This window comes from Nyctereutes procyonoides, unplaced genomic scaffold, assembly GCF_905146905.1.
Source record: "Nyctereutes procyonoides isolate TBG_1078 unplaced genomic scaffold, NYPRO_anot_genome, whole genome shotgun sequence".
NCBI classification, from domain to species: Eukaryota; Metazoa; Chordata; class Mammalia; order Carnivora; family Canidae; genus Nyctereutes; species Nyctereutes procyonoides.
Window position 1 is genome coordinate 71,518,138 of NW_026575052.1, and position 144,179 is coordinate 71,662,316.

At 38.8% G+C, this 144,179-nt stretch overlaps 3 protein-coding genes, 1 long non-coding RNA gene and 1 pseudogene across 10 annotated transcripts; 1 reads left to right on the forward strand and 4 right to left on the reverse strand.

Annotated features, from left to right (window-relative positions):
• Nucleotides 1-361: 361 nt before the first annotated feature.
• LOC129513752 (uncharacterized) lies at nucleotides 362-26,539 on the forward strand. Its single transcript, XR_008665297.1, has 3 exons — nucleotides 362-792; nucleotides 9,341-9,396; nucleotides 25,834-26,539. It is a non-coding gene; the product is annotated as an uncharacterized LOC129513752 (long non-coding RNA).
• Nucleotides 20,084-89,061, reverse strand: SPAG6 (sperm associated antigen 6). Of its 3 annotated transcripts, XM_055332046.1 has the most exons (11): nucleotides 89,037-89,061; nucleotides 88,861-88,956; nucleotides 69,595-69,761; nucleotides 65,896-66,079; nucleotides 46,047-46,252; nucleotides 45,008-45,181; nucleotides 43,301-43,453; nucleotides 40,975-41,166; nucleotides 28,974-29,090; nucleotides 24,904-25,049; nucleotides 20,084-21,003 (listed from the first exon to the last, which is right to left on the reverse strand). In XM_055332046.1, the coding sequence occupies exons 1-11, from the start codon at nucleotides 89,059-89,061 to the stop codon at nucleotides 20,934-20,936; spliced, it is 1,530 nt and encodes a 509-aa protein (XP_055188021.1). In that variant the 3' UTR covers nucleotides 20,084-20,933. The 3 variants fall into 3 exon arrangements, with proteins under 3 accessions (XP_055188021.1, XP_055188023.1, XP_055188022.1); XM_055332048.1 differs by lacking the exon at nucleotides 24,904-25,049; XM_055332047.1 differs by lacking the exons at nucleotides 88,861-88,956; nucleotides 89,037-89,061 and adding an exon at nucleotides 73,749-73,800.
• On the reverse strand, nucleotides 30,246-30,884 carry LOC129513751 (60S ribosomal protein L10a-like; annotated as a pseudogene).
• Nucleotides 89,062-103,662: 14,601 nt separating the features above from the next.
• BMI1 (BMI1 proto-oncogene, polycomb ring finger) lies at nucleotides 103,663-113,405 on the reverse strand. Of its 4 annotated transcripts, none has more exons than XM_055332469.1 (10): nucleotides 113,194-113,405; nucleotides 108,231-108,361; nucleotides 107,792-107,888; nucleotides 107,133-107,188; nucleotides 106,954-107,004; nucleotides 106,691-106,799; nucleotides 106,567-106,612; nucleotides 106,046-106,144; nucleotides 105,605-105,685; nucleotides 103,663-105,521 (listed from the first exon to the last, which is right to left on the reverse strand). In XM_055332469.1, the coding sequence occupies exons 2-10, from the start codon at nucleotides 108,340-108,342 to the stop codon at nucleotides 105,192-105,194; spliced, it is 981 nt and encodes a 326-aa protein (XP_055188444.1). In that variant the 5' UTR covers nucleotides 108,343-108,361; nucleotides 113,194-113,405; the 3' UTR covers nucleotides 103,663-105,191. The 4 variants fall into 4 exon arrangements, with proteins under 4 accessions (XP_055188444.1, XP_055188445.1, XP_055188447.1 ...); XM_055332470.1 differs by lacking the exon at nucleotides 113,194-113,405 and adding an exon at nucleotides 112,657-112,818; XM_055332472.1 differs by lacking the exon at nucleotides 113,194-113,405 and adding an exon at nucleotides 109,104-109,177.
• A 1,382-nt stretch (nucleotides 113,406-114,787) lies between these two features.
• COMMD3 (COMM domain containing 3) lies at nucleotides 114,788-118,716 on the reverse strand. 2 transcript variants are annotated; one of them, XM_055332473.1, is made up of 8 exons: nucleotides 118,555-118,716; nucleotides 117,124-117,235; nucleotides 116,951-117,014; nucleotides 116,825-116,859; nucleotides 116,384-116,444; nucleotides 116,237-116,293; nucleotides 116,083-116,142; nucleotides 114,788-115,164 (listed from the first exon to the last, which is right to left on the reverse strand). In XM_055332473.1, exons 1-8 carry the CDS (start codon nucleotides 118,691-118,693, stop codon nucleotides 115,105-115,107), a joined length of 588 nt encoding a protein of 195 aa, XP_055188448.1. In that variant the 5' UTR covers nucleotides 118,694-118,716; the 3' UTR covers nucleotides 114,788-115,104. The 2 variants fall into 2 exon arrangements, with proteins under 2 accessions (XP_055188448.1, XP_055188449.1); XM_055332474.1 differs by lacking the exons at nucleotides 116,825-116,859; nucleotides 116,951-117,014.
• Between the last annotated feature and the right edge of the window lie 25,463 nt (nucleotides 118,717-144,179).

Sequence of the window (144,179 nt, forward strand, 5' to 3'; positions counted from 1 at the left end):
GCGCGGCGAGCCCTGCAAGCGGCGGACCCCCCGGCCGCCCGCGCGCTCCGCCGTGGCCCCTCCAGCGGCTGCGGTTGACGGTTGACGCCGCGCCCACGCCGACGGCTCGGCGCCCCCGCCCCCACCCCCTCGGGCCCAGCGGCCGCGGCTGCAAGTAGCGCCGTCCGCGCGCGGAGGGAAACGCCCGGGCGGCGCGGGGTGAAACGCCCGGGCGGCGCGCGGTACGGCCTGCGCCTCGCCGTGACGCGTCCGCACAAACGCCGCGGCGCCCTCGCTGCCGCCGGCCCTCGCTCGGCGCCCGGAGCCCGGCCCGCGGGGGCTGCGGAACTCCGCGGCCGCCCCGCCTCCGCCCCTGGAAGTGGCCACGGCCGGCCGCTCTGCGGGAGCAGACAGGCCTCGGAGGCCGGGGGGCGGCCGCGGGGCCCACGTCCCGAGCCTGTGAGCGGTCGGGCCCCGTCGGCCCCCCGCTCGGGCTGGACAGCAGGTGCCACGGGTCGGGCTGCGGAGCCTGCTGTGCGGAGCCGCCGCGGGCTCGCTGACTGGCAGGAGTCGGCCTGTCTCCACCCCCACCCCCACCCCCAAACCCCACCGCTGGGCTCCCTGAGCCTTGGGTCCTTCCACTGTGCAGCACGATGGTTGTGAGGATTCCAGGTGAGATAATGCAGGTAAAGATGCCCGCCCGACGTTTAGCATGGAGTGTCAGCGCTCCGGAATAGGAATAAAAAGGGACACACTCTTCATACACGGAGCAACATGGATGGACCTGCAAAACCTTGTGCAGTGGGGGAAAAGGTAAACACAGAAGGCCTTAGTCTGAATGATTCCATTTATATGAGATTCTAGAAGAGGCAAAACTAGGGTGACGGGAAGCAGTTGCCTAGGATGGAATGCAAAGGAGCAGGAGGGGACCTTTTGGGGGTGATGGAACAATTCTATGTGTTGATAGGAGGGATGGTTATGAGACATACAGTTGACAACATTTATCTCACCGTCAGATCCAAATAAGTGAACTGTATCATATCCAAATTACACCTCCCAAATGGGGGAGAGGGATAGTTGAGGACCAAGGGACACGTTGGTTTACAAAACTTGAGACCTGGATGTGTGCTCTCTCTGAATTGAGGGGCTCCTCCTCCTCTAAGAAGCAGTGAACACCACCACTAGGAAGAGCTCAAGTCCTAGAAGGATACACTATACCAGACCCGGTTTATGCACCTCCCCGCATATGCACAGTCCCGCCCCCAAACCCTTTCTCAGTCTCTTAGTGCAAAGGCCTGGCCTCTGCTTCTGTGGCTTCCTCTTGTGACGGTCCCCCTCTGGTTGAGGGTCAGGCTTCAGCACTGCCTCTCTCTCAGACCACGGTTCTGAGGTATAGGAGACTCTGGCTCCTCCCATCAGCCCCAGTGTCAGGTGAAAACCCTTGGGCTTCAACAGGCTCTGGCTTCCCGGGCACTAGCCTGGAGAGGTCATCTGGCAAACCCAGAAGAATGGGGGCATTTGAGCCCCGTGAGACAAATTTGCACCAAATAGAACAAAGCAAGAAGTAGCCATCATATAAATTCCTCCCCTTTTTTCTCCACAGACAGAAGGTCTCAAGACAAGATGGTTTTGTATGGTTTGTCTGGAAGCTTTCCTTGGGGACTGAGCAATCAGCTCTACTTTCTTGTGAAGCTGTTTTCAGCTCAGTGATGTACTGCCTTGTATTTGTTTCCTTTGCATTTCCTCTTACCCTTGCTGCCCTGGGATTGTACCTCCTAATCAAATCTTAGCACTTAAACTTGGCCTCAGGCTCTGCTTTCTAGGTAATCCTTTAGCAGCATTTGGGCTTTAGGTCTGTGCTTTACTGAAAATTTCACAGCCGCAATAACAAACAAAATTAAGGTTATTTTTGGCTCTGGCTTACTGTCTTGTTAACCCTAAACTGCTACTTTAAAAGGCAACCTTTTCAGTACTGAACACATAAATGTATATATACATGCCTCTGTATGAAGTTGATAGAGATAAAACTGTGCTTTTCCACTTATTCGTTCCTAATATCTCAAAGTAAATTCCTAGAACACAGACATTTGTAGGTTTTAAATATTTGGAAGCTTAAAAAACTTGAACTGCATGTAGGTGCAAAAGAAATACGTGTATATTTCAAATGTATTTGAAAAATGTTTTTCATCATGATCATAACGTTACTAGTTGGGTGACTAGTTATGTATTTTGTTTATTCATAAAACCATGCTGTCTTTCCTAAAATTTTATGTAAAAGCCTTTTAAAGCAACTTTTTCTTGAATGCTTTGCAAAACAGTTTTTCTTTGCATTATTTTAATTTTTGAAGCCTTCAGTAAGCTTATATTTTTAATGGTAACAGCCACTCGCTTTGTGGCCTGTTTTTAGCAACTTTGTCAGACCTTTCTCTTCCCTCCCACATGACTTGCCAACCATCTGTAACTTGATCAACAGTTATTTGAGATGGGATTGGTTAGGGTCATATGTTAAAAAGGACATTTCCACTTTCTTGACCACAAAATCCTTCCTTTCCTGGCCACTTAAATACTGTTACATAATCTACAAACATGTGGATCTAATGATATTCTACATACGTTGGCAAAGGTCACACCTGCAAATCTACCTTGGCACAATATTTTTTATGACTCCTTTTTATTGCTTATAATGTGGCCTATCAGAGTGTTTAAAAATTATTTTAGAAAAATGCTCTACCTTCATCAGCATCGTCGTAGTGAATTGATTTTTACAGAGAAAACTTTGTCATCCTATCATGTGAACAATTTTTAATCTTTGCATTTGAAAAATCTGCATTTCTATTTGGGATTAATTTCAATTACAAGTAAATATAAAACCAAGCTGTACACAGAAAGTATATAAACACATTTTCACAAAACGAAAAATCATTTAATCATACTTTCAGTTATAATATGTGGTATCAGAGGACATCCCATTAAGCAAATGTGAGCTACCTTTTAAATCCTAGTACTTGATTCTCTTCAAATATATAAAGACAGTTAATGTTCTTGCAAATGTACAGGTTTTATACATACAAATAGGTGTTGGCCCCTTCAGAATAGGCCATAAGCTTGCTGCAATTGTATTTCCATTACTCAAAACATTTTAAGAATTCTTTAGAAATTTGCCAAAAGAGACTGAGTCACATTTCTTTAAATGACATCATCCCATCAGTGATAGAAAATCTTCCTCCTCTGAGATTAGATTTAATTTTTAGAAATACCCCAAACTCATTTGAAACCAGACCAACTTTAGTAACATTGCTTAGCAGGAGAAAATTCAACAAGAAAGAATAAAAATAAGTGAACTCAGTAATACTTAAATTAACTTTGAGAAAAGGAGAATTAAGGAAAGATTGAAGCAGAAATCAGTGAATTAGAAAACAAAAAATACAGTTACTGATCAATTCCAAAAGTTATTTTCTTGGAAAAAATAGGAAGAAAGTAGGGAAATATCTGGCAAATCTATAATAGCAATGGAAAGGTTTTGGGTTTTTTTTTTTTTTCAATTATATGAGAATACTATATAGTTAGCTACATGTTACTACATTTTTCTGGAAAAACACAAATCACTCAAATTGAATAAAGAAGTAGGAAAAAAATAAGTAGATCAAAACCAGAGAAGAAATCAAAAAAGGTTTGAAGAACATATATTTTCTAAATGTATAAAGATATAAAAATTTAACCCATTTTATGAAGCAAATGTAATTATTGTAAAGCCTGTCAAAAATATTACAAAAAGTACAGTTAGAAAATATAAACTCATAAGAAATTCAATGTCAAAATTCCCCTTGAAAATATGACAAAATCAGGGGCACCTGACTGGCTCAGTCAGTGGAACATGTGACTCAATCTCCGGGTTGTGCACTTGAGCCCTACATTGGGTGGAGAGATTACTTAATAAAATCTTGGGGGTGCCTGGGTGACTCAGTTGGTTAATTGTCCAACTCGTGGTTTTGGCTCAGGTCATGATCTCAGAGTCATGGAATCAAGCCCTGTGTTGGGCTCCACACTGAACAGGGAGTCTCTTTGAGGATTCTCTCTCTTCCTCTCCATCTGCACCTCCCCACCATGCTGTCTCTCTCTAAAATAAACCTTTAAAAATAAAATCTTAAAAAAAAAAAAGAAAATATGAGCAAATTGAATTCAAGTAATTTTTAACATGATCAGATATATTTTGCCCTAGAAATGCAAGGAATTTAGATAATAGAATAATTGAAGTAACAAATCACATATGAAAACCCCTATCATCTTAATAGGTGATAAAAATCTAACACTCCTGATGAAAACAACAAAATTTTTAAAAACTTCTTGATAAATACTAAACTAAGACCTAACATCATATCCTTTAATAAAGTTTTTTTTTTTTTTAAATAATCATGCTAGGGGCACCTGGTGGCTCAGTGTTGAGTGTCTGCCTTTGGCTCAGGTCGTGATCCCGGGGTCCAAGATCGAGTCCAGCATCGGACTCCCCACAGGGAGCCTGCTTCTCTCTCTGTGTCTTTCATGAATAAATAAATAAAATCTTTTAAAAAAATAATCATGCTAATGGGTAAGACATCCAAATATAAGAAAGAGGAGAAAGTGTAAAGTTTATTCTTCCCATTAACCACCACTCTTCATTCCCAGAGGTGACCTCTATTAACAGTTTTACATATCCTCCCAGAGGTTTTCCATGCACATTAAAGGATATGACCATCCCCCTTGAAAAAAACAGAATCATACTTTACATATTGTTTTGCACTTACTATTTTCATTGTGTAAAATACATTGGATATCTTCCCACATCAGTACATAGGTCTATCAAAATTTTTCACAAACCTGAGTTAGTGAATATACCATAATTTTTCACTTACCTACTGGGGAATATTTTGTCTAGTTTTCTACAATTATATATAGTTACAGTGAGCCTTCTTGAATACCTATGCTTATTGGTGCTAGTATAGGATTAATGCCTAACCATGGAATTGCTGGACCCATCTTTGGATAGATATTTGCAAATTAGCATCTAGAAAGGTTAGATTAGTTTATAATTGTACTAAGAGTGTTTGCAAAAATGTTGATAATTATTGAGGCTAGGTGATGGGCACATGAGAGAGTTCATTTTACTATTCAGTCTCCCTTTATGTATATTTTAAAATTTCAGTGCTTAATGATATGACAAGAGAGGCATTCTCATTAAAATCAGGTATAAAGATGCCTGCTATCAATACTGTTCTTTAAAATTATGCTGAAGTAATTCTTTAATAAGAAACAAATAAGTAAAAAAAAAACAAAAAATAAAATATTGAAAAGCAAAAGAATATTTGCCTTTATTTGCCAATGATATTGTTTTGCCTAGAAATCTCAAGAGACTTGATTGAAAAGCTGTTATAACAATTAGTATTAAAAATCAGTAACTTTTCCAGTGATCCAGCAATAACCTGTTGGGATATATGTATTTTTTTAAAAGATCTATTTACATATAAATAGTATTGGCAAGAACTGGAAAGGATGGGTGCCCCCAAAAAAGAAAAAAAACCCACAAAAACAAGAAGATTTGAATAGATTGAGAAATCTGTTCCGCCCCTAGAGAAATGTATCTATTCCTTTATTTGCAACTTTAACCAAAATCCCAATAGGATTTTTTTTGAAGTTGAAAAAATTAATTTCCATTTGGAGGAAAAAAATAGGAGTAACCAGACTACTTTGAAAAGGAAGAGTAATTACAGGAGATTCATTGTACCAGATGTTAATACGTACTGTAAAACTGCAATAATTACAGTGATTTTGAACTACTGAGAAAAGATTGACAAATAGATTAATATTTCAGAAAAAATGCCATGAAAGAAAATTCAACATACCAATAAATGATGCATCAGGCAATGAAGAGAACGTAGATTATTCAATAACTAGTACTTGCAAAACTGGCCAATCATCTGGGAGAAAAAAAAATCATTTAGATGCTTATTTCATACTGTACACTGAAATCCATCCTAGATAGATTAAAGAGACAAATGGGAAGATGAAGCTGTAAATGAACTAAAAGAAAATACAAGTGAATATTTAAGGGATTTTGGATGGGAAGAAACTAACCACAAAAAAATGGAAGATATCTTATAGATATATTTGCTTAAGCATTGAGAACATCTATATGTCAATTATATAAACAATATTAATAAGTTGAGAAATAGATATTTGTCATAAATATCATAAAATGGCAGAGTTAGTATTTGTACCAAGGTCCTTAAAAGCCTTTTTTTTTTTTTTAGTTTATTTATTCATGAGATGCAGTGAGAGAGGAAGAGACATAGGCAGAGGGAGAAGCAGGCTGCCCTGTGGGACTTGATCCAGGAACTCCAGGATCACGCCCTGAGTCAAAGGCAGACACTCAACCACTGAGCCACCCAGGCATTCCTGAGATTCTTGATCATGCCCTAAGTCAAAGGCAGATATGCTCAACTGCTGAGCCACCCAGGTGCCCTTAAAAAAGCCTTTTCAAAAAAGAAATCCCATCTGTTTTTATCCAAAAGCAGCATTATTGCATTTTGAGTTATGTGTTATGTATTACAGATTCAAATGGGACCCCTTTGAAGAAGAAAATTCATTTGGAAGAATCATTTATCTCATTTTTAGAATGCTAGGTTTTTGTTGTTTATACTTTTTTTTTTCCTATGTCATTTCAGGTGATGATAGTTGGATTACAAATGCTTTTTGCCCAGTTTATTTTTCAAAAGCACCCCTAGGATATTGTGCTTCCCTCTCTCCTCTGTCAAGAGGTTCACTTAATTCATCTCACTACACACCCAGGGGCAGATACTCTTACTGTCCCCATTTTCCAGATTAAGAAGGGTTTATCTTTGTGATGTAAGTACAAATAGGCTGGAAACTGAAATATCAAGATAATCAAATCGTTCAAAATAAAGTCATTGGAGAAGAAGCCAAGTCCAATGAACAGGATTTAAGAAAGAGGCAGCTGTTAAAAATACCTGCCGGTTATACATGTGCTCATCCAGAATTCTTACATCCTGCCCCAACCTTGGCTGTCACAGACCATGCTTAAGTGAGATAACCTAGCACTCCACAGTTCCTAAATGAGGACCGGTCCCCAAAGGCCCAGGGCTGGAGAGAGATGGAGTTGTGGACGTGAACTGATGCCTAGACTTGTGCTAACACTCACTGGGACATAAAACGGACTGTTCGAAGCATGTTCTTTTTTTTCTAATTTTTTTTATTATTATTTATGATAGTCACACAGAGAGAGAGAGAGGCAGAGACACAGGCAGAGAGAGAAGCAGGCTCCATGCACCGGGAGCCTGACGTGGGATTCGATCCCGGGTCTCCAGGATCACGCCCTGGGCCAAAGGCAGGCGCCAAACCGCTGCGCCACCTAGGGATCCCTCGAAGCATGTTCTGACCTTGTAATATGCACGAATTGTCTCATGAAACCATCACCAAACAACCCCAGGATTTGGGTACTTTTATGATGTCCATTTTCCACATTAGGAAATGAGTACAGGGAAGTTAAGTAGCTTGCTAACAATCTCACAGCTAGAAAATAATATTTGAACCAGGCAGTTGGGACTGGAGCCCAAGCGCCGGGGCCACATGTAACTGTGTAATAAAGCCCTTTCATCTACAGGAGGTCTTTGGACCCTCACAACTTGGTGAGGTCAGAAAAATTCTCCCCAGTTTACACTAAGGTCAGAAATAAATGAGTTATTGGAATTAGTAATTTTTTTTTTTAATGATCTGAAAGAAGCTGACAGCGGAGCATATATGAGCATGTGATAAGAAATGACTGCAGGGGAAATAAGCCTTAGAAGACTTGGATCAGAGAAAGAAATGCCGTGAACTTTATTAAATAAAGTACAAACTGCATGGATGGGAAGGGAGCTGGGAACAGGCAAGAGGAGTTTATCCTGAGCACAGCTAGCTCAGGACCCATCAGGTTTATAACAATGCTAGATGATAAACAGTGAAAGAAATCACATCCATCATGTCGAACTCGTCTGCCTTCCTGAAATACTAGCTCCTACTCCATGTCACTGTTGATCTAAGAATCCTGTTGATAATTTATGTCTCTGTTTATGTACCTGGCCTTTACTGCTTCAGATAACAAGGATACAAGTTGTGTAAACCACCAAAACAAAGCTCCCCTCACACAATAGCATCTTCACCTAGTTTTTAAATACAATCATGATAATAAAGTTGGGACAAATACTTTTAGAATTTCCTTACCTATAACCAAACTAATATTAGTTGACTTCTGAACTCGTTGCTTACTTTTTGATTACATTATTTTTTATGCCTGCGGTGTTGCAAATACAAAGAAACTTCACAAGAAGCATACATGTTTTGAGAAACTTACTTTTATGAAATAATCCATATTAATTGCCCTGGAACTCTATTTAAAAGGAAAATAGGGGTTCCTGGGTGGCTCAGTTGGTTGGGCATCTGCCGGGGTCCTGGGATCAAGCCTTCAGTCAGGCTCCCTGCTCAGTGGGGAGCCTGCTTCTCCCTCTCCTCCTTGCTTGTGTTCTCTGTTGCTATCTCTGTCTCTCTCTTCAAATAAACAAAATCTTTAAAAAATAAATAAAAGTAGGAAAATAATTTATGTAACTCTCACCTACTCATTTATCTGATTTTGTTCAAGTCTGAACTGACAGGTATCAGAAAAGATAAATATATCCTAACCTCATATCAAAATATTCTTGGGATGCCTGGGTGGTTCAGTGTTTGAGCGTCTGCCTTTGGCTCGGGGCATGATCCTGGAGTCCCAGGATTGAGTCCCATGTTGGGCTTCCTGCGTGGAGCCTGCTTCTCCCTCTGCCTGTGTCTCTGCCTCTCTCTCATGAATAAATAAAATCTTAAAAAAAAAAAATGTTCTTAAAGTCAAGATGCCCCATCAACTACAAGGGAAATTCTTTTACCTACTGTAAATTAAAGCATTTACCTCAAGTTTTATGTAATGTTATATCAGTATCATAAGATTTATTACAAGAACATTATCTCTTTATATTTTCATAAATAAATTTCCATCCAAGTCATCTCTCAAAAGTGAGTGAATTCCATTCCTTCCTAACTTCCCTTTCTTGCTCCAAACACACATTCTTCTATAATTTTTGGCCATCAAAATCTTTCAGTGACCCAACAGGTTTCCAGTATTTGATCTCAAATTGTTTTTTAAAAAAATGGGGGGATTGTTCAGACTGAAATATTTGGCTATGCCTCAGGGGAAAAAATAAAAGGCACTCTTAATCCATGGTTCTAACAACATTGTTCTGATTTCTTTTCTTTCTTTCTTTTTTTTTTTTTTATTGCTGGTGCTGGCATGAATGAAATGTAGGATGATTCATCTCATGAGAATTTGAATGCTGGTGGAAAATTGTACAGAAAATCCAGGTAAGTTGAAGGAGGAAAAAGATCAGGGATTTGTGAGAAAATTCATCAGAAACTGATGAGAGGCTCTGTGAATGCAGGAAAACAAACATAGCCGGCTGGAACTCTCATATTTGAAGCTTGCTAAAAACCAGCGACATAGGACACCAGGACAGCAGAAGAGCCGAGGGTGAAAAGTTTCTGAGCTGGCTATTAAATAGATGTAACTCACGGACGAATGTGCCCATGTGGGATTTTAATTACTCAGACATCTGTTTAGCGAAGTGTACTACTAAATAGGGATCAAATACAGAGATCAAATTACGTGGGGAGGAGAGTGGAGATGACATTCATGACTCAGAAAGGAGAGCTATCGGCCAGGGGAAAATCAATCCTGGCTTTACATCTCACCAACAGAGAAGCAATTATTTTAGATGTGGGGCTGGTTAGCATCCTAGGTCATGAATTTAATTAAATAACCCTCGAGTGGCAGAAAACAGAACAAACCACTGTATTTAACTGTCAGTAAGACATGCTGCAAATAAATGGTCCAAATTCCTGCTCTCTTCCTTTCCTCCTCCCACACAGATTTGGTGTAGTCCTCTTAAATTCACAGCTCTCTTCCCTTTCCTAATTTAGCCCGCCCTTCCCAGCAGCAGCCAGTAAACTCATCTAAGCAGACCCCTTGAGTTGGAGGCAGGATTTGACTTCAACATTTTCACAATAAGATGCTTGGGAAGATGGAGAGATGGGGCAGGGATTTGGGCACCTTCCTCAGGCTCAATGAAAATGCCTGATAACTCTGAGAAATAATCCTGGAATCAAAAGAATTCTGTGGCCCTCTTGTTGACAGCACCTTGGAAAAGAAGCTGAAGGAGACTCAAAACAAGTAGTTGGGGGGGGGGGTACCTGGGTGGCTCAGTGGTTGATCATGTGCCTTTGGCTCAGGGTGTGATCCCGGGGTCCTGGATTGAGTTCCATATCAGGCTCCCTGCAGGGAACCTGCTTCTCCTTCTGCCTGTGTCTCTATGTCTCTCATGAATAAATAAAATCTTAAAACCAAACAAGTAGTTGGAGGAAGAACTGTTGGGGAGATTCCTAAGCAGAAAAGAGAGGAAGAGAAGGTACTCAACTTTTAAAATGAATACTTAAAACCCACCCTTCCTGGGCTCTGCCGCTCACAGTCCTCTGCTGAGCTCCAGTCAGCAGTCTACACACAGTCCCTCGCCTGTAGCTGAAGAAAGACGGCTTTTTAGAGCCTTCACCCCAACTCTCCACTCAGCATTCCTTTCCACCTCTCACCACTTCCTTCTGTGACACTATCATTCCCCAAGAAACCAGCTTAGGACACTGGTTTTCTCTAAAGTGCTTTTCTTCTGCTTGCAAATAACAAACCAACTGGAGAGAACCTAAGTGTAAATGTACTGGAAGGATACTCAGGACATCATGGAATCCAGGGAAGAGTGGAACCACCAAGCCTTCCCCTGGGAGAGTTGGCCCAGGAAGCCCACCGGTTCCTCCAGAGCATGGCACCAGCGACCCTGTCAAATCCAAAGTTTCCGGCATTGATTCACATGCACAGAGTATGTATTCAAGCTTGCACAGTTTAATAAACTCTGAGAATTATACTACATGTGGGCTCATTCCTTTGAAACAGGTCTTTTTGGCTACCATGTTAAAGCCCTAAGGAGAACTGCTTCAGGCAGTGCTAACTTGAGTTGAGTGGCTGTGGCTGACAATATACCCAGATTCCAATGCCCAGTGTAAACCAAGTGGCAGCAGCCTTGGCAGTGCAGCTTGAAGAGAGCCTGTTCTAGCTTGGGTAGGCTACTTTCAGAGTGTCCTTGCCAAAGGCTCTGGTGCCAACCACCATCAAGGCCCAAGGAACTCTGCAGTGACTACTGATCTACTGAGTGCCAGACAGCCAGGCTAAGCGATATGTTGAATACAAAGATGAGTTCCTGACCTCATGGTGCTGAAACCCAGACCTGTATCTCATGTGAGCAGCAATCTGAAGACCTCTAAGAATAATTTTTCACATGAAAACTGCCTTTTTTTTTTTTTTAAACTCCCTCCCTACTCCCACTCCTATCCCCAGTCTTTGTTGAGAAATCCAAAGATTTGCCTGACCCGTGAGGCAGGCTCATACTAAATGAAGTTAAGATAAATCAGAGCCTTATATTCAGAGCCTTTGTTAGGCTTAATTAGAGGAGAATCGAGACATGATTAACCACAGCCAGGTGTCACTTATTTATATGATATGACTTGGAAGGGAAGTGGTTATGATATTGTGTGGGTGTGGAATTACTTTTGGAAATACAACCAATTTTTTCTTCCCCATCTGAGTAAGTTAGAAGCTTCTGATCAGCAAGAGCTGCTAAGGCCAGAAAGAGGCTAGCCAGGGTTAAATTCACACAGTGTCTGAAACTGTGGCTTGGGCCTAGATCTGAGAAAATCTGATGTTCTGGTTTGGTTTGATTCCAATTTAAACTAGTTGCCTAAGTGCCCTTGAGTGTTGGGGGGATTCAAGTGAAGGTGTTAATTTTAAGAGTTAGCAAATTATTAAGGCTCGTTCAGGTTGTGGGTTGAGGATTTAATTCAGTTCATATTTGTGGTAAGGACAGAAACTAGGTCTGCCTAGGAAAGAGCTGCAGCTGGGGAATGGGTGCCTGGGCCTGTGGGTGCATGGGCTCGCAGCTTTGAAGAGGAGCGTCCATTACAGTTCATCCCTTGTGCTGCTCAGACCCAGCTGCTGCTGCTTCCCTTGTTTTACTGAAGTGCAGTGGACACTCAGTGTTACGTTAGTTGCAGGTTAACCACACAGTGATTCCACACCTCTCTACGTTATGCTGTGCTCACCACAGGTGTAGCTCCCACCTGTCCCCATACCTCGCTGTTACAGCACCCCTGACTATATTCTGTACACTCTGCTTTTCTCCCTGTGTCTTATTCATCCCATAACTGGAAGCCTGGACCTCCCCATCTCTAGTACCCATTTTACACAGCCCCCCACTCTTCTCCCTTCTGGCAACCATTAGTTGTATTTATGGGCCTGTTCCTGCTTTTTGTGTGTGTTCCTTGTTCATTTGTTTCTTAGATTCTCTGTATAAGTGAAATCATATTATATTTTTCTTTGTCTTGTGTCACTTAGCATAATACTCTCTAGGTCCATCCATGTTGGCACAATTGGCAAGATTTCAGTTTTATAACTGTATTATTCCAGTGTGTGTGTGTGTGTATGCTCACACACTCTGCATCTTCTTTATCCGTTCATGTATTGATAGGTGCTCGGGTTGCTTCCGTATTTTGACTGTTATAAACAATATTGCAGTAAACATATGGGGGTACCTATATCTTTTCAAATTAGTGTTTTCATTTTCTTTGGGTAAATACCCAGTAGTGGAATTACTGGATCATGTGGTATTTCTATTTTTAATTTTTTGAGGAAACTCCATACTGTTTTTCACAGTGATTGCACCAGTTTACATTCCCAACAGTCCATGAGAGTTATTTTTTCTCCATATCCTCACCAACACTTGTTATTTCTTGTCCTTTTGTGTCTAGTCATTCTGACAGGTGTAAGATGAGATCTCATTGTGGCTTTTATTTGCATTTCCCTGATGAGGAGTGATGTTGAGCATCTTTTCCTGTGCCACCAACTGTTTCTTATGGTAAATTCATCCACCTAATAATCCCAACTCTAGGATTCTGATTGGCTTTTATTGCTGGGGAAATTTACAAGATTTGTGGGCAAGCTACAGTTGCTACAGCTGCAATAGATCTCAAGCCTTCAGTAATTGACACTTTATTTCCTTCTCCACCACCCATTCTAGGTCTGCCTCAGCTAGCATCCATGCTGTCTAGGCATATTGTCTGGTAGGGTGACCCAAATCCTCATCTCCACCATTCTCATCTTAGATTATGGCTTCTGTTCTTGTCTGTTTACTGTTAAAACTGGGGATGGGAGCATCAGGAGATTCCACTGGATCATTTGTGTGCCAAAAATTGTTCCCTCTCTGAATTCTGTAACAGAGCTTTACCCTCCCCTGATGATCAGGATCAATGATGTCTGCTAGTTTAGTGACTCCTTGACTTCCTGCTGGTATCTCGGCATAAGGAGACTAAAGTGACTTGAATTGCAGCTATAGAATAAAGTACAGTGAGACTCTGAAGTGAAGTATCATCCCCCTGGGTACGAGACCTCCTGACCCACAGATCTAAAATGGGGACATGAAGCACAAACCTTCCAAGTGTACCACTGGGAATGCCACCCACTTTCCCACATAGTTCTACATACTGGGGATACAGTACCACATAATAGTTCCTGATTAGGGTGGCATCTCAACCTCAAATGTATCATCTCCAAGCCAGAGCCTTAACTGTATCTTTAAGAGGCCATCCCACCATTCTGTCATGCTGGTGGCTTTATGCAGTATGAGATTGTACTCTTTGGTCCAAGGCAGTATTCTATGGGATCTTGTGTCAGTAGATCACACATTCTTACTCCTCAGGTGGGTGCTGTTGGCTGGGTCATGTGGATAGGAAAGGAAAGTTCATTCTTAGAATATATAACAACCTTAGTCAAGATGAATACCTGCTTCTTCCAGGGTAGAAGAGGTCCACTTGTAGTCGGCTTACCTCCAGATGGTAGCTTGGTTACCTTGTGGGATGGTGCTGTAATTGGGAGGTCAGCATTGATTTCTCTGATTGACAGGTTGGATATTTGGCAGTAGATGTGGCTGGGTCACCTTTGGAAAATTGAAGCCCTGTTCATAACCACCATGCCCATCACCATGGCTACTCCACTTAAGTACCCGTTGTGCCAGCACTACAGTCGGGGATGAGAGAGACTGACTGATGTCCATGGCTGGACCATGAACATGTTTAGTGGCTTTAAGACAGTGGCACTTTGATATGCATGAACTTGTGACACAAAATTCTTCACATTTTGTGTTCACACCTTATCCATGATATTTTATTATTTCTCCTTCTGAGCCTCTAGCCAGATTGTCACCCCATTTACTACTGGCTATGACCCTGTGTATATTCTTACCTGGAACTATTCTTGTTTCCATGCAAAGCAGACAACTAGGCGCATGGCCAGAAACCTTCCCTCACCACTCTCTTTCAGGGTCCCCCTATGTAGTAGGGCTGTGGCATAGCAGCATCTCTTTTTGGCTTGCACTCTTATGCTGAGCCAACTCATCTGTGAAGAAAAGGTGGCCTTTTTTCTTTTCTGTCAGCCAGCCATAAGAGATACCCCCATGCAGCCATAGTTGTGAACTCATAGTTGTGAATACCAGCACATTCGTGGAGATCTGGGCCACCAACTGGAACAACTTACTTGTGCCCTCTAGCCCTCCTGTTCACGCCCAATCCTGTTTCTTACATTTCCATTTTATGATGGGTTGCTGCTGGGTCCACCCAACTTATGACCTGCTGGGTCTGCTAGAACCTAGTCCCTGTTATCTCTGGTTGCAGTTACATAATGTCTCACAATCAGTTGCTCTGTCTCAGTCAAGGCCATCTTTTCAAATGGTGTAAAGTTCTTTACTATAGATGGTATGGCCATGCTCCCAAATCTCAGAAGCCTATGCTGTGAGTTCTCCAGTTGGAGTTACCAGTAACTCTGCACAGTGTCCTTTCCTCCCACAAATCCCTCCAATACCACAGGGCCTACTGACTAATCTGGCAGGGCTTCCTGCCTCCGGCACTGGGGCCTACACCTGCTGCAGTGCTTTGTCACCCGGGAAAAGGCCTGGGGCAGTATCTTGAAGTGCATGGGAAATAGTTACTAAATACACTTAGGGAGGAATTTTAGGCTCTATCCTCATAGTGACCAACCTGTCCTTCAGTCTGTTGGTTCTAGAATTGACTTACCCAACTGTAGTCAATCTTCTTTATGATTGTACTGCTAGGTATGCAAATTAGCCATATTTTTGCCTTTCGTGTACAGAAAGGTCCTACAATGATCCCTTCAATAAAGGCTATTTGGCTAGAAGAGAGAGTCACCTGTCATATCCCATCCCAGATTCTGGGATGAAGAAAGGTGAACAGAGCCCTGGCAGAGCTGCTTTCCAGAGATCTGCCACCTTGCAATAACAATGTAATATTCTGAAACCACTTTTTAAAATCAAGATTAAAATGCTACATGGATTATTCCAAAACATACTTTGATTTTGCATATATATGTCCTTTGTTTGGTCTTTCAGTTTTTATAGATGCCAGAATAATGGTTGAATTAGTATGTCTGCTAACTTAAATTGCAGATTTTACTATAGAATGTACTTTTCTGTGTGAGAAGCAAGAGAAGTAGTAAGCCCAAATGTGTCCAAGCTTTGTAACAAAATAGACATGAACTGTTTATGGAGATTAACTTGGACTCCTTGATTTTTTTTTAATCAATTGCTTCATACAATAGTATTGTTTATCTGGAATTCTCTTCCAAACCCCATATACAAAAGTGAAAAGGAGAGTAGCAAATATGATCTATTGAGCACCTATGTGCACAGTTGTGCAGGTTGTGTACTACCCAAGGAAACCAGCACATCTAAGGGGATGTGGTTCACATCATAGAAATCATGGATTTGCATATTTACTAAGAGAATTTTCCAGCAGATGGCAGTAAAGTGTCTTGGTCTAAAAATCAGAATATTACAACAATTTCTGCCTAGATGAAAGTAAAGTGTCTTGAGGACTGTGCACCTTTTTCTAATTACACAAGGATACCATATAGTTAGTGCTGTCACTGCTTACTACATGTCAGGCTCTGTGCTCATTCACCCTGTTTAACCCTCAGGATCCTATAAATTGGGTACTATTGGTAACTTGCTGAAGGCCACTGAGTCAGGGCATAGCAGTTTTGAGATTCTAAAATGGGTCTCTAACTCTAGAGTCTGTGCTCTTCTGCACTAAATGATGGTCTTTCAGAAAAGCAAGGTGCCGGGACTTGAAGAGACATGACCACAGAGAACTGAGCTGCCCTGATCCTCAGGCTAGCCTGCCATTAGTGCTGCTGCATGCTCATCACAGTGTTAGTGCCACTGGGGACAGAAGAGCACACTTCATCCAAGAAAAAGGTCAGACTTGAGTTAGTGAAGAAAAGAAAGTGGGAGAATGATGACATTCTCTTTAGAATTTTAATTACATTTGTTTTAAACTATACATGCTAAAGAACTTCAAAAAGGAGAGAAGTCAATATAGGTTGCAGTAGTTCTCAAAGGACTGGACTTCTTTATATCCCAAAATACTTTGAGTAAATACTTACCATCAGTAATGTATACATTTGATTCTTTAGTATAAATTTTAGCAGGAGTGCATTACCACCAATTCTGTATACATTGGAAAAATTATAGGCTTTATTTAATGTGTAAATAGCTATACCAACCCACCTTGCAAAATGATATATCTTTAGTATAATATTCTTGAACAAGTGTTGTAAAACTGATAACCCATAAATAGCACTCAGTTTAAAATCTCTGTAGCATTTAGGGGCACCTGCCTGGCTCAGTTGGTTAAATGTCCAACTCTTGATTTCAGCTGAGGTCGTGATCTTAGGGTCATGAGATCAAGCCCACACTGGGCTCTGCGCTGGGTGTAGAACCTGCTTAAGATTCTATCTCTCCTTCTCCCTTTGCCCTTCCCCCTACCACACACACACTCTAAAAAAAATAAAAAGTAAAAATAAAATCTCTATAGCATTCGCAAAGTCATAGGTTCATGTATAAAGAGAAAAGAAAAAGACATTAAACCTTGTGGTCTGTTTCATAGAATCACTTAAAAATTATGAAATAAAATGTCTCCTAAAAAGACCAAAAATATAAAAGACAAAATCTCTGTAGCAAATACTAGCCAATCATTAACAAAAGGAGCCCATTAGAAATATTTTATATTGGTCCTTAATTTACCACGGAGAACTTTTCCTTACACCAACTGAAATAAAGAAAAATAAAAAAGCCCCATCTTCTGTGAAACAAGCTATTATAGCTTTTTCTTTTTCTTTTAAAATAGCATGAATAGCATGAATACACTTTTCTAAAAATTTTTATTTGTACAAAGGCTCAGGGAGATATCTAGAATTATGTCAGCTTCTTAATGACATTTTCTGGGCTGTGAGTGATGTTTTGCATTTTTCTTTATCTTTTCCTATATTGCCTAAATTTTTTTAAAAGCTTACTCAAATACAATAAAACTTACCATTCTTTAAAGCAATATCACTGATTATCTAATTTTATGCCCTATGAAATCCTCTTAAAACAAAAGTGGAGCACTTGGGTGGCTCAGTCTAAGCATCCAACTCTTGGTTTTGGCTCAGGTTGTGATCTTAGGGTGGTGAGATTGAGCCCTGTGAGGGCTCTGTGCTCAGCAAGGAGTCTGCTTAAAAATTCTCTCTTCTTCTCTCCCTTAGCCACCACCCCGGTCTGCCTCTCAAATAAATAAATCAATCTTTAAAAAATAAGTATTCATATTACTAGAAAAATAATTGCATAGACAAATCATATTTTAAAGGTCCACAGTCCCTTAATGGACTGTTAAATGCAATAGTTAGAGTTATGACTGTCATTTAATCCTTTTAATCTCTGAAGCAGAATAGCCACAAATCAATATTTTCTATACAGTGAATTTTGTGGCAAAATAAGCTACAGAATACACCAGCTTCAACATTCACTAGCACCTAACTTAAAAGAGTTGGCGATTTGAAAACAGACAAATCATTCTTTCAAGGTCAGTTTCTATACTTGACACTTTGGAATGGAGATGATCTCACCTAGGAATTTAAGGTCAGGGTTTATGTTATGCAGGACCTCACATCAAGATTAGAAGGGAGCAAATCTTTAATCCTTTCTTATTTAAGAGGGTAGTTTGAAAGGAAAAGATTAGAGAAACAGATCAAAACCAACTAGAATTAAAAACTTGGAAAAAAAGAAAACAGAAAAACAGGACAACCTCCTGTAAATATGAGGCTGTCATTTGTTTATATATGAAATAGGCCTGTTTTGTGTTCAGTGTCTTGTGCCTATTTTACTCTCTGTGTCTGGGCAAATGTGTTTTTATTAGAAAACTCTATGAGGACAGGCAATGTAGCTTTCCTTTATCATAATCATCTAGTATCAACTCCACTTACCTAAGAGGATGGGGCCCGGTGTGCCCATTTGCCAGCCAAAATGTTTGATCTGCTATTGGCTGTCAAGATTCCCCTGAGATCATACATCAATTTCCACAGACTGGAAAGGTTTACAAAACCTTTACCTGCACCATTGGAGGTTAATTCATCAGCATCTTATAAGTAAGCTGAACAAGTATCATAACCCCTTACTATGTGACAGAAATGGCTAGAACCAGATTTTCAACATCTCTTTTCAGCACCACTTATATGCACCTGTTTTCATAACAAGTGAACTATATGAATAATGTTTCAACCAATAATAAGTTTCAAGTATTCTATTCTTGAACTCAAGTCCTAAAAATAAAGTGCTGTTCATATAAGCTAAATGAGATATCTTAATGATAGTTGAATTTTAAATAAACTGCAGTGGGGGGAGAAGAGGAGTGAGACAGGGTTGGTCTGCTTGGAGAATAGGAATTGACAAAATTCAAAGCAGGGATGAAAATATCAAAGAAAATACCATCAATGAGACGTACTATTTTGCTTTAGCACAAATAGATAAGATTTTTTTTAAAAAGTCACATCACGAACTTTTCTAAAAATAAAGCAAGCTTAATTTTGCTTTAAGTGTGTTATATTAATGAATGTTTCATAGCATATATTTTCCAAATTGCATGATAAAATTATAGTATTCATCCAAACAATATTAAACATTATATTTCTTTAATAGTATTTGATAAATGTGAAATGATGAAATGAAATCTTCAACTACATTAACATACAATGACAAGAAATAATAATAGGAAAGTCACGATTCCCAGAACAGCTGAGGAGGTTTCATTCCAGAGAGACTAATTTTTGTCATGACCAACATGGCCATTCTAAAACAATGGTACTAAGGAAGAAACATGAAAACTTTATTTTCTCAGATTGTTAAAAGGTTCAGAAGAGATGCTGGGCAGGCATGAAGGAGAAAAAGGAAAGCTACCACAACTGAAAATGAAAGTTATTTTCTTATGTAATAAATCAAAGAAATTACTACAAGGAAACAAAGTAGACCCCAAGAGGTATTAAAAGTCAAATTGCAAGTAATCCTAGGCTGATACAAGGCAAAAAGAAATGGGACAATCTTGGGCATGATAAAGTTTAATTTAAAAAGATGCAGCAAAGTTATGCACTGTCAGGAAATGATGACAGAGATGAATCCAGAAGATACCAAAAATAGATGGGTAGGTTCTTTTTTGGGTGGGTGGGGGGGGGGAATCCAAGAAGGAAATCTGAAAGCTGGCCAGTTTGGGAACACTGTGGCCTGCAGGCTCTCTGGTTATCATTTGCCTCCTCTCCAGGCCGCCAGGGAAGAGCACTGTAAGAAATGTCCTTCTAAATCCAGACAGTCAGACAGGCAGACACACACACACACCCACACACATACACACACACACGCCAACTATCCAAGACCCTTAAACCTAATCATGTATTCCCCAAGGTCAGAAATACACTACAGGAAAAATGCAAAGGACAATTCTAATGTTGTTTTTATTTAAAATTTTATTGAAACCCCCTCTCACCCCCTTACAGCCCCTTAAGTGAAAATGCATGTAAAGTCTAACCTTAGTGGTATTTTTAAAAAATTATTTCTTAAATCCCTGAAAATGTGACTTTTGAAATTCAGGGAAATGAAATGAAGACAGGGTATGCTGAGGACCCATTTTATTTGCCTGCTTCCTGGTTTATTCATGAGCAAGGCTAGACTCAGAAACCTTTCCATGAAATGGGAAGCATGTCTGTAGTGGAATAATGCTTAATAGTGACTTCCTCCCTCTCCAGCCCCATGATAGGTAAGGAACAGTTTGAGTGAGGTGAGAAAAGAGCTTAGAAAATTTGGCATGAAGAGGAGAGGGAGAGCTTCCTAAGTTAGTAGGAGAACTCAACAGGTTACCAGAGTTTCCCTGTGTTTAGTGAATGCATTGATGTAAAGAGCATCAGAGTCTCTTCAGGTGCCCTATAGTTCTGTCATTAGTTTCCTTATTCAACTATTTCCCTGCTATGTCCTGCTGAGGAATTTGCAAGGCCAGTTTTTCTTGCCTATGTCTAGGAGGAACTGGTCAAATAACAGAGTTTTCAACATCATCTTTCACCTACATGTAGTTGGGAGTGTGTGTGTTTGAGACTGGGAGTGGGGTGGTAACAGAACAGCAACAAATGCCTTAATGCCCTTTAGTGTCTTCTAAAAATTGGCCCTTAGAGCAAATCCTATGTAAATGACCAGTATTTCCTCATCTTTCAGGCCACTAATTCTTAAAGTATTACGTAAATTTAGAAAAAATTATCCAAAGGTACTTCACACTGAATAAATCTAGAATGTACTTAGTTCAAATATTTAGAAAGAGCTTTAACGACTGTCATTCATAAATACTCTGTTGTGAATTAGAGTATAAAAACAGAACTCTGCTTATTAGTTAGTAATTGGTTGATAGCTGTCCACTCTCTGCAGAAGTGTGTCTGAATATCCAGGGGAATAATATCTGAAAAAGAAAATTTTCTTTTAGATATTTGTAAAAAGATTTAGCACAGTAGGCACAAAAGATTCAATATAAGCTATTTATCTAAATTAATTCTAATAGTGAAACCTCAAATATCTGAATAGTTAAGCTTTGTGCATAAGGTTAGAGACTACCAAAGAAGAGAACACCAATTTATAAGACTGTGCTAGATAAAGAGCAAGACATGTAAGGGTTATGAAGTGGCACAGAAGGGGCATTTTTAAAACTAGATATTTGGATCCAGTGATAGTATTTTATTACAAAGATTATTTTTATTATGTTAAATGACTGATGTTGCTTTAATGATCATAACTAATAGGTTTTTTCATAAGTTAGACATTACTAATTGATGTCTGCATTCTGATTGCCTTACAGATTATTCTCACTGTATGTCTTAATCAGATCTGGTCACCCATAAAAACAAAAATTTCTGGGAGTATAATTCACATTAAAAAACTATTTAATAAATGGTTTGCAAATATCCCATCACACAAACTTAGGAAACTAGTCATTTTCATTTATTTGGGGGAATCTAAAGTACTAAAGTACTAAAATATTTATCATTTGAGCATTTTGTAAAATATATAGTATGGAAGTATTAGATATATTGATTAATGCATTATGGGATGCTTCATGTCTATGGAAAGAAATTACATACTCATAAAAGTATGTCAAAATTTGGCAGGCATTCTAGAATATAATAAACAGATAAAAAAATCTAAGCATAATTCAAAGTTTTCCAAAACACTCAAAATAATTAAACTTCCTAAGGTATTCTTTCCAGATAAAATCTAATGTTCAAGATTTGCTTTGACTTTGCTATACCTGTGCTTGACTTAAAAACTCACAATTTATATTACACTAATTTATCCTACAATTTGTCAAGTGGAGGTGGACAAAACAGAACAGTATTTTCTCAATAGTGTATTTATAGGTAGTCATAGTTAAGCAGACACATACACACATACATAAAAAGTTACCCAAAAGATGTTTCTCCTTGAAAGGCATCCTACCCTTGAAAAATATGTCCTTCAACAGTGGGTCTCTTTCAAGTACTCTTACACTGAGGAAGTCAAAACTGTTCCTCTCTCTGAGTTAGTCACAAATTTTAAAACAGGCCTCACCTTCCTAGGCCTGATAAATAGGTCAGATACAAGATAGGTACTTCTTAAAAATGGTAAGAAGTAGATTTAGAAAAACCAAAACTTAAGAAATTGTGCTATTTCATGTAGTAGCCACTAGCTACATGTGACTGCTGAGCATTAGAAATATGGCTAGTGTAACTGAGGAACTGAATTTTTATATTTAGTTGTAATAAAAATGTAAAAACTAATCCTCCGAGAGAGAGAGAGAGAGAGAGAGAGAGAGTATGTGTGCACATGCTCATACACATAAACGGTTGTAAGGGAGGGGAGGAAGAGGGAGAGAGAGAATCTGTAGCAGGCTCCATGCCTAGATCATGCAGAGCTCCTCATGACCCTGAGATCACGACCTGAGCTGCAATCAAGAGTTGGGCACTTAACCCACAAGCCTCCCAGGTGCCCCTAGATGAAACTTTTAGGTGTCTTTGGAACAACTTGTAAATCTACTATAAACGTTATACAATTCAAATACAGATAAAATATTTCTAATAAAGTTTAGCATCTGAATTGAAATGAACTATATATGATAAAATCCTTACTAGATTTCAAAAACTTAGTATAAAAAAATGAAATAGCTCATTAATAGTTTTTTATACTGATTTCAATATAGTCTAGACAGAGATCCAGAAGACAGAGGAGTTCCAAAAATACCTTCTGTCTGTGGAATGGGCCAGGATTAGACCTCAGGCCTTCTAGTCCAGAGCCCCTTCCTGCTCATCACACCAACCACCTTATTTGAGATCTTTAAAGTTTACTAAAACGGCAAGGCAATATGAAATAACGTTTAGGCTAGTAACAGCTGAAAGAATGTATTCATTGATAATCTGTCTTTAAAAAATAATTAGTTCTAAAATAGTCACCAAGTAATTCCTGAGAATTATATGATTACAAAAATAAAACCATTTCGAGCTTATATTTGTCCATTTTCATTGATAATGTTTCAAAGATTTCTATAGAACATTTCTAAATTGTATAGAACCTAATGTTTTAAAAAATATAATAAACAGGGATCCCCGGGTGGCGCAACGGTTTGGCGCCTGCCTTTGACCCAGGGCGCGATCCTGGAGACCCAGGATCGAATCCCACATCAGGCTCCCGGTGCATGGAGCCTGCTTCTCCCTCTGCCTGTGTCTCTGCCTCTCTCTCTCTCTGTATGACTATCGTAAATAAAAATAATAATAATAATAATAAACATGAAAAGTCAGCTAATCAGAATTCTTCATGATAATTAGCCAATTTTTAAAATAAAATCACAGATCACAGAGTGTGAGGCTAAAATTTTACAATGGTATTTTGACAAAGCACCAGATTAAATTCTAATGTGACAGAGTTTTCATTTTTCCCTAGTGTTCTGTAAAGTAATTCTAGAAAGGAATAGAAAGAAGACTTCTATTCCAGAAAGTACCTTACTGCTGGTTAATTCTGATAGGTCATTCCATTTAGACCCCTTTGGCTTTTTAAATTTTTTTCTATAATTTTATTATGTTAGAAAATTACATTGAAAGTTATTTTAAACTTATATAAAATAGCATTCTTCCTGAAGGGAGGAATGTATGCAAATTAACTTTATTTTTTCTCAATAAAAGATTTTCATATTTCCTTCACTTACTGGTTTCACACACATTTTATATAACCTTTTTTGTATATTATTTATATATTATATACAGTAGATATACATTTATAATATGCTACTCCTTATATATGTTATTCTATATTAATATCTTTAAAGCTAATTTATTAGAACTCTCTTTGTCAAGCAGTTCTCATAAACCTCACAAAAGTGCATGAACTGAAAAAAAAAGTGCATGAACTGTACCTCTGGAAAGAATTTACTAGAAGAATATATAAGTACAGAAAACAAACCTTAATATTAAAGATTATTTTTATGCTTTTACAATGAATGTTACTATATATATTAAAGACCACTGATATTAAATAGGAAAAAGTATTTAATACCCTATATAAATTACAAGATTTAAACTCTGTAATTTATATTCTCTAATATTAACTAGGGAAAATAAGAAATGAATGTAGGATTAGACAAAACGGGTAAATATGGTCTTTAATTCTGAATATTTTATGGGCATTTTTCAAGATTCAGTTGTTTAAATCATTCTATATTTTCTTGGTAACTTTGCTTTTATTTCTTTGGGGTTTAGTGGCATAGTTCTTCTTTAGGCTTTTAAAGACCAAGGCTTAGGTTTAATGCTCTGCAAATCAACCTTATTTTAAAAAATTAATCTTCAAAAGAACTTCCTGCTATATTACGATGAGGCACCTGCAGATCGCAAACATTATTTTTTTATAGTAATATAGATAGTAACTTTCTTTTTGCCATTCAACATCTCTTTTCTATTTATAATACTCCTATTAATATAAATGTGAGCTTAGGGCAGAAAAATAATATGCAGGGAACTATGAAAATCAGAATCTGTAGGCCCTTTCTAAATCAGTTTAACATTAAAGATTGTTAATTTAACTTACTCTCTGTATTTGGGTACTCTTTAGTGTTGGATTAGTATAGATATGTCTCAGATCACATTCCAGTTTGATTTGGAGATGTGTGTGTCAATCAGAACATTATTAAATTGAGGGGGGAAAGATAGCAAGAGAAAAGTAAAGGTATACATTGGTCTTATGTAGTATTTTAAAGACAACATTTTAACACAGTGGATATAAAATCTAGATTTGAAAACAGAAAAACTATAATTTTGAACTACTCAAAGTCCATTTTTCCCACCTTACTATTTCCTCTGGGTAACAGTTGTTAATACTGTTGATGTATTCTTGAAGGAGAGATTCAGGCTCTGCTTTTATCTCTTGAACCTTTTTAAGTCCACCACTTGTTACAAAAAGTCGTCGAGCTTTGCTGTCATGTGGCAGTACCTTGAAAAGTTAAGCACATGAAAATGTCAGCTTTTCTTTTCCAAGTAGGAATATTATTAGTGAAAAGAAATAATATATCTGAGGAAATGTAAAAGAGAATTTATGTCCTATATATCTGTAACAGAATGAGCCTAAGTTTGCTGATGATTAGAAGTAAAATGTAGCCTTTTAAAAAATATATTTGCTTTTTATGTTATGGAGATGGAATAAAGGCAATGAACATGAGCAAAGGTAATGGGGATCCACTCACATATGTAAAAGTAAAGCAGTGTCCCTCCTCTGCTTACACTCTGTCAGGGTCTTTCCACTACCCACAAAATCAAAGGCAAGTTCCTTCAGCAGGCACAGAGGGCCTTTTGTGACTCAGGTCCTAAATCTCTCTCCAGCTTTCTTCCCCCTACCAGTCTGTAGGCTAAATTTCACTTCAGTAAGCTCAACAGATACATGCAGGGCCATTTCTTGCCTTTGCCTTTGCTCTTTCCTCTTCCCAGAATGCCCTTCCACTCTTCACACTTCTCCCCACATTTATTTGGCTCTTATTCATCTTTGAAGATTCAGCTCAAGTATCCCCTCCTTTAAGAAACTTTCTTTGGGACACTCCTACCCTCTTATCCCGGGATGAAGTAGATGACTTTTCTTCTCTTGTAGCATTCTGTTGAACCACTGCCAGTGCACTTGCCACATAATATTTTAACTATCAGCTGCTATGTCTGTCACAAATAAATGCCATTGAAGACAAATGATATATTCACTCGTTCATTTACTCATTCATTTATTTCTCTAGTGCTTGGTGCCTAAAAGATGCTCAACAAATGTTTAACAAATGAATGGACATACTAAAGAGTAAGCAGAGAAAGAAAATTGAGGAGATGATACAAAGACAAGAAAAATCGGAAAAGTAAAGGAATCAACAAATCCAAGAGAAGATTTTGAGAAGCAACCAATGAAAACTTTAAAAAGTCGCTGGATTTGACAGTGGATGTTCATGTGTTGAGATGAACGAGTCAATGGAGATAAAGAAATAAATTATGCAAGACAACAATGACTGGCCAGACAAGAAAGGTCCTGGAGAGAGGGCGGGTTTGCATTATGGGAATCCCTGCTCCCTTCTGTAGTCATTGCTATGCTCTCTGACAGAAACACCCTTTCTTTCCCCCTCCATTCTCTCTCTTTCTTCAAAGACCAGCTGTATTCCCTTGTACTTCCTGCATTGAAGTCCTCTCTGAATACTTCAGACTACATTCATTTATTCCTTCTTAAAAAAAAAAAAAAAGTCTACCATGAAATCCAGCACACTGAAGCATTTTCTAATTGTTTTGTCTGGTCTCCCAGGTAGGTTATAAAGTCCCTTGAAGAAGAACTTTGTCTCATTCTTTTTTGTCTATCTTCCAGTGTTTAACAGAGTACTGGGTACATGTAGGCATTTAACAAATACTTAAAATTACAAAAGGATCTTGCTGACAGAATGATAATACACATCAGCTGGACAATAAAAGATGATACTAGTGGAGTACCTGGGCTCAGTCAGTAAGTCTCCAACTCTTGATTTTGGCTCAGGTCATGATCTCAGGGTTGTGAGATCAAGCCCAGCATGGGGCTCTCCTCTCAGCATAGAGCCTGGCTAAGATTCTCTCTCTCCCTCTGCCCCTCCCCAGCCCCCTTAGGCTCAGGTCCACTTGTGCTCACTCTAAAAAAAAAAAAAAAAAAAAAAAAAAAAAAAAAAGATGATACTAGTGTGTATTTCTAAAAAATGAAATAGCCTACAGCTACGTCTGTTTTAAATATGTTGTTTGGCCTGGAGAATTTTCATTACCTCCTGTCTCAGACCCCAGCCACACTAAATTAATGTCTTTTTTACCTTCTGCCTTGCTTTCTCATCTCCTTCTAGTGCTCTGGTATCCTTAGATTAAGAAAACACAAAATTCTGCCCAAAGCAAATATTCCCAAAGACACATTTCTAAGAGGATATGATATGTGGTACTGTCTTTATTTTATCTTGGCTGGCTAACTTCCACAAATCCCACTGGTTTATTCTAATGACTTATTTTAAACTCAGTTCAGGTTAGTGTTCATTTTCATAGTAAGTTCAATAAAACTAGAATACCTCACTTGGTAGCCTAAAAGATGAGACCATAAAATAAAACTTTCAGAAATAATGTCAGCTACTCATTTTCAAGAGCTGATGACTCCGTAGATGAGCCACTCAGCAACTTACTCCCTCCCCTTTTTAGTCGATCAAACTGGCTGATCACTTTCTTACCTAGTACCCAAAGGGGGAAAAGGTTTGATTATTTTCCTAGAAGGGGACAACAGAACCTAAGTGTCTAATACCCAGAACCATATCCTGAGGCAGCCTCAGCAATGTAAAACCTTCTGCTCTCCAGTGACTATGGTGCTTGAGGGTCACCCAAGCTGTTAGAGATCATGGAAGACAGAACTGAAGGCTGTTAGTAGATAGTAGCATCTTTCAGATGTGTACCTGAAACTAGACCTGTTGCAGGGCCTAATATAAAAGTTGTAACACTATATAGTTTTTGTTCATTGTTTGTAGAAATATAGTATACAAATAATGTTAACTCCTTTATATAGCATTATACCTAACTATTCACATGAATATGTGCCCCTCACATTCATTTCTATTAATTCTTTAAGAATCAACCTTAACCACTTCTATGCTTTATTTCTTAAAAGCAACATTTTGGGTTTCTCAGTGGGGGGAGGAGGTTTGAATGCTTAATATGTGCCTGGCATTAAACTAATGTTTATTGCCATTACTTATTGTTATATGTAAACCTGTTTACATATAACATCTCATTTAATCTTTACAGTGACCTTATAAAATAGGAATTCTCATTACCCTCATAACCATACTGAGGTTCAGAGACATCAAGACTTTGCTAAAGATATAACAACTGGCAAATGGGAAATCCAGACACCCTAACTCCAGAGCCTGAGCCTGAGCTCATAACCCACTATGGTATGCTACTTCCAAAGACCCCATTTTCTTAAATCAAATCTCCTGATCACAATTTAACTAGTTCTTTATAGCTCAGGGTTGTCACCTTGGCCATTGATGGCTGTGCAGATACACTCATTTTTCTCAGCCTTTGCTATCAATAGTTGATCCTGCTGGCTAAGCCTACATCCAGCAGCTTGACCTTTCTACCTTACTACTTTTAATCTGCAATAACTAAAAAATATGATGGCTATATTTGTTAAAACTGTTCATAAAATAATTCAATAAACTCCAAATGACTGTCTGAAAGCATCTCCAGTAAACTGCATGGACTTTGTCATAAATGACTCAGGCAGCTTTTTAGTTTTCTTTACAAGATCCTTTTTAAAAAAATATTTTTAATTTATTTATTCATGAGAAACACACACACACACACACACACACACACACACACAAGCAGAGACACAGGCAGAGGGAGAAGCAAGCAGGCTCCATGCAGGGAGCCTGATGTGGGACTTGATCCTGGGTCTCCAGGATCAGGCCCTGGGCCAAAGGCGGCACTAAACCGCTGAGCCACCGGGCTGCTCTCTTTACTAAATCTTTGCAGTGTTCCCAGATGAGTGAGACTAACATATACCAGGATAATTACTAAATTACTATCAATATAAATTATCTGTATTATGAGGTGTTTATATATTGGCATACTATTTACTCCCCAAGATCACTGAAAAAGCCAGTACAGAGGCCGTGAAGAAAGTGAGGAAGAAGGAAATGTGAATTATTTATTTGTGAATTTTATTAACTTATGTTAATTTTATTAACCTATGCTACCCCTCCTGTCACTACAGTCAGTGAGAATTAAAAAGTAAAGCTTGCCCCCATCTTTCAGAAGACATTGACCCACCAGAAAAGTTAACAAGTCATTTAAGTTTTCTTCCCTCACTTCCAGAAAAGAGAGCATTCCTTACCTTACTGAACTGTCCAACCACATGCTTCAGAATATTGGGAGGTGCATCATACAGAAATGGCTCAAGGGCTGGTAGATAGGTGCATTTTTGTAGGATATTCTTGATGGCTTTTTTACTCTATTGAAATACAAAGTAAAATACAGACCAAAGTAGTAATCAAAGCTTGACCAAAATTCATACCTCATATTCCTAGAATTTGAAAATGAAATGAATTTCCAGGTCTAATCTGCAGTTTCATTGTTTAAGATAGTTGTCAAAAGGGCAGCCCACATGGCGCAGCAGTTTGGCGCCGCCTACAGCCCGGGGTTTGATCCTGGGGACCCTGGATCGAGTCCCACGTCAGGCTCCCTGCATGGAGCCTGTTTCTCCCTCTGCCTGTGCCTCTGCCCATCTCTCTCTGTGTGTCTCTATGAATAAATAAATAAAATCTTAAAAAAAAAGATAGTTGTCAAAAAAACTTCTATAGGGCATTGGTTTTATCATAGAATATCCTGCCAGTTGTATCATGTTACATTTTAAAATGTACAATGTATTACTGATGCCTTAAAATAACCCATGAGGAAAGTAAAATTGAAAAGCATAAAGCTATAGACTGTAAATTAATATGTATTATATTTTATTAGTGTCAAAATTCGTACATATTAAACTGTGAGATAACCAAGAGGTCCTCCTCCCTAATCAACAAATAGAAAATAGTTTATTGTAGAAAGTCATTATCAAACATTCTTTAAAATGTCTCATGGCTTATAGGTATATAGTCAGGAAGATTCTATCATATGCATGATGCAGTGAACATTCGCAGATAACGCTGTGGTAGCTCATGAGGAGAAGCCACCCCATCCACAGGTAGAAAAGAGCAGAGGTCTACTTGAGCGTATAGGAAAGCTCCGACGGCAACAGGGAGCACAGCCCCCACAAGCAGAACAACAGGCCACAGCTGGTCGTGATCGTTGTATTAAATAAAGCCTGCCCTCTTCACTTCGGAAGGCTTCACGCTTGGATTTGTCTGTGGATTTTCCACTGGAATTCCACACCGGCTTGTATGTGGTTTTGTGCATCAGTGCATCCTTTCCTCTGATCGCTCAGATTCTCTGAATCTCTCTCAGGCCTTAGCCTACCTGGTCTTCTGGGATCTTGCTATTGAATAGTTAGCAGTGCTTTTTGAAATGTCAAGGAGGATTTGGGGATTTTTTTTGGTTTTATTTTTGCTTTTGCTTTTGTTTTTCTTTTTTTTTTTTTTTTAACGGTAGCACTAGGATTTATTAAACTGTCTTAGTAAGGGTGCTGGGGCTTGCCCATGGTGCTCTTGATGCATAAAGTCCGTACATTGATCCAATTCTTCTTGAGCAAGGACACTAGGAAATTGACAGCTCAGTGGATGTTGTGCACGAGCTCATCATCTGTCATCTTCACGTGGCCAACAGCCACTGCCAGACATAGCACCTTCTTCATCTGGAATTTGATGGCGGACTTCACTTCATCATTTTGGCCACCATGTTCTCAAGGTGGGTCAGCGAGGAAGGGAACTTGCCAGCTTTATTCAGGCCTGGACCCAGAATTCGTGGGATCTGCTTGATCAGAGATTCTGGAGCCAAAAAGGCATCATACTTCTTGACTAGTTTATTATTCTTGTTGAGTTTCTTCAGCACCTCAGTGTCCATGTGGGGAATATCCACTGCCTTGGCCTCATCACAGTGCTGCTGGTCCCCCAAACACACATGGAGAACTTGGGGCAGGGGGTGGACTTAAGCCTGATGGTGCCGGAGAAGCGTTAGTCCTTCTGAGGGTCATAGTTCTTCAGGCTGATCTGCAGCTCCACGGTCTCCAGACACTTCCGGCACTTGTGCTGGTTCCCGTGCAGGACCTCCGCACCGCCTCGTACAGGGTGTCGCGGGACACTTTGCTGCTCATGGTAGCTTGCGCCGCAGTAGCCGGAAAAGAGCTGCTTTTGTTTTTCAAGGAGCAGTTTGATTTTCACATCATTAATTTTACAACTGGCAAATGGATTCAGGAAAAACTTCCATCACATTTGTGTTATCAGTAAAGGCTTCATGGTTTCCTAGAGACCCAAGCTAAGCAGTACTTACCTCTTGACACATTTGTCCTCAAACATTGTTCATAAACCAAATGAAAAAAGGAATTTAAGAAATGCCGCCCAACTTTCTTCCACAAGTAGTATAACCTAAGTTTGAATTAAACTCTCAATCCCCAACATATCTAGTTATATCTTTGTGAGCCATTTTAGGATTATGGTGACCTTAGCAGGTCAACAAATTTAACTTAACTGCTGTTGATGATAAGTTCTACTAATTGCATAGCACAGATCACATCCACTGTGCCATGGTGATGTACTGTCAATTTATTAATTAAGAACTCTAGAAAAGAGTCTAATGATCCTCAAAATTCACTGAGCTTTACTATCCTTTGTCAAGAAATATACCTGATTTATGACTCTAGGTACTTCTAGATAGGAATGTATGTCGTGATTAATAATCAGTTATATTTCCCAACGTGAAAGAAATATTAGTATAGTAGTTAATTAAGATTTTATTTACTTGTCAATTTCTGAGCTTAAGATTTTTTAATAACCTTATTGAGATATAATTTAGATACTATAAATTCACTCATTTTAAGCGCACTGTTCAATGGACTTTTAGTGAATTTACAGAGTTGTGCAACCATCATCACAACCTAATTTTAGAACATCATCATCATTCCAGTAAAGAACCTCATTCCATTAGTAGCCACTCCCCTACCAGGCCTGGACAATTACCAACCCACTTTCTGTCTTTATAAATTTTACTTTTTTGGACAATTCAAGTAGGTGGAATCATACAATATGTGAACTCTTGAGTCTGGCTTCTTTCACTAAGTATAATGTTTTGGGGGTTCATCTATGTTATAGGATGTGTCAGTGCTTCAGGCCTTTCATTGTCAGAGAATATATTCCATCAGACAGATTTGTCACATTTTATTTATCCATTCACCAGCTGATAGACATTTGGGTTGTTTCCACTTTTGGTGATTATAAATAATGCTGCTTTTGAGATTCATATACAAGTCTTTGTGTAGACAGATGATTTCATTTCTCTTGGGAAGATACCTAGGAGTGAAGCTGTTGGGTGATGATGGTAAATTTATGTCTACTGTTTTGAGAAACTACCAAACTGGTTTTCAGCCTGACTGCAATATTTTACATTTCTACCAGTAATGTAAAAATGTTCAAGATTCTCCATATGATGATCAACACTTGTTACTGTCTTCCTAGTTGTAGCCACTCTTGTGGGTGTGATATTGTATCTCATTATGGTTTTGATTTGCATTTCCCTAGTGACTAAAGATGTTGAATATTTTTTTTCATGCACTGATTATTTGTTGGTGAAATGCTTATTTAAATCTTTTTCCCACTGTTTAATTGGACTATTCATCTTCATACTATTGAGTTGTAGGAGCTCTTTATATGTTTTGAATATAAGTCCTTTCTTGAATATGTTATTTGCAAATAATTTTTTCAAGTCTGTGGCTTGTCTTTTTATTTTAATGATGTCTTTTAAAGCATATGAGCTTTTAATTTTGATGAAATCCAACTTATGAATACTTTTGTTTATCACTTGTGCTTTGTCATTTCTAAGAAATTAATGTCTAATCCAAGGTTTCAAAGATTTCTGTATTTTCTTCTAAGAGTTTTGTAGTCTTAACTCTTATATTTAGATCTCTGACCCATTTTTAGTTAATGTATGGTATGAGATAACGGCCCAAATTGATATTTTTGTTTGAGGATATAATAATTGTCTCAGTGCCATTTACTGAAAAGACTATCCTTTTCCTTTTAAATTGCCTTGGAACCTTTGTGAAAAATCAGAAAATTTTCAAAATTCAATTACATTGATATAAATGTCTTTATGATGTAAGCAAGTACCACACTATCTTATCTGATAGCTGTAGCTTTGTAGTAAGTTTTAAAAATGAGCAGCATTAAGTCCTTTTACAAGATTATTTTGGCTAATCTGAGTCCTTGTCATTTCCATCTGAATTTTAGAATCAGCTTCTCAAAATTGGGGGAGGAGGGAAGCCAGGTGGGATTATGATAAATATTGTATTGAATATAGAGATAAAAAAAAAGAATATAGAGATCAAGTTGGGAAGAAGTACTGCCATCTTAACAATATTGAATCTTCCAGTCCATAAATGCAGTGTCTCTCCATTTATTCACACCTTCTTTAATTTTTTTCAGCAACGTTTTGTAGTTTTCAGTGTATAAATCTATACTTTTCTTATTAAATTTATTCCTAAGTATTCTTTTTGATGCTACTATGAATGAAACTATTGTCTTAATTTAGTATTTATTTTTTTTAAGTTTATGGAACTTGAACTCATGATTATGAGATCAAGAGTTGCATGCTCCATTGACTAAGCAAGCCATGTTTGAATTGTTCATTACTAGCATATGAAAATATGATAGATTTTGAGACACCTGGGTGGCTCTCTCTCTCTGTGTCTCTCGTGAATAAATAAATAAGATTATTTATTAATTTATTCATGAGAGAGGCAGAGACACAAGCAGAGGGAGAAGCAGGCTCCATGCAGAAAGCCCAATGCAGGACTCAATCCTGGGACTCCAGGAACATGCCCTGAGCCAAAGGCAGACGTTCAATTGCTGAGCCACTCAGGCATCCGTAAGAAATCTTAAAAAAAAAGAAAAGAAAAAATATGATAGATTTATTTAAAATGCTATTTATGTTAGCCTGTTTGGTTTTTAAATCTAAATTCAATTAATTAACATATAGTGTATTAGTAGTTTCAGGGGTAGAATTCAATGACTCATCAGTTGTATATAACACCCAGTGCTCATTACATCACATACCCTCCTTAATGCCCATCATCCAATTACCCCATTCTCCACACATCTCCCCTTCAGCAACCCTCAGTTTGTTTCCTATAGTTAAGTCTCTTATGGTTTGCTCCTTCTCTGATTTTTGTCTTGTTTTATTTTTCCCCTCCTTCTTTCCTCTATGCTCCTCTGTTTTGTTTCTTAAATTCCACATATGGGTGAAATAATATCATTGTCTTTCTCTGATTGGCTTATTTCATTTAACATAATACTCTAGAGCTCCGGAACATACACATTGTTGCAAATGGCAAGATTCTTTCTTTCTTTTTTATTTTTTTAAATGGCTGAGTAGTATTCTATTGTGTGTGTGTGTGTGTGTGTGTGTGTGTGTATCACATCTTTGTCCATTCATCTGTTGATGACATCTGGGCTCTTTCCATAGTTTGGCTATTATAGACATTGCTGCTATTAACATAGGGGCACAGGTGCCCCTGAAAATATGATAGATTTTTTTATATATTGATCTTATGTCTGGTGATCTTGAACTCTTAGTAGTTCTAGTATTTGTGTGTGTCTATTCCTTAGGATTTTCTACACATAAGATCATGTTACATGTTTGTTTTAAAATTTATTAGCCTTTAGAAAATGTGCCTTATGTTTGGTTATTTATGGCAATGAGCAACTATTATACAGAATTTATATGGGGTAAACAAACCCTTTATTCTCCTATTTCAGTAAATCAAGCATTTAGTAGTTAGTTAGTTATCCTTAGACATGTATAATAGATGATGATGTCAGAGAAGGAGTCATGAGCTATCTATTTAAGGCAGCTTGGGTTTGAGCCTGATTTTCCTATAAAATAGCATAGCATATATAGTTGCACATTCATTCATTTTTCAGATTAGACTAAAAACAGACTCTGTCCATATTGATAAAAGCTATTGTAAAACTACAGTAAGTGACTAGCAACACTGTTTTTTAATCTCTTAATAACACACATAAGACTATAAGTAATTAATAAGCTGAAGTTGTCAATATTATGCAAATATTTGATACCATTTCAATTGTTTTTCACAGAAAATGAAAGAAATAGGGGAATCCCTAGGTGGCTCAGCGGTTAAGCACCTGCCTTCAGCCCAGGACGTGATCCTGGAGTCCTGGGATTGAGGCCCACATCAGACTCCCTCCATGGAGCCTGGTTCTTCCTCTGCCTGTGTCTCTGCCTCTCTCTCTCTCTCTCATGATAAATAAATAAAATCTTAAAAAAAAGAAAGAAATAACAAAACTTCTTCGTTGTTGCTTTCCTTAATTGATTATCTTTATTTTTTTAAGATTTAATTTATTCATGAGACACACACACAGAGAGAGAGAGAGAGAGAGAGGGAGAGAGAGAGGCAGAGACATAGGTAGAGGGAGATCCCGGATCCTGGGATCAGGCCCTGAGCCGAAGACAAATGCTCAACTGCTGAGCCACCCAGGTGTCCTTTTTTTTTTTTTCTTTTAAAGATTTATTTATTTATTCATGAGAGACACAGAGAGAGAGAGGCAGAGGGAGAAGCAATTAATGGATGATCTTTAATGAAAATTGCCTAAAGTTAATACTGTTTTTAAATCAAAAGTTAATTTTGTTCTGAAAGCATTTTGGCCCAAAGAGTTAACAGTTATTAAAAGGAAAGGGGGCAGTGCCTGGGAAGTTTAGTTGGTTAAACATCTGACTCTTGATTTTGGCTCAAGTCGTGATCTCAGGGCTGTGAGATCCAGCCCTGTGTGGGGCTCTGTGCTGGGTGTGGAGCCTGCTTAAGATTCTCTCTCTGCCTCTGCCTCTGCCCCTCCCCCCAAAAAATTAAAATTAAAATTGAAAATAAATGAAAGGAAGAGGGAATAAATCTTTATGACCTTGTTTTAGGCAAAGCCTTTTTAGATAGGGCTCCAAAAGTGGAAGCAACAACAACAAAAACAAACAAACAAATAAATAAATAAATAAATTGAACCTTTTAAAATTTTAAAGATTTTTGCTGCAAATAATACCATCAATAAAATGATGACAACCCATAGAATGGAATACTTGTAAATCATACATCTGATGAGGATTTATATTTTTTTTGTTTTTTTTAATTTTTGATGAGGATTTATATTAAAAATATATTTTAAAAACCCACACAACCCAATAATAAAAAGATAATAGCCCAAATAAAAAATGGGCAAAGGACCTGATTAGACATTTCTCCAAAGAAGATATACAAGTGGCCAATAAGCACATAAAAAGATTTCTCAACATCATTAGCCATCAGGGAAATGCAAATCAAAATCACAGTGAGATACCAATTCACACCTACTAGGGTGGCTACAATAAAAAAAAAAAAGTAATATTGTAGACAAGAATGTGGAAAATTGGAACCCTCATACATTGCTGGTGGGAATGTAATATGGTGCAGCCACAACGGAAAATAGTTTGGTGGTTCCTAAAAATGTCAAAGAGTTATTGTGTGACCTAGCAATTCCACCCCTAGGTTTGTACATAGAAACATACATCCACACAAAAATATGTACAAATATGTTCAGAACAGTATAATTTGCCATACTAGAAAGAGTAGCAACAGTCCAAATGTCTGTCAACTGGTGAATGGGTAAACCCAATGCAGTATAGTGGTGCAATGGAATATTATTTGGCAATAAAAAGGAACAAAGTATTGATATATGCTACAACATGGATGAACCCTAAAACTTACACTACACGAAAAGAAGCAGGCACAAAAGATCACATATAATCTGTGATCCCATTTAAATGAGATGTCCAGAAGAGGCAAATACCCAAAGACAGAAAATAAATTAATGGTTGCCAGGGACTAAGCATGGAGGGTATGGAATGACTGCTCATGAGGGAATGAAGAGGCTCTAAAATTAGATTGTTGCGATGGCTACATCTGTGAATATACTAAAAACCATTGAATTATATACTTCAAATGAGTGAACTGAATGACATATGAACTATATTTCAATAAAGCCATTAAAAAATGAAGGGAAACAACCATGATGACAAGAACACAATAATTAAGTCAAATAATCTTAGCAATACTTTCATAACGAAGTAAAAGAATGAACTTAGTCAAATGCCAAACTAAGATGGCCCATTTCAATATGATGCCTCTAAATCAGAACAAATAAAAATGCAATTGTGTGAATACTTTCAAAATATATATAGGTGAGCTTATTAGATAAAAGATGGATTTTTTCCCCTGTTTTTAATAACATACAGGCAGATATAAGGCCATGTGAAAACATGCAAGCAATTCCAAGAGACTGCTCATTGGTTCTCCTGGATCAGAACCAATTAGAGAATGCTTACAAAAGCTGACATGCCTTTGGGATAAAATGAACTTCAACATGGCCTTTAATTTGAAAGCTGCCACAGAGTAACAAATGAAAAATACCATTAGAGGTTCCTAAAGCTCTTGGATACATTTTTCCCTACTGAGATAATGTCAAATCAAACAGACTTGGACTTTCACTCTAAAGCCTTTAAAACAACAAATGTTAGAATCCAAGAAAGCTTGGGGAAGTAAAAATAATAATCAAGTCCCTACAATAAAAAAATATTTGGATAGACTTAAAGCCTTGGAAGGATTGCTGACAGGGGTAATTATTAATAAAGATCCCACTTTTTAATTTAATACTCCTTGTATTTCCTGAAAGTAAATATCATATCAAATATAGGTGGAAGGAACCTTTGCTTCTATTAGTAAACTCGAATGTTTTAACAAAACTATTTTTGTTAAACATATATATAATAAAAATGTTCTTACTTCAAAAGGTGAAGTTTTCTTTTTAAAAAAAGGATATTTTATTTATTTATTCATGAGAGACACACATAGAGAGAGGAGAGTGAGAGAGAGAGAAGCAGAGACACAGGCAGAGCAAGAAACAGGCTCCATGCAAGGAGCCCGGCGTGGGACTCCATCCCAGGACTCCAGGGCCCTGGGCTGAAGGTAGCATTAAACTGCTGAGCCACCCAGGCTGCCCAAAAGGTGAAGTTTTCAAACTTATTTTACTCTAGTGATATTTATATGACAAAACAACATAATAGCTCATTAAAAACCAAATTACATAAACTTTGTAGTATATAAAAAAGCATATAATGCTACCTAAGACACTACTTGCAAGGGTTTCTCAAGCTATAATTACTATTGATTCCACTATTAATTATTCATGCTGTGGCTGATATATTCCTTCATTTCCAAAACTTGAAGATAAAAGTTGTTACCTGAAGGAATCTGAAAGTGATAGAGACTTCTAGATAATCTAGAAGTTGAACATGATTACTATTACATTTTAGCCATAGCATATAGCTGCAGAGACCCTGCAGAGGAGACCCTAGTCACTGGACCAGTGACTAGAGAAAGGAGGAGGTAGGAAGGTGGGGGTGGAAATGAGACCGAAGGGGGGGAAGAAAAGGCAAGCATGATGATGGGTTAAATATGAGGCAGAAAGAGAACTACATATACAAGCTAAAATTATACATATGTAAATCAGCTGTACTTGGACAACTCAAAACTGGAAATGTAACTGTGGTTTCTCACCAGAAAGCCAAAGAATCACAGAATTGTTAACCAGGGAAAGGCCTTAGCTTATTGTCAATCTTACTCTCTACCAAGCATTGCCAAGGAATACACTCAACACTGGAGAAATATAAGGGAAGCCCTAAATCTATGAAGTCATTGCTTTGATCTAGAAAGTCTTACAAAAACTGAAAAAGAGTTGGAGAACCATTTGCCATTCAAATGGGTCTCAAAATATACCCTAAAAACTATAGAACACTTCTGAAAGAAATTGAGGAAGACACAAAGAGATGGAAAAATATTCCATGCTCATGGATTGGCAGAATTAATATTGTGAAAATGTCAATGTTACCCAGGGCAATTTACACGTATAATGCAATCCCTATCAAAATACCATGGACTTTCTTCAGAGACTTAGAACAAATTATTTTAAGATTTGTGTGGAATCAGAAAAGACCCCGAACAGCCAGGGGAATTTTAAAAAAGAAAACCATATCTGGGGGCATCACAATGCCAGATTTCAGGTTGTACTACAAAGCTGTGTTCATCAAGACAGTGTGGTACTGGCACAAAAACAGACACATAGATCGATGGAACAGAATAGAGAACCCAGAAGTGGACCCTGAACTTTATGGTCAACTAATATACGATAAAGGAGGAAAGACTATCCATTGGAAGAAAGACAGTCTCTTCAATAAATGGTGCTGGGAAAATTGGACATCCACATGCAGAAGAATGAAACTGGACCACTCTCTTGCACCATACACAAAGATAAACTCAAAATAGATGAAAGATCTAAATGTGAGACAAGATCCCATCAAAATCCCAGAGGAGAACTCAGGCAACACCCTTTTTGAACTTGGCCACAGTAACCGGAGAAGGACAGTGTATGTTCTCATTCATTTGGGGAATATGAATAATAGTGAAAGGGAATATAAGGGAAGGGAGAAGAAATGTGTGAGAAATATCAGAAAGGGAGTCAGAACATAAAGACTTCTAACTCTGGGAAATGAACTAGGGGTAGTGGAGGGGGAGGAGGGCGGGGGGTGGGGGTGAATGGGTGACGGGCACTGAGGGGTACACTTGACGGGATGAGCACTGGGTGTTATTCTGTATGTTGGTAAATTGAACACCAATAAAATTAATTAAAAAAAAAACTGAAAAAGAAAACACTAATCTTAAAAATTCCCTCAAGGAATCTGCAGAAAAATAACACATAAACATAACCAGATAAACATAAATTCACTTTTATAAAATTTATAAATACAATTAATGACTCACTACATAACCTAACTTTCAGAGTCCCTCAGCTATATAGTTCAAGTAAACTACCATCTAAAGTTGCTTCAGCCAATGTGCTTTCCTATTTATTTATTAACTAAATTTAAGTGTCCTTTAACTTACTCTTGTTAATTTTATTTTGAGTTACTATCTTTTCTGTGCACTTTCCTCAATCCAAGTCAATTCTGAAAACTCCTTTCAAAAAAGGCACATGTTTTCTTAAGGGAATTATGCTGGGAAACATTGTTTTCTTTCATTGGAAATTTTAAAAGTATTAAACAACCCATCCTAATTAAATTTATGTTCTGCCAATCATCCTAAATAGCCAGTGATATTTTTTTTCCCAGAAAGCATGCTATTTAAAAAATACATGATTTTAAAATGTTTAACTTAGGGACACATGGGTGGCTCAGTTGGTTAAGTGTCTGCCTTCTGCTCAGGTCATGATCCCGGAGTCCTGGGATCAAGCCCCATGTTGGGAATCCCTGCTCAGCAGGGAGTCTGCTTCTCCCTCTACCCCTCACCCTGCTCGTACTCCCTCTTTTTCTTGCTCACTCTTTTTCTCTGTCTCTCAAATAAAAATTTAGAAATTAGAAATAAAAATTTTTTAAATGCTTTCACTTTAAAAAAATAAATAAAATGCATCTTTTGGACATTTTTCTTTTAAGGAACAAACACAAAGCATATAATTAAAAGCTGGAGCAGAGTTAAGAAAGATGGAACACAGCTTCCAGGAATACCCTCTGACCAGTTCCATTATGCCTTTCAATAGCACCTTAAATTCTTTTGGACTCAATTTTTTTATGTTAACTGGACTACAGTTATAATTCCACCTCAAAGTTCTATTATTCAATTCCTATTCCATAAGAAAAGTCAACATGAATGCAGAATGCAAAAGCCAGACATTCATTTTACAAACCACTTTGCACCTATAGAGAACTTTCTTTAAAATTATCACTGTTAGAAATAAGGGTAACCCATTTTTGAAGAAAAGCTACCTCAGTTCTGATAAATTTGTATTTTTTGACTAATAAAATCAACATTATCCATAATGATAATTAAAACATTTAAAATGACATATTTTTTAAAAGATTGTATTCATTTATTTGAGAGACAGAGCATGCACAAGCTAAGGGGGAGGGGCGGAGGCAGAGGGAGAAGCAGACTCCCTGCTGAGCAGGGAGCTGACCCAAGGCTCCATCCCAGAACCCTGAGATCATGACCTGAGCTGAAGGCAGATGCTTAACCAACTGCAGCACCCAGATGCCCCTAAAATTAAGAATGAGTCAAATGTAACAAATCTTCATATGACTGTTAAAAATTAAGCACTTACTTTTACTTGAAGATCCTCAGAACTTTCTGTTGACATGTACAATGACAGCAGAACTGGCAAGGTGTTTGTGACTGCAACAGCCCGTGCGTGCTCTGGAGTGTGTCTCCCAATCTGTCCTAAGGCCCAAGCAGCAGCAGCCTTAATATGATCTTCTGGTTCTTCTGACAAGCAGACTGACAACTGAGGCACACCCTGCAGCGTTGATCAAAAGAGCAAGTGTTATGAATCTAGAGCAGGATTAAAGAGTCTTCCGTGTCTCTCAAACATTAGAAGGAATCATTTTGGCCTTGATCCTTTTTTTCCTAAACGGTTCAATAAATGAGCACATCACAGGGGCTGTCATTTTTCAAGTCAATAAAATGACTAGAACTAATTTACCTTAATTATCTGTAACAATCCAACTAAACTAAGAATATCTCTGCTAGCGTTTACTCCCAAAATAGAGAGGCATTTAACCAAACAACAGATGCCACAGACTAGTATATTATAGGCAAAACCAGATTCCACTGTGACAAAATTAAAATGTTTAGGGTTTTTAAAATCTTTTATTGTCCTTTGTTTAAAAAGTTAATTTAGAATCCCTTTTTAAAAATGCCTTTCACCAAGTATAATAGATCTGAGAACAAAATAAGTATTATAGATCCAAAATCAAATGAAAGAGCAAGAATCCTATTTAAGTAACTTTTAAATGAAATACATTCACTAAAAACTTCCTTGAAATAGTAAATAATTTTCATTTCTTTTGTCCAATTTTTAAATGATAGTTTTGCCCATTTTAACATGATTAAATGTCAAAGTAGAAATGATTACTTTGTTACACAGATATCATGTACTTATATTTTACATAGACTTCAATTTTATCTTAGTAATCAAACAGAATTAACTAAAGGATCTCAAATACACCACAGTTTATATACCCAAGGAAGACTCAAGTAATCAAACTCTAATTCCAGATTCTGTATAGGCATAATTTTCTAGCTAATTTGAGTCTATAATAATTATCACCTTAAATTTAATATACAAAAGTCAGTGTCATAAGATCAGGCTACCATAGCAAAGGCCAAATGATCATGTATATTTTCTTTTTGTCCACCTTTAAATTCAGTTATTAGTAAGACTAATTTCCTGAGGAAACATGCCATATCTCTCTTTTGGCTTCTTTTGGCTTTTATTTTTCTTAAACTAAAAATTGTCTGCCAATACAAAAAAGATCAGATCTGTCTTCAAAATGAGGCAACCTGGGCAGCCTGGGTGGCTCAGCAGTCTAGCGCCGCCTTCAGCCGAGGGAGTGATCCTGGAGACCCGGGATCAAGTCCCACATCAGGCTCCCTGCATGGAGCCTGCTTCTGCCTGTGTCTGTACCTCTGTGTGTGTGTGTTTGTGTGTGTCGTGAATTAATAAATAAAATCTTTAAAAAAAAATGAGGCAACTTTCCAGAAACTCTATACTTCTGGGATATATCAAGAATGAAGGGGCAAGAGGAAGGAAAGATACCCTTATCCCCATCCCTCAAATTCTGACTATGGGCCTCAGTTATTACGACTATCAAATGAGATAAGGAATGTGAATGTGCTTCAATAATTACAAAGTGTTATGGAAATAGGAGTTGTTGTTACTAGTCCTTATGGTACTGCATAGGACAAGGAAAGAATAATGCAGCACTGGGTGGTGTGCCTCGAACTGCTGCTGCCACCACCCCAATCTTTCACTTACTGAAAGGCAAACTAGGTGGGAGAGGCCAGCAGCAACCCTAGAGCAAAGGAGGGGAATGCCTCCTGGTTAGTTTAGGGAAGAAATACAGGAAGCAAAAGTAATTGCTTCTTTCATCCTTCTTCCTATGTGTAAGCTTTCTGACTATGCACAAAAGAACTGCAAATCAAAAATCCCAATAATATCCCCATGGTGACCCTTTGGAAAGCACTATGTTCTAGTCACTATCATAGTCTTTGGTAATAGAAGAACAAAAGGACAAGCACAGGATAAAAAGGGAGTGAAGCAAAGAATTATCAAGGAATAGGTAGAAAATAAAGATTTGAGGTTCCTCTTTATTCTGAGGATTAGCAAGGGATTAAAAAAAAAAGAAAAAAACACCAACCCAAGCCGCACTTCTGTTTAACATACAGCAGCAGGTTTTCTATGCTGATAAGAAACCCACACCCTAGAGGGTTGCCAGAGAGGCCATAATAAGCACACAGCTTTTGAAGCATTCTTTGGGAGAGCAATATTTATTCATTCAACAAATATTTTTTGAGCACCTACTATGTGCTAAGGCTACACTCCATGGTGGGTTAATAACAAGTTGAGATAAGGCCAAATCCACACAGACCTTGGAAATGATCACTGCCATTGCCAGGTTCTCAGAATGAGCTGCTACATAACCAAGCATCATGATGCCAGGCAGTCTTATGTTTCCTTTGCAGGACCCGATACAATCAATCACGGCAGCCACTCCTCCTGCGTTAACTATCAACTGTGAAAGCTAGGAGGAAAAGAGAGTCAGATCATCATGACTATGATACATGAGATTATCTTTAAATATTACTTTAGCCTTGCCTGATTTTTTTTGTTTAGGACCTAAAAAACATCTGGCAAAATTTGAAATATCATTTAGTAAGATTGTTATATTCATTAAGGAAACATACATTGACGTAGATGGAACTGGAGAGTATTATGCTCAGTGAAATAAGTCAATCAGAGAAAGACAATTATCATATGGTTTTGCTCATATGTGGAATTTAAGAAACAAAAGAGAGGAGCATAGGGGAAGGGAGGGAAAAATAAAATAGACAAAATCAGAGAGGGAGACAAACCATAAAAGACTCTTAACTACAGGAAACAAACTGAGGTTGCTGGAGAGGAGGTGGGTGGGGGGATGGGGTAACCAGGTGATGGGCATTAAGGAGGGTACATGATGTAATGAGCACTGGGCGTTATTTGAAACTGATGAATTACTGAATTCTACATACGAAACTAATGATGTGTTAAACAATTGAATCTAAATAAAATAAGTTAATAAAAATTTTTTTAAAATAATTTTAAGGCATGAAAAAAAAGTACAAGTATAATAATCCTATTTCAAGTGAGCAGATATACTCATTGTGAGGAGCCACTCTGGTTCAGTTTTTCATGCATCAATAACGCAACTTTTATCCTTAATAGATGTCAAAATTCCTCACTGAGACACTAAGCCTAGGGCTAGTTCATAACTAGCTAACTACTGAAACCCCCAATCACAATGTGTGAACATGAAACAGATTAATCACTGAATGCTAAAAGACAATGTCACACTTGAAATATTCTAACCTAATTATCCCCCCTTTGCTAGCAATGACTACTAGCTGATTGCACTTCAGTCCTGAAAAATCTCAACCAAATGAAGATGTTAGGTGACATAAAGAATGAGGACTTTAAAGTTGAGTGAAATGAAAATTGATGAGTCAAAATACACATGGAAAAAGATACAACTTCAGAATCCACCCAGATTCCTTTAGCATCTGAGAAGTCAAGCAATTAGTAGAGGGGTTATACTAGACTGTGGGCCGTGTGGTCTCTTCAGACCTGGAGGCATCTGTCTCTCTCTTACTCCTCCTAGCTGACCTAGAATGACAAGGATGACTAAAGTCCACCCCCTGCTCTAGGTCTAGAAATGGAAAGCAGACAATTATTAAAAACTGAGATTTTAGATTCAAACTCCATTGATATAACGCAGTGTTCTCAACTAGGGGCCCTTTGTCCCCTGGGAAGCATCTGGTGATATAGGGAGACATTTTTATCATGATAGGGTTAGGGGTGCTACTGGCATCTAGTGGGCAGAGGCCAGGGATGCTGCTCAACAACCAGCTGACAGTGCACAGGGACAGCGCCCCACAACAAAGAATTACCTAGTCCCAAATGTCTGTACTGCTGAGGTGAGAAGCCCTGACCAGATCATGTGGCACAGCACTCATGCCCTGTAAACAAGTTGATGTTTTGCTTAAAAACTAAAACTAACTATATATTACTGTATTTTAACAGCTTAATTTTTTTTTTTTACCTCAGGCGTATGTTTTGCAATCTCTCTAATTAGAGTAGAAGCATTTTTCTTCACGTATTCATCTTTGTCCTTCAGACAGGTAAGTACAACTGGAAAGATCTCTGCTTCCACCACCATCTCTGCCAGATCCACAGAATGTTTTGCAATCTGACTAAGAGCTGAAAGGACCTGACGCTGTTAAGGAAAAACCAAAATAAAACAAAACATGGCATACGGCTTGCTGTAGAGTTCTGATTTATACAGCCTTATACACACTCAAGTTCCTTCTTAAAAAGGAAAAAAACAATTATGTTTCTAACACAACCTTAGATTTAGGAGTCTTGAGACAGTCAATTCCTGGTCTCATACCTAGATACTCAATTTCTTAAATTCCCTAATTCCCAAATTAAATGCCTTCATTCTTCTGCACACTATTTAAATCTCTTATCTATGCAGATGATTGAAGAATATGACCTTTGCATGAATAGTATTCCTTAATTAATACTCACATTGTTAATTTATGTAATTTTGTACATGTAGTACAAAAATGATCACGCAAAGTATAATCTGAGTTTTGGCATCATGCTGATAACATTTCAAACAGTTTTCCATTACTTAGTTAACATTAACGATTTTAAAATCTTATAGAATGTAACCACTAGAATGTGAAAGTATAATTGACTATTAACTAAAGATCAAATGTTAGAAAGCTATAAAAAAGACTGAGATAAATATGGCAATTTTCATAAGAAACGTAAATATAATAGTGGTGGGCCAGAAGAACTTTAGGTACCTTCCAACCCTGAGATCCAATCATTATGTAATTCCTTATTTTAATGATCAATGTTAATACCGATGCTACATATTTTAACCAGATAAGTCTACCATCTAATGTTTATAGCAAAAGGTTCATGTATTAAAAGACCAAATATATAACATATCTGTATCTGTTTTCAATGATAAATTTACTAATGATTTTTAAATGTATAGTAATATTAACCTACCCACATTTCTATTTTCTTGGAAGCCTGATTTGTTTCTCAACCTTATTTTTAAATACCTTTAATTTAGAATCAGGGTTCAGGATCATCTGGGCCAAGTGAGCAATGGCTCCCGCGTCCACTACTGTCTGTGCTAACTCTGGAGAATGCTTTGAAATATCACTGAGGGCCGAAGCAGCAACCCTTTTCAAAGCAATTTCTGGCTCCTGGATACAGAGTACTAAAAGAGGAACAGCTCCCGCATCCACCACAGCTTGTGACAGTTCTGTGGGTCCAAGAAAAGTAATTAAGTGAGTATGGGTGACTGACCCTTGTGCAAGCCATTTTTCACCCTGACAGATACAGCAAAGAAAAAAGGGGAGGGTGTACTTCACTGTCTCGACATCTGCATTTCAAATCAGCCTTCCTGGTTTCATAAACCATGTGGACCAATCCTGAGCTGAAAAGAATACAGGTCAATAGATGGACCTCCATTTACATGAACACATTTGAGGTAGATTAGGCTGAAATGGCTTGTTATTCTTTTTTTTTTTTTTTTTAAGAGAGTAAGCAGATGTCAGCTGTTTAAGCTCTGACAATTCTGCACTTCTCAATAGGCAAGCATTTTATGCATGGTTTACAATAACAGAGAAAATTAAAGTACCAAAAATTTACCAACCACACTAATTAGGCAGTATTTTGTGCTATTTACATGAGTAAACATTAGCACGAATCTTGTGCCAATAATGTCAATTTTTAAATTCCTTTCATCTTATAATACTTTTAAAAGATTTTTTTAACTTACTCAGAATTAAAAGGTGTACCTTCATTGTACACATAAAATGAGATCCACAAATGAACAACATATTTTAATATGCAAATGTTAATGTTTAGATACAGGAATAAATTTATTTTAACCATTTCACATGTCAGAAATAAAATCATTTGAGTATACATGCTGATTTGCTTATGTGTCCAAGACAAACTATAAAAATAACACATTTTAAATTATAGAGAATGGGAAACAAGCAGGCAGACCCATATAATATATATGTAAAAATAGGCCTTTTGAGAAGCATAAAACACCATACATAGTTACAGATTCTCCCCTCATTGTATTCATGGTCGCTCTTACTAAATCACATATACCCATTTCTAGAATCTCTTCTTTTCAAATTATTTTCTCATTTTCCCAGATTTGTAGTGCCTTAGCAATTTATGTCTTAATAGCCAAGCTAAGATATCTATTTAGCATATCACTTAAAGTCTTTAATTAAAAAAATACAGTGTCTAGTTTTTCAAAAGATTGGTGATACCACATTTTCTAAAAGGAAATAATGTTAGAAAACACAGGTTATAGTGTCCAATATTTGTTTTCCTTCAATTATTATAATTATCCTAGAAGTTCTATTACATAAATGATTCATTCATGCTTTCATTAAACATGTATCAACGAAAGGTTATTATGTGCCAGACTCATTCAACTCTGGTGCAGATGACACACTTCTACAAATTAACACTACATTGATTAGCAAATATATTTCAATTTGAAAAAATCTAACGTGAAATATGAAATACAATGGGAAGCTAATATGTAATCTTGAGAACAAGAGGAAGATAAGAGGAAGATGGTTAAAAAAAAAAAAAAAGACAACAGCAACAGACTGGAATATCAACCTGGCAATATAACAGATTCCTCAGAAGGTTCTCTGGGATTCTACTGCAACTGCCCGAAGACCAATAAGACAGCAGATGAAACAGGTGATTACTTTAATTCTCCTACCACCCCTACCCAAGGGAAATGGAAAGAAAGCATAAAGTGTGATATTATATGTAACTTATAAATATAATTTTCATATTTTATGTTAATTAATAACATGCTACTTAATTCAGTTCAGTCCAAAATATACAGGTGCTGTATGGTAATATTAACTTTATGTGTACATATTTAAGGGCACCTGAATATATACACAGACAGTTCCCAACTTAGGATGGTTTGGCTTAAGGTTTTTCAACTTTATGATGGTGCAAAAGCAATATACATTCAGCAGAAATGGCTATTTATTTATTAAAAGATTTTATTTATTCATTCATGAGAGACACACACACACAGAGGCAGAGACACAGGCAGAGGGAGCAATAGGTCCCATGCAGGGAGCCTGATGTGAGACTCCATCCGGGGTCTCCAGGATCACACCCTGGGCCGAAGGCGGCGCTAAACCGCTGAGCCGCCCGGGCTGCCCAGAAATTGCAATTTAAATTTTGAATTTGGATCTTTTCCCAGGCCAGTGATACATACACAGTACAATACTCTCTCGTGATGTTGGGCAGTGGCTCCAGGCCTCAGCTCTGTCAGCCACATGATCACGAGGCTAAACAACCAATAGGGTTACAACCATGCTGCACCCGCACAGTCATTCCAGTTCTCACTTGCAGTATTTAACCAATTACACAAGATATGCAGCACTTTATTATAAAATGAGCTTTGTGTTAGGTGATTTTGCCCAACTATAGGCTAATTTAAGTGTTTTGAGCACATTTCAGGTAGGCGAGGCTAAGCTATGATAGTCAGTAGATTAGGTCTAGCAAATGCATTTTCAACTTAGGATATTTTCAGTTTGCAATGGATTTACCAGGACATAACCCTATTGTAAGTTGAGGGAGATCTGTAATGGGCTGCACATTTTATTTTGAGAGTGTATAAAGATTAGTTCATCTACGTATGTTTGCTCACTTTTATTTATACTTTCTAAGAGTAGGAATGTGCCATAAACTATAACTGTTTAAAAGTATTATTAATAATAACTAAGGTTCTTTTTTTAAAAAAAATCTATCTTTGTAATTCCCATGCATTTTATCCTTTTCTTGAATAACTGTTTAGAGTGCCATATCCTCTTTTTCCTGAACTCTATATGTTCATAAGAAAACAAACTCTGTCCTTCTGACTTGTTACCCAATCCCATTCTCAGCTGTTTTCTATTCTCTCCAGAGTAGTGATGTTAAATGTGGGGAAGGCCAGTGATGGCACTGGAGAAAGATTTACTGTGAAGGTAATGAAGCTTCCAACAACATGGGTTGGGCCTCCCAGTTCTGTACTTGAGATGTCATATACATCACATCTCCAGATTTATATGGTTCTATAAAACCTGGGATCAGAAACACACTATTATTTATAAATGATAATATTCAACTACCTTCCTACACATATAAGGTATAAGGAAGGCAGTGTATATACAAGAAAGAATACAGCAGGCCTAGAGAATGCACGCTGTGCTGTATTACATATACTGCAGACTCTCATCCTGCCTCTGTCACCACCCTTTTTCCTATGGCATATCTTTCCTCTTGCCTACTATTGCTTCCTCTGGCATTTCTGTGCCAGTCACTGTTGGTGTCTACACAGTAGCCTTTGTCAGCCAAGGCGTGAGTAGAAGTCAACTAGAAGGCTCTGTGAAAGGTTTTTTTCTCTGTCATCAATAGATACACACAGAAAGAAACACCAACTCTTTGCTGGACATGGTCAAGTGTATGAATGACATCTGGAACTCTTACAACCATCTTGCAATGTTAACGGAAGAAATCACCAATATTCTGAGGATGGTTGAGTACAGAAATGAAAAACATCTGTGTCCTCCATGACACTGTTCAGCTGCATAACCAAGCTTGGAACTTCCCTGACTCTGAACTTGTGTGTCACGTAAAATAAAAAAATGTCCCTATTTTTAGGCCATTTGTACTTGATATTATGTAACTTACAGCCAAAACATCACAATAATCCTGTCCTCTTTCATGCTCGGTATATTTACATATTTTCCTCTCTTCCTCTGGTTATAGGGTGTTCATTAAGTGCTCATACTATGTGCTAGAAACTTGGCTAGATCTTGGAGAAGCAGTATAGAGTAAAATACTTTTCTGTTCGAGCAGAGTTGGCTCAGGGTGAATGCACAAACAGACCACTACAAGAAAGAGCTAGGAGTCAAGTCTGTGGAGTGGTTGGGGAAAATGCATATGTAGGAGTGTCGCAGGCAGTGCCCTCCCACATTACTTCCTTTTCCCCGGTTTCTTTTGTCCTATGCTTTTCTATTCTGAAAAAAGCAATGGTAACCAAAACACATGCAAATTTTGGTACATTTAAAAATTCCTCCCTCTGCCCCTAAAAAATTCCTTCCCATAAAAGAAATCTCTTGGAGTTCATTTCTAACTCTAATTTGAAAATTAGTTTTGGTTGTTCAATAATTCTTCATACTCATTAAATCAAAGATTGATATACACAGACTCACATGCTCATTACAGGTTTGACCAAAGAAAAGCAGTGAGTCAAGAAATTTATCTCAGTGCCTGAAAATAGCTTCATTTAAAATTTAAATATAACTTTCAAAGTTCATTTTTAAAAAATAAATCTTATGCAATAACATTCACATAATCATCCTGTTAGATAACAAGCAATATTAGAAGTAGTTATACAAAGAAAAATGCAGAGAAAGAGGATTATGTTAATATAACCAACATACTAACAGGATTTATAGTGGATTGATGGTACTATTGCTGATATATTTTTCTTCTCAATTTGCCAAATTTTCTTTGATGTGATTATAATTTTTTTAAATAAAAGAAATATGAAGATGTCTTTGTCCATACACACAGCCACTGCTATGCTAACTATACTAATAATGCTATTATAAAGGAAAAATATAAACATTTTAGCTTATTTTCTCAAGATAGAAGAAATTTCTATTTTAAAAAAAAATGGTATGGGGACAGCTGGGTGGTTCAGTGGTTGAGCGTCTGCCTTTGGCTCAGCGTGTGATCCCAGGGTCCTGGGATCCAGTCCCACATCAGGCTCCTTGCAGGGAGCCTGCTTCTCTGTCTTTCATCAAAAATAAATAAATAAAAATAAAAATGGTGGGGTATGCCTCCTTTAAGCATTTTGAAAATTGGAAATCTTTTGAAAGTTACTAATATTTAGTAGAAATACTATCCATTTACTCTTTTACACTTGCCCTCTTGTCTTAATTATGCCCTTATTACATTTAAGTTAAAATATTATATTTAAAATGTGAAACATTATTAATTTGTAACAATATTTTAGACTGCAAATTGTCAGAGGGTATAAAACTATACAATAGCACTTCCCCTTTTCATAAATAATAATGAAAGCTATTTATTGCAGACATATGGACAACTGAATATACAATTCTCAGATCTGATGGTCAGCTGCTTTCAGTAAAGGAATAACTGGTTCTATTGGGCCTCATGAACAGCTCATTGTTGAGTGAAGGATGTAAGGCAGCCTCCTCCCTGGGACCATGACAAGGGTGGTCACCCTTCACACTTCTGACTCTCAGTTTTTCCATGATCCTTTCTAATAATATTTGTAAGGGCTTATGTGCCTACAATTCTTTGTGTATTCTTAATATGAAAATTTTGGGTGAGAACTCATTGCTTCTCACACAGTTGCCTTTTCTTAAGAATTTTATTCTGTGCTGTTCTTGGGACCTGGACTTTTGTCTTGGGTTTTTCTTTTCCTAACAAAATAAAGGCTGAATTTGCAGTACACTCTAACAGGTGTGAAGTGTTACAACTTCAATGGATCAAAAACATTAATTTAGTAAAATCAAAAATACTCAGTATACTTCCATCGTAAAACAAAAAGACACCGCATAAAGGACAACAACAGTCATAAAATTAATGCTATCTAAATCTGGATTAATGGAATATTAGAAATGACTTTATGTTGACAAGAGGAGGACAGGAATGCCCATCAGCATATATAACAGGCATGACTGTAACAGGGAAGTCAGGGAAAAGGGATTTTGTTTTAACAGGGCTCAGCTCACACAGGCTTGCTGGCTTCAAGTCCCCCTCTTAATTGCTGGGGAAGGTTGTTTGTTTAGATCTGGAGTGGCAAACTCACATGTCCACAGGGCCCAGGCAAGTAAGTCAAATAAGTGAAGACAGAAGGTGTAAGAAAAATACTAAGTGGGGTAGCAGTACAAAATAGGAAAAGTATATGCACCAGCTACAAGCAGCAGCAATTACTTAGCTTGAGTCCAGGGTTGCTATGTGAGAATATAGGCCTATAATTTTTCAAGAGAAGCCAGAAATCTGATTTTTAATGTGAAATTGCCCAGTTTCTAAGTGTTGGCAATTTTTTTTTTTTTTTAAGAACACTCTGTGAGACAATATAAGGCAAGCCAAATAAACCCCGTCCATCTGTGGGCCATCTACAGCCTGTAACCATCACTTCACAACCCTGGGCTTAAAATTCATACCTTCTAAAATGACCTGTGGGAGGCCTTCTGGATGTGGAAAAGTAATGTCCTTTCTACCTTTGATTTTTGGAGTCATAAAAGAACATGATTTATTTTCTTTATAAATAAAATAAATTCAGTGGCAAATTTCAGGAAACCGATGAAAACTTAAAAGTTGGCCTGCAAAAAAAAGAATTAACCTAAACATATATTCCAATACTTAACTAATTTTTCTCATACTGGAGATGTAGGAGAGAAGACTTTGAGCAAAATTAAGTGATCAGGAGAACTCATCAAAAGGTCTCAAAATGAAGAGACTCTCCGAAGGAAAAAAAGAAGAAGAAAAATTAGGAATTTAGCACACTCATTCAGAAATAATTAGGTAAATCAAACATCTCAGGAACTCTAATTTCTTTTAATTTTATTGTTTTTTAAATTATTTTTTCAAACACCACATTTAACTCACTGTTTCTAAGCCCTACAAAAAGTTATATTAAAAAGAGGGGCACCTGGGTGGCTCAGTGGTTGAGCATCTGCCTTGGCTCAGGTCATGATCCTAAGGTCATGGGATCGAGTTCCACCTCAGGCTTCTCATAGGGAGCCTGCTTCTCCTTCTCCCTCTGCCTATGACTCTGCCTCTCTCTGTGTCTCTCATGAATAAATAAATAAAATCTTAAAAAAAAAAAAGCTAAAAGAAAGTCATGAATCATCATTTCTCTGCACTCAGATGGCCCTGTTTATCCACTTAAAGATAGGATGGTTTTTGCATCTGACCGTAAAATGTATCACTATCACTTCAAAACCTTTTTGAAATAAAGCAGGTTAAAAATAGATTTAAAATTTGGCTACACACTTATGATAATCTTGTATTAGAATAATCAGTCACCCCATTCAACCAAATTTTTCATGATTTGGTAAAACTATAGCAAAAGCAAATATGGTGTTGACAATTGCCAAAGCTGGTTATATACTGACCATACTCCAGTATGAGTTTAGGAATGGCATTTCCAAAGTGGAAGAAATTTGTCCTGGTTTTGGTCTAACCCAGCTAATCTACTGCTTAGTTATCTACTACTATGTAACAAATCACACCAATTTAGCTGCTTGAAACAGGAAACACTATGTCATGGTTTCTGTAGTTCAGGAATCTGGAAGCAGCTTAGCTGGGTGTCTCAGGGTGGGGCCTTTCACTGGTGGGGCACTTGACTGGGTCTAGAGGATCTGCTTCTAAGCACACTCCTTATATGTTGGGTGTTGAAGAAGACTTCATTAGGTCCTCCCCATTTCTGGGGCCTTTCCATAGGCGGCTTATAATGAGGCCTTTCCCAGAGTGAGTGATCCAAAAGAGAGAACCCAAGACGAAGCCTGCAGTCTTTCATAATCTAACCTCAGAAGTTACATACCCTCATTTCTGCTATATTTCACCAGTGAAATGTGGGAGGAGGCTACACAAGGATGTGAGTAGGAGGATGTGGGCATCATTGGGGCTTGAGGGGCCATCATGGAGGCTGGCTTCATTCTTCACCAACACATCTAAGAGAGGCAACATCCTTCTGTAGGTAACAAGGTTCATGATATCTATAATTCTGAGCTGAGAGATAGACCTCTCCAGTTGCAGGGTGAGAAAAGGGTGGAGAGAGAATTTTCATATAATTATGAAAAAGAGTCTAAATATGATTTTTTATTTATCTCCTCCACCTCACAGATGCCATTTTTCCTACATTATTTCCACACCATGTCTCTCCAATCCTCAGAGCCATCAGTCTAACTCATACACATGGGTGGAGTGTTTGAGAGATTAAGGGTTAATGTACATACATATGCTTTGAAGGTTAAATAATTCTGGTTCTTTTAAAAAGTCAAGTGAGTCAAGTAAGCCATTGATCTGGAGTTAATGGTGCTGTAGTAAGAAATTACAATCAGCTGGGATGGACTGCACACTTACAGGCTCAAATATAAAAAGCAGCTTCAAAATACGGTGAGAAAAAGAAGTGGAGGCAAGAGAAAGAAAATGTGGGAAATGAGAAAGACTTGGGCATGGCCTTGGAAGTCAATAAGTAACATAAGATTTATTTTTTTATTTTTTATTTTTTTAGTTTATTTATGATAGTCACAGAGAGAGAGAGAGAGAGGCAGAGACACAGGCAGAGGGAGAAGCAGGCTCCATGCACCGGGAGCCTGATGTGGGATCCGATCCCGGGTCTCCAGGATCGCGCCCTGGGCCAAAGGCAGGCGCTAAACCACTGCGCCACCCAGGGATCCCAGTAACATAAGATTTAGAGCAATTTTTAAAACCCCCAAATTTTGGCAATCTTTAGTTTTTGAGTTATTAATAACTTCACAGCTAAGACTAAGCCAAATAGGAGGCAAAAGCTACAGAGAGAGTTTATAGTGCTCCATCCACAAGAAAACGGATACTAAATTCCTGGGAATCAGATCTTTTACAAAATATACTTTTTGTATCTAGAAATGTTTTCATTTGTTTCCAATTGCTGGATAAGTCTATAATGCTGAGGCCGCGGTTGTAGCTTCACTCTGCTTACAGTTATGCTTCGCACTTCAAAAAAAGTAAACTGAAGTGGAAAGGGTGCATTTTATGATTGTGACATCCCTGGCACACTTTCTTTGCTCTAGCCCAGTGCTAAGTCCCTGCCTTCAAGTTGCTCTGGCTGCTGAAGAGGCTGAACAGGCAAGGGTGGCTGGTGCTCTTTACAAGCACACACACAGAGAAAACAGAAAAGGGAAACAAAACACTGGATGGTTAGAAAGTTTGCTCCGTGCATTTATAAAGGTGGCCCCTGGTCCAACATTCTTGGTGTGACTCCCTCTGAGTAGTTCCTAGAAGCTACCCATGGGCTTCCACTGCCCGCGTCTATTCCTAAGGATAGATCCTGCCTGATATTTTTAATAATTACATAATACCCCCGTGAGTAAATACATGCCATAATTTACTTAGCCATTTCTCTACTTTAGAACATTCTTTTGTTCTAAATCGTGGTTTGAGTTTGGGCCATTATAAAGTACAGCAGAGTGAACCTCTGTGCATTAAAGATTATGTATGTTATTTATTGCTGTGTAACAAATGACCCAAACTCAGCAGCTTCAAACATCATCATCTATTATCTCACATTTTCTGTGGGCCAGGAATCCAGCAGCAGCCTAGCTGGGTGGTTGTGGCTCCAAGTTATTCATGAAGTTGGTGTCACACAAATGGTTGTAGTCATTTGAGGGCACAATGTGGGGACAATCTGCTTCCAGGCTCACTCAGCTGAGTGTAGTTGTTGGGAAGCTCCAGTTTCTTGCTGGTTGTTGAGGGACCTCTGCTTCTCACCATGTGGGCCTTTCCCTAGCTTGTCTGACTGTCCCCATTGTCATAGAGGCTGGCTTTCTCCAGAATAAATGATGAGAGACAGAAAGGGAGAAAGACCCTGGGACAGAGACCTCTCTGACAGCTGGTCACCTATTCTCAGAGGTAACCTACCATCGTTTCTGCCATATTCTAGTGGCCACACAGACTGATCCTAGTATGATGTGGGAGGGGCCTATACAAGAGTGTGAATACCAGGACACAGGACCTCTGTGGGGCATCTTGGAGGCTGGCTACCACTGGTCATACATACATACATCTAGAACTCCACAGGTTACACAAACATACATGCACATGTGTGTTTACTTCTGATAGCGGCCCAGAGCTACAATTACTAAGGGGAAGAGTGTTGACATTTTTTGAGGTTTTTTTTAAAAATATATTTTTTTGTTTATTCATGGGAGACACACAGAGAGAGGCAGAGACATAGGCAGAGGGAGAAGCAGGCTCCCTATGAGAAGCCTGAGGCAGAACTGGATACCAGAACCTTGGGGTCACGACCTGAGTCTAAGGCAGATGCTCAACCACTGAGCCACCCAGGCATTCCTGAGGTTCTTGATATTTTCAGATTAAACCACATAAACTTGTTTTTGTTCAATCAAAACCAAATGAATATAGGTAATTTTATGTAGGTCAACCTAATATACAGCAACCCAATATGTACTGCAAAATTGTTTATTTTATAAGTAAATGTCTCCACCATCATGTCTCACCATGTGTGAGTTTGGCAGTCTGGCCACTTATCTTATAAAGTACATTTTAGTCCTTACATTGAGTAAGAGATTACTTGAAGTTGAATCATCACTCACTTCTCCCCAAATGGTATTTTTAGTTCTGAATTCCTTAATTTACTGTATACTACAGTTTAGTTTCACTGATTAAAAAAACATGAATATTATGTATATGACTTTTTAAGACCACAGCATTACCGGTATATTGCCTTTTAACAAATAAACACAAAGCATAGGGTGCTAATTCTAAGTTAGTACTGTCCAATAAGAATGCGAGTCACATATATAATTAAAAATTTTCTAGTAATGGGGTGCCAGGGTGGCTCAATCAGTTAAGCACTGCCTTTGGCTCAGGTCACGATCTTGGGGTCCTGGGATGGAGCTTACTGATGGGTTCCCTGCTTAGTGGGGAATCTGCTTCTTTCTCTCCCCTTCTGCCCTTTCCCCCCACTCATGTTCTCTCTCACTCTCTCTCAAATAAATAAGTAAAAAAAATCTTAATTAAGAAAAAAGAAAAAACTTTAGAAAGCTAGATAATTCAAGAAAGGAATCCAGCATTAAAAAAATAATAAAATTTTCTAGTAGCCACATTTAAAAAGCAAAAAGAAATAGGTGAAATTAGGGGCACCTGGGTGGCTCAGTCTGTTAAGTGCCCTCCTTCAGTTCAGGTCATGATCTCAAGATTCTGGAATTGAGCCCCACATCAGACTCCCTGCGTAATGGGGAACCTGTTCTCCCTCTCCCTCTACTACTTCCCCTGCTTGGGCTCTCTCTCTCCCTCTCCCTCTCTCTGTCAAATAAATGAGTAAAATCTCTTAAAAACAGAGAAATAGGTGAAATTAATTTTAATAAAATACATTATTTAACACATGTCCAAAATATTATAATTTCAATATACAAGCAATATTCAAATTTTTTAATGAGATATTTCACTTTTTTTTCCACATCAAGTCTTGGAATTTAGTGGATATTTTGCACTTTGCTGCATCTCAATTTGGCTTCTAAATTTTCACTGGAAAAACTCGATCTGTATTTAGATTTCAAAAAATTTACAGCTGAAAAAGTAGATTCACATGCCTATGTTGCTTCGATCATACCTAAAAACTTACCAGTAATTGGTTATCGATTTTTAAATTTATGTTAGAGGTAGACAGAAATTTAGTTCCTTAGATGCCCTACCCACCATTCAAGTATGTGACAATAACGCGTGACTAGTGCAGTACCATATTGGTAAAACTGTAGTTTAAAATCAAAGGAGATATAGAGAAATGGCTTATAATAGAATAATCACACAAATAGTTAAATAACTGCAGTTAACACTTTTTCAAGGCCAGAGGTCCTATCTTGAGCAAAATACTCTAATGCAATTAATTTACACTACATTTTTCTAGCAGGCTGGTTCATTCATCTATAGCCACAGATGAGAGCAAAGTAGGCCCTAAAAGTTAACTGCAAAATCAGCCAGATAACATGGTAATTATACAGTATTTTCCCTGTAGACAGTGGATTTTAAAATTTATGATAGGATAAGATGATGAACGTGACTTATTTCAAAATACAATTCTTTTTGTTTTAGGTGAGGGGGAGGGGCAGAAAGAGAATCTCAAGCAGACTTCTTACTGTGCCGGGGGCCTGTGGTGGGGCTGATCTCACCACCCCTCCCAACCTGAGCTGAAACCAAGATTCTGAGGCTCAGCTGACTTTGCCACCCAGTCTCGCCTCAAAGTATAATTCTATGCTAACAAAGTCCTAAGCTTTCAAGAAGTAATTCTCTTGCAGATGTTTATTAAATGCTTAATTGCAGTACTTTCAAATTTCAGTCAAATACATGATGACTAATGAACTTTGAAAATTACAAATGTAAATAAAAAAGTTTTTTCCCCTCAATATCTAAAGGGTGTTGGACAGTTTTATATGCTAGTGACTGGAAAATAAATCAAGTATGAAAAATGCTTTTGCTCAAACTCCAAAAATATGTTATGATGTACTGTTCAAACTTGATTTATTTCTAAACTAATAGGTTACAAATACCCTTGTCTTTACCTACTCAGTACACAATTTAGTGACATTTCTTGTGCAGATATTTCCAAACAGAAAACAAAGCCTCAGACTAAAAGAATATTAGATGACAGCAAGTAGAGGAAATATTTTGATGGGTAGGACTTTCCTTTCTCCTATAACTGTACTATCAATGTCACTTCTTTTTACTTCGATGCCCAAAGTCTGTCCAGTGGTTATCTGGATGTAACGAGGTTCTTAAGAATAATATAAAGATTGCCCTTTCTGCAATGGCACAAAAAGCTTGACTTGTCATTCACCCTTCGCTTGGTCCAACTTAGAATCACCCAGTGTTTTATATGTACTCTTAGGACAGCACATTTCTGTCTAATGTGCCCAGCTGTCTGGATGACTTTTATACTCATCTCTATCAATTTTTCTACCTTACATTATAAAGTCCTGGAGGTAAGATATTAGCCAACTTATTTTACTTTGAAGACATGGTAACATACACATAAGTGCCTCAGATACTTTTTGATGATTACAATGATGATGATGGCAATAAATTGTTTGCTAGCCTCATATATAACGTTACAGGCCTCAAGGACTTAGGAATCTGAGATTACAGAATTATGTTATTGTTTCATATTCTAAATTCTAAAAAAAAGTGCATGAAAAAATCTCAGATTTTAGCAAACAAGAGTTTATAACTTTAAAAATCACAATAAATGAAAATACAGAAGAATTCACAACATATTTTTCTTCCAGCTAGCACACAAACTAATCCTAAAAATGACTCTCAAAGGAGGTAACTACTGAAGTAAAGTTATAATTAAAGTGTTACTTTAACATATTTGGCCTCCATGACAAAAGAACATGGATAAGACATTTATTTGCACTTTATCTTTTTTTCACCAACACTTAAATACGTAGAAAAGGTATTTGTGGAAATCAATGTTAGGATCAAAATAACAGGAAATACATACAATCTCATATACATCAGATGCTCATGTGTTCCTTGACCCCTCCAAGATAAAACAAGTTGTACAAAGAAAAAGTACAGAAATCAACATCATTATCTACAGGCATCAGTAAAGACAGTCATCTGTAGGACTTTTAAAATAATTTTTAATTACCAGGCTGTAGTCCCCTTCACCCCCTCATCCATACAGTACAAAATCCGTGGTTATCTCAGATATTTGTCATGAATATGTGGATTTTTCAAAAATTAATTACTGCTTCCTAAGGCTGTTCCACATGGTTTAGCCTATTGGTATTGAAAGATGGGTGGTATGAGAAGAATATTTGCAAAACTCTGAATTTTAAAATTATTTTCTCTATTTATCATGTCATCATTCTACATAAAGATAGAAAAGAAACAGGCTGGCCAGCTTGATCTGGATCCCTTCTTTATATTATCTATTAGGCAAATAGAATATAATCTACTAAATGTTTCTATAGTATCCAAACCAGCCAGTTCCTGCCAGCACTGCTCATCCTGGCAGTCTCATCTCCTAACTGCCACTGAGCTGGGATGGAAATCTCTCATTTGATTTAGTCCTGTGGACATCAATCAAGTCTATAGGAGAAAGGATAGTCACACATGTGGAAACCAGCCATGAGGGATTAAAAACAGAGGTATCTGGCAAGACTTTCAGATACAATGAGGAGCTTAAAATGAAGAATGATGAGCTCTCAAACACTTTACATACTCACACTATAAAAAGGAAGAATCTCTGAAAGATTCTGAGTAATTGCCAGACAGTTCCATCATAAATTGCTGCCAGGCCAGAATAAATCCTTCCCCTCTCTACTTCAGTTTCCTCATCTATATAATATGACAATTATAGCAATGATTAAAATGTTTTAGGACACCTAACCAAATGTACTATATTCCTTTTGCTGGGCTTGAGAACAAAGTTTACTCTGAGACAGCAAAAGTATATAAAGAGATGGCATATTTAGCTAAAACTTCCAAAATAAACACTTAAAACTTATTTTTAAGTGGAAATGTGGAAAATCATACCTACAAAACCTTAGTATGGTTCCTCCCTCCTCATGTTTTCAGCTAGGCTATTGCTCTCACCTTAGTCCCAAGTGCTACCCTCCCTGCTCCCACACCCTTGATTCAAGGTCACGGGAAGCAGCTCCTCTGGGAAGCTGCTGTGCTACCACAGTAAGGAAGCCAGAGAGAGGCTGCCAGTGGGGAGAAGGGGAGCGGGGCCTGGAGAGGGCGACACACTCCTCTGGGCCCCTCCAGGTAGAAGCCCTGCACCTGCAGAGACCCATGGTTCATTCTTCCTCGCCCCTCACACTTTTAGTCCACGCAGGCTCCTCGCCTCATCCTTCTATTATCTCCAAAAGCAAGACTAATCCTCAGATACAGTGAGAAGTCAATATGGATGAGTTAAATATGTTAATAGAATAATGCTGCAGACTGGGAGAATCCAGAGAGAAGGAAGAAGAAAGAACCAATCTAAGGATTTATCTCAGCTTTTATTTAAAAAGCAGGAGAAAACAAAGATATAGTTTATCTTCCAAGTAAGAGGTCTATATGTCAAGTATATTCAATAACTGGTGATTCAACCACAGAAATTTAATGATACGATTCACACAGAGTTAAAAAACAAAAAACCCACACCATTTCAGGTTGTTCGTCTCCAGTTCCCTTTGATTATCTAAAATGCTTTAAAATCTACTCATAGAAATAATTTTTAGAAGTTGTATCTTTCAAGTAAGAACACGTCAGATGGTGCCTATTGATTTTTCTTTTCTAACTGCATGCTTACTTTATTTTTGTTTCTGAGACACAAAACGTTTTCCTTCTATTGCCCTTACAGGTACACTTTATCTCTTTTGCATCTCCACTTAAGGTTTCTATTTCCTGAACTGTCTATGAAATATTCTCCTAATACTACGAAGAAAACACTGAGTGTCCTCCAATTAATCTTATTCTATTTTTAGGAAATCATTGAAAAAGAAACCAGGTTATTTAGAGGTAAATAAACCCTCTATTTTCACTAATTCAGGATGTGAGTGATGACTTCTTTTATTGCCTACTGGGTAATAATTCCCTTTCCTTCTGAGAAATCTATGCAGTAATCTCTTCTGGGAGCTTCTGGGTCCCAGATCCCTAACTACTGTGAAATATTGAAATTACAGTGGGAATTCCATATGGGAGCCAGATTATAGCAAGAAATTGGAATGGAATCCCTAAGACAGATTCTATTTATGAACTATAATCATTTAGCCTCAGACTCAACAAAAGGGAGACAGAGAAAGGTTATCTATATAGGCACCTGCCTGACAATGTATCTGTACGGCAGTCTCTCAAAGCTCCTTTGCACCGCCTTTTGAAATACTCATATTACGATCTATTTGCCATAAAGTCCTCTGACCACATGCAACAACAACAGCAAAACCCAAAACTAAATATCATAACCAGTTTCTCCCGGTAACCAGCTTCTGATTTAAAACACTGCCTTAGGAGTGCCTGGGCAGATCAGTTGGTTAAGCATCCAACTCCTGATTTTGGCTCAGGTCCATGATTCCGGGTCATGGGAGCAAGTCTCGTGTCATGTTGGGCTCCCTGCTCAGTGGGTAGTCTGCTCAAGGTTCTCTCTCTCTCCCTCTGTCCCTTCCCTGCCCCAAATGTCTTTCAAATAAATCTTAAAAACAAAAAAAACTACCTTAGTTTCCTCAATCAACATATATTAAAGAATAGTCCTAGGTGACCCTATTTGGAAAACCAAAATCCAGATATTAAAGAAATATACCTTTTTAAGATTTTATTTTATTTATTTGAGGGAAAGAGTAAGTGAGCAGGGGTGGGGGGGAGAAGAGGGAGAGGGAGAGAGAAGCAGACTCTCTGATCAGCGGGGAGCCAGATGTAAGGTTCAATCCCACAACCCTGAGATCATGACCTGAGCTGAAACCAAGAGCCAGATGCTTAACCGACTGAGCCCCCCAGGTGCCCCAGAAAATCATTTTAGTATACCGATTCAGAATCGTTCTAGGCATGACAATAGCTTTCTTTCTCCACTTATTTTTGCATCATTTTCTTCCCTTTTTGTCTCTAATAGTGTTGCCATTTTAAGAACCAAATTAAACATAACCATGGGAGAACCTCTTCCTATTTCCATTTTTTAATTCCTTCTTCGCTCTTTTAAGAAATATTGATTGAAGCTGTTATGGTCTGTGGTTAACATGGGCTTTGAAGTCAGACATATTTAGACTCAAATTCAGGTTCCACCATTTAGGCAACTGTGAGTCACCCTCTCTAAGTTACATTTTCTTCCTCTGTTTAACAGGGTAATACCCACCCTATGGAGTAACAGTAATCAAAATGACATAATGTATCTGAAGCAGACTGCACAGAGCCAGGCACACAGTAAGTACTCAGTAAGTGGTACCTACTGTTTTATACATACACACACACTTAAAAATATGGAAAACAAATATATCCTTAATTCTATCACCCTAGAAACACAAACGTGTATTTCTTTGAAATTTATGTCCACGGGCAGCCCAGGTGGCTCAGCAGTTTAGTGCTGCATCCAGCCCAGGGTGTGATCCTGGAGACCCAGGATCTAGTCCTGCATCAGGCTTCCTGCATGGAGCCTGTTTCTCCCTCTCCCTTGTGTCTCTGCCTCTCTCTCTCTCTGTCTCTCATGAATAAATAAATCTTTTAAAAAAAGAGGAAAGTTAAAAAAAAATTATGTCCACATAAAAAACTTATTTTTATATTATTATAATTGCAATATGTAATTTTATCTCTTTTTTACATTACAATCACATTTCCGTGTTACCATGTAGGATTCATAATTAACTTTTTAATTTGCCAAGTGAAATTCCATTAAGTAAAAACCACCACAATTTAATTGCTAAATTCCTGCCCAATATTTGAGGGTTTTGATATTATAAATAATACTATGATAACATTTGCATGAATATAACTTTTTCATTCTATGGAATGCTTTCCTTAGGATGAATTCCCAAAGCAGACTTTTTAGAGTAGCCATGAACTCTTTCACGACTTAGTTTTGCCAAGCTGCTTTCTACAAGTTTATATACTTTGTATGCCTTCACCAATGGGTATAAACATCATGCCTTCTCCAACCTTCAGTATTAATACTAATATCTTCTATTTATTGAATATTTACCATGTGCCTACTGGTCTAAGTGCTTTGCATATATTATCTCATTGTGCTCACAGTAAATCTCTGAAACACCTACTTTCAGGTGCCATCTTTTGCCGATGAGGAAGTTAAGCGAGGTTCAGGAAGTTTAAAAGCCATGTTCAAGGTCATACAGAAACTAAGTGATACAACTTGGACTCAAACTCAGATCCTGTCTAATGCCACTGTGTTCTCAGCCATTTGGCTACATTTCTGCTTTTCTCTTTTTTCCCCTAAATAATATTAAATGGAAAAAGACATTTTCACTGATGTTTTAATATGCAGCCCTTCGATTACTAGTGAAGTTGATCATTATTACATGTTTGTTTTAAAACTGTATTTTCGGGGCAGCCCGGGTGGCTCAGCAGTTTAGCGCCGCCTTTAGCCCAGGGTGTAATCCTAGAGACCTGGGATCGGGTCCCACATTGGGCTCCCTGCATGGAGCCTGCTTCTCCCTCTTCCTGTGTCTCTGCCCCCCTCTCTCTCTCTCTGTGTGTGTGTGTGTCTCTCATGAATGAATGAATAAATAAAATCTTTAAAAAATTAAAAAATAAAAAAATAAAACTATTTTCTTGTATTATCTGTTCATATTGTTTAACAACTTCTGTAAAGTGGTGGGGGAAATTTTGTTCCCTCTATATTCTTTACCAATCAGGTGTGTCAGCACAAACTTCACACAAGAGGTCCATGTCCTTCTTGATGACTTCATTGAGCTGTGAGTTTATAAAAGAGGGTACTCCTCCTTCCCCTTCTTCTTGCCAATATGGGCTCAATACAAATATATTCTAGAAATTATCATGTCCATTTCTCTTCAACACTATTCATTCACGTAATATGTTTCCTGCCTGGTTTAGAACACCCCTATCATGAGAGAGAATAAAGACCCAATATCCCCTGAAGAGTGACAAACTAAAATTTTTTCACTGAACCAATTTACCAAGGTCTTTGAGAATCCATCAATATCTCACTCTCCTCATTCCCCACTCCCTTTCTCTTTCCATCTTCAAATTTCTTTTCTGCCAACTAAGATAATGACTGAAATGCGTAGGGTTTTTTTCTTTTCAAATTTTTATTTATATTCTAGCTAGTTAACATACAGTGTAATGCTGGTTTCAGGAGAAGTTAGTGATTCTTCACTTACGTATGACACACAGTGCTCATCACAATACGTGCCCTCCTTAATACCCATCCCCCATTTAGCCCATCTCCTTACCCAGCTCCTCCCCAGCCACCCTCTGTTTTTTCTCTATAGTGAAGAATCTCTAATGGTTTGCTTCCTGCTCTCTTTTTTTCCCTTCCATTTATCTGTTTTGTTTCTTAAATTCTACATATGAGTGAAATCATAAGGTGTTTGTCTTTCTCTGACTGACTTATTTCACTTAGCATAATACTTTCTAGCTCTACCCATGTCTTTGCAAATGACAAAATTTCATCATTCTTCATTCTCTTTGATGGCTGAGTAATAATATTCCATTATATATCTATATCTATATCTATATAAATGTTAATAGATTTGTATTTTATTTATTTGCTTTAAGATTTTATTTAAATTCAAATTAGTTAACATATAGTGTATTATTAGTTTCAGAGGTAGAATTTAGTGATTCATCAGTTGCATATAGCATCCAGTTCTCATTACATTAAGTGCCCTCCTTAATGTCCAACACCCAATTACCCCTTCCCCCCACCCATCTCCCCTCCAGCAATTTACCACATCTTCTTCATCCATTCATCAGTTGACAGATATTTGGGCTCTTTCCATTATTTGGCTGTTATTGATAATGCTGCTATAAACATCAGGGTGCATGCGCCCCTTCAAATCAGTATTTTTGTAGCCTTTGGGTAAGTACCTCGTTGTGCAATTGCTGGATCATAGGGCAGTTCTATTTTTAACTTTTTGAGGAAACTCCATACTGTTTTCCAGAGTGGCTGCACTAGTTTGTATTCCCACCAACAACGCAACATCTTCTCCACATCCTCACCAACATCTGTTGTTTCCTGTGTTGTTAATTTTAGCCATTCTGACAGGTATGAGGTGGTATCTTACCGTGGTTTTGATTTGTATTTCCCTGATGATGAGTGATGTTGAGCATTTTTTCATGTGTCTGTTAGCCATCTGGATGTCTTCTGCCCATTTCTTAACTGGATTATTTGTTTTTCAGGTGTTGAGTTTGATAAGTTCTCTATAGATTTTGGATATGTCATTTGCAAATATCTTCTCCCAAGACTGAAATGTGTAGGTTTTTGTGAATTTGTGATCCAAACAATTTGGCCATCATTCAGAACTTATCTCCCATAATGTATGGAAACATCATTAGAACTGCATCTATAGCTCACTAAGCAAAACCAGATTTACCTAATAAATCTAAATTTTAATAATCCTGTTTTCAGATATGCTCCATTACCTGCATTATGTCTTGCAATATATCCAAGTGCCCAAGCTGCAGCCTCCTTGACTCCAGGGTCAAAATCTTCCAAGCATATCACCAGCGTATCCAGTGCTCCACAATCAACTATTGCCTGAGCTAGTTGAGGAGAATGTTTACCAACTGCTCGTAACACAAAAGCAGCTGCTTTTTTGTAAAAACGCTACAATGATAAAATAGATAAAACTCAAGGTGAATTAAGCACTCATAAAACCAAAGGTTAAAATAGACCAAAACCAACATGAAAATGACATTAGTATAAATAAAGCTCAACAGCTTTTCAATACAAACGATGAAAAACATCCTGCAAAATCTTTTGATGTTCTCCTATTGCTTTTGTTCAGTAACTAAACCGAAATAATGTAAGTCTTAAGTTACACTTCAAATGTTTTGTTCTGAAACATTCATTTGGAAATTGTGTAAAATAAAATAAAATATAAACATTGTATTTCCTACCAATTCAGAAAATAATGAGATCTTCTGTATCTGCATCACATTGAAAAGTATTTGTTTGACCCATGGGAACTCTCAGATTGTTAGCATGTGCAACAAAACTGTCCACTGACAAATTCATTTCCTTTACTTGGCCTCAGTCTCTAAGCATGGTAGGCCTTTCATGACCTCAACTAATCTTTTGGGTGTCCCAAGTTATCCTGAAATAACAACCATGTTTCGAGATACACTACCAATTATTGGATAAATGTAAAGGCAAAACACTCACGATACATTTTAAAACCTTTCCTGGTAAATAAACTAGTCAAACAAGGGGATGTGTTACTTATCCCCTCTTAGAAATGCTTTTTTAAAAACAATAAATACAAATGACTTCTATTTGTAAGGTGAATTTTAAGTAATGCTTCATATTTATAATATTTTCTATATAAAATTTTATTAGATTGAGAAATAAAAAACCTGAAACACAATACTAACATGTTTTTCTTCATATAACTAAAAAAATTAAATGTAGAGGAAGTGTTTGGCTATAACACTCACTGTTGTTTTATGGTTAGCATAATGACATAGTAATAATCTCTTTTTTTTATTAATAGAACCCGATTAATCCTCTATTTTAGATTCCAAGTTATTATTTCTTTACAGTGATAATTAAAAGTGACTAGGTGACTACAGCACCCATTTTGAAAGCATACTATTTTACTTTAGCTAAAAGATTAAAATACAACAAAAATTATAGGAGAGAAAGAAAATATATCAAGTGTATTTTAACATATTAAATATAAAAAATTGGTATATGTTGATGATATAAGAAATATACAATATTAATAATATTTTGATTTGATATATTTCTTTAGGTTCTTAAATGTCAACATATAGATATTAAAATATTTGTTATAAAGATTAGTTTAAAGACAGTAACAAATATCTACTTACTATAAAACTTAGAGTTTTAAAATAGCTTTCTATTATTTTCTTATAATCATGGAAAAATAATGGTGATAAATTTCCTGTCATCACCTTAAGCTAATGTGACTTTTTATATGGCAGAATTTTCAAATTCACAATTACTAGGCATCGATAGTCACTGTTAACTACAGTGCCTATAATTCACACCTTCTGATCCCATTTCCCCTTTCTCTTAATTTCCGCTTCTCCAAATTCCACTCTCTTCTCTCCCATTCCTCACCAAAAGAATTGCCTTAAAAAAAGCAAAAAAAAAAAAAAAAAAGCCATGCCAGGGACTTTGTACCTCATAAAGAAGAGATTAAATCCTGTGAGAAATGAATTAAAGGACTGGTAGATGAAGGAGACAGAAGCCTAGAAATACTGCTTCACATTCTCACTTTCTCCTTACTTCTGCCCTAGCACTTTTTTTTGTCTCTACAGCTCATGGACATTCATTTGCATTTAGATCTATTGAGAACCTTCTTCGTGGGATACCAAAACACAGACTCTGCCCTCCAAAGAAGGAGCTAAGAGTCCAGGAAGAACAAAGTCTAATAGCATTTGATGATAGAAGGAACACCTGCAAGAAAAATAAAATTTCTGAGACCACTTGTAGAGATAAGACAGTCAGTAAATGACTCTCCAATTTATAAAAATAAGCAAAATTTTAAACAATTAGGATTTATATTTTTATTCTGATAGAATACACAAAATGTTTACTATTTTAACCATTTTTAAAGTGTACAACTCAGTGGCATTTAGCACATTCACAGTGTTGTACAAACATCACCATCTAGTTCTAGAATATTCTCACTGGCCCAACAAGAAACTTCTTACATGTACAGGAATCACTCCTCATTCCCCTCTCCCCCCAGACCTTGGCAACCTCTAATCTCCTTCTGTCTCAATGGATTTGCATATTCTGGAAATTTCCTATAAATGGAATCATACAATATATAGCCTTTTATGTCTGGCTTCTTTCTCTTAGCATAATGTTTTCAAGATTTATCCATGTTGTAGCATGTGTCAGCACTTCATCCCTTTTTACAACTGATAATATTCCATTATATGGATGTCCAACATTTTATCCAATCATTCTTTTGTTACAGTGAATAATGCTGCTATAAACATTTGTGTACAAGTTTTGTTTGAACACCTGTTTTCAATTTTTTTGGAAATCTAACTAGCAGAATTGCTGGGTCATGTGGTAATTATGTTTAACTTGACTGCCAGACTGTTTTGTATAGCAGCTGCACCATTTTACACTCATATCAGCAATGTAGGAGGGCTCCAATTTCTACAAATCTTCACTAACACTTGTTATAGTTTTCTTTTCTTTTCCTTTCTTTTGTGTGTGTGTGTGTGTGTGTGTGTGTGTGTGTGTGTGTGTATCGTGGCCATCCTAGTGATCAAAAGTGATCTTTTGCTGTGGTTCTGATTTGTATTTCCTAATGACTTATGCTGTTAAACATCTTTTCATCTTTGTTGGCCATGTATATATCTTCTTTATATGTGTATAGCTGTCTACTCAAGTCTTTTGCCCATTTTTAAATTGGATAGTTGTCATTTGGTTACATAAATAGGAATTTAATCTTAAAATATATCAAGAAATATATAGCCCCAAAAAAGAAATGTACATCCTTAGGTTATGGTAAACTAATAGAATGGAATAAACAGATCAAGACCCTATCTGTAAGAAGGTCCTTAACTATTGTTAGGTGGTGCTGTACAGAAACATAGAATAGAGCCATATAGAAAGGGAAAAAAATCGGGGCACCCTTAGATGACTCTTGAAAGGACCGACATGCTTACATACTTGGTATAAAATACTTTACCAAACCTTCCATTACAGGTATTCTCCTTCCTTTTGTATGCTTCTCTTCCCCTTGCTTCCAAGCTGTCTCACAGTTTCCACTAACCAGATTTCACCTGCATATAAGGATTGCTGAAAACAACTTTGTATTTAGCTAAGGCTCCTACAGCTCTCTAAAGCTGATCCTACAGGTTTAAGACTCTCATTCACAGAAGTACTGCTTTATATATAATCCCATTAAAAACTGTGTAATCTGTTTTCTTATATTAACAGTAATGGAAAAAATGTGCCCATCACTCCCAAGATAAAATACCCTAAAGGTAACATTATGTGCAGTTCAAAGAATTAAAGGTTGTATTAACATCCTAAAATTCTAATGCCTACAAGCATGCAACTGTACCCAAACTAGCAGATTTTTAAAAATATAAGACAAAAAAGATACAAAACATTTTTTTTAATCTTACATTCTGTTCTGCCAATGAATAAACAAGCTGGGGAAGAATGTCACCCTTCACCACTGCTTCTGCTAAGTCATCATTATAATTAGCCAGTCTCCCAAGAGCCAATGCAGCAGTCTGTTGAATTGTTGGGACCACATCCAGAAGAAGAGGCCTCAGCAAAGACATTACACCTGAGTTATGAACAAACAGATGTCAGCAAAATTTAAATGAGAAAGCAAATATAAAATTCAGCATATATGCAGATAAAATTAACCATAAAAAAATCAGTAAAAACAAAAAAATTATATACTAAAAACTAATGATATATTTAGAAGCATCTAACTGGAATAATATAACCTGTAATTATCCAAGCAGGGGCATAGCATGAAAACAAGAAAGGCTTTGGAGTTAGGTTAAAAGTTTAAATCCCTGATTTGGCAAATAGTAGCTATGTGACCTAACCAGGCTGTCATGAGGAGCGCAAAGAAAGATTATGGAGTATGTAGTTGAATGCCTACCTACCACATGGTAGCGTGTAGAGGGGGGGATCGGGGTAGGTTTTCCCCAGCCTTTGCAAATCCTATCTTTCAGGGCTTAGACTTCTATGGAGACTTCCATCTGTCTTTTTTCTTTTGTTTTTTTTTTTTTCTCTGATTCCAGCTGTTCAGTCTTTTCTATGATTTCAACTGGCTAGGGCCTCACATTGATGAAGGGATGCAAATTCAGATTTCTGACACTATTTCAAAGAAACAAATTCTTTGAGATAAGTGTTTTGTATTACTAGCTCTCATAATACTGACTCTAGAGTTGAATACATAGTAGGTATATCATCATCACAGCAACAATAGTAAAAGATAGCTTGTATTTATCTGGCACTTTATTATCATGCACACATTGTTTTAAGGACTTGTTATCCAAAAAAAAAAAAAAAAAAAAAAAAGGACTTGTTTTCCATTTTCCATATTAATTCACTGAACTGTCATAACAAACTTATGAAGTTGGCCCTATTACGTCCATTTTACAGGTAAGGAAATGGAATGGTGAAGAAGTGAGAAAGGTGAAGAAAGGTGAGAAAGGTGAAGAAGTCATCACAAAACTAATAAATGGTGGAAAACAGAAATTCAGACATTCTTCATTAATGATTGCTAAACATATAATACATATTGAAAGTTGAGGAGGTAGGGAAAAGGAGATAAAAAATGATTACATTTTGGCCATTTGATTGGCTATTCTAATTTTTTTATCTTACCTTTGACTTACTATAAAATACCCAAAATAGTCAACTGCTATTTGGGCTTTAATGATGCTGTTTTAGTCTAAGGTTACAAGAAAGGTAATGACAGAGTTCAAACTGGAACAAAATGCCCTTTGACCTTCTAAACTTTACTTAATTTGCAGCAGGCTATTCAACTAGATGTTATTATGTCTTTTCTTTAAAAACATACCACAGTGATCTAGAAAAGCAAATATTATCAATATTCTTTTATAATGTTATATCCAGAAACATTTGAAATAGAATAAAAACAAAACATTTATAGTAACACTTAGGATTAGACCAAATTAAGATAAACACTACTACCAAATAACATAAGCAGAGAATAATGATGCTTATCACAGATACATGTAACGATGTGACCCGGGGCTTTTCACAGTTTCCAGTTTCACTTAGTGATCATTTTTATGGCAGGGGTGGCTTGGTGAGGTCATCTTGTATGAGATCACAGTTGCAAGTTTGAATCCCACTCAGGCTGGTTAACTTTGCAGGCACTTCTACTCACGACTAGGTCACAGCTCACATTCAACAAATCAGTGTGTCTGTGCTAATATGACTATCTATAGTTTTTTATAGTGATAATTTCTGAAATACCTCACAATAAAAAGGTCAAAGTACAGAATGATAACCAAATATTAACATGAGTTCTTTCTAGAAAGTTGAATTTAAAATAATTTGTTGGTCTTCTCTTTAGTTGCTTCATTAATCTTTTTTTTTTTTTTTTGGCTTTTTAACTGTAGCAAAATACACGTAACATAAAAATTACCATTTTAAACCATTTTTAATGTACAAATTAGTGTAATCATCATCACTATCTAGGAACTGCTGTGCCATTTTACATTCCTACCGGCAAAGTACAAAGGTTCAAATTTCTCCACATCCTTACCAATACTTTTTTTTTGTTTTTTGTTTTTTAATAACAGCACTCTAGCAGGTGTGAAGTGGTAACTCCTGCGGTTTTGATTTTCATTTTCCTAGCACTCATGTCAGTGAATGTCTTTTTGTTTTTTGCTTATATTGGCCATTTTACCTGTTCTTTGTTGAAACGTCTATTCAAGTCCTCTGCCCATTTTTAAATTGGGTTGGTTTTGGTTGTTGTTGAATATAACTTGATTTTTCATAACAAAGATGCATGATTTTAACATAAAATAAGTCAATAATTATATTTCATGTTATTTTTTCCTGATAATTCTGGTATTTCCTTCCCCCCCTCATTTGATATATATATATATATATAAAGGCAGTGGCTTATTGCCTTTTGAAATATAATTGGAGGGCAGCCTGGGTGGTTCAGTGGTTTAGTGCTGCCTTTGGCCCAGGGCGTGATCCTGGAGACCCAGGATCGAGTCCCATGTCCAGCTCCCTGCATGGAGCCTGCTTCTCCCTCTGCCTCCCTCTCTCTCTCTCTTTCTCTGTGTGTTTCTCATGAATAATTAAATAAAATCTTTTAAAAAATAAAAAGAAATATAATTGGAAAATCAGCCTATATTAGGTTATTAATCCTGGTTATTTTGAATTAAATCTCAAAAACTTTGAACTTTTACATTAAGAAGTTGAAGAATAAATTCATCTATCTGGGCCTATAATGTTTAACTTAGTTTTAAGTGTTTATTATTAGTTATGGTATTTAGCTAATAATATCATAAGTCTCCCAATTTTGTAAATTTTCAGTTTGTAGTTTTAGCAGTGAAATATTTTACCTCCCTATATGTATTTCACCTGTCCACATAATCAAAGAAATTTTTTGCTTTATATATTTTCTCCTCCATTTTTCTTTTTTTTAAAAAAATATTTTATTTATTTATTAGAGACAGAGAGAGAGAGAGGCAGAGACACAGGCAGAGGGAGAAGCAGGTTCCATGCAGGGAACCCAACATGGGACTCAATCCTGGGTCTCCAGGATCACGCAGTGGGCTGAAGGCGGCGCTAAACCGCTAAGCCACCGGGGCTGCCCTCTCTTCCATTTTTCTACTACATCTGGCCCAGGAAAAATAAGATAAACAAAATGACACACCATTCCTTTCCTTCTATCCCTGTATTTAATATCAAATTTAGGCCTCTATGCAGATGCCTCTGCTCTATCATTCTTTTTTGTAAAAAAAATTTTTTTTAATTTATTCATGAGAGACACATAGAGAGAGGCAGAGACACATAGGCAGAGGGAGAAGCAGGCTCCCCACAAGGAGCCGGAAGTGGGACTCAATCCCAGGACCCTGGGATCAAGACCTGAGCCAAAGGCAGATGGCTCAGCCACTTAGCCACCCAGGCGTCCCTGCTCTATCATTCTTTTCCACATTCCCTAGTTCAGACAGTAGCACAATAAGACTTTTGAAAAATTTAAAATCTTTGAATAAAAGTAAAAGCTAAAAAGTTTCAGTTTAAAATATGTTTGTTTGGGGAGGCCTGGGTGAATCAGACAGCTAAGCCTCTAACTCTTGATTTTGGCTCAGATCATTATCTCAGGGTTGTGAGATGGAGCCCCGCGTCAGGCTTCACGCTCAGTGAGGAACCTGCTTCTCTCTCTCTCTCTCTCTCTCTCTCTCTCTCTCTGCCACTCCCCCTGTTCAAGCTCACTCTCTGTCTCTAAAATAAATAAATAAATATTTTTAAAAATATATCTTTCTTTGAGTAAGGTAATCTTTATTACCTTATTTCTATTTATTACCAAATTTCTAGTCCTTGAATTATCTCTTAGTGATTCATAATTATCAGTCCCCAGGGACATGTTTTTATCTCTTACACAGATTAGGTATGGAGACCTTGTTATTCTAATTATGTCTGTCCTAAAAATACAGATAATGCTACAAGAGGAAACAGGGAAGGAAGGAAGGCAGTATGAGAGGGAGGAAGGGAAAGATAAAGGAGAAAAGAAGCATATATGACATAAAAAGAAAATTTTCCTTACCTGCCTGTCCATTAGGAATCCATGGTGATTGATCCTTAGTGAATGAATGCATGAAAATTTAGAGTCCGTAAATTACAGCACTTTGAATAGTGGCTACAATATCTGATAAGCAAGGTCTCTAGTGACAGCTAATGACCTCAGTGAGGTTTCTACTGAAGGATCCCACAGGTTCTAATATTAAAAATAATGATTCACATATTATACCCTAATATCCATGTTTCTTTTATAAAAACTGATCAAATGATGTGAAAGTGTTTCTGAAACTTCTAGATAAATCTTCACAATCTCTCTCCTCCCAACTTTATAGCTTGGAGTTTATCTATTTTTCTTGTTTCAGTGCCAGAGATATAGATTCTAATACCTACATTTCAATCCAGTTATGCAAAAACAACAACAAAAATAACTTTGCTGATCCTGCTGCCCCTAGTCATTCACTCAAAAAATAGATTAGGATTCACCAACTGGCAAACAATAGGATTAAACACCTGAGCAAAGGCAGCTCCTTCCTTCAAGAAACAATCTAATGGAGGAGATTATAAAATACCCTCAAAATAATCACAACTCCTTTGATGTCCTTATGTTTTAGACTTAAAAGTGATTTCGATCAAATATATTTTTTACTTTCCATTTTTATACTCAAAATTATCATAAACATAAAATATGTTGAAGATTTATATATAACTTACAAGGCATTAAAAATTTCAATTCCAACAATATACTTTATTTTAAAACATCTTTCTATATGACCGTTTACCATGAAACTATTACTATAGCTCATTTATGAAGTTTTTATTTTTTTAAGATTTATTTATTTATTCATGATAGACACCGAGAGAGAGAGAGGCAGAAACACAGGAGGAGGGAGAAGCAGGCTCCATACCAGGAGCCCGATGCGGGACTCGATTCCGGGGCTCCAGAATCGGGCCCTGGGCCAAAGGCAGGCACCAAACCGCTGAGCCACCCAGGGAATCCCTTCATTTATGAAGTTTTGAAAGAAGTCATCTCTGCATACAATAAATCAATATGTAGTCAAGGATTTACCTTTGCCTGTCAATGCTACCATCTGACTGGGACATTCTGTTTGGGGTCCAATAAGAATATAGAGGGACTTCATGCTTTAGAAATAAAAGGAATTTCTTGCCCTGCTTGTTATGCAACTGCTTGTGTGGAGAGACAACAGACTGAGATCATTAAAGCATGTATTTAGAGGGAGATTGGCTTCCTTTGACTCCAGGCTCTGCCACATGTCAGCTGTGGCACCTCAACAACATTAACTAATCATCTCTGCATCACAGTTCCCTCATGTGTAAAATGGTGACAAATTCTAGGACTGCCTCATAAAGTTGTTGTGAGAATTAAAATGAGTTAAAATTTTTAAAGTGCTAGGCAGATGAGTTGGGGTAAAATATATACCAGTAAGTGCCTGGTAAGTGAATGTGCAAAAGGAATCCATTCCCTTTGTTGCCCATATTTCTCATCAACATGTTATTACTATTAATGTATAGGACTCATTAATCAGCACCTTCCATTATGATGAAGAAATATTTATGGTTCCCTGGCCTCCAAGATTGAGCCTTTTCTATCCTGTATTTTATTTTTTTAATCTTTTATTTATCTATTCATGAGAAGCACAGAGAGAGAGGCAGAGACACAGGCAGAGGGAGAAGCAGGCTCCCTGCAGGGAGCCCAATGCAGGACTTGATCCCAGCACCCTGGGATCAGGACCTGCACTGAAGGCAGATGCTCAACCACTGAGTCACCCAGGCATCCCTCTACCATGTATTTTAGAATTACCATGGTAGAGTAATTATTCACCATTCATTCAAGAAGTATCTAGTAAGAATATACAAGGTATTGAAAACACAATCAGGGATGCTTGGGTGGCTCAGGAGGTTAAGCATCTGCCTTTGGCTCAGGGCATGATCCCTGGGTCCTGGGATCCAGTCCCACATCGGGCTCCCTGCAAGGAGCCTGCTTCTCTCTCTGCCTGTGTCTCTGCATCTCTCTCTCTCTCTCTCTCTCTCTCTCTCTCTAATGAATAAATAAAATCTTACAAAAAAAAGAAAAGAAAAGAAAACATAATCATCTTTGACCTCAAAGAACTTATAAAGGGGTCAAGAGAAATATAAAAAATGCAAACGAATGCAACACATTATGACATATGCAACTAAAAGAGAAGTAGAGGGTGCTTTGCAAATATATATACAATGGAGCATCCAACCTAGACCTTGAGGGACACAAGGAAGGAAACCGAAGGTGAGGGACATCCAAGTGGAGATTTGAAGGCTCTCAGACGGGTCACAGATCGTCTGCTAAAATAACTGGAGGGTGTGAAGATGGGAAGGACTGGAGAGTTTTCAAATCAGAAGGAACTGTATAAATGAAGCTCAGAGCCAAGAGAGTTTGTCAAAGCTGAGAATTCAGTGTGATCATAGCACAAGAGGGGAGCAAAGAGTTGGGATTGTTAACAAGGCTAAGAGATTAACAGAAGCAAGAGTACTGAAGAGCCCAATAACCTAAGTATTTTGAATTTAATCTCAACATTAACATCAGTGTTTCTGTACTTTGTAAAGAAGGGTCACTGGTTACACTGGAGAAAAAGGACGAAAAGAGACAAGATGGGAGGCAGGAAGACCACTTAGGAAGCTATTGTATGAATCTGGGCCAGATGTGAAGATAGCCTGGAGAAAGCTAATGGCAAAGAGAAAGAGAAAAGTGAAAGGTCGAGATATTTACAAGACAAACCGATTATTGTGAGGAAAAGGGAAGAATAAGTGATATTTCCAAGTCTCTAGCTTGGACAAGATGTATGATTGTTGCTGACTGTTGAAGAAGCCATGATAAATTCATACTGGCCTGAAATGTAAAGTGGGAGGGCTGATATGGCAAGTGATAAAGCTGGAAAGTTGGTTGGGGCCAGATCAAATCTGGCTATAAACTGAATTAAGATTTTGTATGTTACTCTAAATAAAATGGAAAGCCATGGGAACCTTATTGTTTGTACCACCTACTCTCAGGGAAGCAAATAAATGGGAATGAAGACTTTGAATAATTCCAAGGCCCAACACGTATGGCTGAGCAGGCTGTGTACTGCACAAATCCAAAGGATGCCATTCACATAGATCATGATACAAATGGCACTTCTGAAGTTGTACAAAGCACAGCAGCCATCCTTGATGTAGCATGTTATGTGGTTCTCATTTGTTTTATGTGAATAAATGTCTTATCTTCTCAGTAAAATGATAAACATCTCTAGAGCAGACTTTGTTTTACACTTCTTTTCTATTTACCAAATCATCTAGCACAGTTCTGAATATACAACTAACTCTTATTAAAGTACTTCTGGTCTTGGCTCTAGAAACTATCATCTACTTCAATTTTACTATACCGACTCTCCCATCACAGAGTAACTCCAATTACACTTACTAACTTTACTAATTTTAAGTTTTTTTACTTCTGTAAATTACTACATTTACATGACTATATTTTTACTGAAGCAAGTTCCATGACACTGATGAATATTATAGCATGTTCTCATCTTCCTTCACTGGTCATTTTTTACTTGAAAATATTTAAGTCTTCCTCACTTGTTTTTTTTTATTTTTTAGAATTAATAATTTTCAGGCTTTGATTTGGTTTCTTCTAGCCTCTATGATTATATACCACTGACCACCATTCCTGCATTTGATTAAGAAATCACAAATTTCAGTATCACATCTCTTTGCCCTGTTTTCTGTGAAATACTTCTTTGCTGCTATAACCATAGAATCAATTATAATTTTAGATGTTATATCCCTTAAAACACACAAAGAGTCCCTTAATTTATTTGAGGGATCAGAATGAATCATGAAATGTATGGCTTTTTGCACAGAATTCAATTATAATGGTAAATAATTCAGGAAACATCTCTTTTCTTCTTTTAAATGTATTCTCGTTGGGTAGCCCCAGTGGCTTAGCGGTTTAGTGCTCCCTTCAGCCCTGATCCTGGAGACCCAGCATCGAGTCCCACATCGGGCTCCCTGCATGGAGCCTGCTTCTCCCTCTGCCTCTCTCTCTCTCTCTCTCTCTCTCTCTGTGTCTCTAATAAATAAATAAAATCTTAAAAAAATAAAAATAAATGTATTCTCGTTAATTGCAGTATCCTCTGAATTTTGTTTGGTAAGTCACTGTCAATTCAGATGTCTGTGAGTGAAGGACTACCACAGCTGATTTGCCATAGTTGAGTAGGGAAGGGTGAGAGAAGCTGGGACCAAGAGCACTGACTCTCACAGTGACAGCTAGCAGCTCTTCCAAGGGGAACAAAGCACAGTAGGTATTTATTTACCTAACATACACCTACATAGTACTTAGGTGCCAGGGACTCCCTTAAGAAATTAATAAACTAAAAAAAAGAAATTAATAAATATTTTTTTAAAAATCACAAATATTAACTCATCAATCTTCATTAAATCCTATGAGGTAGATACTATTTGATAACTCTAGCATCTATGCTCTTTTGTTTCTCCTCCCCTATATCAATCACATCCCATTTGCTAATGAAAACCAGCCCACATGAGCCAGGTTTCAAATGCATACCAAAGGGTATTATCTGTTGAATTCATTTAATTCTATCATTAACATTACTGTAGCTCTCTTCCATGATTACTATATTAAACTGAAATTTCATTCATTCTTCCAGTGGCTAGGTCATAGCCACCACCGTCTATATGCAAGATTTAAACTCAGAGATCATAAAGGTTATGGCAAGTTCAATTGACATGATACTTTAGATAAAATGACTGGAACTTACATGTTTATAATTACACACATAAATTTAAAATGGGCCTCTAATATGGTTTTCAAATGAACATGTAAATTCCACATGTTCAAACCTCTCTTTCCAGCCAAAGTGACTCTCGTGAGCTCCAGAGCCCTACGTACCCAAACTGCTCACTATAGTCACTGGCACACAGATACCCCAGACACTTCAACTTTGACACTATTAGAAAAGGAGGTCACGGTCTTCCTCTGCTTTTTGTATCTCTTCTCCATTCATGAATGGTGAACGTGAGTCACCCCAAGCTCTCCTTTCTCCTCACCTGTTCCTGCCCTTTCCCCTAAGACACAAATGCTACAGATCTGTGAGGCAGCATGACTGCTATAACAACACTGGGCACTCACTCGGTCTTCCTGATCCCGTTTTAATTCCCTACAATCTATCCTCCACATTGCTGTGAAAATCATCTCTCAAAAATACAAAATGGATCCCTTCACTCCTCTAATGAAAGCTTTTTGATGACTTTCTACCCTTTTCAGGATAAAAACCAAACTTCAGATGAGGTCCTTCATAAATAGGCCTGTTTTCCTCTCCAGCCATGCGTTGCCTCTCTGTAGCCCTATTATCCCAAGAGGCTCCTGCCATAGCTAAACATTAGCCTTTTCTATCAAGCACCACCTTTCCTCTTGCCTCTGTGCCTTTGCACATAATGTTCCCTCTATCTGAATGCAGTTTTCCTTGCCCCCTTCTTCATCTGGCTAACTCCTAGGAAGTTCAGTTAGATATCTCCTTCTAGAAGTCTTCCATGAATGTACTCCTCCAAAGCTTGAATTAGGTACCCTCCATGTATGCTCCACATGTTGTGTAATGGACACTTATCAACAAGTATGTATATAGCTCTCCTTCAGCAAATAAGCTCCTTAAGTGCATTGTCTGTGCCCCCTATTTTTTGCATGATCAGCATCTAAACATGCCCCTGGCCCTTCGATACTCAATAAATGTTGAATGGTGAAGGAACAAACTGAAATTTAATGTGCAATTTTCTCTTTTTTAGGCAATTTTGAGTTAAAAACAAAACGAGCTCCTGTTTAGGGTGACTTTTTAAAAGTTTTGGAAATGGTGATGATTGCATAACATTATGAATGTAATTAATACCACTGAACTGTACACTTTAAAAATGGCTAAAATGGGTAGCCACTTTAAAGTGGCTCAGCAGTTTAGCGCTGCCTTCAGCCCAGGGCCTGATCCTGGAGACCCGGGATAGAGTCCCGCGTCGGGCTCCCTGCATGGAGCCTGCTCCTCCCTCTGCCTGTGTCTCTACCTCTCTCTGTGTGTGTCTCTCATGAATAAATAAATAAAATCTTAAAAAGAAATGGCTAAAATGGCAAATTTTGTTATATTTTACCACAATTCTAAGAAATTACCAATATATTGGAATTCCTAGCTAGCTCAGTCAAAAGAGCCTTCAATTCCTGATCTTAGGGTCATGAGTTTGAGCCCCATGGTAGGTATAGAAGGTATTTAAATAAAAAACTACTAAAATATTAACAATGTACTAAAACCCACTAAATTTTACACTTAAATGGGTGAATTGTATGGCATGTGAATTATATATATTAATAAAGTGATTTTTAGAAACCTATTAAAAATAAAAAAATAACAAAATGGATAATAAATGTTCATAGTTCTTTTTTTAGGTATATGGGTCATTTAAACTGACCCTTTACCCAAGAGCACATAGATATAATTGTACCTTATTTTGAAAGTTTTCTAGAGAGCTGAATTTCTAAATATTGAATTAGTTCTGTCTTCTTCTGGCAATGGATTTTCTCTTTTATGATTTATACCTATGAAACCTACCTGCCTGCAGAAAATTGGAATGTTCATGAATGGGGTCAGTAGAGAATAAATAGGAGAATTATAAAAGAATTGTCTGCTCCAAGAGGTTTCATGAGTAATATTTGAAGAGGTCACTTTTGGAAGGTAATCAGTTCAAAAAACTTCTTTCGGATAAAATGTTTTATTCACATTCCACTTACTCTAAAATTTTTTGAGATAGTTTTCTTTAAAAGATAGAGATACAAAGATAAAAATTAAGAGCCATGTAGTAGGGGTGCCTGTGTGACTCAGTTAAGTGCCTTCAGCTCAGGTTGGGCCTTGATCCCAGGGTCCTGAGATTGAGCCTGTTTCTCCCTTTCCCTCTGCTAACTCTCTCTGCTTGAACTCTCTCTCTGTGTGTGTGTCAAATAAATAAATAAAATCTAAAAAAAAAAAAAAAAGAGCCAGTAGTAGAGAGATGAGAACTGATAATTTTATCAAAAATATAGGTTAAGAACAGCTGCTACAACTGAACTTTAAACATATCACTGAGTTTCCTGGCAGCAAAAGTAAAAAGGGAACCACTTTGTGAAATGAAGCAGGAACAGGGCCGCGGCCATGGCCCCGGCGGGCGAGAAGCCGAAGCCCACGTAGCCGGCGGTGCGCACCTCGAGGCGGAAGGCCAGCCGGCCGCCCCGGGGGCCCCAGCTCAGCCGAGCTTTTCCAGAGTTACCAGCCTGCATCAGAACTGTTCTCCCAAGGGTTCGGGCATTTGTCACCATGTCTGGAAGGCAAGCTTCAGGTGGATGGGTTTCCCACAGGAGTTCCAGGAGTGACCTGAGAAGGGACCCACCCTAAGGAGAGAGGGGCTCGAAATCTACAGGTTTAGCCAATGACCACAGGCCAGCATCAGAGAAGAGGGCTATAATGCCTTAAAAGAACTGAGGCAAGAATCTGAACTTTCAGGAGCCACAGAGTGCACTGTACTGACACGCAGAAATCCAAGAGCTGCAACCTTGGAGCTGAGTCTCTACAAGCTCCGGGTCTTGGCTGTTGCTGCTGGCTCCAGCCATGAAGAGAACAGGAATGTGGAGAGAGAGGAACAAAATGATGTACGTGGAGGCCAAGAGGAATGGGTCTTGGCACCGTGTGACGCATATTCACCACAGTGGGCAGGATTTTAGGGGAGCTCAATTTTTCCAGAGCAGTCAAAGGCAAACTTCCTGCTTTGTGACCCTACTTTTATTCCTAGCAGGGAGGAGCTTGGAACACAAAGCTACATCTGCTTCCTGAGGTTGATTCTATGAGTCCTAAATTCACATCTAGAACCTGCCCCTACCTGCCACCTCCCTATTTATTTTTATTTCTATTTTTTTAAGATTTTTATTTATTTATTCATGAGACACACAGAGAAGCAGAGACAGTAGAGGGAGAAGCAGGCTCCCCGCAAGGAGCCCAATACGGGACTGGATCCCAGGACTCCAGGATCACGACCTGAGCCAAAGGCAGACACTCAACCACTGAGCCACCCAGGCGTCCCCCCCCCCCCACCCCAAACATTTAATGATCTAGCTTCACCTGTCGTTCTCACTTCACTCACTCCATGCCCTCTAGACACATGAAAATACCTCTAGAATTTTCAGAAGAGAGCCCTAGTGTTTCACATCATGGTGGCTTTTCAGATTGCTCACTCTGCCACATTTGCCTTTTCTCCCCTCTGTTCTTTCAAGTATTTTCTGATCTTTCCTCGTATACTTCTGCCAGATAATATTGGCCTCTCCATGGTGGTGTTCATGAAGTGTTCCATCCAGACCTCATGATTGCAGCTCTAACACTTCTGTGTTATGTGTCTGTGGATATGCTTGTTTTCCTCCATTAGCCTCTCTAGATGAGGAACCGCTTCTGATTCCTGGCTGTAAATGCATTGCCTAGAGTATGGACTAGCACCAATAGGTGCTTAATAAACATTTATAGAAAAAGTGAATAGATGCACTTGCAGATCCTCCTAGAAGCATCCTCTTTACGAAGTTGGACAGTGGGGAGAAAGCTTGGTCTCCAGATATGTTGAATGTTCTGCTCTGCATTAGTATTGAAGCAAAATTAGAAAAGAAGACCACACATGGATACACAAAAGAGAAAGTCTTAAATGGCTTTTATTATTCAGCAAGTAGAATAATTGAATGCAAAGTTACTGTCTTTTGTTTGTCTGTAACTGGCATAAAAACACCCTGAATGCTCAAGAAATATTAAAAATCATAAAATTGTCTTGAAAAAAAAAAAAAAAAAAGAAGCAGGAACAAATTTTTTTTTCCTGAAATTTCATATGTAGGCCTAGCTTGACACTTAATGATTAATAAAGATTGGTTGAATAAAGAGTATATCTTTACATTAAAAATGTTTAATAAAATAGACAATGTCTTCAGTGGTAGATTTAAGGAAGCTATGGGGAAATCTAAGTATTTTTTAATAAGCCCTCAAAAAAAGGCATATTATTAGACTAATTCTACAAAGACATTTCTATGGAAAACTAATGTAAGCTAGTCTATGTATATAACTTAATAGTTATTCTAATGACACAGAAATAGAATATACAGAAAAGTAGATAGAGATCATTTCCTTTGAAGACACATGCACACATACATATAGCACAAATATCACTTATTTTCACCTGGACTTAGAAAACTTGAATAAAAGTAAATTAGGGACACCTGGATGGCTCAGCAGTTGAGCATCTGCCTTCAGCTCAGGTCTTGATCCTGGGGGTCCCAAGATTGAGTCCCAAATGCGGCTCCCTGCATGGAGCCTGCTTCTCCCTCTGCCTGTGTCTCTGCCTATCTCTCTGTGTCTCTCATGAATAAAGAAAATCTTTAAAAAAAGAAAATCAAATTTAAAACTGATCCACCCTTAGGACAGAAAGCATTAGGTATATGACAAAACCAATATTTCACTTTGAAAATTAGGGAAGTCTGACGTGTTTGGAGAGGCCACCCAACCCAGTATAAAGCAAAACCAATTTTTTTCTCAAGGGTGACTCTGATTTCTCCTAGGGCCAGTACTTGATAGAAATCCCAAAGTTCTGAGCACAGTGAACATGGAGTAAAAGTGCTTCACACAAAGCATAATTAAGGTAAAAAACAAAGGCAAGTGTTAGATATAATCAACTAACAAATATCAAGTGCCTCTCTCTCCACTGTGCTCTACTCCCCTCCCCACCATGTTCTCAAAAAGTGAGCGACAGTCACAGGGCGGCTAGCCACGTTGGGCTCTAACGAAGTCTCCCTTGCACTCTCCCTCATCCCAGCAGGGACTCAGTCCAAGGACTCTCTGAAGTACTATCTTAGTTTGCAACTTCCAGTGGATTACACACTTTTCCTGGGGTGCTTTTTAAAGAGCTTCTGCCTTGATAAGGTTTTCCTTAGAAGTCAGAGGAAGCTGAAGGTCCTCCAGAGTTCTGAGTCCAGTGTGAGCCCTAAATACAACTCCCACTCCCTCAAACCTCAAACTTATCAATTAAAGTTAGTTCCCTGCACCCGGCCTCCACTCAAGCTCCCATAATGATCCTCAAGGAGACCTCAAAAGCCAATTGCACACAATTACTGGATAGCCTTTGGCACCCAAAGGCCTAAAGAAATGACCTGGTTTAACAGTTAACATTAAGATTTATTAGGAACTCCTAGAACGACCTAGAAATAGCTTACTAACACCTACAAGGTAGCATAGAGTGCAATGTCAGGCAGCAATTAAACATCTTCTAGTCTTAGTTTGACTGGGACTCTCTTTATAATGAGGGTAATTATCTAACCTTTTTGCAGCTTTAGTATCCACACTGAAGAAGATACCTATACTACCTACCTGAGCTGTTATAAGAATCTAATTTTTTAAGAGATGTGAAAACACTCAGAAGAAAATTACTCCTGGGTCACCTGGCTGGCTCAGTGGGTAGAGCATGTGACTCTTGATCTCAGTGTTGTGAGTTTAAGCCCTATGTTGGGGATAGACTACTTTAAAAAATTAAATTTTTTTAAAAAGAAAAATAATTACTCCTTTCATTCTATTTCAACATGTTGAACATCTGCCCTATGCTAAGCATTATGCTGGGCATGGAATTTACAGTTTGTGGAGAAAACAGAAACTAAATCATTGCAATCGTAATGAGTATCATGAAAGAGAAATATTAGGAGCAAGAAAAGCATAAATCAAGAGCCTTAACTTACTGTGAGGGCTTAAGGAAAGTTTCCCTGAGGAATCAACATCCAAACAGAGCCATAAAGAATGAGTAGAAATTAATTAGGCAAAGAAGTACAGGAAAAGGTTCTAGTCAGAGGAGCAAAAGCCATGAAAAAACATTGAAAGGTAGAATTAGGAAATACTTAAGTAACTTTTCAAAAACATTAAATTGTCACATTAAAATATAACCACACAAACTTGCCATTTCTAAGCCCTACTCTAATAGGTTCATCCATAGCCTAATTTTTTTTTTTTTAATCATCCAGTTTTTCCTCAGAAAACAAGGATACCCTAACCCTGGCTACATTACTTTCTACTTCTGTACCAAAGCTTAAATAACAAAATAGATAAATGTCCAAGTAGGAATAAGGGTTTGAAACATAGAATACAATTTTGAATGATCTTATTTTTAGGATGTATTATTGGGTGCATACAAGTTCAGAATTTTTATAGTTCCTTCACTTAAGCATATGTAAAACAAACAAAACACAAAATCACTATCCCTATCTTTTAAGATGAGTGCTTAATTATCATGCATTCACAACTCTAAGACTCCTTTTATATTCATGAAATGTATTTATTTATTTTTATTCATGAAATTTAAATAGCATGATTGATTAAGTTTTATTGAAGTTGCTTTACTCATTATCTTTTCAGTTTCAATATCCTTTGGATTAGTGGTTTTTGTAAGAGAATCATGCTACTTGTACCTACCAGGCTATGTTTTAAACATAAATGCTTACCACAGGCTTTCCCTTCTCAGAAAATTGAGGTGCTAAATCATTAATCTGAACATTTTCACCCTAACCCAGACACGTGTAACTTCAGATCATTTTGTGTCAACAAATATTATTTTCTTGAATTGTAAACTCATTAAATTGCCTAGATTTGCAAATTAGCTTCATAAAGATGCATATTTAAAGTGTTATGTAATCTTCTCTATTGCTACTCTTCTGAAAATGTACATAACTAGTGATTAGCCATATTTATTGTTTTGCTATACATTATATGTTAAATATTACAAAATATTACTTTAAACTTTACTCCCATTTTTCTTACATAAGTAACTGCTTCAGAAAGTTTATTTTATGTAGCTAAGCAGTTTAAAAATAATTTTCTTGGAGTTTTTATATTAGCTTATTATAAAAGACTTTCTAAGCAACCTAAGAGAGCCTGATAGTCCAATATGCCACAAAATATATTATTTATATTTTATAACTAAACGATCACCTCCATTTGCTGAAATTCTACAATTGGTAGAAGTAACAATGTATTGTCTCTACTATTTACAATGTGTTACATGTGTTACTAATTATTCAAAGAGGGAAGTATCAAAATTCATTTTTAAATAGCTGCAAGATGTAATGGTGCAAAGGCACAGGGTTGGAGGGTGCATAAAGAGATTTTATAACAAACATTAAAGTTTTAAATGTTTTCCTATACGTATTTGATTTAGAAGGAATAAAAATCTCAGTAAAAAAAAAATTCCTCTAGAATAAACACATTGTACACCATTCTTTCTAGTAACAATTCTGGTTAGAAATCAAACTTATTTTTTGTCCAAATACTCTAAAGAAGATATCTTGCAACACTTTGTTTGCTTTAGTAATTACTTTGGACATATTTGATAAAGCAAGTATTCTTGTTAACACATCGAAAATATAATGAAAAAGATCACAGATTTAAAATGAAATAAAACTCCATTGATAATGTTCACTTTTAGGTTCCTTTCAGAGTGAATGAATTAAAAAATTCTTAACAAGTGAACTACTGATTTATCATGCTGCCTATAAGGAAAATGTTTTCTACCTTATCTTGGATCCATGGTACATATTTATTTAAGCAGTTCATTAGGTGAGAAAAGTGAGAAAGCAAAACCAAACCTTCCCAAGTGTGCAGAGAATACGACAAAGTCAGGAATAAGATGCACTGGTACTTTATGCTATCAAAATGAAGTCACTCGATTGAAAGAAAAACTTGATCATAATATATGTGATGCATAGCTATTGTGGCTCATTAAAAAGTATTTTAAAATCCATGTTGATTATTATTAAAGAACAATCCATTTGAATGGTTTATAGACTATTATGTTCTCATAACAAAATTTACAGATTATTTTAATTAAAAGAATAAATATATTGAAATATTCATTAGCTATATCTATTTAAAATTATTAAAGGAGAGCTTAAATTGAATCTAGATGACATGAAATATGTGAAAGTAAGCTCAAGAAAAGAAAAATCTTAGCATTCCATCAACAACATTGGTCAAGCGCAGACAGCTTCAAAATATTGTTATATTCCTTTTGTATTCCCTTCCTTCATAAGCCAGACCATAAGTGGAAATGGGCGGCTACTTCAGATGTCATATGTAGGTCCCATACTTTGGTGATCACTTAGCCTAATGGTCTGGATGGATTGATTAAATTCCATAACACGTTCTACATCGTACACTTACAGGAAAAGATAACCTGCCACTATTATACTAAAATCTGATATTCTGTATCTTGTTACTTAAACTCCTGTGTTACAGTATCAAAATTTTAAAATAATGTCAATCATTTTCCCTTTTAAAAAAATGTTTTAGTTTAACTGTTTACTTATAGTTCATAAATTAAATATCTGTAAACAGATAGGTGTCCATTCACAAAAGCCATTGAGTAGGACTGAGGGGGAGGGGACTAAAAATTAAGTGCATTAAAAATAATGTAATATGCTCTAATAAACTTGTATTTGCCAGTATATATGAAACACTGTGCCCAACACTGTTCTGGGTACTTTGGGGAATATACATACAAGCACATAAGTACACACACACATGCAGAAGAAAGAAAATTAATCCACATGAAACAACTGCAGAACAAAAGATGATCAACTCTGAAATTTTTGAAAGGAGAACAGATTAGTGGTTTTTCAGGGTTAGGGACAAGAAGAATGTAGGTGTGGTTATAAAAGAACAATAAAAGTGATCCTTGCAGTAATGGAAGTGTTGTGTATCTTGACTACAGTGATGATGGATACACACAGGATAAAACTGTACAGAACTAAACATACACATACACAGAAACACACAAATAAATACAAGCAAAACTGATAAAACCTGAATACAGTGGATGGATTCCTATCAGTGTCAACATACTGGTTGTGACATCATGCCACAGCCTTGAGGTACAGGGGATCTCTGTATTATTTCTTACAATTCATGTAACTCTACGATTATCTCAAAATAAAAAGTTTTAAAACATGATAATCAAATATACTTTCTCTATTCTAAACACAACCCCACCCTCAAATAAAAGCATACAAGGAATAAACACCAAAATCCTTCTCAGTGACAGAAAAAAATTGCCATTTAGGTGCAATCGTAAGTCCCCCCCCCCCCAGAGAAGCCAGAACAAACATTATTTCTAAGCATTCTTGCCCTGTCAATATGTCCTTAAAATATCTTTTAACTCCGTGTTAATTTGAATGAGTTTTAAAGATCACAAACTACAAATTGAACATTTATGATACAGTAGTGCTAAAATGCTACCTTACTTTGAGTTTAGACGGCAGTGGAATCATCCCTAATCCACCAGGATCTTCCCCATCTATTTATGTTAATTGATCGGAAGCAGATCACACCCGGTCTCTCTTGCTCTTTCTAGAGTATGCAAGGGTTCGGACTGAGGGGGGTGGAACGACAGCACCAGAAGGACTTCTCAAAGCTAGCACTTCACCTACTTTGAAAGTCTTAGAAATTACTCAAGCAAATCTTCGCTCTTTCACTAATGCAAGGCGAGAAGTAATGTGTCAACCGCTCTGGAATTCCTTTGGTGTGAGGAAGTCCAAGGTGATCAAAGGCAGGGTGACGAGCCACGGCACCCGGATAAAATGGGTCTGATTGAGGTAGATTTCCATTTGCGTAAAATGACTTCCAGGCCATTCTTCTGGCCTTGACTTTCAACTTGACACTGGCCCGGTTGCGAAAAGATGGAAACAGGGACGTCGGGCCCCTCTCACGCCCATCTGGACGCTTCACCCTCTCGGCCTCACACCCCAAGAAGACCCGCTAAAGAGGACGGATGCTCTAGGGTCTCAGCGGTGTGCTGGAGGAGCTCAGGGACACCGTCCTCCCGCCGCCCCCAGCGCCTCTCCGAAGCTCAGCGGGCAGGGGAGCGGGGCGACGGGGAGCGGAGGGGGTGGGGGGGGGAAGGCCGGGGGGAGGGGGGAGGCAGGGGGCGGGGAGGGGCCCGAGGGCTGAGTACCCGGGGCTGCAGGGCGCGGCGGGCGGGGGCACCTAGAGACGCGGGCCCGGGGGTCGCGGGCTCACCCGCGTTCTGCAGCGTCTCGATGTTTTGGGGTCTGGTCGCCAGCTCCGCCACCATCTGCACGAACTGGGTCCGGGCCTTCTGGTACTGCTCGAACACTGCCGGGGACAGACGCGGTGGAGCAGGCCGCCCGCCGTCGGGGCGCCACCCGCCCTGCGCCTGCCCCCCGGGGCCCTACCTTGCAACACCTGCCTCTGACTCATGGCGCCCGCGGCCCTCAGCCCGCCACCGGCTCGGCTGCGAGGCGGCCCGTGCGCGCCCGACCTGCGGGAAAGCCCAGGGGGCGACCGCGGCGACGCCGCCGCCTCCGACGGGAGCCGTTTCTGTGTACCCGCGTCGCCCGGGCAACCGACCGGAACCGGAACGCGACCGTCTCGCGGCGACCGCCCGGGCCGGGCGTGACGTCAGGGCAGCGGCTCTGGGCGCGGGGCGCCGGCGGGCAGCCCCCGGGGGAGCTTCGCCTGCAGGGGCCCCCTGGGCGCGCCCCGCTCGCGCCCCGCTCGCGCCGCCGCCGCCGTCGGTGCCCCGGTCTCGCCCCGGGCAGGCGTCCGCCGGGAGCCCGGGGTTCTCCGCCGGCCGAACCCACAGCCGCCAGCTTTCCCGATGTGCCGCGGACTGGGTCCCGGCGAGGGGGCACCCCCAGAGCGCCGGCCGGAGCGCGGCGAGGCTAAGTGAGCTCCGTCGGCGCCGCCGTCCTTCCCTTGGACGGCCGAGAGACACCCCACCTCGGACGCCGTGTCAGCCTTATGCCACTGTCAGCGCAACCCCAACGCCCGCTGGATGGTTTCCCCCTTGGGTGCAGCTCTCATGTGCCTGGCGTTTCTGGCTTCAGGATTCCTGGAGGGTCAGGACGACCATGTCCATAACTACTGCCTTAGAAGTATTTAACAAGCACTTCTAGAGATTCGATGAGACAAGTAGACGGGGAACATACGATTGATAAATATCCTGTCTTCCGTGACTTTCTCCTTCCTACCAACTTTGCTGTTTCCTCCCTTTTGTGGTTTTTAGACGTTTGTCTTTTAAACTGAGGCTTCATTTTGTTGCTAAATGACATTTCCAAAAGAAAGGGAGAGAAAATTTTTTACCTGGAAAGTCTTGATTCACATGATCTTAACTAGACTTCCCTAGGTTGTATAAGTGTAAAAAAAAAAATTTTTTTTTTTTTACCCAGTTTCTTTTAACAGAGATTGAGTAGCCTATCACTGGTTTCTAGCTTGCCTGAAAACTGTATAGGGGATGTTTCAAGGACAGGTGTCAACTTTAAGTGTTTCTCCATCAGAAACTACAATTTCACCAGGTGTCAAGTGAGTAGATAGCCACAGCTGCTGCTAAGAAGTGCCAAGACAGGAAACTTCTTGATATCTCTTCTTCAATAGAAGGGAGTATTGAAAACTTAGCTGGTTCTCATATTTGAGGGGAGTCCTATATAATAATCTTTAAGCTCTCACTCTGACTTGAGCTCTCCGGTGAAATCCTGGTATTTTATAGAGCCCCAGATACTTGGGGAATAGACCACCAATAAGAGAGATGAGTAAGTTTAATCAGTCAGGTCCCTGCTACAGGAGCAGGTGCATGCCTTTCGCTCCGCAGTTCAGAAGCCAGGACTACTCACAATCCCTTTACCTAACTCCAAAGTCGTAAGTTTCACGATGATCTCCCCACATTTCTCTCAGGTCTTTTAAAATTAAAGTTTTTGTATGTTCCCATGTGGGGGAAAACAGATTGAGCAAATAATTAAAATGGCAAATAAAACCTTCATTGTAATTTTGTTTTCGGTTCCTTGTTGCATTATGAAAAAAAAATCCCCCTTAAAACTAAGAGGTTCCATATTTGGTTTCAGTCCTTAAACAATTCAAACTCCTAAGCTACCACAGCTGCCATTTTTAGTAATTGTTTTACTATGATTTTCTACTTTAAAAGTGTTGAGATAGGAACTCAATACTGAAAAAGATGCCTAAGCCTATAAATATACGTATACAAGTCTACTTATGGAATGCTACAAAGTTTAAAAACTTAAGTTCAGATAGTATATAAACTATTTTTAACTAGAGGTTCTGAATATCTGTCATTAACAATATCTGTGGTTAAATTATATTGTTCCTGATAAAACATAGTATAGGATTCCCACTTTATATCTGAAATTGGACACATTAAAGAATCTAGATCTTTGCTTTTTCTTCTAGCTTTTTTTTTTTTTTTTGGGGAAAAAGGCTTTACCATTAAAGAGAAATGCTACAGAATGATTATAATATATATAGAAATGAATTATCAACAATTCAAGTGTAAAATATGGCAGATTTACTGACAAGAAAGCCAATCTACATTTTCTGATCCACTTTTCAACTTAGTAACTTCAAAATAAAATACCATTCTGTTTTACAAAGCTAATTGAATGCCCCAATATCACATACACACCTGTAGCATTTAAGTAGTGAGAAAGAAAACTGTTCAAAGGGATATTTCAGGGCTTAAGTGCTATTTAAGATTACTGTTCTTAAAGTACCAGCTGAATTTAAATACAGATATACAATGTACTTAATCTATTAAACTATACATTTGATTGAGGATAAAACACATTATCTGAACAAATTGAAAAGTGTTTCTATGAAAGATTTGTTTGGAAATCTTTGGCTCCTTTTGTAAAAAGCTAATCATGTGTAACTTCAAAATCACTTTTGCATTTAATTTTTTTACTTATGCAAATTAGACTTAAAAAGACAACATTATAAAGTCAGTTTAGATATCCTGTTCTGCTTCTCTAAAATCTGGTTTGGGAATTCAGAAAAATCTCATTATCATGGGAATATATTTTACACATGCCTGAAAGAAATGTTGCTAATTTTACCACACATATATTTTTTTTTCTTCAGCTCCTCGCTGAATTTTAAAAGTTAAGGTTTATATATGCTGATTAGATATTAACATCCACATTTTAAAAATTGTTGAGGTGAATCAAGTGTATACATATTCTTCTATCAAGCCAAACACATATTAAGTATCAAAGTATGCCAGACATTTTGCTACTAACAGAATGTGTCTGTCTTCTAGCACATGAGATCTAGTGGGAGAAAGACATGTAAACAAAGTATTAGTTCATTCATCAAGTATATACTGCAGCCTGCCCATGTTTTAAGAACTATAATGGCTCTAAGCCATACAAGTGCTTTGGAAGCAAAGACAAGGGACTTAGGGTAACCTAGGTGAAGAAATGAAAATATCTAAATCACTTAAATAATGAAAGGCTTCTTGTTTTTGATAAAAATTAGTTGGCTTTTATTTAGATATGAAAGCTCCTTCCCTCCTCCCCCAAAGAATTAAAACGTACTATTAGCATTTAAATAGGCATTCATTTGGCAATTGCATGTAATTATTAAGTTATAGAATACAATAATCACCTTGCCAAAAACAAATCTAAGATCAATGAAACAACTCCATATTTGCATACTTGAATTAAAAATAAAAACACTACATATCTCATAACCAAATTAGTGGACTCAAAATGTTATCTACAATGATGAAAGCAAACATATGACTCCTAAATGTTGCTTTGGCTCTCTTTCAGGGAAAAACATCAGGATTTTGCATTTGGGTCTCAGCAGACCATCCATTTGTGTCATCAGGTTTGTCAGCAGTGCAGAGGAGACTCAACACTCCTTTCCAGGAGGGGAAGATTAACATTTCTATGCTTGGGCTGTATTTGTCTTATTTCCTATTCTTTGCTTTTCAAGCCTTTTAAAGACAATTCTTCACATTTTAAACTCTAAAGTGTTTACGTTTCAGTGTTGAGGTCAGTAAAATGTTAAGAGGACAGTGATTGAACTGGCCCAAATTTCTAAGGCTATACCTGTAAATGAATTTCTTTTCCAGTAATTCAATGGATGCAGAGACTGAGCTCATCTTTTCCACTCTCAAAATAAACCATGATTAGGGGGATTCCATACATGAATAATTTCGCTTCCAAAGGCACCATAGAGCACAAAGTGATTGATACTAAAAATGGATTCTTTTAACGTAGAAGCCTGAAATAGGTACTAGGACATGTATTAAAAAAAAAAAAAAAGAATTATTGCTGCTTGGTGTGTGTGTGTGTGATATGGATAATTTTAAGGAAGTGAGTTTTCCTTAAAAATTGTACCCAGACCCCGCATCACCAGATAGAAAACTCTAAGCTCCCTGACATAGACGTCTGTCAGCCACTCCCTCTCAACACTACCCCAGCCCCCAACTCTTTAAAATCTTGGTGTTGTTGGACTCGTCTCAGGGAAGGTAGGTACTGTCCCTTTCCCATCTTTTTATTAGTACAGGATACAGGAGGCAAAAATGGCAAGTGTCACATAGGAAACGACCCCCGGGGCCCACCCCGCCCGCCTCGGGTGCAGGACCTGGGAGGACTGGGCCCACGCACCGGTCAGGTGCAGGTCCAGACGCCGCTGCGCCCCAGCTCCGCCAGACGGGAGCCTAGGTGCTTGGCCGGCGCCGCACCACTGGACACTGGCGGGGCTCCGCGCCGGGCGGACGCGGGGTTCCCCGCTCGACGGCGCGGGCCCGGCAGGCACCTGTGTTCAGTGTCGACGGGGCTGTTGGGGTCCCAGGGGAAAGGAAGAATGCAGTACTCCGGGAGGTCCCCGACTTCTCTCTTAGTCCCCAAATCCTCTAACTCCGATGAGCACCTCCGCGCAGTTTCTAACGAGGGACGGGGCTCCGGGAACCAGCTGGGGCTGGGCTCAGGTGGTGGTTTGGATCAGAAACCGTCGCGGGCCCCGCCGTGAACCGCTGGGCTAGGCAGTACAGGGGGTGCGGGGGAGCCCGGTCGGGGTCGGGGTCGGGGGAGCTGACCGGAGGAAGAGGCGGGGGCGCCCCGCCCGAGGGCGCGAGTGCGGAAGCGCGGCGCAGGCTCGGCCCGGCAGCTCCCCCCTCCGCAGGGCCTCCCGGGCGGGCTGCGCGCTCGGCCTTGGGGATGCCCAAGGGTGCGAGCGGGGTGCGTCAGGGGTGAGGGGTGTCCCACTCTGCGTGCATCCTACAGCTCTGCAGGCCTGGCTATCTTGAGCGAGGGAACCGCGGGTCCCGCAGAGCCGGCGTCTGCTGGGGGGCGGGTTGCAGGAAAAGAAGGCCTCTATCCTTTCGTTTTGCTTCCCCGGGCCCGGGCTCCGGCGAGAACCGCACCGCCACGCGGGCTCCCGCGGAGGGGTCCGGCCGAGCCTCCCCGCGGCGCGGCCGGGCGGTGGGCCCAGGAATGGTGCGGCCAACTCTCAGGGGCCGGCCCGGCCGGGGCGGAGCCCCGAACCCCCGAGCCGAGGTCCCGCGGCGCGGGCGCAGCCGGAAAAACTCGCCGCGGCCGCTCGGGTCGGCCTTGCTTCCCCCTGACTTTCTCCTGCCAGGAGTTCTAAAGAGAGCCCGGTGGGGGGGGGGGGGGAGCTGAGGTTCAGACTTTTTTTTTTGCCGGGGGTGGGGTGTTGAAACCCCGTACCACCTTCCTTCAGCCAGCTCCCTAGACCCCGTGGCGCAGGCCAGATCCCAGAGGCGGGTTGAAGAACCAAAAGCTTATTTGAAAAAAAAAAAAAAAAAAGCCAAATCTCACTGCGCATGTGCGAGTCTCATTTTTTTTATTTTGACGTCATTTTGTTATATCAAGTTCCAAACCCAAACTTCTTGCTCATTGATTCCTCTGAAGAATAACTGACTGTATGCGCTGACCCCTCGAAAATGCTGAAAAAGTAATGAGAGAAAAATTTCAAGGTTTGTGCTTGAACAAAGATGGCATAGGCTGTTTATCCACTCTGCAGGTCAGTTTCCCCACAGGGATTATCAGATCCAAGAGTAAGCTCCGCTAAAACGTAGACTAGGTTGTAAGACGCGGTGGCACAGCATCTCATTCTTTACGAGGACATACTTGCACTACAATTTGCCTTGCCTTCTCGTTAGCCCGAGTAAGCTATAAAACATCTTATTTTTTGATATGCCAGAGGGAAATCTCTGAATATTGCTACTGAGTTATTTTAATTTACCTCCTACTCCAACATTACCCCCTATTTATTTTTTTTAAGTGAAGGATAAAGGTTCTCATATGGGTAATATAAAAGATTAATGACTACACGTATGAAGAAAATAATACCTCTCCCATTAGCAAGACAGGAAATGAATTACAAAGAAATTCTTTTTATTCTAGGAGTTTTTCCCTCCCTCTGCTGAAAGAATACGTAATTGCTTCTCATTTTAATTTTAAGTCAGGAGTAAAGTTCTTGGAAGTTTACAAATAGAAGTATACAAATAATCCTAGAATGTTTATGGCCAAATCTCAAATAGAAACACACTTACTAACAAAACTCTTGGCTTAAAAGGTCTTTTGCAATATTATGGACACCAAATGGGGATAGTGAAGATAGAGACTTTTTGTTGCACAATTAGATAGAAAAAAATAATTTAAAAAATGTGATGCTTATGCATAGTGCTTTAAATGTATGGCAAGAATTTAAGAATGATACCAAGAAACTGGCATCAGTTATCTTTGTGGGAAAAGGACATTCCCAGAACCCATGGCAGACCATGGTAATATAATAGACTTGTAGTGCACTAGAGGCTCTCTTTCAGTCTAGAGAGCCTACATGAATTGTGTGTTAAAGTTCATGACATGCATTTTCTTAAGTCCATTTTAAAGGATGCTTATATATTTTGTTGTAAACTTAGTTTATTATAATGAATTTCCTTAGAGGTGTTCTCCAAAGTGGTAAGAATTTTCATAGGTGAATAATTTGAGTCGAATGAGCATTTGGTAAAAGTAAGTGAGGTCCTTTGCATCTCCTAACCTTTTTCTCCTTAGAAAATGATGGGGTAGTTTGAAGAGAACCCAAGTAAAAATATTTTAAGAAAATTGTCACAAGGCATATTTAGAAAGAAACAGCTGGTAAACACATTTTCCCAAGCTTACTCTGACCAAGTTCTTCAATTACATTAGAAAACAAACTGTAATGAATCATGTTCAAAGCAAAAACACTGTCCTGAATTAATTACTGATAAGATTAATTTTCTGATTCATGAACAACTAAATGCTTTCCAAACATCACTTTATCTTCCCAGTATGATTTACACTTAAGTATTTTGGTAGTGTGTTTATTAAACTTAGGGTTGTTGTTGTTGTTTTTTTTTTTTCCCAAGAGTTTGGAAAGGAGTCAAAAATTGTGTGGTAAGATTCTATAGAAATGTAGCCGATTCCAATAAATAGTCCTCTGTACGGAAGTACATTATGGAAATGACGTGGTTGTCAGACCTAATTGCTTGGCTTTTGAGTCCTTATAGAAGAAATTCTACAGCCTTAGGGGTATAGACTCAAAAGCAGCATTTCTGGTTTCAGTTTAAATAAAACAATGAAATCCATCATTATTCAAGTCAATAGCGATAATTCACATGAATATGAATGCACTTTGATCTTATCCTTCAATTCAATGAAAGACACAGTCATAATGAAAAAGGGAGATAATCTCTTTAACTTGGTCCAAAGCAAGTTGTTGGAGCTTTTCTTTCTTGAAAGACCGTAGAAGGGAACTTTTCACTAAAGCCTTGCTTTCCTATTTTTAAGGTGGTGGTGGGGTGTTTGGGCAATCTACAGGTCATTATGTTGCCTCCAGGAACCAAGTAATGCTAACTTTCTTCTTTGAAGTAAACTGTCTTATTCAATGAACTTGACATTTTGTGAAGCTTAAAACTGAACCCCTTTTAAAACATCACACCTAAGATTTTTAGGATGCGTATTGATTTGAGTTCACCATCAGATATGATTAAGACATATTAACTACTTTCAGTATGTTTTAAAGCTGATTTAAATTAAAAAAAGATATTTCAAGATGCATTGTCTTGGTAGATTTGCAACATCCAATACAACCTCTTAAGTGTTCCTGTTGAACTGTTAATATCATGCTTGTGCTATCTGAAAGTATCAAAGTCTCTTTAAAGTCTCATCCTGCATTTGCCTATTTAACCAATTTTCAGAGTTTAGTGGGAGAATAGCAAAGTTACTAGTTCTTAAATACACTTTATCATTGTCCTTAGAATTCTGGGAACATCTGTCAGATAATTTTAGTACAATCTACCACATTTGAAATATAATTAGGTAAAAAATATGCATGAATGAGAATATCTGATTAATGGCACTAGCTTGGAAAATGTCTAGCTTTTCAGCGAGTTCATTAAAGGTACCCAAACTTTATAGCAGTTATTAATAATTTTTTAAAATAAGGGTTGTTGAACTTCTGGAATCCTCTAGAAATTAAAATATTTGTTGAATTGTGTTAAAAGGACTGAAGCATACAAAGATTTATAAGACAGGTGGTTGTTCTCTAGGCGCTTTAAACTTTTGAAATCATATTTCAGCTGATTTACATGAAATTTTAATCCTTGGAGAACACTCAGCTAACTTAATGGTTATTTAAAGAAGGGACAGTTATCAAGAGAGAAGAAATCTGGCAATACATACATTTCCCAAATTATCCTACTAGCTAAATAAAAGACTGTGCTGGATACTTTTCTTCAATAAAAACCTCTTTAAAACACTAACAAGCTTCTGTTAAAAAAATTAAACCAGTGTCCTAGAGCCACAGATATTAGGAAAGACCAAAGGATTCCTGAGGGTTAAGGTCAATCATTTTCTTTATGGATCAGACCAGTCTACACTGCCAAGAGCTGATGTGGTTCATCAAATGAAATGAAGGGGGGTGGGATGCTCTATCCGCTTACGCAAAACAAGTATTTGGATGTGAGGCTGGAGCAAATCAAAATATTCGTGGTAGACAAAGAAGACAGAAGATCGTAGCATTTTCCTGTGGTTCTCACCCAGAGGAAAGCCACTGTTACCAAGAGCAGATACAACCATAAGCTCTTCTTTGTGTCCATGTTACCAGAGAGGGAGTGGGCGTCTATTCTTGACTTCTTTCTTTACCACCATGCTTATTTCTGATGTCAAGAAAAGCTTTCTACGGGATTGCCCATTGACAAAGCATTTCAGCTCAAGTTGGAGAGCAGGGCACCTGGGGCTGGGGACTAGGCAAAGCGCCCTATCTCGGGGGCTCAGGTGCCTGTTCAGCGAGGCGCGCGCTGCAGCGCGCTCTCCTAGCAGCCCCTATTGTCTGCGGTGGGGGCAGGGCCAAGCCAGGGGAGCTGGCTTTTGAGCCGAGCTGAGGGTTCTGGAGGATGAGGTGCCGGGGCGGGGGCGAGGGATGTCAACCAGGGCAACCCCCAGAGTTTCAAACGCTCGACCCCGAGGTGTACGAGGATGCAGCGGTACCAGCGGCGGCTGCGGCGGCCCCGGCTGCAAATCGCCGTCGTGTGGTTGCTACTGGCAACCGAGCCTCTGCCTAGCGCGCAGCCCTGCAGCCCCTGGAAGGAAGGTGGCGAGGGGAAGCGGCTGCGGCGCCGCCGCCTCGCTCCGGCCCGCGCCCCGCGGTCCCTTCGGGCGCTGACCGCGGCTGTGAGGCGCGGAGGGCCGAAGGGCTCTTCGGGTGGGGGTGTCGCCGCCTCGGAAGCGTCAAATTACTGGCGCCCTCTGTGCATGCGACATGGCAGCCCCGGCTCGAAGACTGGGTGCATTCGGTCGGCCGCGGAGGCGGGGGCCGCGCGCTCTGCAGGGCGCCCACCAGCTCCTTCACCAGGCCGGGAGCCGGGCCTGCTCGCGCCCCCCGACCCGGGGCCGGGTGGAGCCCCGGGCTGCCGCGCGCGCGGACTCGCCTCGCGTTCACCCCGCGGCCCTTTGTTCTGACGCTAGGCAGGCGCCTCACGCTGCGGGGGCTTTTCAAGGAGACCCTCGAGGACCCGGCCACCCCGGGTGGGACGCCAGGCCTCCCAGCGCTCTGCGCCTCTGTCCAGCGTCCCCGGTCCCCGAAGGGCGCCGGGCCGGGCTGGGAGCGCGAGCGCGGGATGCTAACCCGACCTTCCCTGAGGGGCCGCCTCTCGTCGGGGGGTTCCTTCCCTGGGCGGAGCTCCTCACGCCGCGAGGTGTGAGGCGCGCTACCCGGCAGGGCTGCGGGTCGGCGGGAAGACCACGCCCGTCACGGCCGCAGGGCAGTGGCATTCTCCGCCGGGAGACGCGGAGCGCTGCGGGCTCGCCAGCGCCCCGGTCTCCGAAAAACGGGGAGGCAAACGCCGCGCTGAGGTGTGCGCCGGGCCCCGCGCCGCTTCGCTGCGGCCGCCGTCGCCGCGCGCGAGGAGACGTCCCCGCCCTGGGTCCCGGGGCGCGCGGAGCGGCCCACCGGGAGTGGCCGAGGGGGGCCGGCGCCCCCACGGGGGAGGGTTGGGGGACACTTGGCATCTCTAAAAACCGCGGTGGAAGAGTGACCCTGCCACGTATACAAGCCAGTTGTGACGTTCAGCACAACGTGCTACTGAAATACCAAAATCCGCCACCAAATGGCGGCTCCTGCAGTCTGCCGCGCTGATAAAGAGGACTCGCCCGGCGTCGCCCATTTTAGGCCGCTTTCACTTCTCCGCCGTTGCCCCGACTCCCCTTCCTGAGCCGTTCCTTTCTCTCCCGGTTTTCGGGGCGCCCGCGGGGTCCCAGGTCAGGGGAGCGCTCGCGCCGCGGGCACCCGGCGGGCGCAGGCTCTGTCGGGAACCGGCGGCGGCGAGCCAGCGTCTTTCGGAGGCGACATCCCAGCGTCGGGCCGCCACGCTCTCCCCGGCCGGGGGCGCGAGGGCGCGGGGCGGCGGCCTCCAGTCTCCGGCCTCCCAGGGTCGCCTGGCCCCCAGGCCTGGTTAGGCGTCGCCTTTGGGCCCCACGTGTGGGCCTGTGCCCAGACCTCGAGATTCCTCCCGCGAAGCCACCCCTGCCCTGGGCAGCGTCACCGACTAAGCCCCAGGGGACTCGGGCCCATCCGGAGGACCCTCTCCCACCCGCCTTCCCAGTCACCGCCCTCGAAGCGCGGCCTTCGGGAACCTTCAAGATGGCAGCTTGATGTTTTGTTAGTAACGGAGTTCGCGATCTATCCAATAAAAGCTCCAATTGCAAGGACACCCCTTTCTTGAAGGAGAAAGGGCGTAGCATTTGAAGCGGGAGGAGGAGGGGGTGCAACGCACGGACGAGCGTCTGCGGGCTCGGCGGGCGACGCCGCGGCCTCCCCGGACGTGGGCCGCCTTTCCGCCCGCGCCGAGCTCGAGGCCCGAGGCCGGGTCTCCGCGCCTCCGCCGCGCGGCAGGCTGCGGAGGTCTCGCCGGGTGGGCCAGCCCTCGTCAGGGAGGCGGCCGCCTCGGGAGGCGCGCGCACCCGGCTGTCGCCGCCCCCCACCCCCCGCCTCGCCACAGGTTCCGACTTTGGAGAAACGACTTCTTTTTTTCGCCGCGTCCCCAGCCAGCGGGGCCTGAGAATCTCGCTTTCAAATTTGGCGGGATCCGAATCGGCCGAACCCAGGGCGGCGCGAGGCAAGCGGCGCACGCGCAAAATGGCCTCCCGGCGCCCTGCGGCTGGGCCCGCGCGTAGGGCCTGGCGGAGCCCCGGCGGCGCGCGGTCCCCGGGGTCTGAGCCGCCGCGCCCGCCCCGCGCCGAGGGCCGCTGGCTAGACAACAAGGACCGGGAGAATGGCAGCTTCCTCCTCAATGTGTCCTTGTGGGGAAGACTCCCTGACCGGGAAGCCAGCGCGGCCGTGCAAGGGAGGTCATTTCTCCAGGCGGTCGTCCTGTGCCCTTTCCACCGGGCGCCAGAGTAGGAGAAGGCTTTGCTTGCTTGCCTTTTTTTTCTTTCATTTTTCTTCCTTCCTTCCTTCTCTCTCTCTCTCTCTTTTTTTTTTTTTTTCAGCTGTGGCTCTTTCCACCCTAATCACCCTCGCCCCCGCTTTTTCAAAAAAATTTTTTTTCCTTCCAACTGCGCCGCGCGCTCCCGTCTTCGGCTTGAGTATCGTCTACTCTTGGGGGCATTTATTCCAAACACTGTGGATCCCGGATCCTGGACAGACTCCTCTGTCTCCAGTAACGTCTTTATCTCGGCAGCGTCCCCATGCCTTCCATCTCAGTTTTCGACGCGTTTCCCGGGTGCCCTGGTCCGCAGCCTTCCAGGCTGTTAGCTAACTTAGTGGGGGGGACGGGATGGAGGGCACCAAATCGGCACCGAACCTGAAACCACGTCCTCTGTGCAGTTTGGACTTTGTGATGACTCCAGAATCAGAGCAAGAAGTAGTATTTTTACTGAAATATGGGCGACTCTAAGGGAACGACACCTGCTATTTTTCAAAATTCTCTCTGAGAAGTCTCTGGAGGATAATATTCTTAGGAGTCCAGAAGAATGGGAGTAATTTAACCCAGTGGAAGTTTTATTGAGTGCTTACTATATTTGGAGGGTTAAATGAGATGTCGGGATGAGTTTTCCACATGCGCTTGAACTTCTTCAGGAAACTCACAAGGATCCTAGAAATAGCCTCTTTGCAGTGATGACTGAGTTTTGACGTCGTCGACTTGATGAAGACAGGGCTGGCAGTGAAGTCTTCATGTGAGAACTCTAGAAATTGCACACTAAGAAAAAGAAACTGGTGCAAATAAAGGAAATCCGTTTCAAGAACCAAAAGAAGAAAAAAACGTTAAAAAAAATTAACTGCGGAAACAGGAAACACTCGACTGTGTAAACATTTTTGGAGACTTTCATAATCAAAACTGGGCGATTTTGAGATTTGCAAGGAGATCCACAGGCTCAAGGTATTCGCGGGAGTATTTCCCAAATCCGACTTATTAGGAGGTTCTAATATGTACTACTTTCTCTTTCTTATAAAAGACCTGTCCATCTGAAATCTGTGGTCCCAGTTTAATACAAGGTTTTATTTGGAAGGAGTCAGAATTTTTTAGAGCCATCTTAAAAATAACCACCTGTTGTGCTATTTTATACTTGAAGAAACATCCTCAAGTGAAATGATGCTATCTAACCCAAAAGCCTCATGCTGGAGCTGCCTTCTGTCGTTTCACATCAAGTGTCTTTAAAGTGTTAAATGGGATCATCTTAAATGTAATTGCATCAAGACCTTAGCTTTGGATAGAATGCAAAAAGACTGTATGAGGGAACAACCACAGTATTTCAGGATATGATGTAACCTCCATTTTATAGAAGAACTAGACTAAATCAGAATTCCCAACTATCATTCCAGGGAAAATGAGGGGGGAAAAATGTATCTACCAGACCTTTAAAATATAAAGGAAACGGGGGAAAAACCCTACTTCCATCACCCCACGATTCTGAGACTAGGTCCCATGTGCAGATTGTTTCTAAAATTAAGATTCTGTCCCCTCAAAAGATGTCCATAAGCTACTTTTAAAAAGCCGAACATCTTCATTTCTTATTGGCCAGTGGAAAGTAGTATTTCACATGGGTTCTTAGATTTCACAATAAAACTTGATCTAGATAGGCCTATACCATGTGTTTACTCAAACTCCAAATATTGGGAAAAGAGTAAGAGGAAAGGATGTAGGAAAGTCGCATTGTACCTCCAGAAATCCTAACGTTTGCACGTATGAATATGGAAACAAAGCAATATGGTTGGTAGGTTAAGTCAACCGTAGGGCAGCTTTCCCCCCCCCCCCCCACTCAGTGCAATTAACGGCCGGCAATTTTAAAAGCAAAAAGTACTTGGAAAGTGGTATGCATGTGTAAAGCAAGATAGATCGCTATTTACACAACAGTAACCAGCCTCATTCTCCTTTTGCATTTAAACTGAAATCTGTGAAATCAATTTAGGCATTTTCTGTGGAATATTTTTTAAGTACTAACTTTGAGATATATAACCCTAGAATACTTTTCAGAAGCAAAAGCCAAATTTAAAGCCGACTTTTCAGATTACCCTGCCTTTACTGCTAAGAGTTACAAAGTTAGCAACTTTGATATTGGTTATTGTAAGATTGAAGGTTCTTAAAGTGGTAGCTTAGCAAAAGTTTTAAAACTTAATAGTCACAACTGTGAAAGCTGGTTATGGGAGAATGCAAAACATAATTTTTCTTCTGTTTTATTAAAACACAGACATTTTAGCTGAAATACCCAGTAACGCTTAAGAAATTTTCAAATGGAGTAGGGAAAAAAATCCTTTCAAACAAAATAAATGCATGTTTTCAAGTATGGTAAAACAGTGTTAAGTAAGCCATAAATTTAAGAGCTGATTTTTAATAAGTAATTTAAAAAATAAGTCCATCATAAAAAGGTTGAGTTGTAAAGTCTTTTAGTTCTTACAACTTGGTTTTGTGTAAGTCAAGTGACAGGTCCACTAGCATTTGAAGTTTTTAGTTTTTGAAAAATATTTTTTCATTCTTTATATACATGACCATCCAAAGTAAAAGTATCATTTGAAACTTCCATTAACTAAGTTTTCTTTCTTAGATAACATCATGAAAAACTTGAGAAGCCTAGAAAAATGAGTTAAATTCACCAAAATTGGCAAACATGGGTAACTTTTACTTCAAAGATTGTAGAGTAAATAAACAGATACATCTTTCAATTGGGCTTTCAAGCAATTATACAACAAAGCATGGACTTCTTAGCAACATCACTATTTAAGACAGCAATGGATTCTCTTTAGTTTTACCTGTTGTAATCCACAGGTTTTCCAAAACTTCTGCACATTGTGCTTTTCATATCAAATTTTTATTAAAGTCTTAGCTATTTTCTAAATGAATATCCTTTTTTTATTGGATTTTTCCCAATTACAAATGAAATTTAATTTTACATCTATAATTAGAAACAACACTTACAATGGTACTGTACAAATTTAGGTCAAAATAAAAATATATGTATTTTGTGGTTTCATAAAACTTCATTTACTGTATCTTTAAAGAAAACAGAAATAACAGTAATATATGTAAAAGTAATGATTTAATGACTATAAGCAAGACAAAGCAATAGAATTGTGCTTCTTTTGCAGACTGGGAACAATGAAGTGTTCAGCTACAGTTTTCCCATACAAACATGAAACGATATTCATATAGAATAAACACCCTCACAAATAACTGATGGGTGATGAACACACACCAAGTTCGACCAAAGCAAAACACAAACTGAAAACGGTTATGGTTTTTCATTATTTTAAATTCAACATGTTCACTCTATTTAAAAATACCTGGAGAAGCTAAAAATAAATTGCTTTTATTTCAAGACATTAGAGAGAGGGTATATATCATTGTTTATAACTGTAAAAGCAATTAATAAATTTGAAGTAACTGCTAAACCACATGTTAAAATAATTTTAGATAAAATGCCTTCTTCCAGCAATTTTCTGGTTTACTTAAAAATTTGTTTTAGAACTATAGTGATCAATACGCATTTTAAAAACACATTCATTCCATCAAAAGCAATGGGAAATGAAGACACCGTTTCCAAAGTCTTTAGTTAAAAGTTTTTCTTTACTACAACAATTCATTTGAAAAGTATACGTATTACTAGAGAAAAATCAGTATCATGATTTGCCAGTTGCTTCCAAATGAATTTTGATTTCCAAATGAATTGAGATTTAGAGGTCCACATTAAAAATGTTCTATGCTGATAAGGCTCAAACATAGGGTTATCTGCAAAGGTCGAACCAGTTGGGAGAATTTTAACAACCATTTCTGAATGCATGAAACACAATATTTTCTTTATAGTATTTATAAATATATCATACAATACTGTTTCCTGTTATGTCATATACCAATATGGCATTGTACAACAAGCATAATGCCATCTGATTCTTACAAAAGCGAATCATTTAAACAAGTCAGTAAAATAAACGGTAGTACCCGCTTTTAGGCATACAGATTGTAAAACTGAAGTTTACTTTCCTTTGATCCGTTTTGTGTAGCAACAGAGAAGTAAAAATCAAACAGGAATCAAAATGGCTAAATATGCAAGAAGTCATTATTCACAGTGACATGGCTACATAGAATGCGGTATTCTATGCATATTCTTTCTGTTTGTTGAATTTCAAGATAAAAAGCACTTGTTTTCTACAGGTTCACAAAACAGCATAATAACAAGAACAATCAAGGAGAATGTAATGTAGGCGTTAGTTGAGATTAACAAACTATGGCCCAATGTTTATATCCATTGCAGAGTATTTTCAAATATGAACAATGGTTACAGAAACCATTTCACATCTTTCCTAACACACAGAAAAACATCTTGCCTGCCTTCTCAGAAACCAATTCTTCATAGGAACAATCTTTCTCTTCCATTAACGTCCATATGAGTATCACAACTAGTCCATCTTTTATAGCCAAATTTCATGTCACTACAAAAGAAAGCAAATTGGACGACAGTCACATGTATTAGCATCTCTAAAGCTGTAACGGCATGAAGATATCTATATAAATCAGGGCTTTAAAATTGTTTTTTCCTCAAGAGTCTCAGGTATCAACCAGATGAAGTTGCTGACGACCCATTTACTGATGATTTTCGAGGTCTATTGGCAAAGGAAGATTGGTGGTTACCGCTGGGGCTGCTGCTGGTTCCATTCATAGTGCTGGAGATGTGAGGGAACTGAGGATGAGGAGACTGAACGGGTGTGCTGGGGCTGGGCAGACAGGAAGAGGTGGAGGGAGCGCCTCCTGCGGGGCTGTTGGCCTTGTCACTCCCAGAGTCACTTTCCAGTTCTCCAGCATTTGTCAGTCCATCTCTCTGGTGACTCATCTTCATTCTTTTACAGGTAGGTCGAACTCTGTATTTCAAAGGAAGGGGACCATTCTACAAAGTGAGAAGGAAAAAAATTAGTCCTCTTTAAATACAGTTTACCACGATAATCATCAAGCATCAGCTATAATACTTACCCTTCTCCAAGTATAAATGTAGGCAATATCCATTAGTGTATAGTAATCCTTTAAAGGTTCCTCTTCGTACATGACATCAATCTATTGGAAAATAGTATTTCAGTTACTAAGTACCATGAAGAACAAAGATAAATTGAGATTTTCTTTTTGGTCATCTATATGCAATCCAAAAATGCTTTTAAAAACATTCTCTTCAAACATCTGGACAAGGAAAGAATCCCTCTTGACACTTTAAATAAGGAAAAATATTTCCTGAAATTACTAAGGAATCTTTTTCATAGCATAAGAAAAAATTCATACTAAACATTTTAAGAGACAGTTCCAATGAACTGCTAATTAAAAAAAAAAAAAGGCTGCTTTTTTTGGGTTCAGAATCCAAAAATAAAAGTCATTGAATTAAAAAATTTCACATTAAATGCACAAGAACTATAAAGTAGATACCTGGAAAGTATTAGGTATGTCCATTTTACTTCTGAGAAACTTTCTTAGGTGCATCACAGTCATTGCTGCTGGGCAACGTAAATACCTTTTATCATTCACCTAAAAATACATTTAGAAAAGTTATTTTTTAAAATTCCTAACTTTTGGGTAAGAAAAAAATTTCAATTAGAGTGCCTCAATATAACAAAACGTATGAATACCAAAACTGAAATTGACTAAATTCTCTACTTTGAGTTTACTATTATAAATAGGAAATAAGCAGATTACTGATAAAATAAGAAAACTTTACATACATCAAGGCATTAAATATTATTTAAAGTACCTTTTAAGAACAGTAATCATATATAAATTCTATCTAGTTACTATCGGATATAAATCATTCTTAAACATCAAATATGATCATTTTCTCCTACTTGACAGCATCATCCAGCCTTAGTTATATTCTAAAGGGCAACATACACCTTCATAAAAATCTAGAATCCAAACAATGTTTCTCTGTGTTTTTGTGATAGGGAACATACCTCCTCCTTAGGTTTCTCCTTGTCTTTGTTTACTTTCCGATCCAATCTAAGAAACATAACTTTATTAGTGGAATAATGTATCTATGAGCAGATTAGCATAAAACACATTTCCTACAGAATTTACCTGTTCTGGTCAAAGAATTCAATGGATAAGCTTATTATCTCATCATCGGTTATAATTCTTTTATCCTCATCTGCAACTTCTCCTCTATCTTCATTAGAGCCATTGGCAGCTATAAAGACATTTTCAAATTTAATTTTAAAGTTAAATAATTAAAATATTACATATATAGGAAGATGGAAGTGGTACTTTAATTCAATTTTAATCAATTAATGAATAAGTCCTCCCTCCAAATAAAGTATCTTTTCCCTCTCTAAAGAGTTTACCATCAGCTGAAGGATGAGCCGCATAAAAATCCCTTCTTCTCTTCATTTCATCTAAAGAGGGGAGGGCAAAAAAAAAAAAAAAAAAAAAAAAAAGAAAAAAGAGAAAGACAAACTTTTGTTATAGCAGGTAAAACTGATGAAATACTTCGTAAAAATTCATTTGTAAGCAAGTTACTCACTTTTGAAAAGCCCTGGAACTAATTTGTATACAATATCTTGGAGAGTTTTATCTGACCTGAAAAATAATTAGTAAATTATTAATTAATAGCAAAAACTTAAAATGCTCTTAAGTTATGATAGATTCTTTGTTTTCTTTGTGTTATAGTATTATTTTATTTGATTGTGAGTCTACATCAGCAACATAGTAATTACAGGAACAAAAATTCTTTATATAGTAGTAATCTTTTAAATCAGTAGAATACTTTTATTTTACATTCATTAAGAAAATCTTTGTATTTCACTGCAAAGAACCAAGAGAAGTGTGCCTTTCAAGTTACAAAACTAGCTAATATGAAGGAATTAAGAAAATGGAAGTACTTTATAAACACACTCATTCCAGCCCGTCATAAAGTCAATAAAGCAATGCAGAAATGCAGAACTAATTCAGGTTTTAAAAAAGATGGTTTTAAAAAAAACTCTTAAAATCCACTTCAATAATACCAAATTTTGCAGTTAGTCAAATTAAAATGGGAAGAAATGAAAAGCAACCTCTACAAAACATACACACCAGGTGGGTATTCAACAGTAAGTTTTGTGTGAAAAATAAAACAGGGTAGCCTTTACTAAATTATGCCATTCCAATAACAATTAGAAACAATAATTCTAAACCTTTTCTTACCTTATATTCAGAAGTGGTCTGGTTTTGTGAACTTGGACATCACAGATAGGACAATACTTGCTGGTCTCCAAGTAACGCACAATACATGTTTTACAGACTGGAAGTAGAAAAACAAAGTTTCATAAGTTTAGAAATTAGATATTAAGCATTGAAATTAGTGTCAAAAATGGAGAACCAGTGGTAACAAAATAGTAAATGCCAAAAGGGATTTCCAATTAACTAAGCTAATTCAATTAACATCCTGAGAACACTCATCTGTTGCATACTTATACGCTTAAAATACGCATTAACAAAAATTCACCAAATGCAAGAGTAGAAAATAACTCCATCACTTTTGTACCAACATTCTCAAGGATTGTGGGAATTGTTAGTAGTTTCAATGTGAAAGACATGTGAAATATAAATGACACAATAAAAGAGTCTAAAACTATGTACTTACAGGAATGTAGACATTCTATTATGGTTGTGGCATCAATGAAGTACCCTCCACAAAGCACACACATTAGGTGGGGATTTAGCTCAGTGATCTTGATTCTGGTTGTTCGATGCATTTCTGCTTGATAAAATATCCTGCAAGACACAGAAATATTGGCTATAATCCACAGAAAGAGAAACGAGATTATCTCCCAACTTCTAGTAACCCAACACTCTGAAATGCTGAAGAGTTCATAAAACTCGTTTAACACTGTACAGCTGGACTGTCCCAACGTTTTCTACAGAAGGAATTTACTAATCAGATCTGAATCAATTATACTGAAATGACAAAAAAGGATTCAACTAAAGTAACTTCTGGTCCCTCAGGTCATTCCAGGAGGGAGAAGAAAAGGTCTGGGGTGGGGGCTGGGAGCTGAGAGTATTCGGGTCTCTTTCTTCCATTTGTCCTCTTGCCTAGCAGCCCCAGGGCTGCTGCAGACGCCACAAGTCCCCGTAGATATTTACCAACCGCCAGGGCTTGTCCCAGGTCTCCAAATTTACTGTAAAACTTCCTTATGGATCTTCAATCGAAAATCCGGGAGCATGCCCTGGCTTCCCAGGGGTTCCTGTTGTTTTAGGCGGTTCCAGCAACCAGAACCTGGCACGTTTTCACGCGATACAAAGGGAAAACAAATTCTGCCCTATCTGCATCCCTGGCATTTCCGGAGCTGGGTGCTGGGGCCGCAGGAGCACCTCCAGTCGGCCTCGGGCTGGGGCCTGAGCGCGCGGACGCCGGGGGCCGGGATGCGAGGGGCGGATCCGGCGGCGCCCCGGGCTCCGTCTCGCTCCGGATTCGGAACTCGCCTCTGTAGGGGTTTCCATAGCAACTTACACTTACACTTGGCATCCGGCCACCGCTGCAACTCCGCGCGAAGCCCGGCCGAGCCCGGAGCTCCGGCGGGCGTGCGGGGCGGCGGGGCGGCGGGGCGGCGGCGGCGGGCGCGGGGGAGGGGCCGGCGAGGCGCGGGGGCGGGGCCGGCGCGGGGGCGGGGTGGGGTGCGGGCGGGCGGCGCGGCTCGGGGGTGGGGCAGCCCCACGAGGCCCGCGGCGCTGGGGAGCAGGATCCCGGCCGGCGGCCAGCCTGGGGGGCCCGGAGCAAGCGAGCGCGAAAGGAAAATGCAAACCGCACTCCCGGCCATTTCGGACACTCTTGGGGGCCTCTTTCCAAGTCGACTCGGTGCGAAGAGCTTCTTTCAGATCTTGACTCTATCTCTCCTGTTAGCAATCACTAAGTCAAAAATTTCACGAAGGGATCTTTTGAGAATTGCCAAGTGTGCACTTAGCCCGAAACCGTCAGGGCTCAAATTGCAGAGATGTTTATTGAACTGAACCTCTTTAAAGCTTTCTTCTCTAATAAGAAGTTCTCCTGCAGATTAGATGAGCGATAGAAAGTTTTGCTAAGGCTAAAAAGTAAAATCTGTTTTACAAGAAGACAAGGAAGGGGCAAAGCCGTGTGTTTTATTTGAACTATGCTGGAGGCGAGACAAACTACTTTAATCGGTACGTAGTGACAATATGTAAAGAGCCATGTGAACAGCCCATTCCCAACGCTAAATCAACACCTTGTCAACCCAGAGCAACGATAGGAGACAAAAACAAATGTCATTTTCTCAACCTAACCTCCATTCAAATCCCCACACGATGGAATAATATTCCCAATAGATACCATATATGATAGAAAAGTCACGGTGGGGAACTGTCAGCAAGAATACACCAGCGGACAATCAAGGGAAGTCAATTATTTCGTGCAGTACTCTTGAAAAATATATTTCTTACCCCCACTTCATTCATTTCAGAACCTAAAATAGGACCAAGCTTCTAGACCAGACTGAAGTACATTCTCAAAGCCGCTTTGAATAGACATCTAGGAACCTGTGAAACTTGAAGATGCATCTGAGGTTTTTTAATTCTTAGGCAATTTTAATGCAGAAGAAGGAAATATCAATCAACATACCTCAATGGCTTAAACCAACCGCTTTAGAGTACTAGAGAACGGCAAAAACAAAACAAAGTCTCTTTTATGAAAGTGATCACAGTGGCAACTGGCAACTTCAACCAGAAAACTTCAAATGTGATTCTTCAGTTACCTTTGGATTACTTGATTACAAGACTATTGTCAACATATTGTTAAAATAAATCTAAGTGGAGTTGCAGAGGAGTTGTGGGTGGAGCACTGTCTCTAAAAAGTAGCAGTATTTAAATCCACTGTGGTTGGTTAAAGACAAACGTTAATTCTTAAAGAAAACTCTCCTTGTGAAACCACAGGACCTTTCCTAGAAAGATAGCAAGGTGGTACTTATGTCTCCTTGTGAAAGCATATCACACTAAAGCCACCGCACATGAAGTTTAGGAAGGGACTTCAGTAAGAATAGCTGCCTTTCTTACTCTACAGAAAACACCAAATACTAAAACACAGGTCAAACCTCAGTGGAAGGTAGTCTACTGGTTGGCTTTTAACGTTTAAGTCACAAGTACTTGTCTTTCAAATTCATCTTAAGTCTTAGTTCACACAACTCTTCAACCTCAGTTCTGAAGAATTTGGCCACAGTCCTATTACCATTTATAATGCTGGTAAACATCACTATCACCTTGTTACTTACATAAAAATCAGTTATTTACCTTTTTGTACCACTTGAAAGTCCTGGCAACCTAAGGATGACTTCCAAAACGTTTGCCATGCTTGATAGATTTAAGAAACAATCTCTTCTTGCACCTTACAAATGAAAGCCTTCCAGGTTCCAACACAGAAACTGCCAGGTAGGCAAGTAAAACTGCACCAAACGTACCATAGTAAAAATACTCAATAGTTAAAACTTGTCATTATAATATACTCGGGGCTGTCAGTTTAGTTGGGAGGCCTAACACCAGTAACGTCAAAATGAAGCAAAACAGAAGAAAGTTCTTATGTTAACAATCAGCTTGACTACTGCAATCTAAGAAATGCAAATGAGCTCTGTAACCCCAATTGGGGTTCACAGCCCAGCAGAAGTATGGGCAAAGTTTGGGTTAACTTGACTCCTAGGGAGAATTTAGCCTAGTTGGGTACCTTAATGCACATCCCAGAACTTGGAGGTAGAGTACTAATGGATTTATCAAGTACAACTAAATGCTCAATTTTCTTACAAAAGCATACATCACATGTACACACATGCATACACAGTTGGGATTTACACAGCTTGGATTTAAAGATGCTGTTACTAGGCATATAATTTGCACAGGTAGGCTATTTCAAACCCCTCCGCCCTTTGGGGCAAATGAATGGGAATGAACTCAAATATTAAGAAGTTTGTAAATCTGCTCACAAGATCAATCTCTAAGGGGTTCTGCTCAATCTACTTAAAATAAAAGTCAAATTGTTAACATAGTCACATAAGTTAGTATATACTGTCAACAATCTGCATCCTTAACTTCCAACTCTTCCTTGTAGCTTGTGATGTGTTTTCAGAACTCGGGGGTTACGGCCCCTATAAAATAGACGTTAAAGTACTCATAACATTCTAGGTTACCACCAACCTACACTTGGATAAATATGCCCAGAATTTTGCCTACTTTAAAAGAAAAGGGGTTAAATGCATGCTTCTCTTTCAAATATTGGACCGTGACCACTAAGCCCACTAAATCCTTTTATTGCAATTGGGAATGATCAAAGTCTCTCTCCCTGTTTACTTCCAATCATTAACTGTAAATTTCTGGGGGAAAAGATCATGCTATATCGCTGTCAAACCCAAAAGACTGTGTAAACCCACGTAGTCAACTTTTTAGAGCTCCTTTTCCAAAGCATCTCTTCACCACATGACCTATGCTGACATTTAGCAAAACCCATAAAACGTAGTGGGCTTAAGTCATGGTTCTAAGTGCATCCCCTAGTAGAGGTTGAGAGAAAAATTGCAGCCACCGAGGAGGAAAAACAGAAGAGAAAAAGAATGGGGGGGAAGAAAGGGGAAACCTCTTGCAGGAGTGACGTCCAGTCACCACCATCACTGCAAAAAAAGCTCCAAATTTGAAATGCCCACCTCCCAGGGCGCACGTCCCAAGTAACGTTTGGAGAAGTTACCTAAGACTCCCAACAAATAACACCTTGAAAACTTTACCATTTTAAAGACAAATGCAGGAGACCTTGGAAACAACTGGGAACCGCCATCTTACAAGCCATCCACTTTCACACAAGTGTCCCTCCAACTTAAGTTAATAACATTTTTGTTTGGGCTCTTTCCAGTTTAACATCCACCTCGGCGGGATCGCTGCCCCCCACGTAACCCGTCCCTATAAAATGAGGGCGTTCTCTGGACGTTTAAACCCCTCAAAAGCCTTTTCTTCGGGAGAAGAGGGAAGCCACTTGACCCGAGCAGCTCCCGATTTCAGGAACCCGTCCCCGTTTCATCAAAATCTACCTCTCAACAAAGGGCGCCGTGGCGGGGCGAGCCGCGGAGGCTGGAAATAGAAGAGTTCTTCTCGGGGGCCATGTGCGTCGCGAGGGTGTAGAGGGGCGCTCGGGGGAGAAAGGAACTAAAACGTGGGGCCGCGCGCGGCGCGTCCGGGGCTGAGCGGGCGGCGGCTGGAGCGGCGCCGAGCCCGGCTGGCGGCGGCGGCGGCGGCGGCGGCGGCGGCGGCGGCGGCGCGGCGCGGGCTGCGGGTCGGTCCCGGCGCCGCGGGAGTCGGCGGGCGGCGGCGGGCGCGCGCGCGGGGGCGCGGGCGGCGCGCGGGGCCGGGCGGCGCGCGGGGCGGCGGGCGGCGGCGGCGGCGGCGGCGGGCGGCGGCGGGCGGCGGGCGGCGGCGCGGGGCTCGGCGCCCACGCTGTCAGCGCCCTCCCGGCCGGCGCGGGAGAGGCGCGGGGGGGCCGCTCCCCGTCCACCCGCGGCCGGCCCGGGCCCCGAGCGGCCCCCGCCGCCCCCCAGCCCCGTCCCGGAGGCGCCTCGCCTCCTACGTACCCGGAAAAAGCAGCCGGCGAGAGGCGATCGAAGCGGGCGGAAAAGACAATGAAAGTTAAAAGTCGTTCAGCAGAAAATGAATGTGAGCCAAGCGGCCATCTTGAAGCGAGCTGCAGACGCCGCTGTCAATGGGCAACGAGCGCAGCCGAGAGGAGCCGCGGCCGCCGCGCTCGGCTCATGCTGCCTCCCGAGCCCGGCCTCCTCCTCCTCCTCCTCCGCCTCGGCCTCCTCCTCCTCCTCCGCCTCGGCCTCCTCCTCCTCCTCCTCCTCCTCCTCCTCGGCCTCCAACGCCTCCTCCTCCTGGGCCTCCTCCTCCTCCTCCTCCTCCTCCTCCTCCTCGGCCGCTGCCGCCTCCTCCCGCTCCGCACTCGGGGGAGGGAGCGCGCGGAGGGGGCGCGATCAGTATTATTCTGCGGGGCTGGGAGGTGTTTCTAATCCGGATCGGGGCTCCCTCGCCAACATCCCCATTGTCTCGCCCCGATCTCTGCCTTTAATACTACGATTATTATTTCATAGTTGCCGTGGGGGGGGAGAGGAGGGCGAGTGGGGGGCGCCGTGTGTGTGCGTGCGGAGAGGCGGGGGGAGGGGAGGAAGGATGAGGAGGGGGGAGGGGAGGGTGGAAAAAAAATGCACCGCTGAAGGCAGAGTGGAAACTGACACCGGCTCCAAAATGGCTCAGAGTCCGCCCGCCCCCTCCCCCCGCCGCCCCCCCACCGGGTCACGTGCTCCCCTCATTCCTTAAGGGCGGCCTGGGAATTAGTGTCGGTGTAGTCGGGCCCGCGGCCGCCCCCTCCCCTCCGAGCAGCGCGACCCGGCCCCCTCCCCCTCGCTCTGCGCGGCGGCGGCGGCGGCGGCGGCGGCGGCGGCGGCGGCGGCGCTGGCGCGGCTGCGGAGACATTTCTCCACAGCGCCACACGCGCCACCCTGCTCTCGGCGCGGGCATCGCTCCGGCCCCGCACACAGCTCAGCCCACCCCGCCCCCCGTTATTTCTTTCTTTCCGCCGCCCGCCTCCGCCCGCGGCGCACACGTCCACTGGCTCCCGCCAAGGAGAGCGCCGGGCCACCGCCCCCGCCTCGGCCCCGCCAGCCCCACGGGCTGCGGCCCAGGCTCCGGCGCCGCGGCGCGGAACCTGCGCCCGAGTTGGGCTCGCGGAAACAACAGCGCCCGCCCCTGTTTTCCCGCGGCCGCGCCAGCCCCCTTCCCCGCCCGCTGGCGGCCGAGGCGGGGCGCGCGCGGGCAGGGGCTCGCTCCGGGCAGGGGCTCCGCGCGGGGGCTGGCCGGGCCGGGCCTCGGGAGCCCCGCGGGCGAGGGTCCCGCTGCGGGCGAGCCCCCGCCCCCGCCCTCACCCCCCCCCATCCCCCGGCGCAGGTAACGGGACCGGCCGGCGCCCGCCGCGGGGCGGCCACGTCCACGTCCGCTCCCCAAGTCCCGGGGCTGGGGTCTTCAACAAGCCCCGGGGATCGCATCCTTTCCCACTGCGTTTAACTTTCATCCCAAGAGAGCAGGCGATCGTTAAAAGTTAACGCTGATCGCATGTATGTCTTCAAAGTAATAATTAACACACGAACTCAAATCCAAACAAACTCTCACCACTCTTTTTGTGGGAACAACTTATTTATTCAGAATGTAATACTGTCTACTTCCTTTTGTAAGACTTGAAAAAGACCAAAATGGGATCAATGTACAGTTTATACTAAAGACGTCTGAAATACTCAGGCAGAATTTCCCTCAACTCTTTTACAAGTGTAAAAAAATAAAGTGTCAAAACTGATGAGCGGCATAAATCCAAAAGGGAAATATTTTTTCTACTCAAGAGGAGGACATCCAGCTCTCAACAAACGGTGGTTCGGCCGACGACAAGGCGTTCCTGATCTTCCTCTAGACCCGGGCGGATCGTTAACTTCCCCAAGTTACAACTGAGTTGCTCTTTCCAGACTTTTCGAAGCATCTTTAAGTTTCCCCACTAAGTCCTAAAAGACGTTTATAATGCCACGTTTTTAGGATAAAACACAAGACAGAAGTATCCAAGTTTGAGAAAGGTGCAAGAAAAAAGTCGGGCGCTTTCTAAACGAGTTTAAAATTCTCGAGGATTTCAGTCTTTGACAAACCACTATCGATCCAAAGAAGGTTTTCCTCTAAAATATTTCTTTTTTCAAGTGGACTACTTGCCCTCAGATTTGAAATATGATTTCCAACCGAATCCTCTTAATAGGCAAGGTACGTCAAAACTAAACTTCTCAAGTTATCTAACAAAAATAATGCTGTATCCACACTTTCTGAAAGTTTAGTTTGATCAATGGTTACATTAAAGCAACTCCACAGGAGATGCCTTTTGACAAATTCAAAATTCATCAAAATTTCAAGTAATGGTCTTCATTTTTTTAAGTGGTAAGAAATAAATTCGTTATCATGTCCACTAATCAATGTAGTTTTGAATTTTTCTAGTCTTACACTGACAATATAGTTTTAGAATTTATGTATACTTCCTCCTTTTTAAAAAGTCACTTAAAAATGTTTGAAAATCCTGTTTGAAAGTTTAATTCAACTTCCAAAAGCAAAGAAGATATTTTCAAAGACATGTTCTTGATTTTGCTTCGTCCTACTGGAGCAAACCAATCACAAATAGAAGGAATTTACACTCAGTACTACAATTCAGAAATCTGTCTTAATCAGAGGGAACAGCAAATACAAAACCAATTCTTTGTAACATCTTAAGTTCAAAAGTGAAGCCTACTTTAAAATACTGCTTTTGAAGCGTTTTCCCATTAAATCCTTCACTATCTACTGGCAGATGGTTAGATAATTTTTCTTTTGAACTTTCCATGAGCATAATTCTCAATTAAACATCTATAAACAGATAGGTATATTCACAGATCCTAATACTGTACCTGTAATTGTTCCATGTTGCAACTAAAACTAATCTCTGGGTGGGATCGGGAATCAGTGTTCTAGGGAAGAGAAAAAAATGCTGTTTATGTAAATCAAGGACTTTTAAAATTTGATTTCACATTTAAATTTTAGACAAGGCTTATCTGTAAATACCTCTACATTTAAGGTCACCAAATATGCAGGTCTGTACATCTTATGAAGTTGATTGGTCTAAAACAACACAATACATAAATTCAGTTTTTAACTCTATTTTTTTTAAGTTCCCTAAATCCCCCTAGAGAACAGTTCATTAAACTTTACCTTTATCTGATATTCCAAACGCCAAGAAACATCAGTTATATGTGGAAGAGATCTGCCTATACTAAAAAATACAATGATAATTTTGTACATAATATCTACATAGAAACTTTCAGTGTTTATTTCTACCAAGAATGGTATCTACCTCCCCCCCCCCCCCCCCCCCCGCCACATACATACACAATTTCAATTTACTCTGAATTTAAAACATTGTTAAACTTTATTTTCAAGTTCTGAAGAATAAAAGAGCATTTTAAAGATCATCTCAATAAACTTTATCTTTAAAAACATTAGCTTAACTTCAATTGTTTCACTTGCCCTTTGGCCCCTTTTCTTTTGGTCAAGATCCCTGTCTTTTTGCCCTGTTTTGTTTCACACCAGCACTCTCCATTCATACCTGCAAGTGAAAAGTGGCTCAGCTTGACACCTTAAGACAGTACCTACCTTCCCAGTAGGATTTCTAGGGTATTCTTATTATTCTGGAGGGGGGGGGGAGAAAGAAAGAAAACACATCTTTGCAAAGAGAAGAAAAATAGTAATTGCTAATTTAAAAAACTTTAAATAAGTAACCTGATATTCCGTGCAAAACAGTTCTATTCGCTCTCTATCAAATTTACAGTCTTCTAGATAAGTGCTAAAGGAGGGGGGAAAAAAGTCAAAGTTTAGCGTCCACTTTAAAAACTGAAATTGGAATCTTAAAGGTACTATTTGAAAACAAATGGATATTTAAATAAATCCTGTACCTTAGAGTTGATTTGTCAGCTCTTTGCTTTCCCGCCTCTAGTATGTAGGTTGCAGCTGCTGTGTGACAATGTTTTAAAACCACAGGATCGATATGTTTCAAGTCTGGGTGATCTAAAATAAATTAATTGCTAGTGATGCCTGTGACAGTAAATTCCTTATAGTCATGTTTCTAAATTGAGTATTTTGATTTGGGCAAAAATCCCCTTAAACAAGAACACAAAAAAGAACTCAACTATAAGGACTGGCAATTATAAGTAAATGAGATGAACAACAAGGTCAATGGAAAACAATAAAAAGCATACATCAGTAATTCTGCTGTTACCAGTCTCAATTACCTTCTTTTATTTTGCCTTAATTTGTTTTTTTTTAAACATTGTAGCCCCAAAGAAAAAAAAGAAACTACACAGTTGGTCCTTACAATGCTGGATGCAGTAAATTCAGAGGAAAAATAAGATAAATATTTTACATGCTGTAAATTTAAGAATGAATAAACTTTCCCTCTAAAGATTGATTACTTTTAGAATAACTGGCTCCAAAGACATGAATATATGAAGGGCGGGGCACGAGTTCAGAATATGTAATACAATTTTCAAAATATTTTCAGATTTTGACAGCTATCCTTTTTTTGAGATTAACCCAGGTGGTGGTTACTATTTTCGTTTGAAGAACTTCCACTTTCATGCTTTTTTGTAAGGTGTTATAGATCATGAAACTACAGAAAAAACAAAAATTTGAATTGTTGGGATATTTATATTTAAGAAAATGATCTAAAAGCGATCTGTCTTAAAGTATGCCTTCAATCCATACTGACATACGGCACTCCGCAATCACTGACCGGACCATTTAAAAGAGACTTGCCTCCTGGTAACTGATGCGGAACAAAACATTCTGCACCATATTTTAAGGTTCTAGGCGTGGAACCTGTGCAAAACATATCTAACCAGAGTGTTGGAGTGATCACAGGAACTGGAGGTATTTTCGAAGTTGGGAAATGTCAACACTTGGTGACCTGGTAATTGCTTTGGAAACAGACTCTTGCAAACCTTTGCCAGCCTCGCACTGAACGCTTGAATTGCAGGGAGCTACCCTGACGAAGTCCAAGTGTCAACCAGCCTCTGCCTCCGACCAGGCTGAAAACCTTGGATGTTTAGGCCACAAACAAGACTTTAACACGGGCTTTACAAAGGAACAAAGAGACTGGGAGGAGAAATCGGAGCAGAAACAAGTAGCAGGCTATGTGCAGGTGCCAACCGGGGCCAGAACAATGGTCAGGGTCCGCTCCGGGTCCACATCCCCACACTCCGTCCGGAGCGAAGGGCAAAGCCGGGAGACTTCCTCTTCCCGGGGTTTTCCCCTCTCGCTCGGTCTCGCTCCTCTTCTCGGAGCGCCCCTCCACCCAGGCCGATCTAGCTCAGAGCCGAGCGGCTTACCTAACACGGCCTCGTCCGCCTGGGCGTCCAGCAGGCTCTGGAAAGCCGCCCGGAGGAGAAGCGTGAAGGCGTTGGAGTCGAAGGAGCCAGGATCGGCCAGCATCTGGAAGCCTTTCTGCACATACTCCGAGAGCTCCATTGTGAGCGCGCCGTGACCTTCGACACGCGCACCACGTGACACGCGCCGCGCGCTCAGCTGATGCGGCCGCGCGCGCACGCGGCTCGGGGCGGCGGCGCGGGCTGCGGGCCTCCCAGCCCGGGGCCTCCCCGCCGGCCTCCCGGCTCGCGCCTCGGCCAGCGCGCCCAGCCGCCCGCCGCCCGCCGCCCACCGCCCGCCGCCCCCGAGCTCCCCGGCGCCGCGGCTTCCGTCCAGCCCTTCCTGCGGCGCCCCAGCGAGAGGGGCGGCCCCGGGGGCTTTGTGGACGCGCTCGGCGCTTTCTCCTCCACCCGGGGCTCACCTAGGTCTGTCAGCGGCTCCTGCGCGGCTCCGCCGCGGCGTTCCTTGAAAGACCCCCGGGCGGGGGCGGGGGCGGGGGCGGGGGCGGGGAGGAAGGGGTCTGGGTCCCGGCCCCACGTCCCCCGAAAACTACGCCTTCCTAGTTCCTCAGCGCGAAAGCCCTCGGGAAGCTCCCATTATGAGGCAACTGGTTGGGTTTGGTTTGGTTTGGTTTGGTTTGGTTTGGTTTGGGGTTGTTTTTTTGGTTTATTTTTTGGTTTGTGTGTGTGTGTGCGTTTGTTTTTGTTTTACGCCGCAGCTTAACCTCCCAGCATTGCTCTTTTGTGAGTGAGGCTGTAGGCATCTAATAAGCCTTGTTTATTTCTCCTTTTTCATTGTCATTGCTGGGATATGGCAGTTGATTCCTGCACGGACGTGCGTGTGCACATACGTGCACACACACGGTGCGCGTGTGTTCTTGCTGCACCTAAACAATTGAGGAATTAATACATTATCCACATACATGTTTGACAGCTATTAAAATCTCATATGCCGCTGCGAATAAATATCATCCAAAAGCAAACTGACTCAAATTCTGTGCTGCTGTACTCATGACATCTCTATGGTTTTAATTAAACAATCTTCATATGTTTGTATCAGGCAGTTATCTCAGTAAGATACAGTTAGGAGTGTCAAGGTCTTTCCTAGAAGTGATTACTGCCTCGGATATCCGTAACTTTAAAGACTCACATTGTATAAAGTTTTAAAATTCTCCTTTATATGTCTATGAAGTTGGACAACTAGAGTGAATTCTTGAGGGGGGGGAGGAGACGAGACACAAAGGAGATGATGCATTTTTGATCCAAAGAGTTTAAAAAGAAAAGTTCAAAAGCAAGTTCTTTAAGCGTGGAGGGGAGGGATAAGGAACAAGAAAGGTGTCTTAGTCTTCAGGAGCGATTATTTATCTGAAGCAGGCTCAACGTGAAACACTTCTGTGGGAATAATTTAGGTGCTTATCTGGGGAAAAATTGTTTCTAATGAATACAGTCAAGATTTAACCTTGCAGCAATACATAGGAGCACCTGATTTCACAACAGGACACAAATGGAATAATTTAGCATCAGTAACAGATTGAGTAACTACTGAATTTTCCTTTGAAGGCTTTGAAAGGCATGTGAACTAGCTCTTCACTTTGGTGAGCATATAGGAGCAGTGAAGGATTTAAGAGTCTCCCTAGAGTCTTTATGAAACAAACACCTATTAATCATGTTCATCTTTTCTTCCCATCTCTCATCTTCTTTCCAAACTCCTTGTTTCTCTTCAGTAGTAAAATGTCAGTTGAAAAATTTCCAAATACCCTATTTACATAGGGGACATTTTACAGGGCAGAGTTGTGTTAATTTTAACACCCAAGATCATTTATTACATATAGTTTATGACCTTGCATAACATTGATTGTTAATACTCTAATAGAAATTGAGTTGATAATTGTAATCATACTTAATGTAGTGTCAAAAAAGAAAGCATTAATGCTTGAGCATATTTTTTGAATTGTTATTTTAGAAGAGGAAAGTACATACCATAAATCGTTGTAAATTGAGGTTATAAAAGTTAAGAAATTCACAGGGATTATTTTCAAAATAGCTGTCATGTTACTGTCTTATACACATGAAATTACATTCTCTTACAAAGCACTTATTTGTCCTCTTTTGCCTAAATTTCCTTATGTGTTAGGCCCAAGTGGTGAGTACATTTACAGCTCTACAAAAATTTTAATTATGTTTTTTGATACTAGAAAAGCTGAATTTTTCTACCATAGGTATTTTATTTCAACTGCCTTTGAAGGAAGCACAAGATTGTCTGTTTAAATGTAGATAGAGCATATATTCTTGGCAAGTAAGTCATTGAAGTTCATTGAAGTATGATCATTAAAAAGCATGATTGCACAGATGTAGACTATTGTTTGCAGCAAAAATCGATGCATTTTATATTGTTAGAAAAACTATATATGAACACATTCTGAAAGTGTAAAAAATACTTTAAAAATTCTGCTCTGACTACTACAAAGAGCATTGAAGATTTCACTAGACTTTATTTTTTTTTTAATTTTATTTATTTATTTATTTATTTATGATAGTCACAGAGAGAGAGAGAGAGACAGACATAGGCGAGGGAGAAGCAGGCTCCATGCACCGGGAGCCTGATGTGGGATTCGATCCCGGGTCTCCAGGATCGCGCCCTGGGCCAAAGGCAGGCGCTAAACTGCTGCGCCACCCAGGGATCCCGATTTCACTAGACTTTAAAAAAATACTGCAGGCTCAAAGCCAGAAGACTAAATTTGGCCTCTAAAAAACAGACTTTTAAAATAATACCTATGTGCAGCTGAAAATAACAAAATACTTATATATCTTCATTTTTTAATGTTTTTTCCTTCTAAATTGAAATGTTACCGTAGACAGTGCTGGTATTTGTTTTTCTTTTTGAGAATCTAGAAATCACTCATAATTAGAAAGCATTTAAAACAATGTTTTAGAATGTTTTAAGATACATTGTATAATTTGAGCTGTTGGTTGTTTTTTTTTTTTTTTTTTTTTTTTTAAAGAAACCAATTTAATATTGGCCTCTGCACTGGGAGTACAATTAAAATGTGCTGGGGGCACTTACAGCAACTTCTCCCAAAGGCCTCATTGGTACATTTGTTAGTTTCATGAAATAAAGTATTTTCTAGCATTCTTTTTTTTTTTTTTTTTTTTTGGACCGTGTAAGGACGGTTGCTTTTGTGCAAAGAAAGTTGAAAGGAAATATTTCTTTAGAATGAAGAGTTTATTGAACATCCATGGGGGTGGGGAAGGGAAGCCAATATGCCTAAGTGCTGATAAGACATCTAGAAGTGTTAACTGGCATACATACTATGTGTTCTAGTGGGGTTCTTTTTTATCCTTGCCCATGGAATATTTGTTCATTTTCTAGAGAGAAGAAAGCTTAAAAAAAAAACACTTAAAAATTACCTATACACGAGAAACTGTCTTCTCTCTGCCCCCTAATCATTCTGTGATGGCTAGTGATCATAAAGTCTTGAGATACATATTAATGAAAATAGAATTTGTTATTCTAAAGGTATTTTAAGCTGACAGGAATATTTAACTGAGTTATACATGGCATCTGAGTATAGGTCAAAATCCTTTCAGTGAAGTTTATAAAATCTATATGCATTCTCTTATTAAATATCTTAACTTGATGTAAGGCAAAGATTAGGGCTTGGAATTTGGTCAAGTTTTCGTACATTCATGATCACAGAGTTCAGTGATTTCAAATTGAGTCTTATGTCACATACATTGTCAAAAAACCATGTTGAGAGTTCAGAGGGAACAACAAAACTTTTATTTTCAAATTAAACATTTAACTCAATCCCTAATAGTTTATAAATTGTCATTGCTACAATAATTAACAAAGACAAATATAACCTTTTCTCCTTCCTCACATCATATAGCCTATCTTATATATGTGGACTTTTAAATAAAACTCAAATTAATTTCAATGGAATTAGTGCCTTAGTATGTGAGAGAAAGTGAAATGCCAGTCACCTTAAAGAAACTGGAACCACAGGAATGAAAATCAATCATACAGTGTTCATGCTTATAGTTTTGTATGAATGTATTGGATTTTCCCCCAAAAGCTTTTATTCAAAACATTTAGATTAAATAGTACAATTTCCATTTAAGCAATATTTTCATCAGTACCATTTAAAAATATTTATTTTTCAGATAGTTGTATCAGGGAAATATCAAATATAAACCTTCAAAATCTGATAAGCAAACTTAAATATTTTAAACCTAAATTTTAACAGGTTAAATTGTTACACAGTAAGAAAGCTTCTTAAAAAGATAAATCTCAAAGTATTTCTCGAAGTTAGGAAACTATAATTTTGTTAAACTTTGCAAATAGGAAATTTTACAGTCAAGATATTGTCAAAAAAGGAGAATTTTCTTGAATTTCTGAAAATTTGGAAATTATCATCAAGATGGTCGTGCCATGATTTTGTTAGTTACTTGAGTCAGAAGAAGATAACTCTATGACATTAAAGGAATGTACATAAGAATCAAATGACAATTTTTAATATAAAATCTTTCTATCTAACCAGTTTATAATTTGAAAAAAAAATTATGCTTACTAGAAAAGCCATGTCTTCTTCTTAGGGGATTTGAACCCTTATTCTGAAGCAAAGCAACTAATGTCACATGGAAATATCTGAGCTGAACTGACTAAAATTGTAGTGTTCAGTTAGGAAGAAATGAAGAATTGATTATTTAAAAGAAAATAAACAAAAGAAAAAAGAAAAAAGTAAATACAATTTGGTAAGGGATGAAGACAAATTTTAATTTAAAGATGAGTAAATTAGAAATAAAGAAAGCAATTATACTCAACATTGCATTTAAAGGACAGATTGAATTATGTGTCTTAGAATTCTCTACATCGACAAATGAAAACTAACAGTTTACCTTTAAATTCAGTAAATGATTTAAGTGGTTACAATTTGCTTATCTTTTGTATGGATTAAGAAAAGCAAATTTGCTTCTTAAATCACACAATTTGTGTCTACTTCACCAGTGAAGTGATATAAAAATTAGGAGCTGGTCAATGATCCAATAAATTCTGTTAAACAGACAACTTAGATAATAAACATAGTTTGCCTATCAACAGCGGTTTTTTTTCTCTATTTAAATTATAAAGATCCTACTTCAATTTCCTACTTCATTAACTGGTTTCAGCCAGAATGACCCATGGCTTAGCTATAAGAAAATAAACGTGAAAGATGGACATGTTGAAATAAGTTTATTTTGATGAATATATCTAATTAATTATTTCATTTGTATATAGACTATTCTATAAATTGTTAGTATATTTTTAGAGAGAGAGGTTGATATTTTCAAAAAGAAAGAAGGAAAAGGAAGGAAAGAGGAAAGGAAGAAGGGAGGAAGGAAGGAAAAAAGGAAGGAAGGAAGGACGGAAGGAAGGAAGGAAGGAAGGAAGGAAGGAAGGAAGGAAGGAAGGAAGGAAACTTTCCCTTCATGAGAAATATTATGGAAAGCTTATTTATTGTTTATTTTCTCTGACACAGTCTATTACAGTGAGATTGTCTTAGCTACGCTGAATTCAACTGAGCCTCACAGTAATGCTTGGCATGAGCTGGAAGGTCATCTATCATGTCCAGAACTTAATCAGTTTCAAGATGTCCTACATTTAGACAACAACAATAGAGAGTATCTAACAAATTCCTTTTCTTTTTGATTCTGGTTTGGGGAATCTATTCTACTAGTATTTTCTTATACTTCAGAAATTGATGTTTGATCCAGTTCCACAAATTCCGGAAAAAAAAAAAAAAAGAAAAAAGGAATGAATGGGCCTGCTCTATGGAATATTACTGTTTAAAGCCAATATTTCTTAAAACTTGGTATTTGTGACCATGCTTTTTACATAGTAAATTTTGAAATTTAAGTAATATACCAATATTCATATTTATTTTGTGAAAAGGAGCATAATTTAAAAAAGAAAATGACCATCACTAGACTATCACTTATCAAACAAATCATTTCAGAAGCAAAGTTATGTATATAAGGATGCACAATCTGAATTAAATACATTACAAACACTAAAAAATACACAATGTGCTTTTAAGTCATTTAAATTTAAAATTTAAATCAGAATTAATATTTTTAAAGAGCTTATCTGGCAAAGAAAGGCCTAAGTTAAAGTGTTTTTCTTGTATGGTTTTTTTTAAGGTGGGGCTTGAACTCACGACCCTGAGATCTAAACCTGAGCTGAGATCAATAATCGGATGCTCAACTGACAGAGCCACCCAGGTGCCCCATAAGTGTCTTTTTTAAATATATATATATATATATTATTTATTTATTCATGAGAGACACACACAGAGAGAGGCAGAGACACAGGCAGAGGGAGAAGCAGGCTCCCGCAAGGAGCCCAATGTGGGGCTTGATCTCGGATCCTGGGATCAGGACCTGACCTGAAGGCAGATGCTTAACCGCAGAGCCACTCAGGTGTCCCCCATAAGTGTCTTAATATTTTGAAATATATATGATATTTTAAATAGTACTGGTTAAGTATTTAACATTTTAACTACAGTTGTTTTGGATATGTTATTTTCAAGAGAATACATATTCTATCTCCCTTGCCAAAATAAAACATAGCTTTGAAAACATCTTACCACAAAAAATTCAGGCTAGAAATACTTTAAAGAAGACCTTAGTAGTATAATTGGGTTCAACACTCACTTTTATTTTTTTGCATAGATAGACATATTCAGAAAATACTTTAGTTTATGCATAACTGACTTTTATACCATGGTAAATGCTCAGAAAGCAATTTTATAGAAAGTAATTTTACAGATGACTATGAAAACAAGCACCTATAAAATAGATTAAACCTTTCCGTCCCCCCTCCACAGAGAATTTTCTCTCCTCAAGCTTTCAATTGTTTTATTAAGGTTAAAACATAAATATAGTTGCTCTAACTCAAGTATTATTTTCAAAATCACATTTCTTTATGCAAGCATTTAATCTGTATTTTGTGAAAAGGGATTGCAGAATAAGACTTATAAAATCATTTTAACGTCATAAAATACCAAGAAAATAATGACTAACAACAGAGTGAAAGGGAGAATTATATTAATATAGTCAATTTAGTCCATGTGATTAGAAACTTGGACCTGGGTTACTGGTATCGGGGTAATTATTCAATTTTCTTTTTATTTTGTGCTAAAGGAAACAGGCCTGGATCATTTGGAGCAATAGTATTCTAAATCAAAATTAATCACATAATTGGCAATGTTTATGTGACTTGTAGTGCTCTGTAAATTATGGACTAAGAAATAAGGAGAAATTTGGGAAAGAATAATGATGTATATGGAACTACATGGGCAAATGAGGCCTATGAAAACTACTTTTCATATACTTTTCTTAAAATTTGAAGGTAAGGGAAAATTTAAATGCGATCCACTACAATAAATAGGTGAGTAGAGGTTTAAGATAAATTGTTTTTTTTTTGTTTTGTTGTCTTAATTCACAAATTAAGATATTTGTGAGTTAAAATGAAGAACTGTTTCATAAGACTAATAGTATCAATAAAGAGATACATATTTTTTAAAAGAGATTTTATTCATCCATTCATGAAAGACACAGGGAGAGAGAGAGAGAGGCAGAGACACAGGCAGAGGGAGAAACAGGCTCCATGCAGAGATCCTGACATGGGACTCGATCCCGGATCTCCAGGATCATGCCACAGGCCGAAGGCAGGCACTAAACCACTGAGCCACCGGGGCTGCCCAAGATACATCTTTTGTTTTAGAAATTTTTATAGACAGTATGTGTTCTTTACAAAAAAACTCCTGCCAACAGCATATACTGGAAATATTGATTTTACATTTGCCAATCATAATAGAAAGAAAATAATATTTTACATATATTGTAGTTTTGAAGTTTGCCTTAAATTATTTTTGTAACAAAGTGGACATAAATGAAAATCTAAATTTCAGACATTTGTGAGATATTTTAACCGATGAGTTTTTAGATAATACTAAAAGCATTTTCAAACTAATACTTCTAAGTTAATGTTAATTTTATTTTGCTTTTATTCTGTTTCTAAAAGTTGCCTATGATCAATATTTGTCTATTTGTAGAAACTATGACATTCCATGTCACTAATGTTCAAGTTGAGTCATAATCATAGTCTGTTATATTAAAATCAAGAGTGACTATAGGAAAGTAGTCATTTTGCAAACAAACATCCTGTCCAGTAGTGGCGGGTGGTGGGGGGAGCATATGTCATAAAGTAACAAACTTAAACCTTTAGTTCAGCCTTAACTATCCTTCCATTGACACAAATGGCATAAACATTCTGTATTTGTCTTAAGCTTTTTCTTTTTAGCTTATTTTTGTTTTATTAAAGTTTTTAAAGTTAGTATAAAGACATGGTTAGATTTGAATATATTTAATATGATTCCTGAGAAGATTAAAAAAAAAACAACCCTTTACATTGAAATGTCATCAGAATCTCCAGCATAGTTTTATATTATGTAAAATTTTAAGTGATCATTCCAGCTAAATATAATAATGGAAGAGTAGATAATGCTACATTTGTATTGGAATAATATTGCACCATTCTTTGAATGAAAATAGTTGTTACTTTTTTTCTTTAATATATCTAAATAATTATATGAGTAATTATTTTGGAAATAAAAGAGTTTAAATGGCAAATTTAAGGATTAGAATTTTTCTCTAGTTATAAGTGGAATATTAATTTTTTGAATAACATACTTGATTAGGATAACAAGATTCTGTGAAAAGGAACATAAAAGATCTTTTGGGGTGATTTGCCCAGAAATGTATTCTCTTTTTTAATAGAGAAATTTCCATAACTTTGCTTAACATTTTCTTTTTATCTTAAAATAAAATAAGATCACTAAAAAAGTTCTATAAATAAATTGCAGCCTTCTTAAAGTACACTAAAGAACATGGGATTTAAACTTTTATGGATGTTACTTCTTTATTTTTTCACCTTTTATTAGACATGATTGATAGTCAAGAATATTTGTTGAATGAATAAAGGTAGTATAGAACATGGTGTCATAGAAAATTTAGCTCAAGTCTTTATCCCACCTGCTTCTAGTTCTATGACCTTGGACTTATTTTCTCTAAGTCTCATTTTTTTCAAATATACAATGGAAATAATAATGGCATCTTTCATATGGCTCTTGAAAAGCATTCAGAGTCTGGCCTAAGCATGTGTTTCATGCATGCAATTATAACCAAATAATGTAATTCTGTAATTGTTTTGTTTATACTGGCATAGTTTTTTTTTGTTTTCATTCAAATTTACAGCTGTTGTGCACATGATGTAACCATTTGAGGACCCCAAGCACATAAGCCCCTACTTAGAAAATTAAATAAAAACCTTCTGGGCTGCCTAGCACTTCTTTGCTTTCAGGGACTCTAAAGTGAATCTGAAAGAGCCCTTTTAATAGCAGCAGTCATAAGATACCCTCAAAGACCCTAATGACAATAGTTATCTTACCCTCATCTTTTGACCCTCCCCCTGAAATCTCAGAATCCAGGCCACTGTTCCTTTTGGTCAGCTTACCTCCCTCTAGGAGGCCATTTCCTCTCTTCCCACTGGTTATTACTCTAGTTTTTCTTGAATTATATTCTTGGTTAGCAGCTCTTTAGTAAGTCTTTGGTAGCAAAATCAAGATGGCTTCACATTTTCCTCCGGAATATTTCTCATCTTGTTTCAAGGAGTTGCTTTCTCATACTCTAGTTAGAGTGATCCATAACTTGTGATCCTTTGGCTCTGCTTGGAACACCTTCTACAAATGCCACGTGCTTCTTAAAGTATTAAGAAGATTAAGCAAATTTAAAAGAATAAGAAAAAAAGAACCCTTACCTACCATGGAATAGAAGACACAGTTTGAAATGTGGAGGTCTAAACTTTACAACTCCAAAGTACCAAGCAATTCAATGAGTTTTGGCAGATTTATGCAGTCATATAAGCATATCACACTGAAGATATAAAGACTGCCATAATCCCAACAATTTTCCCTCTTCCCCTTTGTAGTCATTATACCAACCCCACCCCTGACCCTAGGCAACAATTGATTTTCTTTGTCTCACTATAGTTTTGTCTTTTCTGGAATGTCATACAAATATAATCATTCAGTTTGTAGTTTTGTGTTTAGCTTCTCTTACCAAGTAAAATGTTCTTGAGATTCACCTATGCTGATGCATGTATCAGTAGTTCATTACTTATTTTGAATAATATTTAATTGTATGAATATATCACATTTTATTTACCCATTCACCAGTTGATGGACATTTAGATTGTTTCCAGTTTTGGAGATTATGAAAAAAGCCTCTATAAAGATTTACATGCTGATTTTGTGTAGACACATGCTTGTATTTCTCTTGAATAACTATCAAAGTGTGGAACTGCCGGGTTATATGATATGTGTATGTTTAACTTTATAAGAAGTGTCAAACTGTTTTCCATCATAGAATCCTATCATATTCCCATCAGCATTGTATGGCAGTCTCAATTGCTTCACATCCTCTTTACATGTGGTGTAATAAGTTATTTTATTTTATTTTTAATATATTTTTATAATATTTTATTGTTTTAAAGTAATCTCTATACCCAATGTGAGCTCAGACTTACAACCCCAAGATCAAGAGTCACATGCTCTGCCAACTGAGCCAGCCAGCTGCACAGGTGTTATAAGTTATTTTAGACCTTTTAACAGGTGTGTAGTGGTATGTGACTGTGGTTTTAATTTACATTTACTTGTTGAGCATCTTTTCATGTGCCTATTTGCCATCTATATATCTTTATTAGTTAAGTGTGAATTCAAATCTTTTGCCCACTTTTATAGGAGTGTTTGTTTTCTTCTTATTGAGTTTGAGAGTTCTTTATATATTCTGGATACAGTTCCTTTATTAGATATATTTTGCAACTACTTCCATGAATATTTTATGGATAGTCTTTTCACAAAGAGTGTCTTTCAGAGAACAGAAGTTTTAAATTTTAAGTCCAATTTTTCTCTTATGGGTTGTATTTAATGGTGTTGTGTCCAAGAATTTATTCATTAACCAAGCTCACAAAGATTTTCATCTATGTTTTCTTCAATAGTTTTATTGTTTTAGATTTTACATTTAGGTTTGTGTTCCATTTTGTGCCAATTTTTATATATTGTGTGAGATACTAATTAAGTTGTGGGTTTTTTGCACATGGATGTTCAATTTTTTGCCCTACTTGTTGACAAACTATCTCTATTGAATTGTCTTTTCACTCTTGTCAAAATTCAATTGATATATGTGGATCTATTTCTGGATCTTCTATGACATATTGATCTATGTCAATATCTTTTCCCAATATGAACATAGTCTTGGTTACTGCAGCTTTATAGAAGTGAGTCTTAAAATCAAGTAGTGTGAATCTTCCAACTTTGTTCTTGTTTTTCAAACTCATTTTGGCAATTCCATTGTGTTTGCTTTTTCCACATAAATTTTAGAATCTGCTTTTTATTTCTACAAATAAGTATGCTGGGATTTTGATTGGGATCATACTGAATCTATGACCAATTTACAGGAGAAATGACAAGCCATGAGTGTGACATATCTCTACTTTTATTTATGTCTTCTTTTATATCTTTCATCACTGTTTTATAGTTAAGCATGAAGATTTTATACATTTTGATTAGATTTATATCTAAGTAGTTTATGCTTTTTGGTACTATTTTATTTTTTTTTGAAAAAAGATTTTATATATTCATGATAGACATAGAGAGAGAGAGAGAGACAGGCAGAGGGAGAAGCAGGCTCCATGCAGGGAGCCCGACATGGGACTCGATCCCAGGTGTCCAGGATTGTGCCCTGGGCCAAAGGCAAGCGCTAAACCACTGCACCACCCAGGGATCCCTTTTTGGTATTATTTTAAACAATACTTTTAAAAGTCCATTTTCCAATTGTTCATTGTGAGTAATTTTATATCCTAATACTTTGCAAATTCACTGATTAGTTCTAGGTGATCTTTTATAGACTATATTTGGAATTTTTCTGTGTAGGCAATTGTGTCTTCTGTAAATAGAGTTAATTTTTATTTCTTCTTTCCCAATCTGTGTGCCTTTAATTTATTTTCATACTTTATTGCACTTGCTAGGATCTCTAGGATGATGTTGAATAGGAGTGGTGAAAGTGGACATCCTTACCTTGTTTCTCATCTTCAGGGAAAGCATTTGGTCTTTCAACATTAACTATGATGTTAATTGTAGATTTTCTATAGATATCTTTTCTTAGATTGAGGAACATGAGGAACATCCCTTATAATCCTAGTATGCTGAGGTTTTTTAAAATCACGAATAGTTGTTGGATTTTTTCAAAGCCTTTTTTATATCTATTGAGATGACCATGCATTCTTTTTTTTTAAATATACTTTTTAAAGATTTTATTTATTTATTCATGAGACACACACATACACACAAACACACAGAGAGAGAGAGAGAGAGAGAGAGAGAGAGAGAGAGAGAGAGGCAGAGGAAGAAGCAGGCTCCGTACAGGGAGCCTGACATGGGACTTGATCCTGGGTCTCCAGGATTGCACCCTGGGCTGAGGGCGGCGCTAAACCGCTGAGCCACCAGGGCTGCCAGACCATGCATTCTTTCTTCTCTAGTCTGTTGATACGTTGAATTACATTGATTGGTTTTTAAGATCTGAAACAAAATTACATTTGTGTGGTAAAGCCCACTTAGTCTTGAGGTATTATCTGATTTTGTGTATCACTGTAATTTATGTAAATTTATGTATCATAAATTTGCTAATATTTTGTTGAGGACTTTGCGTGTATGTTCATGAGGCATATTGATCTATAGTTTTCTTTTCCTCTAATGTCTTTGTCTCTTTTTGGTATCAGGCTAATGTTGATCTCTCTCCTTTTTTATTTTCTGTAAGAGTTTGTGTAGAGTTAGTATTTAGTTTTCTATAAATATTTTGTAGAGCTCACTGGGGAAGTTTTCTTTATTTTAGGTCTTGAGCCATGAATTTGTTTTTAAAGTGATGTAATACTATTCAGGTTATCTATTTTTTCTTGAAAAAACTCTCATTTGCCTTTTCATTTTAACATTGTCATTCAAAGAACAAAATATTTTATACTAGTTATAATACTTAATATAATAGACAGTTACAAGCAGTTATAAGTTCTAAGCGGTGTGAAACAGTGAAACAATAGTGTTTTGGGAAGATGAGTAGGATTCAGACAGGATCAAAGAAGATGGGAGTTAAGGAGACTATCTAGCAGATAGATGCAGGTCAGGGCAAAGGTGGTGGCAAGTGAAAATGAAGAGGAAAGTGAGCACTTGGATGTCACTTTATTTATTTTATTTATTTATTTTTAAAGATTTTATTTATTTTTTCATGAGAGACACACACACAGAGAGAGAGAAAGAGAGAGAGAGAGAGAGAGAGAGAGAGAGAGAGAGGTAGAGACACAGGCAGAGGGAGAAGCAGGATCCACGCAGGGAGCCCAACATGGGACTTGATCCTGGGTCTCCAGAATCAGGCCCTGGGCTGAAGGCGGTGCTAAACCCCTGAGTCACCCAGGCTGCCCTGGATGTTACTTTAAAGACGGAATTGAGAGAATTTAGTAATGTCTGGAAGTAAGTAAAGATGGAAAAGGGCACTCAAAAATGAACCCAAGATTCTATTTGAAGAGATGAGAAGAATGTCAATAGTGCTGATTGAGGTGACTTGATGGAAAGGGTAGCCATTTGAAAGGCCAAGGTCATGTTTCATCTTTGGATATATTAAGTGTGAAATGAAACTGCTATGGAAATTGTTGGCAAAAATAATACGAGAAGGTATGACTGTAGGAGAGATTCCTTAATTAGTGAGACTAGGGTGCTTTAGAAGAAATGAAGAGTCAGAGTGGTTTCCATAAAAAAACAGGATTCTCAGTTAAATTAAAATTCCTGATGAATAATGAATGTTTTTTTTGGGGGGGGGGGTATAACTTTGTCCCAAATGTTACATTGGATATACTTATATTAAAAAATTATACATTGTTTATCTTAAATTCAAATTTTATTGGGCATCCTGTATTTTTATTGCTAAGTCTGGCAATCCTAAGATCAATGAACTTTGATTTCATTGTGGGCATTGGCTCCACAGGCCTCAAAGTAGAAAGAATATAAAAATAGAGGATCATAGGATGCCTGGCTGGTTCAGTAGAGCATCATACTGGTAGAGCATCATACTCTTGATCTCAAGGTTGTGAGTTTGAACCCTAGGTTAGGTGTAGAGATTACTTTAAAAAATAATAAAAATAGAGGGTCACATAACTTTTGGAGGAATCTGAAGTTTCTAATCAGTATAAATTGAGGACTGGGCTTTGGTGATTATAGAGGTTTCATATTATCCAAATCATCTGCCTATTTTCAAATTTTAGACTGTAAATATAGATGTTAACTGTATATAAGATTTGCTTTCAGTAATATCAAAAACCATTTATAGCTGAAGGAATAGACACATAAACTCAATGTTAAACTATATTTCCAAAAAATTATATGTAATTTCTTTTAAAATTAGCAAGTCATACTGATAATCTTATCAAAAAAAGATAACTTAAAAAACAGGGAAATGCCATAAATTTGGCCATAATAAATGGCCAAAAATACCATAATTTATGATATGAGAAATACCATAAATGCTATACAAGAATCTGTTTTGGGGTACCTGGGTGGCTCAGTCGGTTGAGTGTTCAACTCTAGATTTTGGTTCAGGTCGTGATCTCAGGGTCAGGAGATTAAGCGCTGCACTGGATGTGGAGTCTGCTTAAGATTTTCTCTCTCTCTGGGAACACCTGGGTGGCTCAGCAGTTGAGCATCTGCCTTCGGCTCAGGACGTGATGCCAGGGTCCTGGAATCGAGTCCCACATCGGGCTCCCTGCATGGAGTCTGCTTCTTCCTCTGCCTATGACTCTCTGCCTCTCTGTGTGTGTCTTCCATGAATAAATAAATAAAATCTTTAAAAAAGAAAAAAAAAAGCTCTGTCTCTCCCTCTGCCCCTCCCCCACCCCACATGTGCACTCTCTCAAAAACAAACAAACAAACAAACAAACAAGCTTGTTTCATGGGATAAATAATATTATAGGCTACAACTACAGCTACAATACCTCTCTTAGGTAAATGCTGTTATTCCCTTTTCCAATGAGAAAACTGAGACTAAGAGCACTTTAGTCTCTTACTTGAGGTAACACAGTATGGTGGCTTTATACTGTGTCAGTTTAGCCACGCTGGAATTCCCCAAACTTCCTGATTTGTATGGTTCGCATTTAAAGTTGGCCACAAGAGAAATCTGTGCAAGATTTGGAATGTAGAAGTGAAGCGGCAGCCATTACCCTCAAAGCATGATCTCCTGGCTCATCTTGCTGGCTTGAGGCAACAGCTCCCTCAGCTCCTGCCAATCTCCTCCTTCAGTTGCTCTCAGTCCCGGGCCAGATTAGATGCCTGGAGAGACAATATCAAGCCAGTATGCTCTGTTACCACAAGTAGGTATGCTTGCTTTCCATCCCTTCATGTCCAGCTATCCTTACTACTGTTCAGCTCTCCTGGCCTGCGGTGACTCCAGACCCACCACAGAGCCTTTATAGACTCCCAATCATGCTCCCAGGAGAGTGACTTTCTCTGATCCTCCAAGTATCCCCCCCCCTTTTCAGATCTTTACAATCACATTTTCTCCCACATTTGTGTAAGTTCAAATCTCTATAATGAATTCCTTATTCCACATTACACCTACTGGTTCTGCTTCCCTGCTTGAGCTGTTAACATAGTAAGCAAGTCACTAGGTATCTTCTAAGTCCGTCTGTCTGGCTTCTAAGCGCCTATTAGTCTTCTCATGTTGAAAGAAATAACAATTAAGATTTTTATTTGGATAACATTCATTATCAAGTGTGGCTTATGGTTATAGATGATATGATTGCTTAGTTGTTATCTTGCTGAAATTGGTAGGTTTCATAGCACTTTGAACCTCTTTCATGTTTCCTAACACATTCTATTTTGAATTATAGTCATTGTGTATATGTCCTCTCTAGTACTGAATGCTAATGTTCTCTAAGGTCCAAAATTGTTCTTCAGTAGCTCCTGCCACAGCATTTTGCAGACAGTGGGTACTCAATAAATGTTTGTTACTTTTGATATGTGTAGCTTAGTTCCTCAAAAATGTGCAAAACAGTCCCACATCAGAATATAAATCTACACTTGGGGACACTCGGTATATGTTATAATACGTAGAAGAGATGTTGCAGTTAAATAGGGATGCCTAGAAAGATGAAATATTTTATTTTATTTTATTTTTAGAGATTTTATTTTTAAGTAATCTCTGCATCCAGTGTGGGGCTTGGACTCATAACCTTGAGATCAAGAGTTACACACTCCACCTACTGAGTCAGCCAGGTGCCTCTTGAAAGATGAGCAATTTTAAATAGGAATTGGACTGTTGTTCAAAGGATTGGAATATTCTCGTTACAAATTGAGGCTAAGCTTCAGAATGAAAGGCAGAATCTTGCCTTCCCTTGAACACTGTAGGCTCATGGTAGAGATTTTTGTTACATGCTACTGAAAAGTTACTGTCTCATTGCAGATAGATTAGTGCATCCACCTGTTTTCTTGGTCCTCGGATACCTATGCTACCTGATTTGTTCAGTAAAAGATTTTTGACAAGGATAATAGGTTGCTCTTAGAATCTCTGGGAAGAATAGAGAATAAGGCTTTTGAGCAGTGAAACCAGTCCTCTGGGGGTGCGGGGAGAATGTTTTCTTAATTTCTGTGCTATTTCCAAGTAATGATTATAGACACAGCAAAATTTTAAATTAATCTGTATTATTAACATTTTTTCCATAACTTAAGCCCTAGACACTCAACAAAACAATAAATCAAGTCCTACTTTGTGGTGTTTGCCAATTTCTATGGTGTAAATATTCCCATCCTGGCTGATTCAAGCTCCTCCTGTGATGTCACTGAACGAGGACTTGGGAAGAGACGTATCATACAGATATAGTAGATGTAAATAATCTTAAGTCCATAGATAACAGTAAAATGTAGAAAAAATAGGAAGTAATGAATTTTGAGTACTTACTTTCATTTTATATTTAATTTATTAATGATAAATTTACATAATTTAATCATTAGTATTATATTTATTTTTTAAATATTTTATTTATTTATTCATTCACAAGAGACACACACAGAGAGAGAGAGAGGCAGAGACACAGGCAGAAGGAGAAGCAGGCTCGCTGCAGGGACCCCAAAGTGGGACTCCATCCGGGTCTCCAGGATCATGCCCTGGGTGGAAGGCAGCGCTAAACCGCTGAGCCACCCAGGGATCCACTAGTATTACATTTAATGATTCGTGACTGGCTCACAAATTTCCACCAAGTTAGCAGTCACCTTTTACAACCTGGTACGGTGGACGCTAGCACACCATTGCTTCCGGGCCACCTAGCCAGGAAGCGGCAGCCCAATCGCCCACAGCACGGCTCTCTGGAAGATAGCACTGGACAGAGAGTAGCTGATAGCAGGCGGAATAGCTGGGCACAGGACCTGTCACTAGCTGGCCCAGGAGGGTTCTGCTAGAACTCCCCTCATTGCTTCAGGAAATGGCTGTCTGGTGACGTCTGCCACCATGACACTTGTGTCTTTGTGTTACTAGGTCCCAAGACTTTAAATTGGGAGCTGAGAGCTCTTGCTTAGGTGCAAGGAATCTGAACAAAAGAACTACAATATTCCAGATTTTCAGCTTAGTTGGCATCAGGCTCTGCCCTATAAAATGAGGGGGTTCTTCAAATCCAGAGAGTTCAGATATTGAATGCAAGAAGAACAACAAGCTTCTGCTCAACTCTACATTTTACCCCTTTGACTGTCTAATAACAGCATATAACCTTCTTCCCATACTCGAGACTTCCAAAAATGGGAGGAAGCAAGGGAGAAGAAGGAGGGAGAGGGAGAGAAGAAGAATCTTAGAAGAAAAGAAATGGGGATCCCTGGGTGGCGCAGCGGTTTGGCGCCTGCCTTTGGCCCAGGGCGCCATCCTGGAGACCCGGGATCGAATCCCACGTCGGGCTCCCGGTGCATGGAGCCTGCTTCTCCTTCTGCCTATGTCTCTGCCTCTCTCTCTCTCTGTGACTATCATAAAAAATTTAAAAAAAAGAAGAAGAAAAGAAATGATTAAAATTAACATGATGAGCAAGCCTCAGGATAATGGAAAATGTGTTCATCTCCCTTCCCAGAAAGGTCAACCCAATCTCATTACTAACTGTACTCAGTTCCAAGTCAGGATCCCAGGATGCTGTGCATTCCTTTTCTAGTTTCATCACCATCCCATCTCGATATTCTGTAATCCATGGACTAAGTGTAGAGTTAATCACTACATCTATTTAAAGACTAAATAAAATAATGGGGAAAAGAGACCTGGAGAGAAAATGGACCTTAGTTAAAATGTTTGGATATATCCCTGATACAGGAAAGAAGAAACTAATCCTTGCTCATAGCATGAATCACCAGGCAAGGGTAGATGTTATGATTTTCCTGCTACACTACATGTTCTCTATTCCCTTTGTGATCAGCTAGTTAAGATTCTTAACCCAAAGGGGCTCACACCAACAGTCCTGGAAGATCTGAGTCTGGCATATTTGGGTTTTTGTAATTTTCACCACTTCTAAGGTGATCTGGTGTATCCTGATGTGTAGGAGGTGATCTGATGTATCCTCAAGAATCAGTGCATACTTTTCCCTTACTTTCTTTTTGAACTGTTATCCAGTAGCGCGAAAAGCCCAAATTGGCCATGTGACACTTTCAGTTTATAATTCAAAGGAATCTGTGCTTTACCTCTAATGGAAAAATTCTTTCCTTGGGTACTAAGACCTCTATGCCAGAGCCTAATGTTACTGGGATAGTAAGCAAACATTTTGCAGAGGGATCATTAGGGTAATAGTGAAAGATTCCACTCTCACTTCCTCCTATTGTTCCCAAATCCATCTATTCTAGCTGTGGGAGAATTGGTTGTTGGCTAAAAACATTTTCTATATCCCATAAGAGAGCACAACAATCTGTCAAGGACATGTATAATTATTCTACTGTTCAATAGGGCCAGCTACTTCTGAGTGATGTCTACAAGATAAGTGAATCTCATGGATATCAACTCACTGTCTTACTTCTTTTCCTATAAGGGAGATTGAAATGTTGATAATATGCTTCCTTTTTCAAGACATCTATCAGCTTCACTAACAATACAGTTTAGTTAAACAGTGATGTAAAAAGAATCTTTAACCCTGCCCATAAGGGGCATTGTTATGATGTTCCTTATCCCTATGATCCCTCGGTGGCAGGGTATTGCTTTTTGGTGACTGGTTGGTATAGAGAGGTACACAGGGGATGCTCTAAGAGCTCTGAATGTGGCCCCTCCTGCCATAATAGCTCTTGCTCTTGCAATGACAGGAATTTGGGTGGAAATTCTTTCATATTTTGAGTTTATCTATTCCTTTTTGCGCTTAGCAACAGAGGAACTAAATACAGTATGATTTTAAGGTACTACTGGGCCTAACTAATACAAAATCAGATCAAAATTTTATTTCTCATTTTTATTTATTTGATAAATACTTATAAAGGCATTGTTCTAGCTGTTTGCAAAAAACAATGAAAAAAAAAAACAGATAATAATCCTTGCATTAATGGCACTTGTGTTCTAAAAGAAACAGATGTTTAACTAATATAGAAGGCAGCAAATTCTATAGAGCAAAAAGTAAGTCAGGGAAGAGGGTTAGAGAGTTCTAGATGGAAAGGTGTTTGCATTTTTCATTGGATGATCAGAGATGGCCTTATTTGAGCTAAGATTAAAGGAAACAAGGGAAGCAATCTCATTGTATTCTATAAACCACTGTTTCATTCAGGAATTCCAGTTCTTAGTTTCCAATTATCTTCTAAACATCTTTAAACTCTTACACTGATTAAAGACTTGCAAGTGCTTTTGGGAAAGTCCAGGAGGAGATACACAGTATGGACATGGGATGATACAGATTCTTCCTCCAATGGTCCCTGCCTCTCTTTCAACACAGGCACTCTGGGTCTCTGGACTGACTCAGGTTCAGGAGTTGGGTGAATGGCCTGGATCCCCATTATCAAAGCTCATAGCAAATTTCTGTTCACCAGATAGAAGTTTTGGTTTTAGATCAAGTAGGCCTTTAAGGGGCTAACTATCTAATTTGGTTCTAGAGAGCCAATACTCAAATAGCTGCTAACAGTTTTTTGTAGGGCTGATTGTATTTATCACTCCCATTCTGCTGCCACATACACCTTGCCTGAGTGACACTACACTCAGTGAGACCTTGGTACTCTCTTTAGGAATTCATTGGGGAATGATATCAAAAGCACATTTCAATCAAAACATTCCCAGGCTACACAGAACAACCAGTACAATGTTTGTTCTTTTTTTTTTTTTTTCGGTGTTGGTACTACTCTCGCCAAGGACTGTCTTCTGGATCCCCTCAGGGGACACAGTTAGCAGTTGGGAGAACAGCCTCTGCATGACTAATCCACTCCAACATTTTTATTTCCCTACTATTTGGATTTCTTCCTTGACATTATATCAAAGAGTTTCAGACATCTCAACTTTATTCAGTCAGGTTTCAGGCAACCAACTGGCCGATCCATTAGAACAATTCCCAGCTACTTGAGTCAGTACATCCAATAAATGGCCACTGCTAACAAACTCAAACTCAAACCAAAAATTCTGTCCCATTGTCTTTGGTTGAACATCCTCAGAATCCATTTCCAAAGTTTAGCAATATCAGTTAGAATAACCTTGCAACTCTTTTGATGTATAGTTGGCATCTCTTTTATTAGATTTTGTTATTATAGCCTATCTCCTTGAGGGCATACTAGGATGTATATAATACAATATATATAATTATATACTACAGTATATATGTAGTATATATAGTATTCTATATACTAATATATGTATTCCATATACTACAGTTATTTATGTATATATGTGTATTAATTATGTATATATGTAACTATATAGAGCTATAGTATCTATATATGTATATATGATAGCTATATATGCATATATAGTAATATGCTAATATACGTATACACAGTGATATTATGTTACCATCATACTAATAATACTAATAAATAATAATTATTAATATAAGTATTAATTATATAATTAATGATACAATATATAATATTAACTAGATGTTGATATCACTATAGTGATAGTAATACAGTTGTATATATGTTTATATCACTATATATACACATGTAATTACATATAACTATATCCAGTTACACATGTATATGTGTGTGTAGTTATATATGTATACATAAGGGTAGTTCCATATATAGCCACATAAACATATATGTAACTATATAGATAGATACAATGAGGTATGGAAGAGGTAAAGTATGAAGGAAATATTTAAGATCACATTCATATCATATCTCTTCTGTTATGACATTGTACATGTAGGCCTGTTGCAAGAAATTAAATCATAGGGCTAAGTCATTTTATATCATTTCTATTCTTGATATTTCTAGTTTGGTATTTTGGAATTAGGAACACTTGGGTTCCAACCCTAGATCTATAATATACTCATGGTATAATCTTGGGTAAATTATTCTTTAAACCTCAGTTTCCTTATCTGTAAACAGGAGGACAATACTATTTACCTAATTGTTGGGAGATGTTGCTGTGAGAATTAAATAAAATAATCTGTGAAGAACCCAGTGAACTCCAAGCTCCTATTTCTTAAGTGAAACCTCACAAGGCTTTGGAAAGCACCCCATTTCATCAGGAAGACATTTACAAATGATCATAAAATCCCTCAGCAGGTGTCTAATACCACCCATTATAAATCTGTCATGATTAGAAAGCAACACACAGACTGCATCAATTCTATGGAGATTCTTAGTGTGGAATTCAGAAACTAGCAAGGCTGCTCCTTGAGTGCAAGTACTGTGTCTCATTTACCATTGTATCCCTACATCTCCTAGAGAGCATGGCCAACATCAGGCACTGAGCAAATATTTATTGAATTATTACAATGTTTCTTCTGATTTTGTCCCCAAATTCTAGGAAGATTCCTTTCTTTTATAGAAACTGAGAAGCTGGTTTTTAAATTAATATGGAAATGCAAAGTGTGAAGAGTACCCACAAAAGATGAGGTAAAATGGCCAATGAGCCTATGAAAAGATGTTCAACTTCTTTAAACAATAGAGTAATGCAAATGAAAACCACATTGGTCCCACCGAACATTTAAAGAAGTAATAGTAATTATTTCAAACTCTTCTGAAAAATGGAAGAAGAGGAAATATTTACCAGCTCATAGTTGGTATGTTCTCATACTCATAGGTTAGTACTGTTCTGATACTAAAGCCAGACAGAGATATAAAAAAAAATTGAAAGAAAGAAAGAATGAATGAGAGAAAGAAAGAAAGAAAGAAAGAAAGAAAGAAAGAAAGAAAGACTATAGGACAATATTCCTTACAAATATAAGTTCAAATATCCTTAACGAAATACTAGCAAATCAAATCCAACAACACATTTAGATGATTATATATAAAGACAACGTGGGAAATATCCCAGATATGCAAGGGTGATTGAACGTAGGAAACTCAGTGTACATGCCACATTAATAGGATGAAAGTAAAAACTACATGATCACCTCAATTGATACAGAAGAGGCATTTGACAAAATCTAAAACACTTTCATGATAAAAATGCTTAGAAAACTAGGAATAAAAGGAACATCTTCAACATGATAAAAGTTATCTATGAAGAGCCACTGCTAACAAATTCAATAGTGAAAGACTGAGAACTTTCCCCCTAAGAGCTAACAGACAAGGATGTCTGTTTTAAACACTATTAATCAACAATGTACTGAAAGTTCTATCCAGAGCAAGTGGACAAGAAAAATAAATAATACGCATCCAAATTGGAGAGGAAGAAGCAAAACTATCTCTATTAATGACGACATGATCCTATATACAGAAAATCTCCAAGACTCTACCAAAAAGAAAAAACCTGCTAGAGCTAGTAAACAAATCTCAGTCAAGTTTCAAGCACAAGATGAGTACACATACACACATAGTCCCCATTCTGTCACCCACATACACACAGAGTTGTGTTTCTATACACCAACAATGAACAACCTGACTAGGAAATTAAGAAAACGATTCCACTTTCAAGACCATCCAAAAGAATAAAGTGCCTGGAATAAAGTTAGCCAAGTTGGTGAAAGAATTGTACCCTGAAAACTATAAATGTTGCTTTAAAAAATAGAAGAAGGTCTAAATAAATGGAATGACATCCTGTGTTCATTGAATGGAAGCCTTAATATTGTTAAGATGGCAGTACTACTCAAAGCAATCTACAGATGCAGTGAAATTTGTCTACATGCTAGTGACAATTTTTGTAGAAATGGAAAAGTCAATTCTCAAACTCATATGGAATTGCAAGGGGCCCTTAACAGCCAAAGAATACTGAAAAAGAACAAAATTGAGGGATTCACACTTCCCAGTTTCAGAACTTAACTACAAACCTATAGTAACCAAAACAGTGTGGTACGACATAAGGACAGATACAGAGAGCAAGGACCGATACAGAGACCAATGTAATAAATTTGGGATTCCAAAAATAAATCCATACATCTATGATCAACTGATTTTCAACAAGGATGCTAAGACCATTCAATAGCAGAAAAGATACTCTCTTCAACAGATGGTGCTGGCATAACCATATGCAAAAGAATAGAATTGACTCCTACTTCACATTACATATAAAAATTAATTCAAAATGGATCAACAAGATAAATATAAGAGCTACAATCATACAACTCTTAGAAGAAACATAGAAGTAAATCTTCATGGTTTAGATTTAACAATGGACTCTTAGATATGACATGAAAACACAAGCAGCCACAACAACAAAAATAGATAAATTGGACTTCATCAAAAATTTTAAAGATTTTATTAATTTATTTGTTAGAGAGAGAGTGAGAGCACAAGCAGGGGGAGTGGCAGGCAGAAGGAGAAGCAGGCTGATCTAGGATCCCAGTGTGGGATTCCATGCCAGGACCCTGGGATCATGACCTGAGTGAGCCGAAGACAGATGCTTAACCAACTGAGCCACTTAGGCATTCTGGACTTCATCAAAATTAACTTTTGTTTTAATAAATTAAAGAAATGTTCCTGGACACTATCAAGAAAGTGAAAAGATAACCTATAGAATGGGAGAAACTATTCACAAATGGTACATTGATTAAGTCTAGTATCCAGAATATATAAAGAACTCTAATAACTCAACAGCAAAAGGCAAACAGTCCAATTAAAATACGGGCAAATGACTAAAACAGACATATCTCGAAGATATGTAAATCGGCAAGGAGAACATGAAAAGATGTTAAACATCTTTACTCATTAGGGAAATATAAATCAAAATCACAATAAAGTACCACTTTATACCCATTAGGATGGCTGTGGCTATAATCATAATGCTTTTTTAAATCTGGAAAATAGTAAGTGTTATTTTTCTACTGAGGATGTGGAGAATTTGGAGCCCTGATATACTGTGGGTAGGAATCTAAAATGGTTAGGCTGCTATGGAAACACTCTGGCAATTCCCTGATGAGTTAAACAGAATTACTGTGTGACCCAGGAATTCCACTCCTAGGATGGAGATATGTATATCTATCTATAGATATAGATATATATCTCTCTATATATAGATATCTATAGATCTATCTATCTATATCTCGATATAGATATATAGGAGATACATATCTATCTCCATCCTAGGAGATATATATTTATATCTATATCTATATATCTATATCAGTATATATCTCCAAGAGAATCAAAAAGAGGGGTTCAACTAAATACATGTACACACATATGTACAGCAGTACTAGTCATAATAACTAAAAGGTAGGAAGAACTTAAATGTCCATCAGTGTATGCAGAGATAAATAAATTGTAGTATATCCAAACAGTGGAATATTATTCAGCTATAAAAAGAGTGAAGTACTGATACAGTGTGAATGATCCTTGAAAACAGTTTGCTAAGTGAAAGAAGCTGGAAGCATAATGTCACATAGTGTATGATTCCATTTATATGAAATATCCAGAATAAGTAAATCCATAGAGACAGAATGCAGATTGGTGGTTGCTATGGATAGATGAGGAGACACAGGGAATAGGGAGTGAATGCTTAGTAGGCACAGTTTCTTTTTGCGTTGACGAAATGTTCCAGAGCTAGATAGACATGATGGTTACGCAACATTGTGAATGTAATAAATGTTACTGAATTGTTCTTTTTTAAAAAATATTTTATTATTTATTTGACACACAGAGAGATAGCATGAGCAGAGGGAGAGGGAAATGCAGGCTCCCTGCTGAGTTGACAGCCTGATGTGGGGCTTGATCCCAGGACCCTGAGATCATGACCTGAGCCAAAGGCAGACACTTAACTGACTGAGCCACCCAGGCGTCCCTACATTGTTCACTTTAAAAATGTTAATTTTATGTTATGCGAATTTCACCTCAATAAAACAAATCTTAAAAAAATACACT

Excerpts from the sequence above, each read along its gene's own strand:
- BMI1 (XM_055332469.1), bottom strand. The coding sequence starts at position 108,342 with ATGCATCGAACAACCAGAATCAAGATCACTGAGCTAAATCCCCACCTA. Across the intron at positions 107,189-107,791 it reads AGACCACTTCTGAATATAAG|GTCAGATAAAACTCTCCAAG; the intron begins GTAAGAAAAGGT and ends ATTATTTTTCAG. Across the intron at positions 106,145-106,566 it reads AGGAGAAACCTAAGGAGGAG|GTGAATGATAAAAGGTATTT; the intron begins GTATGTTCCCTA and ends ATGTATTTTTAG.
- COMMD3 (XM_055332473.1), bottom strand. The coding sequence starts at position 118,693 with ATGGAGCTCTCGGAGTATGTGCAGAAAGGCTTCCAGATGCTGGCCGAT. Across the intron at positions 117,015-117,123 it reads GCTGACAAATCAACTCTAAG|CACTTATCTAGAAGACTGTA; the intron begins GTACAGGATTTA and ends CCCCTCCTTTAG. Across the intron at positions 116,445-116,824 it reads CTAGAAATCCTACTGGGAAG|TATAGGCAGATCTCTTCCAC; the intron begins GTAGGTACTGTC and ends TGTATTTTTTAG.
- SPAG6 (XM_055332046.1), bottom strand. The coding sequence starts at position 89,061 with ATGAGTCAGAGGCAGGTGTTGCAAG. Across the intron at positions 45,182-46,046 it reads ACCCTGATTCTAAATTAAAG|CGTCAGGTCCTTTCAGCTCT; the intron begins GTATTTAAAAAT and ends TTTCCTTAACAG. Across the intron at positions 25,050-28,973 it reads TGGTTGGACAGTTCAGTAAG|GTACTGCCACATGACAGCAA; the intron begins GTAAGGAATGCT and ends TAACTTTTCAAG.